Source organism: Vipera berus (genome assembly GCF_964194415.1).
Source record: "Vipera berus genome assembly, chromosome: Z".
NCBI lineage: Eukaryota > Metazoa > Chordata > Lepidosauria > Squamata > Viperidae > Vipera > Vipera berus.
This window is the reverse complement of record NC_138205.1, coordinates 58,246,685-58,390,863: the sequence shown is the minus strand read 5'-3', so window position 1 is coordinate 58,390,863 and position 144,179 is coordinate 58,246,685. Positions and strand designations below refer to the sequence as shown.

The 144,179-nt window shown below is 42.2% G+C and overlaps 1 protein-coding gene across 2 annotated transcripts; it reads right to left on the bottom strand.

Moving 5' to 3' along the window:
- Positions 1–58,720: 58,720 nt before the first annotated feature.
- Positions 58,721–136,078, bottom strand: GLIPR2 (GLI pathogenesis related 2). Of its 2 annotated transcripts, XM_081343249.1 has the most exons (6): positions 135,936–136,078; positions 135,496–135,569; positions 92,306–92,414; positions 88,236–88,339; positions 83,341–83,418; positions 58,721–60,774 (listed from the first exon to the last, which is right to left on the bottom strand). In XM_081343249.1, the coding sequence occupies exons 2-6, from the start codon at positions 135,539–135,541 to the stop codon at positions 60,614–60,616; spliced, it is 498 nt and encodes a 165-aa protein (XP_081199375.1). In that variant the 5' UTR covers positions 135,542–135,569; positions 135,936–136,078; the 3' UTR covers positions 58,721–60,613. The 2 variants fall into 2 exon arrangements, with proteins under 2 accessions (XP_081199375.1, XP_081199376.1); XM_081343250.1 differs by lacking the exon at positions 135,496–135,569 and having other exon boundaries at positions 135,936–136,071.
- Between the last annotated feature and the right edge of the window lie 8,101 nt (positions 136,079–144,179).

Below are 144,179 nucleotides of genomic sequence, written 5' to 3'. Positions count from 1 at the left end.
TCTCAGCATTCAGTGACCACTACTTCATCTGAGGAGCTCAAGGATTGCAAGCTGTATCTGCTGGGATCTGCCTGGTGGGAAATTTCTCTCCCCATAGCGCTCTCTTCTCTTTCTGTCCCAATTTCAGACATTGTTTGCACAGTCCAAAGGTAAGGGTCTTCCTTCCGAGTTAACCGTTTCTGCAGATCCTGCCTTATGTAAGGACCCTCAAATCCTCATCCCAAGAAAGCAGGACTATTGGAACAATTCCATTCCAAAAAGGAACTTTTATTAGGTGAAGTTGACAGCAGGCATAGAAGGCAGGATCTGAGGGTTTCCCACTCAAATCAATAGGTAAAAGGAGCAAAAAGCAAACCTCACCCCAACTGTTCATCCAGTCAGTTCAAACAGCCCAACCCCCAGGTGTTAAGTCTGCTGTGGGAACGAGGCTGATAAGACTCCATTCCCAAGGCTGTGGAATGTTGCTGGGTCTTTACACCTTCCTTTCTGCAGCGACAGATAAGCCAGATAGCCAAAGGCACATTCCTTTTTCACCCCAGGTTGACATCAAGGGGAGAATAGTTCAAAAAGCAAGCAGATAGAGGAAGCGGAGAGATTACATTGTAGCATTAAAGCGAAAGGCCATTACACACCCAATCCCCCAAAAACCTCCCCCCTCCCCCCAGGAGTTTGGCAGAACCCAGAGAGAAAAAGGAAAGGAATAGGAAAAGCCCCCCCTCCCCATGAAAGTTCACTCAAAGACAGCCATTCCTTTGTCTCTAGCACATTGTGATTAGGGGCTTGAGGAATATTTTTATTAAGCCTACAGGTTTCATGGGCTGAAAATGTTCAAAAACCCCTGAAGTAGTATATTGTTCCATTTTTCTATTTGTGGTGGTATTGCTATGGACCAGTATTAGGTTGAATCTATATCAATGTTTTTCAGACTTGGCAATTTTAAGATATATGGATTTCAGCTCCCCAAATTCTCCACCAGCATTTTCCAGCAAGTTTAAAAAACTTTCTTCCACATAGAAGTACATATCACAATACTAGAATAAGATTGAGATAAGGTTAAAAAAAAGGTTAAGGAGTACCTGTGGATTTTCTTCCAGTACTCTTTTTTGATATAGGGGGCAGTGTTCATCTCTGTTTCATGGCTATTACAGCCAATGCTGTCTAATGACATTTCCATGATCATGTGGCCAGCATGATGTCACAGAGCGCTGTTACCTTCTCAGCCAACAAGCTCAGCATCTTAACTGCTGAACCACTGCACTGCCCTCAAGCCAAAATTCTATCATTTTCTTCCATAATTCATGGAATCATTAGAAATGGATTTACAGCTTTAAAGATGGACTAGTATTAATTCTAGGAGCTCAATGTTTTGTAACAGGACTACTATTATTTGTTTAATAACATGATTAAAAAATTTGGTGTAGTGGTTAAGACATCAGGTTAGAAACCAAGGAATTGTGAGTTCTGCTCCCTGTTTAGGCGCAAAGCTAGCTGGGTGATCTTGGGCCAGTATTCTCTCTCATCCCTAGGAAGCAGGCAAGGGCAAATTACTTTGAAAATCTTGCCAAGAAAATTGCAGGGACTTGTTCAGGCAATAGCCAGGAGTCAAGACTGACTCAAAGTCACAACAAACAAACAAACAATCTCCCAGACATGGTTAAACATCTTTAAGAATCTTGGTAGTAACAACCAAATTTTTAAAATGTATTTAATAATTAATAAATTCTAAAAATATCTTATTTGTTTACATTAATTTGAAGAGAAATATATTTGGGTGAAACCAGGAAAAAAAACAAACAGAGGTTTTGGTTATGCAGCTTTGGCAAAAGGGATTCTCAAAGTATAATGCTTTATTTTCAGAAAATTTAAACTGTGTTTTAAGTTTCATTGTTCACATACTTCCTCAGGTTATGAGTTTCCTCAAGTTTTTAAATATATTTTAAACAATTTTAAGCATTCTATCAATTTCTATGGAGAAATAGAGGATGGGAAACCACGCAGTTCAAAGCTTTATAGAAAAACACTGAATAAGACCAAATGTATAAGCTTGATTTAAGCTTGTTTTTTAATAAGAACCATCTTCAGTTAAAATTTGAAACCATTAATTACCTTCTCCTCATTTATATGATAAGTAGTTCATTTTCTTTTATTGAGATTGAATCCTCTGCCAATGATCAGGAAAAGGAGGAATTGTATAGGATGTTTGATTGAATTTCATTGCTATTGGCCATTTCTTAAACAGGTTACAAGCTGACAAACAGAGAAAAAGAAGTTAATATCCATTCTTTGCTTCATTGATGAGCCAATCTTTTTTGTAAACATTTCATCAGCACCTACCATTTGTACACAGACCTGCTATTCAGGGACTGGGGAAAACTTGGCTTTTATATAAGTTGAAGAGTAATAAGTGAAAGGAGTATAGATGGGATAAATCACCAATAAATGTAAAAACCACCTCTTACTGTTTGACTATTCAGTTACTTTTAAACTAATATTTAATTATAATAAAAAATGTGACATCTTATTTTTGCTGCTAAGACTGTAGCACTTTAAGAAAAAAATATTTGGTAACAGGTAACTCAAGAACAGATTAATTTCTACGAACGTCATATAAAACTGTAACTTATCCTTTTTACATCTCTCCTCCAATTCCAGTGCATATATAGAGTTGTGGCTACATAGGTTTATTTCATTTTAAATAGTAGTATTTTCTGTGAAATAATTAATCTGAAATGCAACTAAATATGCATATAAAGCATCCTGCACATAACCTTTTAGATTTAAAAAGATTTAAATCTAACAGTTAGTTATAGAATAAATAACCAAAATATCATTCTGCCTCATCCCCTGTTATATTTGCCATGGGTGGACAATGATATGTGAATATTTCAGAAAAATGAATGAAGAAAAGATGGAAGTTAGTGGGAGACTAAATTGATCAAGGTAGAGTACAGATGGAAAATTAATTTTCCCAACGGGCCATATGCAAAATGGGGACAGTTGCAGAGAGCCACCATTGCTCCCTCACTTCCACCATCCACATCTACCTGGACAGATGTGGCCTATGGACCATAGAACCCCCAGGTTTAGGGAAGGGAATAAGTGTGCTTGATCTCAACCCATAGTAAAATATATAGAAACAGATATTTCCTGCACTAAGCAGAGGTTGTACTTGATTGTCTAAATAACCAATTTAACTCTAGAACTATGCTTTGACACAGCATGAAATTTGAGCCTGGTGCAGAATAAGGTAGTCAAGATGGTTTTTAATTAATTTAATCAAACTATTGAAAAGTGGAACATCTTCTGTTTTATATTGAAAAATCTGTCAATATAGCTTGGGACCTCCTCATGCTGGAAAGGGAAGCATTTCACATTTAAAACAATGAACAGAGATTTTGAGACATTTGTTGGCATACTGCATAACAACAACAACAACTACAACAACAATAACAACAACAACAACAACAACAACAACAACAACAATAATAATAATAATAATAATAATAATAATAATAATAATAATAATAATAATAATAATAATAATAATAATAATAATAATAATAATGATAATAATATACTGGAGACAAGGACAACAATAGGCCCAGGGACTGACAGGTCAGTCCACAAATCAGATTGATCTGGTTGCACCAATTACAACTTTCTGAATAGACTGTGAAGTAATATTTCTCTGTCACCCAGATTCTGATTTTGAATATCAATCCTGAAGGCCTTGGCCAGTGAAATAGAGCCCCAAGGGCAATGTGCACATCAACTCAGGGCTCCGTTTTCAGCTGCAGAGACCTTTCCTGGTAATCTCTGCCAGCAAAATGGAGGCCGGGGGCTATGTGTGTGAGCAGCGGTGAGCAGCCACAGAAGAAGTGGGCTACCAGTGGCCACGGGGCTCCTGCTGGATGGGGTAGTTGGTGCCACCACTGCAAGGCAAGGCAGAGTGTTGGGGCATGGGAGGCTTGGTTGCAGGGGACCTGAGGTAAGTGGGTGTGGGATGTGTGGGACAGTTCCACCCCCTCCCCAACCTACCTTGCCTCATTTGTGGTAGCGGCACCATAGACAACCAGTTGGAATGTGTAGATGGCCAGCTGTGCAGGCTCTTAACTAGGGCTTATTTGGGGATAGGGCACATGCATAAAAGTCAAGCTAGGGCTTATTTTTGGGATAGGTCTTATTTTCGGGGAAACATGGTTGTACTTTTTTTTTTTTTACCTCAGAAACACTCCTTATTAAACCAAGCATGGAGGGAGTTCCCCTTACAAAACATAAATTTCTTTGCACTCAGATTATCATATACTGTAGACTGGAACAAGAAAGGTTACCTATGGCTTTTGAGATATCACACACATCAATCTCTATGCTTTTAAGCTTCAAGGTTTGATACAATGTAAGCACTGTATTCACTGTAATAATTGTGCTGATAAAGTATTACAGGGAAAAATACAGTCAGATATTTGGAGTTTATCGATTCAAGTATAAGAGCTAAATGGTCAGTTGGGCTCAATAATTTACAGAAAAATTCTCAATAAAGAGAAAAATATCAGAATCAGAATCAGAATAGAGCTGGAAGGAACTGTGGAGGTCTTCTAGTCCAGCTCCCTGCTCAAGCAAGAGATCCTATACCATTTCAGACAAGTGACTGTTCAGTCTCTTTTTAAAAACTTGTAGTGATGAAGCACCCATATTGTCTGAAGGCAAGGTGTTCCATTGGTTAATTGTCCTCACTGTTGCTAAGGATTTATAAAGAGGTATTAGTACTTCATGTGATTTTGATTCTATGCCTTTGTTTATACAACCAAGTACTGTATTAGCTTTTTTGGCTGCTGCCACACACTGCTGACTCATGTTTAAATGATCATTCACTTGGACTCCCAGCTCCCTCTCACAGTTACTGTTGTTTTTTTTATCCCATTTATATCCCGCCCTTCTCCGAAGACTCAGGGCAGCTTACAATCTAAAGCATAAATCAATGTGCTTAGCAATAGCCTTCATTCTATGTATATGCCTGCTTATTAGGGCTTTCGCCCCCCCCAGCGGCATTATTACAAAGTCAGCTTATTGCCCCCAACTATCTGGGTCCCCATTTTACCTACCTCGGAAGGATGGAAGGCTGAGTCAACCTTGAGCCTGGTGGGACTCGAACCTGCACTAATTGCAGGCAGCTGGTGTTACTTAAGGAGGCATTAGCCCACTGCTCCACCAAGGCTCTTTTCACCTAATCTGTACTTGTACCATTGGTTTTTGCTGCCTAGGTGAAAAACCGTGCTTTTTTCCACATTAAATTTCTTTTTATTGGATATGGCCCATTGTTCAAGTTTGTCAAGATCTTTTAGATCCTGATTTTGTCTTCTGGGGTGTTGGCTATTCCTGCCAGCTTAGTATCTTTTGCAAATTTGATAAGTTCCCCTTCTATTCCCTCAATTAAATTATTTATGAAGATATTGAAGAGTACTGCACCTAAGACAGAACCTTGTGGTACTTACTTCCCTCCATGTAGATGTAATACCATTAAGGACTATTTGTTATGTATTGTTTGTCAGCCAGTTACAAATCCATCTGGTGGTGATGCTGTCTATCCCAGCTTACCAAGAAGTAGGGTATGATCTACTTTGTCAAATACCTTGCTGAAGTCTAAATATATTATTTTCACAGCATTTTGCTGGTCTACTAATTTATTCACTTTTCAAAGAGTGAAATAAGATTGGCTTGACATGATTGATTTTTAACAATTTTATGCTGGCTACTAGTTATAACTTAATGGACGCGGTGGCTCAGTGAGTTAGGATGCTGAGTTTGTCAATCAGAAGGTTGGCAGTTCGGTGGGTCAAATCCCAAGTGCCGCGTAACAGAGTGAGCGCCTGTTACTTGTCCCAGCTTCTGCCAAAACTAGCAGTTCGAAAGCACGTAAAAATGCCAATAGAAAAATAGGGACCACTACGGTGGGAAGGTAACAGCATTCTGTGCACCTTTGGCATCTAGTCATGCTGGCCACATGACCATGGAGACGTCCTCGGACAACCGCTGGCTCTTCAGCTTTGAAATGGAAATGAGCACCGGCCCCTAGAGTCGGAAACGACTAGCAGGCATGTGCGGGGGAACCTTTACCTTTTACTTAGTTATAACTTTATTTGTTTCTAGATGTTCACAGATCTGTTTTTTGATTATTTTTTCCCATATCTTCCTGGGTATTGATGTTAGGCTGATTGGTCTGTAGTTTCCTGGGTCTGTTTTCCCCCCCCCCTTTTTTGAAGATCAGCTCTTTTTCAATTCTCTGGTAGTTCCCCAGTGCTGCAAGATTTTTTAAAGTTATGATACAATGGTTCTGAGATAACATCTGCCAGCTCTTTCACAACTCTGGGATGTAATCCATCAGGTCCTGGTGATTTATATTAATCAAAGTCAGACAGGTGTCCTCTATTTTCTTGCTTATTTTAATTTTTATTTCTAGTCTGTCTTTTAGAGTTATGTTTTTGGTAAAAAGGTAAAGGTAAAGGTTCCCCCGCACATGCGTGCTAGTCGTTTCCGACTCTAGGGGCCGGTGCTCATCTCCGTTTCAAAGCCGAAGAGCCAGCGCTTGTCCGAGGACGTCTCCGTGGTCATGTGGCCGGCATGACTAGACACCAAAGACGCATGGAACGCTGTTACCTTCCCACCGTAGTGGTCCCTATTTTTCTACTTGCATTTTTACGTGCTTTCGAACTGCTAGGTTGGCAGAAGCTGGGACGAGTAACAGGCGCTCACTCTGTTACGCGGCACTCGGGATTCGACCCGCCAAACTGCCGACCTTCTGATCGACAAGCTCAGACTGATGCAAAGAATGAGTTAGGCAGCTGTCAGAACCCATTCCTATTTCATTTCTATCTATCCCCTCTGACCCAAAATCAAATCTCATCTTTCTCTGGGTTCTGCCATACTCCCAAGGGGGAGGGGGAGAACCTGCGACAATGTAACAATTTGCTTCCTGCATTATCCTCTCCTTCGAAGAGGAAGGAGCTCACATGCAGCACTCGAACTGGATCCTAGAGAAAGCTATTGACCTGATGGAAAGAACACTCAACTCTCTTGGGGATGAGAAACCTGAAACCCGCAGCTTCACCAATACCTTGGGCTATAACTGGAGAGACACTGAGGGGGAATCAGAAGCTGAAGTCCCAGGGACATCCACCAAGACTGCTGAAACAGCAGCTACCACTTCAGCAGCCCCCACTCTCCACTGACCTGCAGCTGACGATCAGGATGGGAGGCAACACTGTCAGTGACGAAGATACCAATCCATCCAAAGATTCCCACCGCTGGACGTGAAATTCAGGGGAGAGTCACAATGCTTAGGGTTCTTCTTAACCCAAGTCCTCAGCTACATGGAAGAATACGGATGAGACATCCCCAGCGACAAAGCCCGTATCCGTATTGTGCAATCTGCTCTGGATGGGGTAGCCGCAGACTAAATGGTGAACCTGCATGATTCCAATGCCCCAGAGCTCCACAACTTCAACCACTTTATGTCCTCTCTGAGAAGGTGATTCGAGGACCCCCTGGCTGACCCTAAAGCTCGTGAGAAGATCAAAACAGTGAGGCAAGGCAGACGCCCAGTAGCCGAATATACACAAGAATTCTGGGCTGAACTGGCTGGAAGACATCCTCCTTAGCTACTTCAAAGTCAGCCTAAAATATTATCTGTATGATGCTTGCTTGCCTCAAGAGGACCCATGCCAACTCAACAAATGATACTTCCTGGCAGAGGAAGCAGAGATCAACCCACTGAAGATGTACCACCGAGGAAAACCGTGGGGCTGCTCGCCTCCTGAGCCGTCACACAAACCAGCAAAAACACCGGCCATAGCCAAGAAGTCAACAGGCTTTTTCAAATGTGGAAGAGAGGGGCATGACACCGTAGAGTGCTGCTCAAAAGTCCCTCAATTCAGCCCATATTGATCACCAGTCAGGGAAGTCCCCAGCCAAGACATGAGAACCCACCAGAAGGGCAACAGAGGTTGTAGAGTCCCCACCCTCTTCCAAGCATAGGCAGGGAACACTGGCCTATACCACAGGAGCAGTGGATACCTCGGATGACAAGTCGGAGGGCAAACCCCTGGTAAGTGGACCCATTGTGCCCATCCTCAAGACACTGACTATATTAGCCCCCTCCATGCCTGAAGCTGTCAAAGTGAAAGCCTTAATAGACTCTGGATGCACCTGCTGCCTCATTAGCCTGATGCTACTGGAGAACTTGGGCATCCCAGTGAGGAGGCTGAAACAGCCAATCTCGTTTGGCCATTTAGATGGGTCCATAGTAGTGGGGGTGCCAGCTACCCTAGCCACTTTACCAATGCATCTATCCCTGGGGAACAATGAGGAAGACATAACATTTGTAGTGACCCCAGGCATGGAATGCCCAGTGATCCTAGGTCTGGTGTGGCTAAAGAAATGGAACCCCTTGGTAATTTGGAGGATGGCAGAGCTCAATTTACCAAAAGGGGATAGTGACAACTTAACTCCCCAAAGAGCCCTACCAAGCCCAGGAGTGGAGAAAAAGTCAGTGGGAGAGGAAAAGAGGTTACCAAAATACTGGAGAAATACCGAGACCTTGCTGAAGTTTTCAGCAATGAACGGGCAGATGAGCTCCCTCCTCACCGACCCATGGACTGTGCCATAGAAATCAAACTGAAGGCAAAACTCCTGAAGCCCAGATTGTACTCCATGAGCCCTAAAGAGAAGGAGGATATGGAAAGATTCATAAATAAAAACCTAGCAAGGGGATTTATCAAACCTGCCAAACCCAAAGTATCTGGCCAAGTCCTCTTTAGAGAGAAGGACAGCCCTTTGCACTTGTGCGTGGATTACCATGCCCTAAATGCAATCAGTGAAAGTAACCTGTACCCCCTACTCCTCATGAAAGACATGTTATCCCACCTATTGAAAGGAATTTTTTTTACCAAATTAGACCTAAGAGAAGCATACTACAGCATTACGATTAAGGAAGGAAATGAATGAAAAACCGCATTTAATTGCCCAATGGTATGCTACCAGTTCAAAGTTCTGCTGTTTGGACTACAAGGGCCCCCTGCAGTATTTATGCAATTAATCAATGAGGTACTAAGGGAGCACCTATTTAAAGGGGTGGTCCTGGTTTATTTAGATGACATCCTTATCTTCACCGAGTCCAAAGAGGAGCATGTCAACCTAGTCAGAGCGGTTTTAAAGAAACTGCAAGCTGCCCACCTATATGCCAACTATCAAAATATGAATTCCACCAGGAAAAAATAGACTAACTGGGTTATTGCATATCCTCACAGGGCATCGAAATGGATCCAGAGAAGGTCAGGGCAGTGCTAGAATGGGCACCACCCCGAGCAAGGAAGCAATTGCAAAGTTTCCTGAGTTTTGTAAACTTTTACCACCAGTTCATCCCTTCATTCACCCAAATAGCCCTGCCCCTCATGAATTTGTTAAAAACAAAGGGGGAAACCTCAGTGAAACCCAACCAACCACTGAAAAGGACAATGAAACACCAAGCGGCATTCAAGAGGTTAAAGAGACTCTTTTCTGCCAAACCCGTACTGAGGCACCTGGACCTGGATAAACCCTTTGTAATAAAGGCAGATGCAAGTGATGTGGCGGTCGGGGCTGTACTATTACAAGAAAATGATGAAGGGGTACTGCAACAGTGCATGTACACATCCAGGAAACTCATTGAGATGGAACAATGCTGGGCTGTGTGGGAAAAGGAAGTGTATGCTATGAGATGGTCATTACTTACATGGCGCCATTTCCTTGAAGGGAATAAAAACCCCTTTCAGGTCTGGATGGACCACAAAAAATTAGAAGCACTAAAAACAGCCAGAAACCTCACCCCTAAGCAAGCCTGCTGGTCCTAGCACTTTCACCCATTCTGTTTTATGCTCAAACACTTGCCAGGGGGAAAGAACTTCCTGGCAGATGCACTGTCTCGCATGCTGTAATGTAACAGCATGTGAGCCACTAGTTCTAAACCATTCATGCCTGAACCACAACTGGCAGCTCCAGTAACCACCAGGGCCCAAGCTAAAATAAAGCTGCAGCTGGGTAGCCAAACCAGAATCAAATTCTGGAAATCTTTAAAAACAGATGAATGGTTCCAGAAAAATAGACATGTGTGCAAGATCAAGGACGGACTGCCATGGGTGGGGGAGAGGTTATATACACCAACCACCTAGAGGGTCACTTTCGTGCAGCTGTGCCATGATACAAAATCAGCAGGACATTTTGGATTTGTAAAAACATTACATTTAATTAAAAGGCAATTTTGGTGCCCATTCATGAGAAAGGACATAGAAAGCTACATGGCCAGCTGCCCAACTTGTGCAGCTGCTAAGAGGTTGCAAGGGAAATCGCCTGAAGTGCTACTACTAGTGGTAAATCCCTCAACCCCCTGGAAGGAAAAAAAAACTATGGATTTTATAGTGGAATTACCAGAAAGCAATGGAAACACTGTCATCTGAGTGGTTACGGACCTGTTTTCAAAACAAGTGTACTTTATCCTTTGCCAAAAGATCCCCACCACAAAAACCTTCATGAACCTATTCATGCAGCACATCTACAGACTGCATGGGGCACCCCAATGCATCATATCAGAAAGGGGGATGCAATTCACATCAGAGTTTTGGAAAGAATTTTTATCCCTCTTAGGAACCACCCAGGGACTGTCATCAAGTCATCATCCTCAGGCTAATGGATTGACTGAATGTTCGAACTCAGTACTTGAGTAATATTTAAGGTGCTTTATTAATTTCCAGCAAACGAATTGGATGGACCTACTCCCTTTCGCAGAAGTTGCTACACTCCCTTTCAAGTAGCCACCGGCCAAATTTGAACCCTATGCCAGAACTAACCCCAAACGAACCAGCAATCCTATCACTGAAAGAATGGATATCCCAATTACAAAACACCTGGCCAGTGGTTAGGAAAGCCTTAGACAAAGCTAGACAAGCACACAAAGCACAAGTGGATAAAAAAGAGTGGAACTTAAAGCATTCACTGTAGGAGAAATGGTATATTTGTCTACAAAATACCTAAAATCCCTATAGCCCTGTAAAAAACTTGGTCCAAAATATATAGGACCTTTTCCAATTAAAAGAATCATAAACCCAGTAACAGTAGAATTAGAACTACCCAAGAACCTCAGGCAGATACCTCCAATTTTTCACTGCAGCTTACTGAAATGAGAACAACAGTCACCCTTATGCCCAAAAATCCCTCACCACCCCCTCCAATTATGGTTGAAGGAGAACAACACTTCAAGATAAAAGAAATCCTAGATTCTAGGAAGTATCATGGGGCAACCCCAATACCTAGTAGCGTAGAAACACCTTCCCTCCTCACAGAACGAGTGGGTCCACAAACGTCACATCAGAGCACCCAAACTGCTAAAGAAGTTTCATACAGAATATCCCAACAAACCAGACTAACCTCTATACCTGTTTTGTTTTCTCTACAGATGGACCTTTCCTATTTTAAGGGGGGTAGGATGTCAGAACCTATTCCTATTTCATTTCTATCTATCCTCTCTGACCCAAAATCAAATCTCATCTTTCCCTGGGTTCTGCCATACTCCCAAGGGGGAGGGGGGATGTGCCTGCGGGGTTATTGCCTTTGCTTCCTCTACCCACTACAATGTAACAATTTGCTTCCTGTTTTATTTCTCTCTCTGAACTTTCTCTCCCTAAACTGTCAGCTAGAACAAGGGAGGAAATAAGGAATGTAACCTCAGTGCCTGGTTTATTTCTACACTCTCAGACGAAGTTGTGAAGAAGCCGCCAACCATCGCTGCATGAACTGGAGATGGGCCAATGTTATTTCCCCTTTTCCCACAATGGACTTAACACCTGGGGATTGGCTGTCCCATACCGGGCAGGCAGACTATGGGGTGGGTTCTTGTTTGGGGATACTTTAATCTATCACTCTGCGCGGGAAATCTCAGATCCTGTCTATTATGCCTGCTATCAACTACTCTTAATCAAAGCTCCTGTTGGAAGAAATTGTTTCCAAAAGTTCTGCTTTCTTAAGATGTGGGATTGAAGTTGGTCCTGACAGCAGTTCTGCTTTCTCTCTACTACCTGTTACTTCCTTGCCATCTTCTCTCTTTAGAAGATGAACTGTTTCCTTGACTTTTTTTGTTATTTATATGTTGAAAGAAACTTTTTTATCTTTTTTATCAGAGACATCAAAGATGCTAGATCTACAACTAGAAATCAATCTAAACTCACTAGTTGGTTCAAAATGTTAATTTCATAACCCTTAGCCATTCAACATAGCAAGAGCAAGATTAGTCACCCTCTGGGTTAAACAAATACCAGGAAAATTAAATTTAAGATCATTAGAACAACTATCATGATTGATGCAAGTCTCAAGTTTATAGATGAGAAGAAAACAAAGTACTGTAATCAGACACGGTTCTAGCACTGAAACTCCACATTGAAATTAGATAAGCTGCAGGGTACTTAGATTCCAGTTTTAACAATATATTGTTCTTAATTTAGTCTGCAGAAACACAAACTTGCTGGATTGATTTGATTGTATAGAGGAAGCTACTAGAAGCAGGAAAGAAGGTGAAAGTTTTAGTCTCCTTTGTTCTTTTATTTTGATAGCATTCAAAATATTAACAAAATAACCATCTAAATCAAATGTTGCAGAGCAAGATGTCTCCTGAAGAAAAAGGTGCCAAATAATTTTATATAATCTCCAAACATACTGTCCCTTATCCAATAACATTACAAGCACAAAATTTAAGTCCAGTAATAGTCAACTGATTTGCTGTTTATGGATTCTACTATGATGCTAGAATTTTGATTTTCTGATAATTCATTAGTAATCTTACTTGCACTCAGTCTTTGTCATTAAAATGGAAGAATAGACCTAGCATTATGGCTTTGCAGGACTTCAAATTTAAAGGCAAAAATGTAGCATCTGTTTGCAATTCCTTAAAACAAGGAATTGTTTTCCCCCAATGTTATGTGGTTGCTCTGTATAGTTGCAGTGCAGACCTGGGATAAGATGAGCTTTGTTTTGTTTTTTAAAGAAAAAGTTGTATATGACATGTATACCTCTTGGATACTCAGGAGCACTTTTGCCTTCAAATCCAAGATATTGTGCTGCCTAACTGTTCAACATAAGAACACTGTAGTTTGTTCAGAATGCAGAAGATCCTTGCCACAAAGGGATCCTTGGGAAATTATTAGCTCTTTTTTCTTGGATTTTTTTCTATTTCTTTGTAACAGAGATTGTGTTGTTGCAAGTTTCTACTTTCATTTTCAAATGAAAGTGTGTAAAGCTAATTATAAAGTATTCAATTAAGGCAGTTAAACAAGCATTTTTCCTTCTTCCTTTTTCAGGTGTAAAAGAATAGAAATGCAGCAGGGATTTATCATTTCTTGTGCCAAGGTTTTTAGGTTAACCCTAAAATGTTTGTGGCTTTGTCTCTAATCTCCTCCCCATTTAGTGTAGCTGCCAATTTTTCAGGCTAGTAATTTCTCAGAAGATTATCTAAAAACTTCAACCGTCTCACTTTTTTCTCTCAACACTTTGGAATAAGCAAATTATCAGGATGTTCAATATGCTTTGTTAGCCAGCTTCTCTTCTTCACTTATTCCTGCCAACCAGCTTAGCCCCAATTAACTTCGTGTTCCCTCCTTAAAAGAACCACAGTATAAAAGCGTAAAAAGGTTCTTTTTCCTAGCATACCAGAACAGAGTGCATACCTTGGTGATCACAAAAGATTATAGTAGACAGTTTTCCACTGATGCTTTCTGTCACAACTCTTGTGCAATTTTCCTAATATTGTGTCCATAAAATTATTTATAAAATGATTTTCTCATTCTCCTACAGAAAAAAGGAACAGTTTATGAAATATTTTAAAATACTGAAAAGTGCAAGTGGAATAAGTATACTATGAAAATATTTTTAATTAATGCTTTAAAATAAGATATGATAGATAAATTGACTAAGCAAAGGAACAGTAAGAATTTCTACAATCTTCATAATATGTATACTTGCCAGTTCTTTAAAATAATCTGAGCAATATTTTTATTGCTTCTCAAATGCTCCATCCACACATATCATCAAATTTACTATATTTAATTAAACGACAATTGACTAGAGATGATATTAAGAAATAAACATGGATATTTGACCCAGGATTATTTGTTTATAACTTCTGGGATGATTTGGGATAGATATGTTGCTGTGATAAATTTTCTACAAGTGGATTAAAATAGCAGTCTGTTAACAAAGAGTTTTGAAATTTTAATTTTGCTTTGTTTCACTAATACTGTTTTTCCTGTTAACTACTTGGTTATTAATATAACATATAGAAAACAGATGGACAAGTTGCAAATAGATTTACTAGTTTAAAAATGTTTGGAGGGCTTGTTTTGCAAGGGGTGGGAACTAATGTTGTAATAATATGTACAGTGCTTTTTTGTAAGAAAAAAGGTGCCAGAACTCAGCCCCACCCCCCTGCCCACCAGGCCATTCCTTGATTGGCAACCTATTGTGATTCAGGGTCAGCCTGTGGGTTCGGCAGTTGGGTCGGACGATTCAGAGGAGGAGGAGGGGGGTGTTGAAGAGCTTGCTGATGATGGCTTTGAGGCTCCGCAGAGCCCTCAGCCAGGCCCCTCCCCCCTGGTGGAGACCCAGCTGTGTGAGCCTGACAGCGTGGATGAAGATGACCCACAGCTGGCCCTGTTCAAGGACGCCCGATGCAGGAGGCAGTCAATCAGGAGTAAATAGAGGAAGGCAATGGGGCACCTCAGAAGGAGGCAGAGAGAGGCCACGCCCTGAGCTGTATTTAAGGGGAATGTGTGGGAGGGCTGGTTTGCTGAAGGCAACCGCTTGGATAATTCCTGTTTCATAGCTCCTGTTTCATGGTTGGTGTCTGTTTTATGTTAATAAATTTGGCAGGCTTTATTCCAGCCTCTTGCCGTTTGTAAAGGGGTTGTCCCTGCCTTTTCTGCAGGGCCGGTAGCAGGCTGGTACAGAATACAACCTTTCACTCCCCTCCTGAGCTGGACTGCCATGCTAAGGTGGATGAGATGGGTGGCATAGGCCCAGTCCCCCTCCACCGCTTCAGAGACAAGGGGGAGTGACAGTGAATGGCTCTGCTGCCACTCTGCGCCGCTGGAGGGGCTTTCTTTAAGCTTCGCCCCACAGATCACCTGCCTGGGTGCAACTGCCACCTCCTTGTCCTTTGCCAACTCTTCTGTGGTTTGTGCCATGATCGGGTGGCACAAGACTCCCCCACCACCTCCTGCCTCCAGTCCTTTGTCGCCTGTCTCCCACAGAATGGAGAACACATCAGCTATGCACAGGGATGCAGAGCAGAGAACAGCACTTGCTTCCTGCCCTGTATTGCCCCACATCTCCCTTCTCCCTTCTGGAAATGGCAGCCTCATTTCCTGCTGCTTCTCCTCCTGGCGCAGCTCCTCCCTCTTCCCGAAAGCATTTCTTTGCTAACCTGCTTTCCAGCTCTGGCATGTTTCTCTTCTGCTGCAGGGAAATGGAGTTTGTGGGACTAAGAAAAGTTCAGTCAGACCTTCCAACTCATTGTGAGATCTTTTTTTCCCCACAAGAAGTTAGAAGGTCTGACTGAACTTTTTTTTTTTATTGAAAAGTTTTAACATACAATTTTTCTTTAAGACCCCCCCTCCCCCTCCCTTCACCCTCCCCCCCTACCTCTCCCCCCTCCCCCCCTCCCCCCCGACTTCCCAGAGCTAAATACAAGGTATATATAAAAAAAACCAATCATAAACAATCATATACTAACAACTATAAGCTCTAAAATCCATCACTCTCTAGCTTATATAGGATAAAACAAACCTTAGTAATATTAAATATATATATAAAAAAAAACTAAAAGAAAAAAAAAGAAGAAAAAAGAAAGAAGACTTATTCAAATGCTACATAAAACGTCTTAACCCTGTACTTATTCTGGATAAACTCAATCCATTTTCTCCATTCCATAATATAGCGTTCTTGCGAGTGATCTTTCAAATAGGCCGAAATCTTCGCCATCTCTGCCAGGTCGGAAACCTTTAAAGTCCACTCTTCTATAGACGGCAATTCCTCTTTCTTCCAATACTGACCTATCAAGAGTCTTGCTGCCGTAATTAAATTCAACATCAACTTAGTGTCCACAACTGTAGCATCTGTAGTTATTCCCAACAAAAAAAGTTGCGGACAAAACTTTATCCTCTGTTTAAAAATCTTCTGCATGTTCCACCAAACTTTTATCCAAAAGGCCTTAACCTTTTTACATGTCCACCATATATGAAAATATGTTGCATCTTCATCACCGCACCTCCAACATTTAGGCTGATAGTTCGGATACATACTTGCGAGCTTTTTAGGATCTAAATGCCATCTATAAAACATTTTGTAAAAGTTTTCTCTTAGATTTTGAGCTTGTGTAAATTTTACGTTCCTCACCCAAATCTTTTCCCACATGTCCATTGTAATAACTTCCTGGATGTTTTGGGCCCATTTTATCATACAATCCTTAACAAGTTCTGTTTCTGAATCAATCTCTATCAATGCAAGGTATATCCGTTTAATATGTGCCGGTCCCTGGTTTCTAATTTGCTTTATCAAATTTTCATCAGTCATTGTAAATCCATTTTTCTGATCTTCTTTCCACCTGGCCCGTAACTGAGTATATTGGAACCAGTTTTGAACCACCTTCTCTTCTCGCAAGAGACTATATGATTTCAAACACCAGACATTTCTTTCCAAACTTAGGATCTCCTTGTACGTAGTCACATCATGTTTGAAACCAGCATGTATATTTTCTATTGCGTGTTTTGGAATTGCCCACAGTGGTATCTTGCAATCTAACTTATGTCTGTACTTCTTCCAAACTCTCAGCAATGCCTGTCTTAAAATATGCACTCTAAACACATTGTCTACCTTCTTGTCATACAACAAATATGCATGCCAGCCAAACAACAAATCATGGCCCTCAAGATTTAATAATCTCTCCTGTGTCAAATTAATCCAATCACTTATTCCTACTAATGCAGCAGCTTCATAATATAGTTTAAGATTGGGCATTTTAAGCCCACCTCTCTCACGAGTATCCTGCATAATCTTAAGTTTAACTCGTGGCTTTTTCCCTGCCCACACAAATTTTTTGATACCTCGCTGCCATTCCTCCAAATTAGAATCTTTCTTAAGAATCGGTATCATTTGAAATAGAAATAAAAATTTAGGCAGGACATTCATTTTCACTGCTGCAATCCGTCCCAACAAAGACAATTGCAATTTTTCCCAATTCTCCAGTTCTTTTTGAATTTTCCCCCATAGTTTTTCATAATTATTTTTATATAACTTTGTATTAGAGGGCGACAAAAACACCCCCAAATATTTAACCCTTTTAACAATCTCAAATCCAGTTAGTCCTTCTAAAAGAGCCTTTTGCGAAGCTGTCATATTTCTGACCAAAATTTTGGTTTTCTGTGTATTAACTTTAAATCCAGAAACCTTCCCATATTGTGTTATTATCTCCATCAGGTCCACAACAGAATTCTCTGGCTGGGTCACTGTAACAACCAGATCATCTGCGAATGCTCTCAATCTATAATCCTGATCTCTAATTTGTATCCCCTTAATTTTTTTCGAATTCCGTATTTTAACCAATAATATCTCTAATGTTAACACAAATAACAAGGGCGATAACGGACAGCCTTGCCTTGTGCCCTTCTCAATATTACATACTTCTGTCAAGCTATTATTAACTATAATTCGGGCAGTTTGTTTTTGATATAATGCCCTAATCGGTTGCAAAAAATTTTCCCCAAAATCCATTTTGTCTAAAACTTTCAACAAAAATTGCCAATTCAATTGATCAAAAGCTTTTTCAGCATCTAAGAAAATTAGCGCCGCAGAGATCTGGTTGTTCCTTTCCAAAAACTCTAACACATCAACTATATGCCTCACATTATTTTTCATTTGTCTACCACTAATAAACCCCGTTTGGTCCCCATGAATCACCTGTTGCAGAACCCTCATCAATCTATTAGCCAAAACCTTAGCAAATATCTTGTAATCTGTATTTAAAAGCGATATCGGTCTATAATTTTTAACTTGAGTAGCATCTTGGTCTTCCTTCGGAATCAAGGAAATAAAAGCTGTTCTCCAAGACGGTGGCACCTTTCCCCCCCCCCTCTGGATTGTCTGGAACAGTTCCTTTAACGGTTTTATCATCTCTATTTGTAGATTTTTGTAATAGGCCGCAGTCAAACCATCCGTACCTGGTGCTTTATCCACCTTCAATTCCTTAATTGCTGTAACAATTTCTTCTTCTGTAATCAATTGATTAATCCCTTCTTTTTGTACTTGCGTAAGAACCGGGATGCTAGCATTTTCCAAATATATATCAATGTCTTTTTCATTAATTTTCTCCTTAGCATATAATTTAGAATAAAAATCCACAAAAGCGTCCTTGATAAGGTCCTGTTGAAACACAACCCTTCCTTTATGCTCAATCTTGTCTATATTAGAAGCCCTTTGTTTTTTGCAAACCTGAACTTTTTTTAGTTCCACAAATTCCATTGAAAAAAGATGCCAGAATGCTGTTCTGTGTGTTCTATGACAAAAAAGCCCTGAATATATATAATATGTTAATATTGTGAGAAGAAATTTTCTCCGGTCCATTTTTCCAGCTGGGAGCAAGCCTTCAGCACAGACGAACAAATAGACATTAAATGTAGCAAGCTGCCAGAAAGTAGATTTTATTGCAGAAACCAGACAAAATAGTGACACAGAAATGGTTTCTGGACTAGCTACTGATTTTCCATGGTGAATGATCCAACTTTTATACCCCCTGAGTTATTGAAATTATGGTTTAGATTTTGTAATGGTGTTTGTTTTCCTAATTTTCCTGACCTGATTTTGTTTGGCAACTCTCCTGCTAGAGCCAGCGATTCCCTCCAAACCAGCGGACAAAAGTCTGACCATAGAGATATGGTCTGTCACAAGGCTACAGACAGCTGAAGTCACACCTACCATCTGGCAACTCTAAAGCAGCGTGGAACGGACTGGGTGAGATCTACCTATTTTACACCCTAATTACTTACTTACCTGCATAAGCTGCTAAAGTACTTTTCCTTCCCCCCCCCCCCGTGGTGAGGGAAGGGAGATTTTAGCCTTCCCTCCATAAACAGTGGTAACTACCCAGGGGAGCTTAAAACTTTGAAAAAATACTGAGATCCTAATTGGAACTTTATACTTTCTAAAACTGGTGAATTATAAGATTTTTAATTTTCTATTCTTTATTTTTTTCTGATTTTTATTCATTTTTACTGAAGATCTGGGGGTTTTTTTCTTTTAAAATAGAAGAAAAAACTGAAAAGATCAAAATAACTATAGGGTGACATCATGTGGCTAAACCTGAAATTGCAGTCTGTTATTGTTTAAGAGAGTCTTGTTGACAGCTTAGAAAATAGATAAGATACAAGCAACCTTGAAATAACAGCTGCAAGAAATTCAGCTCTGCTTCTCACTTAGTGGACTTTTTGATTGTAAGCTTTTAGTTTAATATACCACAATGGAAGAAGAACAGGAATGGACTTTTTCTATACAGTCCTCAATGGAACTGTATCTACATGGAAGGAAGTGTGTAGTGGGGTGCCCCAGGGCTCTGTTCTGGGCCCAGTGCTCTTCAACATCTTCATCAACGATTTGGATGAGGGGATAGATGGGGAACTCATCAAATTTGCAGATGACACCAAGCTGGCCTCTCCTGTTCAACATCTACATGAAACCTCTCCTGTTCAACATCTACATGAAACCGCTGGGTGAGATCCTTTGTGGTTTTGGAGTTGGGTATCATCAGTACGCCAATGATACCCAGCTTTTTATTTCGACCCCAAACCACCCCAGTGATGCCCTCGACGTGATGTCCCGTTGCCTGGAAGCAGTTCGGGTCTGGATGGGGAGGAACAGGCTTCAACTCAACCCTGACAAGACTGAGTGGCTGTACGTACCGGCATCTCGGGATATTCAGAATATTCTCTTTCTATGAGGGGTGAGCTATTACCCCCCGTAGATAGGGCTCACAACTTGGGAGTCCTCCTAGATTCACAGCTTACTCTGGAAGACCACATAATAACTGTGACTAGGGGGGCCTTCGCCCAGGTTCGCCTGGTGCACCAGTTGCGGCCCTATCTAGACCGGGATGCCCTGCGTACAGTCACTCATGCGCTCGTGACCTCTCGTTTAGACTACTGCAATGCTCTCTACATGGGGCTGCCCTTGAGGACCACTCGGAGGCTCCAACTGGTACAGAATGCAGCTGCGAGAGTTGTGCTGGGAGTCTCCCAATACTCCCATGTAACACCTCTACTCCGTGAGGTGCATTGGCTTCTGGTTGTCCTCCGGGTAAGATTCAAGGTGCTGGTTACGACCTATAAAGCCCTAAATGGCATGGGTCCAGGTTACTTACGGGAGCATCTGCTGCTGGCATCAACTTCCCTTCCTCCAGTGCGTTCCCACAGAGAGGGCCTCCTTAGGGTGCCGTCGGTCAAAGAGTGTCAACTGGCGGCCCCCAGGGGGAGGGCGTTCTCTGTGGGCGCGCCAGACCTTTGGAACCATTTACCGGTGGAGCTCCGGATGGCTCCCGACCTTCGCTCCTTCCGACGTGACCTAAAAACATATTTATTTGAACAAGCCGGCCTGGTCTGATGGGTTTAGGGGTATTTTAACGTTTTGTATTAATCTATTGAATTGGGCTATTGTATTTAATATTTCTTTTAATTTTTATATTTTGTATTTTATTGTATTGCTTTGTACACCGCCCTGAGTCCTTCGGGAGAAGGGTGGTATAAAAATTAAATTATTATTATTATTATTATAACAATTGGGGAGCCCCCACCAAGATCATCTAACCAATGTCCAGATAAGAAAACCAAGTCAAGGGTGTGGCCTCCCACATGAGTCGGTCCATGAATTACTTGCGTCAGGTCCATGGCCGTCATGGAAGCCATGAACTCCCGAGCTAACTCAGATGATCAGTGAATTTCCTTCCATATAAATAATCATGGAATTTTTTGACCCCAGCCACTATGGCTAAGGCTTCCTTATCAATTTGTGCATAATTTTTTTCAGCAACAGATAAAGTTCTAGAATAATATGCTATGGGGACTTGCTTCACATTTTTTTCTAAGTGGCTTAGAACAGCTCCCATTCCATAGGGAGATGCATCACAAGCAATGCAAACAGGTTTAGGTTCTATATAATGTGTGACAGTAGATTTGTCTGACAACAGGCCCTTAAGGTCCTGAAAACTCCTCTCATGTACATTAGTCCAATTCCAGACAGCCTTCATATCAAGCAGCCTGTGGAGGGGCTCTGCTATAGCTGCCTTATGAGGCAGAAATGTATGATGAAAATTCAATAAACCCCAAAATGTTTGTAATTCTGCTTTATTCTTGGGACTAGGAGCCATTTTGATGGCCTTTACCTTTGATTCTGCAGGGTGGATTCCACTGGCATCTATACGGAATCTCAAAAACTCTGTTGAAGTGACCCCTATACTGCATTTGTTTCTTTTCAATTTAAGGCCCGCGTTGCGAAGCCTGTGCAATACAGCCCTGAGCCTACTGGCCAAAACCTCTTCAGATTCTCCTGTGATGAGAACATCATCAAAGTATGGGCAAACACCCTGAATGCCCTTAAGTGTGCATTCCATAATTTCTTGAAATATGCCTGGTGCAACACTTACGCCAAACTGCAACCGTTTGACCTTGAAAGCTCCTTTGTATGTGACTACAGTATAGTTTGAGCCACTGCTGTGGCCTCATTTACTGGCAGCTGCTGATATGCCTGTGCCAAATCGAGCTTAGCGAAAATAGCGCCTCCCTGTAAAGAGGCGAGAATATGGCTGACTATTGGAACCGGGTAAGCATGCTGGTTTAAAGCTTTGTTTAGGGTGCACTTATAGTCTGCACAAATACGAACTTCTCCATTTGGCTTAAGTGGGGTAACGATAGGGGTTTCCCATTCCCCCCCTTCAACAGGCTGCAACACTCCTTGTTCCACTAATTTATCTATTTCTGCTTCGATTTTGTGTTTTAACGCAAAGGGAAATCTTCTTGGTTTTATTCTGATTGGCATTACATTAGGGTCTAACTTAAACGAAATAGGCGGCCCAGTGTAAGTTCCCAACTTAGAATTGAACACGTCTGCAAATTCCTCACACACAGTTCTGAGGTCGATACTTTGTGTTCGATTTATGCCTGTTATCTGGATTCCCAATGCCTCAAACCAGTCAAGTCCTATCAGACTTGTTCGTTGGCCCTCTACCACTACGACATCCAGGTGCCCTAGAAACTTTTTAAATTTACTGACAGGGTGGCCTCCCCCTTGATTTTAACATGGGCGTTCTGAAAGTCGGTCAGAATAATGCTTGAGGGCCTCAATTTCACCCAGTGATTGCTGCGGCATAGTTAAATGTCTCATGTGAAATGATCGAGACTGCTGAGCTAGAGTCTAATTCCATTTTACATGGAATGCCTTGTAATTCGATTGAAAGTTTAAGCTTGGATTTAAGGGGACAACGAGCCCCTGTGCGGCAGATACTCCTCCGGATTTTAAAAAACCCCACACTGGTTGGACCCTGGGCCCCGGTACCTCTCCTTGTTGGCTCCCAGAACTGCTGCTTGTGTTGACCCTCTCTTTGATGAGCTTGGCATACGACCGCAATGTGTCCAGTCCTTCCACAGGCCCGACACGTGGTCATCTGGAACCTGCAGTTCACGCAGGCATGGTTGCCGCCACAACCCATGCATCTAGGGAAGAGAACTGTCTTATAATTGTTCTCTTTTTGTTGAAGTCTGCATTCTTGTGTTCCTGCTTGCTTCTGTAGCTTATCTATCTCTGTCTCTTCCTCTACTGTGGTTTCGCCGCCATATTTTGCGACCTCGTGGTAGCTTGATTCTTCTGTTTTGAGAGGTTTGGGGGTTTGCACTAGTTGTACTGCGCCTCCAGCTGCTTCGTCAGCCATTATTTCATCTTGTGCCTCCAACAGTGTTAAATTTGGTTTTGCAAATAGTCTCTGTTGGAGGGCTTTATCATGAAGGCTGCATACTAACCGATCCCTCAGGCATTCTTCCAGGTTGGAGAATTTGCAAAGACACGTGGCCTGGTGCAGGCCTGCGATGAACTCCGATGCCGTTTCTCCTGGGCGTTGCACTCTCTGATCAAATTTGAATCTCCATGTCATTTCGGACATTCTCGGTTTAAAATGTCCATTCAACTTTTGCTTGAGGTCAGCAAACAATACTGACTCTATTGGCATGGAGGCAAATAGGCTCTCCACTAGATCAAATGTTGCAGGTCCGCATATGCACAGCAGTGTTGCTGCCTTGAGGCCTTCTTCAGTGATTTGATTTGCCCATAGGTAATTTTCGATCTGCCCGAGGTACAACGGCCAATCTTCAGGGTGGCGAATGTCAAACTCTCGGAGCTTGCCAACCTTTGGCATCTTCTCAACTCCTGCATTCTGGATCCTGCTTCATGAGCTCAGACGGGTAATGCTGAGCGTGTGGCCACTAGCGTATTAATACTAGCCAGCCAAAAGAGGGGGGGAGATGCCTCTTCCCACCAGCATGTAAAGCCGACCCCTCATGACTTCAGCTCTTTGTGAAGCAGGATCCCATCCTCATCGCCACTATTATGTTTCAGGTTTGGATGAGCAGGAAAGATGCCAGACAGATGAGTACAGAAGAATAGTTGCTTTATTCATAACTTTAACTGTACTGACAGTTAGGGGTATCCATGCAGTCTTTATATAAACTCCCATAGTCTGAACAACCAATCAGATTGAACCCATCATTCCCACCAAGTTGACTGTAGCCTGGACTGGAAGTCCCATCTGTGTTGCTGGAGAACCGTTAGCTTTCCAGTGTACACATGATAAAGTCTTTCCAAAAGCTCAATACATAACAGACACCTCTGTTTTAAGTTCAAGTTTTGCAATGGTTTTTCTTTTCTTTTTATGTTTTGCATGTTAATTACTGGCTGTGTGCTGGAATTTAGATCCCTTCCTCCTCGTGGACTCTGATTTAATAACATCAGAGGAGTGTCTTGAAATAATTAATCATTCCATATGGAAAAGACAAATGGCAATAAGGTTTGTTTTTTAGATTACAGAGAAAATGAGCTACTGATTTAATTATATTGAACTTCTACAAAAATGACTGTATATATTATTAACTTGAAAAGACTGTATCTTTAATCTATTTCTTCTGCATTCAGCATATAATTCTCAGCTTTCTATGATAAAAGTTTAGATACCTGGTTTTTTCCCCTCTACTTTGTGAATTTGTATATCAATACTCTTTCTCCTGCCAGCTGTATCAGACTTAAAACAAACTAATGAAGATGTTAAAAATATAGATTAGAATGGATAAGACAGACACAAAGTTAAATAATAATAAACCTTTATTGTCAAAGTAAATGTGTACATTGAGATTAGCTGAGCCTCCCCCCCCCCTGTGCTCTCTCCCCCCAACACACAGTGACAACAAACCCTCCATCCTACCACACCATGTGAACCAACTACACCACACACCGGTCTCCCAAGTCAATTCTGCATAAATTCACAGAGATTATGTCCCATTTAAAAGCCTAACAGCCCACGGATAAAAGCTATTTTTCAGCCTGTTGGTACAGCTGGCTATATTCCTATATCTCCTGCTGGATGGTAGGAGAGTAAAGAGGTGTGAGTCATCCCTGAGAATCTTCCTCACTCTTCCAAGGCAACAAGCCCTGGCGATGTCATCCAGTGGTGTCAGGGAACAGCCCACAATGTCTTGTGCTGTGCTCACTACCCTCTGTAATACTTTCCTATCTGCGGCTGTCAGACCAGCATACCAAACCACAATACCATACGAGAGGACACTCTCTATAGTAGACCGGTAAAAGAGGGTCATTAGCTGTTGTTCTAACCTGTTCTTCCGCAAGACCCTAAGAAAGTGAAGCCTCTGTTGGGCCTTTCTAGCCACCTGGGTTGTGTTAACTTTCCAGGTCAGATCTTCACAGAGGTAGACTCCCAGAAATTTAAAGGAGGAAACTCTCTCTACACAGTCCTCCCTGATGTAAAGTGGGGCAGGTTCCTCCTTTTTTCTCCGGAAGTCTAACACCATCTCTTTCGTCTTGCCAATGTTTAGGTGCAAGTTGTTGTTACTACACCATATGGATAGTTTTTGTACCTCCGCCCTATATGCTGACTCATCCCCACCTGTAATAAGACCCACCACAGTTGTATCATCTGCGAACTTGATTATCGCAGTGGATGGGTCAGATGATACACAATCATAAGTGTATAAAGAGTACAGGTAGGGGCTAAGCACACAGCCCTGTGGCGTGCCGGTGCAAAGCTTCAGGGGGGTGGACAAAGCAGACCCGACCCTCACTGTTTGTAACCGATCCTTAAGAAAGTCTTGAATCCAATCACAGATGGCGGGGGAGAATTTCAAGTCAGTCAGCTTCTCTATGAGAATGCTCGGCAAAATGGTGTTGAAAGCCGAGCTGTAGTCGACAAAAAGCATCCTGACATAACTTCCAGGACATAAACCTTCTTAACCAAAATTTACTGTTATTGGATTTGAAACAGAAGGAAGTTTTTCTATGCCTCTAAGGAATTCCTGAACAAATTTATAACTTAAGTGATGTAATTGAAACAGAAATGAGTAAATGGTTTAATAAGACAGCTACCAAGAGATATTATGATCCAATTTATAAGAAAATCTATCAAAGAGCAAGTAATTCAGAAACATTATCATCAATGATTCAACATTTCTGGAAAATAGGTGCAAATATTTAGAGAAATTCTATTTAAAATATTAAGGAAATGCAAAGAATATTTTTCCTAACAGATGTCCTAAAACAAAATAATATTCTTTTTCACTGGGATAAGCTGGAAGGGGTTATTTTTACCTTTAGAAATCAGTGGTGTAGACTAAACTCAGTCCTTAAAGCACAAGACTTTTTGGAAAAACATGGATTGGAACTACATTACTTTTCAAAATATAAAGATCAGAAAGAAAAAGATAAAAGAGGTCTGATGCTTATCAAGGACAGGCTGTGGAGATGAGAGTCTCATTTGGAATCCTTGGAATTTCCTATTTATAAGAGATGGATTCCAAGATTTTGACATGGAATATTAATGGGGCAAATTCCCCACAAAAGAGAAAAAAGTACACCATGATCTAATATGTTTGCAAGAAACATTAAACAGACTGACAAAAAGTATTTAACAAATAACGTCTTGGGTCTGGAATTTATTTCTGCTTATTCAAAGAAAAAATTAATCTGGTAATTTTGTACATAAAACCTCAACTACATACACATTTATTGTTTGCTGATGATCATGGCAGGTATGTAATTGTGCAAATTGAATTACAGGGCATAAAAGCCATTGTGGTGGGATTATACATCCCACACCAAGAAAAAACTATGTTTTTTAAACATCTATCTGAACACTTACTTACCTATTCTTTTCAGTATTGGTGTGTAATTGGAGATTACAATGGGGTAGTAACTTCACAATTTGATAGACCAGCTGATAAAGGAATTAAAGAATCACAAATTCTGTAAAAATGAGAACTTACCGACTGAAGAAGTATTAATTAAGAAAATATTAGATTGTGCAGAAATGGATAGATTAACTTTAGAGATTAAAGAGAAAGAGCAGTTAGTTTACTATAGAACTTGGAATAAATTTTATCAATGGGTAGATAAATGAATTAGAGGGAAAGGAATGTGATATGTATTTCTGACTTTATTTTAGTAAGAAAAATATTATGGATTGAAAACTTAATATTGCTTATTATAATTTACTATGCTTATTATTATCAATTATTATTATTACCATTTCTATTTATATATATATTTACCCAGACAATATGCCAAATATTGAATGTTATTGGGGGAAACCCCAACCCTCATCCCAACCTTCCCTGTGTCATTGTTCCAATAAATGAGACAGTTCAAACAAAATGCAGGCATTGTTTATCTAAAAAGTCTTAATAATGAAACGAAACATCAGCACTCATGGAGGGATGCCAGAATCTCAATTCTCCTCCCCTTGACACATCATATCCTGCAGAATCTCCCTCTCTTAATTACATGTCATGAATCACGTTCACCAATTAGTTTTACATATGAAGTTTCACTTCTCTTTCTGTGCGTGGCTAATCTTATTTTCTCAAAATAGCCATTGACATTTCCCTCCCTTCAAGATTCAAAGTGAAGCAGTTTAAACAAAAGTCTGTCTCTTATATTGTCAGTGCAAAAATATGTCAATGTTTGCAGCATTGACATCCTGTACCCAACCCTAAACTTTACCCTTTTATCCCCCTCCCCAGCCCTATAAAAACCAATAAAATCTTATTCCAAAAACAACACAAGGGAAACTGCTCCAAACTTTTTTTGCTCTGACCAATATTTTAGGTTTGATCAATGTTCCAAGGTGTAAAAATGGACTAACAAAAGACTTTACCTTTTTTCACAAATACTTTTTTAGAATTGATATGGTTTGGATTATAAAAAAAATCTGCTTCACAAAGCAACTAAAGCCATTATTCTTCCAAAAACTTTTTCTGACCATAATCCAGTGTCTTTACAACTTAAATTTGGTCCTCAGTCTTTTAAATGGAGATTAAATGAGTCTATTCTGCAGAGACAACAGATGGTTAAAGAATGTAAACAGGTACTTCAAGACCATTTTAACAATGATATAAGTAAGGGAATCATTTTACAACAGAATATAATTGTATATTTACAAAAATGTAGTGATAAACAGGTTGCATTACTCTTTGCATTTTGCAGAAAAATGCTTTTGACAAATTGAACTGGGCCTTTATGTTTAAAGTAGTGGAAAAGATGGATTTTGGATTGGGCTTTATACAGGGACTGACTGTCAAGACCCACTTCGGTCTGAGTCTGATCGATTGCGGTTAAGAACCTTCACGAGGTCTTATCTCGCAGTGATGGAGGCAGTGAAGTCTAATTACTACGCTGCCCTCATCGCATCCGCAGATAATCGCCCCCCATAGATAGGGCACGCAACTTGGGTGTCCTCCTTGACTCACAGCTCAGTTTAGAAGATCATATAGGAGCTGTGACCAGGGGGGCTTTTGCCCAGGTTCGCCTGGTGCACCAGTTGTGGCCCTATTTGGACTGAGATGCCCTATGCACAGTCACTCATGTGCTCGTGACCTCTCGGATAGACTACTGCAATTCTCTCTACATGGGGCTGCCCTTGAATACCACTCGGAGGCTCCAGCTGGTGCAGAATGCAGCCGCGCGAGTTGTGATGGGGGTCTCCCGATACTCCCATGTAACACCTCTGCTCCGTGAGCTACATTGGCTTCCGGTTGTCTTCCGGGTGAGATTCAAGGTGCTGGTGATGACCTATAAAGCCCTAAATGACATGGGTCCGGATTATTTACGGGAGTACCTTTTGCCGGCATTAACTTCCCATCGTCCTGTGCGCTCCCACAGAGAGGGCCTCTTCAGGGTGCCGTCGGTCAGGGAATGTCGACTGGTGGCCCCCAGGGGGAGAGCATTCTCTGTGGGCACGCCTGCCCTCTGGAATCAGCTCCCTGTTGAGCTCCGGATGGCTCCCGACCTTCGCTCTTTCCACCACGACCTGAAGACTTGGCTATTTGAACTTGCTGGCCTGGCCTGAGGGACTGGGATTTTAGATTTTAAATTTTAAATTTTAGAACGTGTTTTATTGTTTAGGGCTACTTGGTTTAATTTATTTTAATTTTTGTATATTATGTGTTGTATATAGTGTTTTAATTGCCCTGTACACCGCCCCGAGTCCTTCGGGAGAGGGGCGGTATATAAATCCAAATAATAAATAAATAAATAAATCCCACATCTTAAGAAAGCAGAACTCTTGGAAGCAATTTCTTCAAACAGGAATTTTATTAAGAGTAGTTGATAGCAGGCATAATAGACAGGATCTGAGATTTCCCATGCAGAATGATAGGCTAGGTTATCCCCCAAACAAGACAAAAGTGAGATTTGATTTTGGGTCAGAGGGGATAGATAGAAATGAAATAGGAATGAGGACTTCCTGTTCCTTTTTTCCAGCGAGCAGTCTGAAGATTCGGAATGCTGAACTCTTCGGCTGGAATTTCTCTTTGTTGGGGACCCTAAGGGGCCAGAACCCACCCTGAAGGGGTGTAATGAAAGAAGGAAATCCCAGAGACTTAGGAGACATGGCGGTCTCTCTGAATGGTCCAGGAGAAGCCTCCCAGAAACCAACAGAAGAAAGGGCTGACTAACTGGTTCAATTTTTGCTTGAAAGACCTTTAGCACTGGGGTTAATGAAGATGGAGTTTTCTCTAAAATAAGTTTGTTTAATTGGGCCATTCGAGCCACGGCCTTCTGAGCTCCGGCTTTTACATGCTTATTCCATTTACCATTTGTCTGGAATACTAGCCCTAAATAGGTAAATGACTGAACTTGTTCTATTCTTCTGCCATTTAAAACCCATCTCCTCATTTTTGTTGCCTGCTAAATATCATTACCTTTGATTTCTCTATGTTAATTATCAAATGATTTTTATACAATATGCTGCCAACCTTCCTAGTGACCTTCGTAGCCCCACCTGTGAGGCCGACAGAAAAATTATATCATCGGCATATAACAAGCAATTTACCTGTCTTGTTCCTACACTAGGCTCATGAAGTGATAAGTCTTCCAGACATTTTGGAAAATTGTTTAAATATAAATTGAAAAGTGTTGGGGCTAAAATGCAACCTTGTCTTACGCCCTTCTTAATTGGAATTGCATTTGTTACCGATCGTGTTTTGTTCACTCGAACTCTTACCTGGGTTTCCATATATAACAATTTAATATAGCAGTTTCTTTTCTATTCCCATGGCCTCTAATTTATCCCATAGAATTGATCTATCAATTGTATCAAAGGCTGCCTTCAGGTCTATAAATGCCACGTACAATGATTTTTTCCAAAACTTAAACTTTGTTATTAGATGGTCCAACACAAAGGTAAAGGTAAAGGTAAAGTTTCCCCCGCACAGGTGTGCTAGTCGTTTCCGACTCTAGGGGCCGGTGCTCATCTCCGTTTCAAAGCCGAAGAGCCAGCGTTTGTCCGAGGACGTCTCCGTGGTCATGTGGCCGGCATGACTAGACGCCAAAGGCGCACGGAACGCTGTTACCTTCCCACCGGAGTGGTCCCTATTTTTCTACTTGCATTTTTTACGTGCTTTCGAACTGCTAGGTTGGCAGAAGCTGGGACGAGTAACAGGTGCTCACTCTGCTACGCGGCACTCGGGATTCAATCTGCCAAACTGCCGACCTTCTGATCGACAAGCTCAGCGTCCTAACCCACTGAGCCACCGCGTCCCTGTTCCAACACAAAACAGTTGTCCATTGTAGATCTTCCGCTCCTGAAGCCAGACTGTTCTTCAGCTAGAATGTTGTTTCTCTTTATCCAGTCTTCTAATTTATGAAGCAAATACTTATCATAAATTTTTGCTGAAATATCAATTAGACTAATTAACCGGAAATTATCCGGATTGTCTCTAGAGCCTTTTTTTATGTAATGGAACAATTATTGATGTACACCAACTGGCAGGAATTTGCCCTGTTCTATTAATAAAAGTAGAGACCCACCAGGACAGGCGCCCACCAGGCTATGTTTTCTTTAAATAGTGATGCCGGGAGCGCATCCTGTCATGGAGCTTTGTTTGTCTTCAGGGAAGAAATTAACTGCCTCACCTCTGTGACTGACACTTCTGCCCACTGGGGTAAGGCTTCATATCCCTCTATCAAGCTCAGAGAGGATATCACTTCATCAGAGCTTTCCACAACTGCTGGAGTGGCCAAATGCCGCTCCCAACTTTCTGCAGTAATATTTGGGTCACTTATTGGTTTTCTATGTTTAATAATTTTTGAGACCCCCAACCTATGGGACAGAAATATGGGGATCAGTTAAGCTGCCTGGGCAGGAAATTCCTCAAAATAAGTTCCTGAGGAGAATTTTGGCAGTGTCCCCTGGAACGCCAGCATGCATAGTAAGGGCAGAAATGGGAGTCCATGCGATCGGCACTACGGCCATGCTGAAGACCGTTTATTATTGGCTAAGAATATCCGATATGGCGGAAGGGAGGTTACCTAAGCCAGCGCTAATGGATCAGATTGTTTCAAGTAACAAATATAATTGGTTATCAAGAGTTTTGAAGCGGGTATCTAGCTTTGGTATTCTGTTAAACTGGCAGCAGTATGATGATAGGGAGATTCGATCTTGGATCGCACAGAGATTTAAGGACATAAGTGCACAATCAGACATCGCACAGGTGACAGTAGCAAAAGTTTGCCCCTGGTTATTGGCTAATAAACAAATTTTTAAAATAGAAAAATATTTAACCTTGCCTTTATCTCCCATCATAAGGAGATTTTTTACCAAGTTGAGATTGGACCAACTTCAATCAAACATGCTTTGGGACAGATTTAGGGGGATTCCTGTAAGTGAAAGTGTCTGTTTATGTGGGATGGGGGAAGTTGAAACAATGTCCCATGTAATTTTTGATTGCCCCCTGTATTCAGATTTGAGGGAACATCAGTTGGGCAGGATCTTTTATACTAATACCCCTGTGTCTAAAGAGCGCTTCTTGCATCATTGTTTGTTGGGCTCTAATTTGCAGTTGGTGAAATGGATTGCCAAATATGCTGTAAAGTTGATGGAAATAAGAACAAAGTTGGTGCAGCAGAGTGTGGTAGATTGTAGGAAAGATCACTTGATTTAAAAATGTGATTTTAAAAGTAGTTTTAAGTCTGTTTGGAGTAGACGCAGGGGTGATATTGTAATATAATTTTAAGCATGTTTAACCTGTATCTTAAATCATTGTATTCTATCCTGATTTTATTTCGATTGTATTTTGTTTCAGTTTCATTTGAATTGTTTTTGTCAAGTTTTAGTGATATTTTGTTTTTGGAACTTGGCAATTTGATATGGCCCAAGAGCTAATCAATAAATAAAGATGAATAAGGCTGACTAACTGCTTGTTCAGCCATAGTTGGAAACAACAAGAAGTCATAAGCTTTCAAATTAAGCGGATCTAAAACAGCATGCTTGAATCTGGGTAAGAATATTGATTTTCTCTATCCTACTTATTTTCCTGAAGAAGTAAGTCCCCAAAATAAGAGATCTCCAAAGAAGGAAGGGGAGGGGGACTCTGCTCCCTCCCTTTTGGTTATCGGAAGCAGCGAAATTTACCCTTTAGAGAGAGAATAAAGACTAGAAAGACCTGAAAAATGAGCAAATGCTGACACCTGCTGATGGGTGAGGATTTCTTTTTCCTCTGACCCTCAAAGTTTTTAGAAAATGCAGCTGTGTAAACAAAGTGAGAGTAACAAAGCTGAAGCAATGAATACTTTACAAAATGAAACATGATAAGTGGCAACAATTTCAAAGGACAATGACTTTAAACTAAAAGAAATCCAGAATAACCTTGAGAGCATGAATCAACTTATTTCCAACTTAATTTCACTCCAAGAAATTTCCCAGGAAAATACAGTAGAGGTGATTGAACAAAATTCTGAGGATAGAGACTTAAAGATGGAACCGTATAAAATGAACACTTCACAAATGGAAACATATGATAAGCGGCAACAATTTCAAAGGACAATGACTTTAAACTAAAAAGAAATGCAGAATAACCTTGAGAGTATGAATCAACTTATTTTCAACTTAATTTCACTCCAAGAAATTTCCCAGGAAAATACAGTAGAGATGGCTGAACATAATTCTGAGGATAGATAAATCATGATTTAATCCAAATGGGAAATATTTCCCTTTTCTTTTTCTTTTCTTTCTTTTCTTTCTTCTTCTTTTTTTGTCTCTCTCCTCTTTTCTCTTCTTTTCTCTTTCTACTTTTTAACATTGATTAAGAAATATAAAAGCATGAGGGGGCTTATATGGGAAAAACAGAATTAAATCCACCAATGTAAATATAGTTAACTGTTGAAAAGAATGTCACTAGTAAGAATATTTAGAATTTGGGGGGAGAAATAAGCTGAAATAAACACAGTAACAGGATTTACGATAAGGCAACTAAAATGACAAATAGGATTATTGAAACTATATACTTAATTGTTGTTAGTTAAAATAATGAGAATTGTCTTAATCTAATGTTTTGCAAAGAAAGATACTTTGGGGAAAGGGGAAATCAAATGAAATTAACATATGGAATATACTGTAGCTCATAGAAGTTAATTGTTAAGGATTGTCTTATAAATGTTACCCAGACAACATACTCTTTACAAATTACTGAATGATTTATGTTATGTTAAAAAATTCTAATAATATATATATACAAAAAAAGAAATGAAATAGGAATGAATTCTGACATCCTGCCGCCCTTAAATATAGGAGAGATCCACCTGTAGAGAAAACAAAACAGGTATAGAGGTTAGTCAAGTTTGTTGGGATATTCTGTATGAAACTTTTTTAGCAGTTTGGGTGCTCTAATGTGATGTTTGTGGACCCACTTGTTCTGTGAGGAGGGAAGGTGTTTCCATGCTACTAGGTATTGGGGTTGCCCCATGGTACTTCTTAGAATCTAGGATTTCTTTTATTTTGAAGTGTTGTTCTCCTTCAACCATGATTGGAGGTGGTGGAGGGGGATATTTGGCCATAAGGGCAACTGTTGTTCTCATTTCAGCAAGCTTCAGTGAAAGATTGGGTGTATTTGTCTGAGGTTCTTTGGTAATTCAAATTCTACTGTTACTGGGTTTATGATTCTTTTAATTGGAAAAGGTCCTATATATTTTGGACAAAGTTTTTTACAGGGCTATAGGGATTTTAGGTATTTTGTAGACAAATATATCATTTCTCCTACAGTGAATGGTTTTGGTTCAACTCATTTTTTATCCGCTTGTGTTTTGTGTGCCTGTCCAGCTTCATCTTTCCTAACCACTGGTCAGGTGTTTTGTAATTGGGATATCCATTCTTTCAGTGATGGGATTGTCGGTTCATTTGGAGTTAGTTCTGAAATAGGGTTGAAACTTTGGCTGGTGGCTACTTGAAAGGGAGATTAGCCTGTGCTGGAATGGACTGTGTTGTGGTAGGCAACTTCTGTGAAAGGAAATAGCTCCATCCAATTTGTTTGCTGGAATTTAATAAAACACCTTAAATATTACTCAAGTACTGAGTTCGAACATTCAGTCAATCCATTAGCCTGAGGATAATGACTTGATGATAATCCCTGGGTGGTTCCTAAGAGGGATAAAAATTCTTTCCAAAACTGTGATTTGAATTGCATTCCCCTATCTGATATGATGCATTGGGCTGCCCCATGCAGTCTGTAGATGTGTTGCACGAATAGTTTCACTAAGGCTTTCATGGTGGGGGGGGGTTTGCCAAAGGATAAAATGCACCTGTTTTGAAAATAGGTCTGTAGCCACCCAGATGACAGTGTTTCCATTGGTTTCTGGTAACTCCACTATAAAATTCATGGATATTTCTTTCCATGGGGCTGAGGGATTCACCACTGGTTGTAGCAGTCTGGGCGATTTCCCCTGCAACCTTTTAGCAGCTGCGCAAGTTGGGCAGCTGGCCACATAGCTTTCTATGACCTTTTTCATGGATGGCCACCAAAATTATCTTTTGATTAAATGTAGTGTTTTTACAAATCCAAAATGCCCTGCTGATTTTGTATCATGGCACAGCTGCATGAAAATGACTCTCTGGTTAGTTGGTATATATAACTTCTCCCCCACACATGGCAGTCTGTCTTTGATCTTGCACATGTGTTTATTCTTCTAAAACCATTCATCTTTTTCTAAGGTTTTCAGGAATTCAATTCCGGTTTGGCTACCCAGCTGCGGCTTTACCTTAGCTTGGTCCCTGGTGGTTACTGGTGCTGCCAATCATGGTTTGGGCATGAGTGGTTTAGAAATGGTGGCTCCCATGCTGTTATATTGGGGCATGTGAGACAGGGCATCTACCAGGAAGTTCTTCTCCTGTGGCAAGTGTTTGAGCATGAAGCGGAATTGGTGAAAGTGCTGGGACCAGTGGGTGTGCTTAGGGGTGAGTTTTCTGGGTGTTTTTAGCACTTCCAAATTTCTGTGATCCATCCAGACCTGAAAAGGGATTTTGTTCCCTTCAAGGAAGTGGCGCCACTTGAGCAATGACCATCTCACAGTGTACACTTCTTTTTCCCACATGGCCCAGCATTGCTCCATTTTGGAGAGTTTTTTGGATATGTACATGCACAGTTGCAGTGCCCCTTCATCATTTTCTTGTAATAGTACAGCCCCCACTGACACATTGCTTGCATCTGCCTATATTGCGAAAGGTTTATCTGTGTCTGGGTGCCACAGTACAGGTTCGGTGGAAAAGAGTCTTTTTAATCTCTCAAAGGCCACTTGGCATTCCATCATCCATTTCAGTGGCTGTCTGGGTTTCACTGAGTTTTCCTCCCTCATTTTTAACAACTTCGTGATGGGCAGGGCTATTTGGGATGAATTGGCAGTAAAAGTTTGCGAAGCCCAGGAAACTTTGCAATTGCTTTCTTGTGTGGGGTGGTGCCCATTCCAATACTGCCCTGACCTTCTTGGAGTCCATTTCGATGCCTTGTGGGGATATGCGATAACCTAGATAGTCTATCTTTTCCTGGTAGAATTCACATTTCAATAGTTTGGCATATAGGCGGGCAGCCTGCAGTTTCTTTAAAACTGCTCTGACCAGTTTAACATACTCCTCTTTGGACTCGGTGAAGATAAGGATGTCATCTAAATAAACCAGGACCCCATTGAATAGGTGCTCCCTTAGCACCTCATTGATTAATTGCATAAATACTGTGGGGGCCCCTTGTAGTCCAAACAGCAAAACTTTGAATTGGTAGCATCCCAGTGGGCAATTAAATGCAATTTTCCATTCATCCCCTTCCTTAATCCTAATGCAGTAGTACACTTCCCTTAGGCCTAATTTGGTGAAAATTCTTCTTTTCAATAGGTGGGATAACCTGTCCTTCATGAAGGGTAGGGGGTACTGATTGCTTTCACTTTACACAAGCACAAAGTGCCATCCTTCTTTTCTCTGAAAAGGACCGGGGCAGCTATTTTGGGCTTGGCAGTTTAGATAAATCCCCTTTCCAGGTTTTTCTTTGTGAATCTTTTCATCTCCTCCTGCTCTTTAGGGCTCATGGGGTACAATCTGGGCTTCAGAAGTTTTTCCCCAGGTTTGATTTCTATGGTACAGTCCATGGGTCAGTGAGGAGGGAGCTCATCTGCCTGTTCCTTACTGCAAACTTCAGCAAGGTCTCGGTATTCCTCCAGTATTTCAGTAACCCCTTTTCCTCTCCCATTGATGCTTTCTCCACTCCTGGGTTTGGTAGGGCTCCTTGGGGTGTCAAGTTTGTGTGATCTCCTTTCATAAATCTAAACTCTGCTGTTCTCCAATCTACCTGGGGGTTCCACTTCTTTAGCCATGCTAGCCCTAGGGTCACTGGGCATTCCATGCCTAGGGTTACTACAAACATTATGTTTTCCTCATGGTCCCCGAGAGATAGGTGGATTGGTAAAGTGGCTAGGATAGCTGGTACCCCCCCCCCGCTATGGACCCATCTAATTGGCCAAATGAGATTGGCTGTTTCAGCCTACTCACTGGGATGCCCAAGTTCCCCACTAGCATTGGGCTAATGAGGTAGCGGGTGCAGCCAGAGTCTATTAGGGCTTTCACTTTGACAGCTTCAGGCATGGAGGGGGCTAATATAGTCAGTGTCTGGAGGATGGGCACAATGGGTCCACTTACCAGGGGTATGCCCTCTGAGTTGTTGTCCGAGGAATCCGCCACTCCTGCAGTGTAGGCCAGAGTTCCCTGCCAACGTCTGGCAGAGGGTGGGGACTCTACAGCCTCTGTTGCCTTCATGGCAGGTTCTCGTGGCTTGGCTGGGGACCTCCCTGACTTTCTGGTTGGTGATCGATCTGGGTTGCGTTGAGGGACTTTCAAGCAGCACTCTACGATGCAATGCCCCTCTCTCCCACATTTGAAACAGCCTGTTGACTTCTTGGCCATGGCCGGTGATTTTGCTGGTTCGCATGATGGTTCAAGGGGTGAGTGGCTCCATGGTTTTCCTCGGCAGTGCCTCTTCAGTAGGTCGATCTTTGCTTCCTCCGCCAGGACGTACTATTCATCTAGTCCTAGGGTGTCAAACTGCCATCCAGAACAATAGGCTAGGGTATCCCCCAAGCAAGGCCCCAGCCCATAGTCCACCTGGCCAGTGTGGAATGGCCAATCCCCAGGTGTTAGGTCCATCGTGGGAAAAGGGGAGATAACATCAGCTCATCTCCAGTTCACACAGCGATGGTCGGCAGCTCTCCACACCTTCCTGTGAGAGCATAGAAATAAACTAGGCACTGAGGTTACATTCCTTATTCCCTCCATTGTTCTAGCTGACAGTTCAGGGAGATAAAGTTCAGAGAGAGAGAGAGATAATGCAGGAAGCAAATTGTTACATAGTAGCAGGTAGAGGACCCAGAGGCAATAAACGAAGCAAAAGGTTACATTGTAGCAGATAGAGGAAGCAGAGGCAATAAACCCATGGGCACATCTCCCCTCCCCCTTGGGAGTATGGCAGAACCCAGGGAAAAGTGAAATTTGATTTTGGATCAGAGGGGATAGATAGAAATGAAATAGGAATGGGTTCTGACACTGATGTATATACACTGCTACAAGATTCCTGTTTGGTGCTGATGGGACGAGTGGAAAAAGCTGGAGCTCTGGCTTTCCAGTCCAATTTCTCTTCGCCCAGTGACCCTTAAAGGGTTGGAAAGTTGCCCTGGAGGGCAACAAAGAAGGAGGGACACTTCAGGAGCTCAGATCAGGTGGTGACCGATCAGAGAAGACTGCAGACCCCTCTGAAAAAGTGGAGGAAAGGCTGCCGGGTGAGCCAAGGCAGCCCAAGTCATCTCCAGCCAGAAGGGAAGCACTGCAAAACAGCTGATCATCAACTGCGTGCTGAGGCTGGGTGAGCCAGAACTTTTTTTCCTTCTCCTTGAGGATTATAAATGTTGAGCCTCTCATGGGAAAGAGCTGAAAAGTAAAGACCCCCAGAAGGACTAATTTAAAAGCGGTGAGTAATTACAAAGAGTATCGGACATTGATAAATAAGCTAGGGAGGACATCTAGTGGCAAAAGAAGAAACAACAGTGCTAATAAATAGTGAGAGAGAAAAAGAAAAGAAGGAGGAAAAGGGAAAATGTTTTCTTAAAAGTGACCTTGAGAAGACACCTGCAAATAAAAAATGTGCCTTGTGAGATTGTAAGGGGAAAGACTTTTTAAAGTTATTTCTGTTGACTTTGGCTAAACTCAAACAGATACTGTTTTGGCTTTAGACTGTAAGCTGCAAAATGAGTTCATCAAACATTACCAGACTTATGAAGAAAACCTCCTCTGCACCCTCTGTAGGACAAGCTAGTCCAACAACACAGGGGTCTATTGAAGCAATGCTACAATGTGAGAAAATAAGCACTGCTCAAAGTGAAACAGACCTCATTAAAATTCCTTCAAGAGATGATGCAAAGAAATCATGAAGAGACACAAAAAAACCCACGAAGAGACACAAAGTAAACTTGAGAAAGTAAGTCAAGAAATTCTGGATACAAAGGCAAAATTTGAAGCTCAAAATCAAATGATAATTAAAAGACCAGTGACTCTGTCAGGTCCCAAACAGTTCCCCATTTTACTTACCTTTTTTCTGTCCTTCTATCTCTGGGACCTGCCATTATGTTGCAGGAAAGGGGGGAGCCCAGCATTACTTGCGTGTTTGCATTTGCTCACCAGTTATGTTTCCTTTTCCTGATTGCCATGGGGAGGGGTATGGTAGCTCTCCGAAGATGAGCATGACAAGCCAGAGGTCAGCAAAGACAGGAAGTCACATGCCAAAAGCAAAGACTGATCACCCTGAGACACCAGCTGATTGGATACAATTCAAATCCCCACATGGCTTTGGTGGGAGGGGTTTTACAGCTTGGGTGACTAAACGGTGTTAACGAACTTTTACCTCAGACCTTGCCTTGATCCCCCACTGTTACTGATCCCCAAATAAAAGAATACTGTTTGCCTCAAGAGTTCGAATTCTTGAGAGAACAGCTGAAGTGGGTTGTTACAGAAGGCAAGGTCTGCATGACACTCAACCTGGAGACGCAACTGAACTAGCGGGGGAGCCACAACTATTTCACAAATGGAGGAGTTTCCATCAGAGAAATGTTCCAGAGACCTCCAATGATCGAAAGGTGAAGAAGGCCTCTTCAGGGAGATGGAAGCGGCTGGGCCGTCTGATGAAGGAAACCAAGCCAGATGGTCCTTTGGAATCGGTAAATCCGAAAGTTGGGAAGAGAGAGAATCCAATGTTACCCTGAACCAAGGGGGGAGGAGAAAGAGGAAGGGATCCAACCCCACCCCCTGGGACAGAAGGGGGGGGAAGGAGAAACCAAAATCAGAAATTATGGAGGCAGTAATTGAATATGTAAGGAGAGCCTTAGATGAATTCAACTAACAGCTGGAGGAAGGCCGGAAATCCGAGGCAGAATCAGGCGGAGAAGAGTTGGAGGTTGAGGATTTGGCAACCAGAGAAGGAGGGGCCACAGCAGCCCAGACCACAGCCCAGTACTCGGGGTGTCAAACTCAGGCAACTAGAGGGCGACCACTTCAGCCAGCAGAAGCAAAACCAGTTCCAATTGGGGCAAAATTTGATGGGGACCCAAAGCAGCTGAGGTTCTTCCTTGCACAGGTGTTCAAGTATATGCAGATTTATGGGACAATGTTGCCTACTGATTTGGAGAAAGTTCGGTTGGTCACATTAGCTGCTGACTGGATGGTCACCCTCTATAACAGTAACACACCTGTACTGCAGAATTTTAATCAATTTATGACTGCATTCCATAGATGCTTTGAAGACCGACTACCTGATAAAAAAGCCCAGGAGCGTATAAAAACAGTAAAGCAAGGCAGAGGACCAGTAGCAAAGTATATGGGGGAGTTTAGAGAGTTAGATAGCTGTCTCCTTTGGCCAGAGGACATCCTGATAAGCTGTTTCCAGGATGGACTTAATGAGGACCTTTACAATGCCTGTGTAGCCCATGGGGCCCCAGGGCACTTATATGACTAGTGCCTGCTGGCAAAAGAGGTAGAAATTGATCAATGTAAGCACTTATACTGCCGGTGAAGTTAAATTTCACCCCACATTCAGAAAACTGAAGGGAACCCATATGAGTACTGCCTATCTCACCCTGCAGCACTGCCTGTTTTAAATGTGGGAAAGAAGGGCATTTGGCCACAGAATGTCAGGCAAAGATGCCTACAAGGAGGGGAGATCGTCTGTTGGCTGGTAGACCCTCGTGAATCCCACCACACCCTAAATAGACCACGAGGCCTGCCAAAGCCACTGAGGTCCTTTGGGGCCACAACCAAGAAGATCGAGCTATGGCCCCATTTTTGAGGATCCCAGAACTGTGGAAGATGAGGAATGACCAGTTGGTGAGCGGGCCAATCGATCTAATAACGGTGCCTGTAGAACTGTCTAGCCCAGGTACAGGAAGGATCATGAAACTAGTCTTACTAGTCTCAGGCTGTGCTCGGTGCATGATTGGCCCAGAACTAGTTAGGAAAATGGGAGTGCCCCTTAGGAGATTAAAGACTCTGATCACATTTCACCAATTGGATGGTTCGGTCGCAATGGGGATGCCTGCCAGCTTTACCACTAGTCCCTTACACTAGTCCCTTACACTAGTCCCCACACAGAAACTCTGGAATGGAATGGCCACTATCCTTGGGGCTAACATGGTTAAGAAATTTGAATCCCATGGTGGACTGGAGGGAGGGGAAACTCAGATTCCAGAAAAAAGAAACTATAAACCACTGTTATGATCTTGACAAGGGGGGTGAAACAAAATGGGAGTTTACTGCTGCCCTTATTGAGCCATAGAGGCAAAGCCTACTAATGGAGTACTGAGACTTGGCTAAGGCATTTAGTAGCAGAGGGTGGACAAACTTCCCCGTCATTGACCCACAGACTGTGTGATTGAAATCATCCAGGGGGTGAAGTTACCAAAGCCAAAAATGTACTCCATGACCCCTAGGGAACTGGATGAACTAAAAAACTTTATAGATAAGAATTTAGAGTGGGGGTTCATTGAGCCTACCAAACCTCAATTGGCAGCCCTTGTGTAATTCTGCTAAAAAAAATATGGCTCTCTTCATCTCTGCATAGACTATAGGAGCCTCAAGGCAGTCTGCATGGAAAATGTATATCCATTACTGTTGATGAAGGACATGCTAGCACACCTGTCAAAGGGCAGTATATTCTCAAAGCTTGATTTAAGGGAGGCATACTACCGCATAAGAATTAGGGAAGGATACAAGCGGAAGACTGTGTTTAACTGCCCCCTGGGATGCTTCCAGTTTAGGGTCCTCCCATTCGGAGCACAAGGCACACCTGCAATTTTTATGCAGCTAATTAATGAGGTCTTACGTGAACACCTCTATAAGGGAGTCCTAGTTTATCTAGATGATATCCTCAGATATACAGAATCCCTAGATGAACACACTAAACTAGTCAGGGCTGTATTAGAGAAACTGTGCTCCACCAAACTGTATGCTAAATTATCAAAGTGCAAATTTCACAAAAGTCGCATTGACTATATGGGGTATCACATATCTCACCAGGGAACAGAGAAGGACCCAGAAAAGGTAAGAGCTATATTAGACTTGGCTCCTCCTAAAACTCGAAAACAAATTCAAAGTTTTTTGGGGTTTGTGAACTTCTACAGGCAGTTTATTCCCTCTTTTGCACAAATCACTCTTCCTATTACAAATTTATTAAAAACTAAAGAGGGAGATAAGCCAAAGCCTAGCAAACCTATCAATTGGATGGGGGAGTGCCAAGCAGCATTTGAAAAACTAAAAACCCTTTTCTATATGGAACCAATGTTGAAACACCCAGACCTAGAGCAACCTTTTATAATACAAGTAGATGCTAATGACGTGGGCATGGGTGCTGTATTACAACAGAGGAAAAAAGAGGGGCAGTTGCAACCATGCACTTACACCTCCAGAAAACTTTCAGAGATGGAGCAAAGGTGGGCATCCTGGGAGAAGGAAGCCTATGCAGTGTGGTGGGCATTGCTAACTTGGAGACATTTTCTTGATGGGAATAAAATATCGTTCCAAGTATGAATGGATCATAAGAACCTAGAGGCAATGATGACCCCTAGGAAACTTTCACCCAAGCAGGCAAGATGGTCTCAATATTTTCACCGTTTTAATTTCACTATCCACTACCTCCCTGAAGGGAAGAATTTTTTAGCTGACGCTCTTTCTAGTTTACCTCAATGTAACAGCAAGAAAGCTGAGATTGCTAAGCTCTTCTTATACCCTTACCAATTAGCGGCTCATGTTACCACCAGGGCCCAATTAAAATTGAAAGTTCCGGTGAACAAAACTCTTTCGCATGAATTCAAGTCAGCACTAGAAACTGATGAGTGGCACTGCAATCATAAAAATGTATGTAATATAAAGGATGGACTAGCATGGGTGGGGGAGAAAATCTATGTCCTGGCTGGAATGAGAATTAAGGTGATGCAGGCTGGACACGATTCAAAAATTGCCGGCCACTTCAGGTTCGTGAAAACATTACACTTAATTAAGAGACAATTTTGGTGGCCAGCACTCAAAAAACATATTGAGTTACATAGCCAGCTGCCCCATGTGTGCAGCAGTGAAACAGCGCCAAGGGAAGAGACCAGGACTATTTCAGCTGGTAGCAAGCCCTTCGGCACCATGGAGAGAGATTTCCATGGACTTCATTGTGGAGCTACCTGAAAGTGCTGGTAATAGGGTTATTTGGGTGGTTACATATCTGTTTTCTAGACAGGTACACTTCATCCTTTGCTCAAAAATTCCCACGGCAAAGACTTTGCTGAAACTTTTTGTACAAAATATCTATCAGTTCCATGGCACACACCCCCAAAGGATAATTTCTGATAGAGAGGTCCAGTTTACTTCTAAATTCTGGAAAGCATTTCTGAATTTAATGGGCTCTAGCCAAAGCCTGTAATCTGCTCACCACCCTCAAATGAACGGGGGGACGGAACGATTAAACTCTGTCCTGGAACAGTACCTAAGATGTTTTATTAACTACCAGCAGAATTACTGGTCAGACTTGTTACCATTTGCTGAAGTAGTTTATAATAATGCTGTATATTCTAGAACTAGATTTACCCCATTTCAAGTCACCAATGGGCAGACTTTTGTAGCCATGCCAGAACTTTCTCTTAAAGAGCCTGAAATCTCTTCACTACAGGAATGGATTAAGCAACTATAGAAGGCTTTAGATGAGGCTAGGGAAGCTTACAAAGCCCAGGCTGATAAGAAAAGAAATGAACAAAAACCATTCAACATTGGGGAACATGTATTTCTTTCCACTAAATATTTGCAATCGCTACAACCCTCAAAGAAATTGGGCCCAAAATTTGTGGGTCCTTTCCCAATTAAACAAATTATAAACCCTATAACTGTTGAATTAGACCTACCAAAGAATCTATGGAAAATCCACCCAGTTTTCCATTGCAGTTTGCTGAAATCAGAAATTACCTCCGACCTCAGGCTACCTGCTCCCCCTCTTCCTACCCCTAGCTTGATTGAGAGAACATTTTGAGGACCATGGCATCTTAGACTCTAGAACCCACCATGGGAAAACTCAGCACCTCATGTCTTGGAAAGACCTCCCTGGTTCCCAGAGGGAATGGGTCTACAAAGAACATGTTTGAGCTCCTTGATTGCTTAAACATTTTCATACACTGTTTCCTGATAAACTTAAATAACATTATTGTTGTCCCCCTTTTTTCCTATTCTTTTCCCCCCTTTTTCTCTTCTCTAGGTAGATCTTCCTCCTTTTTGAAGGGGGGCCAAATGTCAGGTCCCAAATGGTTCCCTATTTTACTTACCTTCCTTCTGACCTTCCATCTTTGGGACCTGCCATTCTGTTGCAGGAGGGGAGCCCAATGTTACTTGCATGTTTATATTTGCTTGCCAGTTCTGTTTCCTTTTCCTGATTGCCATGGGGAGGGATATGGTAGCTCTCTGAAGATGAGCGTGACTAGCCAGAGGTCAGTGAAGCCAGGAAGTCACATGACAAAAGCAACGGCTGATCGCCACGAGATGCCAGTTGATTAGATACAACTCAAATCCCCATATGGCTTTGGTGGGAGGGGTTTTAGGGCTTGGGTGACTAAACAGTGTTAATGAACGTTTACCTCAGATCTCGCCTTGATCATCCACTGTTACTGATCCCCAAATAAAATAATCCAGTTTAAAGCAGTGATTGCCTCAAGAGTTTGAATTCTTGGGAGAACAGCTGAAGTGGGTCACTACAGAAGGCGAGGTCTGCATGACGCTCAACCCAGAGACACAACTGTGTTACCGGGGGAGTCACAACTATTTCACAAATGAAGGAGTTCCCATAAGAGAAATCGTCCAGAGACCCTCCAATGATCGAAAGATGAAGAAGACCTCTCCAGGAAGATGGAAGCAGCTGGGCCGTTAAACACATGAACCCAGACATTATGTTGTTTGCTAAATATTGAGAGTGTTATTTGGAAAAACTGCAACCCCAACCCTAATCCTAAACCTAACCCAAATCCCAACCCCAACCTCGACCCCACCTTATTCCTAACCCTGTAAAAACTAATAAAATCTATACAAAAAAGGAGAGTTTGTATTCTTGGGAGAACAGCTGAAGTGAGTTCTTACAGAATCTGAAGTTCTCTCAATAACACCATCCCCTAAGCCAGATTTTATTTTTTAAAAACTCTATTTCCTCACCACCAGTGCTCCTAAATCTTTGGCTTTCATGTATAGTCTCTTTATATTGTTTTTTGGTTCATTGTCATATTATTTGTCCCCACATGGAAGAGAAGAAAGTGCTAAAAATCTGTGGGCTTGATTATTTTAATAAGGCTCTCAATCACATCTTTGATTTTTGCTCCTGGGAGAAAAAATACCTCCCTAGATTGAGTGTCCATTCTACAAACTGCTGATGCTGTTCTTCCATGAAGTGAATCTCCTAAATACCAGTATGTGCTTTGGGCGGGGGGAGAGAGTCCAGGTTTCTTTTCCTGCTATCACTGGATTGCTTCTCATCTAAAATTAAACATTTTAAAAAAATTAAAATATTCTTTTGGAAAAATTTTAAACTAAAAAATTCTATTCTTAAATATTAGTCTTTTAACATTTATTTTTTTATTTATTTTAATTCCATTTATATCCCGCCCTTCTCCGAAGACTCAGGGCGGCTTACAAGCTTAGCAGTAGCCTTCATTCTATGTATATGCCTGCTTATTAGGGCTTTCATACACCCCCCAAGCGGCATTATTACAAAGTCAGCTTAATTGCCCCCAACAATCTGGCTCCTCATTTTACCTACCTCAGAAGGATGGAAGGCTGAGTCAACCTTGAGCCTGGTGGGATGCGAACCTGCACTAATTAAATGCCTTAAACTGAAATCTTCTATAGCAGTGATGGCGAACCTTTTAGAGACAGAGTGCCCAAAGTGCAACCCAAACCCCACATTTATCATCAGGTGCCAGATGGTCGTGGCCACTGGATGGGTGTGACCTACTTAGTTGGCGTGGCTGGTGTAGGCATGGCCTACCTACTGAGTGGGCATGGCCAACTCAATGTCACTTGCGTCAGGGGCACTTGTGCGGGCCTGGGCAGGCCTGGGGTGGAACTGAGGGTCTCTGGTGAAGGGAATGGGTGAGACCAGGGTGAGCGCTGGGACATGGTCCACTGGAGCAGCCTCACTCAGCCTCAGGCCATGCAGGGAACCACCAGGGATGGCAAAAGAGCAACAGGGCTGCTAGTGGCCAAGTGCTAAGGCAGGACTTCCCTCAGACCCTCCCTCCCTCTTATTCCAATCTCTCTCCTTCCTAGGTGTATTATATATGATGTAACATGATGTAAACATTCCCTTGAGTGTATATGTTAACAGCACAAAAGTATCGTCAAAGCATATATATAGGAAAGCCGCCTGACAGGAATACACGCGGGAACTTTGACAGCTGTCAAAGTTCCCCGTACTGCGCAGGCGCCTCCACTGACAGCTCGCGGCTGTCAAACTCCGGACCGTGAAGAAGACTGAGCTGTCAAAGCGTCCGCCACACTGCGCAGGCGCAGCCACTGACAGCTCGCGGCTGTCAAAACACCACACCACGAGGAAGCCGGAGCTGTCAACAGAAGACGACGCCGATTGGTCCCTGCCTGACACGGCGCCAAAATAAATACATCTGATTGGTCCTCGCTACCAGCTGCCGGCTATAAAAGCCGGACAAGTTATTCTCTGTTTGTCTTGCTCTAATAAACTTGTTGTTAAATTAGCCTGTCGTCCCGAGCGGTCCTTCGGCTACTTCACTGGCGACGAGGATGGGATCGCTCCGGAGCTGAAGTCACGGCCGAGGAAGAGAGTTCCCGGCAAGAGCTGACACGGAAGTTTTAACTTCCATCGGAGCAACCCAGGACCGGACGACATGGCAAACTTCGGCCGTGTGAGGGAGTTTGATACCCGCCATCCCGAGAGATGGCAATCACACCTCGGCCAAGTTGAAGGATTTCTTCTCGTCAGTAAGATCACTGACGACCGAGCAAAGGCCGCCGCCCTGCTGTACATCAGCGGGCCCCCGGTGTACGACGCAGCCGTCGGGCTGTTCAGCCCAGTGCCCATCACGGAAGTCTCCTACGCGGACCTGGTGGACCAGCTGAACAAGTATTACATGCCGGCTCGCTCGGAACTGTACTGGCGGGTGCAATTCGCACAAAAGAAACAACGGCAGGACGAGCCCGCCAACGAGTTCATCGCTGGGGTCAGACACGCCGCGCGGAACTGCTGCTTCCCCGACCTGGAAGACCGCATCAGAGATCAGGTGGTGATCGGTCTGAGGGACGAGAAGCTACAAAAAAAACTGACGTCCAAACCCGACATGAATCTGGCTGAGCTGACCAGGGAGATCATGGCATACGAACACAGCCACAAAAAGAAGCCGACGAACACGACCCCAGAGTCCCCGGCGACCGTCTACCAGGAAAGCGCAACCTTCAGCGACAGCGGAGAGTCGGTAGATTTCACCGATGGAGAAGCCCTACAGCGCAGGATGGAGCACCGACAGCCGAGGAGGGGAAAAACGTCGGACCGCCGAGGATCCAGGGACCCTCCACCGCCACCCCCACGTTACGTGCAACGAGCCGCCTGTGCCAGCTGCGGGGGCAACCATGCCCGTGGAAACTGCCGCTTTAGGAACGCAAAATGCCACAACTGCGGGAAGACTGGCCACATCAAGCCGGTGTGCCGCAGCAAGGGCCGGGACAACGTCAATGAGGTGGAGGCAAACCCCCCAGGTAGGCCAGCTGCCCAGGCCAACAGGGAAACCCCACCAGGCAACCGGGTTGAGACAATCGATAGGGTAAACTGCATAAGTTCCAAGGTTAAGGTCTGGGTCAGAATTCAGGGGGTGCCTTGCCACATGGAGGTGGATTCAGGGTCAGCGGTCTCCTTAATTTCGCTAACTACTTATCAGGAGATCTGTCAGAAAGGCCGAAGACAAATTCCCCTGAAACAAACTCAGGTTCACCTTGCAGACTTCCAGAAAACCCCTATTCCGTTGGAAGGGAAAGCCAAGGTCCTTGTACAGTATAAGGGGTTCAAAGGCACCCTAGAGGTTTTAGTTACGCCAGGGAACCGTACCAACTTGATAGGGCTTAACTGGTTCACTCCACTAGGCATCGCCTTATCAGGGGTTAATACCATTCAAACACCCAGCCTGGAAGCCGTTTGCGAAAAGTACGCCGACGTTTTCGAGGGCACTTTAGGGAAATATACAGGTCCCCCCATTTCCCTGCAATTAAATCCAGCAATCCAACCAATTAAAATAAGAGCTAGGAGGGTACCTTTTGCCCTCAAAGAAAAAATTGAAAACGAGCTTGACCGACTCGTGAGTCTAGGGGTGCTAGAGCCAACAGATGGGGGAACCTGGGAGACCCCTATTGTCACCCCAATCAAACCTAATGGCGAAGTGAGAGTATGCGCTGACTATAAGGCGACAGTCAACCTAGCCCTCAGCCCCCATGCTTACCCGGTGCCAGCGGTAAGGGACGTATTTGCTTCCATCCGCTCTGGCACCATTTTCGCCAAGCTTGACCTCTCGCAGGCGTATTTACAGCTGCCTGTCACAGACGACACCGCGGAAGCGCAAACTATTGTCACCCACCGCGGTGCTTTTAAAGTTAAGAGGCTTCAGTTCGGCATATCTGCAGCCCCGGGTATCTTCCAGGGTATCATGGAAAAGACCCTGAAAGGAATACCCGGGGTCTGCCCCTATTTCGACGATGTTCTCATCGCCGGAGAAAATGAAGCTAGTTTAGCTGACAGGCTGTCAGCTGTGCTGAGCCGGCTCAGTGAAGCCGGTCTCAAACTTAAGCGGGAAAAGTGCTCCATTGGAGTCACTTCTACAGAATTCCTAGGGTATAAAATCGATAGCCAGGGCATCCACCCCACCTCTGAGAAACTAAGGGCTATTCAAACCGCACCCAGCCCTAGGAATAAGCAAGAGCTTCAATCCTTTTTGGGACTGTTAAACTTTTACCATGCTTTCATTCCCCACAAAGCCACTATTGCAGAGCCTCTCCATAGGCTCCTCGACAAGGGTACAACTTGGTCCTGGACCAAGGAACATGAAAATAGTTTCCAATCGTTAAAAAAGATCATCTGTCAAAGCTCAACCATCACCCTTTTCAGAGAAGACACCCCAATATGCATCGCTTGCGATGCCTCTCCCTACGGAATTGGGGCAGTCTTAAGTCACCTATTCGAGGACGGCACACAAAGACCCATAGCCTTCTATTCTCGCACTCTGACCAAAGCTGAAAGAAACTATGCACAAATTGACAGGGAAGCCCTAGCGATAGTAGCAGGGGTCAAAAAATTTCATGATTATCTGTATGGAAGACCATTTACGATATTTACAGATCACAAACCCCTGCTAGGCATATTTACTTGGAATAAAATTACACCACAAATTCTCTCCCCGAGAATCTTAAGATGGTCAACGTTCTTAGCAGCCTATTCTTATCAACTAATACATAAACCAGGTAAGGAATTGGGACATGCTGACTGCCTCAGCAGACTGCCCATACAAACCAGGGACTCAGATCCAGCCCCAGCCAGCCTAATTTTAGCAATCTCTCAGCTTCCAGAATGCCCCTTGACGGCAAACATTATAGCTAATAATTCAGCAAAAGATAAAATACTTGCCAGAGTCCTCAAATGGGCCACAACAGGGTGGCCAGCTCAAAACCCACAACCCCAATTCCAACCTTATTATAACAGGAAAAACGAGATTTCAACACATAGAGGATGCCTGCTATGGGGAAATAGGGTCATCATACCAGAGAAAAACATAGACCAAACATTACACATTTTACATGAGGGGCACCCTGGAATTGTAAAAATGAAGGCAATGGCTAGAAGTTATGTATGGTGGCCTGGCATAGATAAACAAATTGAAAAGTATGTGGGTGGGTGTTATACCTGTCAGGAGACCAGGAGCGAACCCCCCCAGGCACCGATCCATAAATGGGAGACTACAAGGAACCCTTGGTCACGTATACATATAGATTTTGCAGGACCTATCCAGGGCCAAAGTTTCTTAATAGCAGTAGACAGCTATTCCAAATGGCTGGAAGTCACGCCCCTTAGAAAAACAACGTCCGCAGCCACTATTCAAGCCTTAAGAAAAATATTCGCAACGCACGGCCTACCTGACACCATAGTTTCCGACAATGGACCTCAATTCACCTCTCGTGAATTTCAGATCTTCGCTACGAAGAATTGTATTAGGCTGGTCACGTCGGCGCCGTTCCACCCGTCGTCGAACGGAATGGCTGAAATTATGGTACGATCCACGAAAGAAGCATTAAAAAAATTCGTTAAAGGGAACTGGCAGAGGCGACTCAGCCAGTTCCTCTTATCACAACACACAATGCCATGCTCCACAACGGGCAAATCACCGGCGGAATTAAGATGGGGGAGGAGGCTAATAACACGTCTCGACAGACTGCACCCCGACACATACCCAGAAGAAAAACAGCACCCCCACCCCGGCCGCACACTCAAACCTGGTCAATTAATATGGGCAAGATCATACACAGATAAAAACAAGTGGGTTCAAGGGACAGTAATAAAACAAACAGGGCCCATCTCATACCTCATAGCTACGCAGGCACAGGGCAACATACGCCGCCATATTGACCAGCTCAGACCCAGACAACCGCCACACAATTCCGAGCAACCAACCAACGCCGACTTACAACCCCCTCCGGAAATGCTGCCTATCCCAAACCAGGAAGTTGAACACCAAAACGAAGAACCAGAACCAGACCATCCACCACCCCTTCGCCGATCATCCAGGAATCGAAGACCACCCACCTACCTAAAGGACTATCAGTGGGCAGGGTCAAACATCCAAGAGGAAAGAAACGCACCAGGGGAGGGGTAAGGGGTGTATTATATATGATGTAACATGATGTAAACATTCCCTTGAGTGTATATGTTAACAGCACAAAAGTATCGTCAAAGCATATATATAGGAAAGCCGCCTGACAGGAATACACGCGGGAACTTTGACAGCTGTCAAAGTTCCCCGTACTGCGCAGGCGCCTCCACTGACAGCTCGCGGCTGTCAAACTCCGGACCGTGAAGAAGACTGAGCTGTCAAAGCGTCCGCCACACTGCGCAGGCGCAGCCACTGACAGCTCGCGGCTGTCAAAACACCACACCACGAGGAAGCCGGAGCTGTCAACAGAAGACGACGCCGATTGGTCCCTGCCTGACACGGCGCCAAAATAAATACATCTGATTGGTCCTCGCTACCAGCTGCCGGCTATAAAAGCCGGACAAGTTATTCTCTGTTTGTCTTGCTCTAATAAACTTGTTGTTAAATTAGCCTGTCGTCCCGAGCGGTCCTTCGGCTACTTCACTACCTTCCTTCCTTCCTCCCCTCCGTCTCTGCCTCCCTCCTTTTCATTCCCATCTCCTTCCTTCTTTCCTTCTCTTTCTTTCTTCCTGTTTCCCTCCTCTCCTTCCTTCCCTCCCTTCCTCTTTGCCCAGGAAGGGATGAGGGGAGGGGGAGAGGTTGGCAGTGCTTGTCTCAAAGAGTAAGAGAGTTGGAAGAGACCTTTGAGATCTTTTGTCCAAGCCCCTGCTCAAGCAGGGGACGTATACCATTCCAGACAATGGAACATCCAATCTCTACTTAAAAGCCTCCAGTGATGGAGCATCCACAACTTCTGAAGGCAAGCCTTTTCACTGATTAGTTGTTTTCACAAGTCCTTAGTTCTAGGCTGGTTTTCTTTTTAGTTCCCATCTATTATTGCCTACTGATGCTTTGGAAAATAGGTTGACCCCTTCTTCTCTGTAGCAACCATCAAATATTAGAACATTACTATCATGTCACCACCCCTAGTCCTTTTCACTAAGCTAGACACAGCCAATTCCCACAAACATTTGGCATACGTTTTAGCCTTCAGCCCCCTAATCATCTATGTTTACCATCCATTTATACCAGATGGTCCCCCTGGTTTGGTTTATAAAATAGTGGCCATGAGCAGACCCTTCTCAGAGACAGCACCCCAATTATAGAACTTTATTTTCCAAGGAAAAAATGAACAGTGCATCCCTCACCTGTTTAAAGGCAACTCCAAACACTGTTTAGCCAGGCATATGTAGAACAACACATTTTATGGTCAAACAGCACTAAGTAAACTACTACTAATATTTTTTTTCTTAAAGCACACACTTTTAATATTGTTTTAAGCAGTGTTGGTGATGCTTTACAATAGCTGTCTTTGAGAGTTTTTTTGTAAACCAGCCTAGATTTCTCAGAAATATTTAATTTCAAATTAGATGTTGATTTAATAAATTAGGCAGAAGAAACAAATGTTTAAATACATCAGACCTACTGCCTCCTGTTGTGATTCAGGGTCAGCCTGTGGGTTCGGCAGTTGGGTCGGATGATTCAGAGGAGGAGGAGGGGTGTGTGGGAGAGGTTGCTGAGGGTGTTGGAGAGCTTGCTGATGAGAGCCCTCAGCCAGGCCCCTCCCACCTGGTTACGACGCAGACCCAGCTGTGTGAGCCTGACAGCGTGGATGAAGATGACCCACAGCTGGCCCTGTTCAAGGACGCCCGACGCAGGAGGCAGTCAATCAGGAGTAAACAGAGGAAGGCAATGGGGCACCTCGGAAGGAGGCAGAGAGAAGCCACGCCCTGAACTGTTTAAAAGGGGAGTGCATGGGAGGGCTGGTTTGCTGAAGGCAACCGTTTGAATAGCTCCTGTTTCATGGTTCGTGTCTTGTTTTTGCTCTGTTTGCTTTTGTGTCCATAAATTTGGCAGGCTTAGTTCCAGCCTCTTGCCTTCTTGTAAAAGGGGTTGGCCCTGCCTTATCTGCAGGGCCGGTAGTAGGCTGGTACAGAACACCTCCTAGGCGCATACTGCAGAGAAAATAAGGCACTGCATTTCTAGCCAGCATAGCCACAGGATTATGGGAACTGTGGTCCATGACACCCAAAAGACATTAGTTTGGGTTAAGGCTGGATTAAATTATAAAAGAGCAGATGAGAGAAAGTAGAAGCAAGAAACACTTTCCATGCCTCTGACAAAATAATTGGGAGGGGAGTTGACTCTTAACTTCCCATTCAATCCAAATAGTTCTAGGATTTTAGGGAGGGGAGGTGGCAAGAATAGACCACAAAACCAATCTGAGTTTGCTCTGTCACCTGCCTGCACACCACCTCCCTGACGCAGCACATGACTCCAAGCCATCTCCAAGCCAGAAGTCCTTTGCAGACAATTCCATATATTTCTTTCGGGCCTCTCACTTTTCTGAGAATTGCAACGCAACTAACCTGACCCCCCAAATGGCCTCACCTTCTCACTGGCCTTCTGCAAACTGTCTGGCATCTATTTTTGTCATCTTGCTTCTCTTTGCTGCCAGTGGCCATGGCTTTCCCATGCAGGGGTGGGGAAAGAGAAGCGCTCACAGGCTGCGATGCAGTGGGCCATGGAGGTGCTGTGGCAGGGGTGGCACTGATCTAAACTTCATGTCAGCCATCCAGAATGTAGTCAGTTTTAGATCCTCAGGGCCGCACTGGAGGGGGATCGAAAGAAGGGGCCAGCCCGCCCACCACCTGGCCTGTGGGATGAAAGGCAGGGAGACGGGAGAGCACAGAGAGACAAGCTGAGCATCACCCTCTCCACCATGTGGTAGGGCTGGAGAGGGGGATGCAGCATTCATGCCAGATAAAGACAGCATGGAACTGCCGGCAGATCCCCTTTTTGTAAGTTTGCTTATGCTTTCCTTTCCCCACAATTTTCGCTTCCCTGCTGGCTCTCAATCTCTCTTTGTCTCTCTCCTTCACAAACAAAAATTCCCCCTGCTTTCTCCCTCTTCTCGCCCTTTTCCTCCAGCTGCACCTGAATGGAGTGGGAGGAGGTTAAAAAAAAGAGAAGGGGGGAAGAAAGGGGGAGGCTCCCCTTTTTTGTAACACCTCAGCTTCTTCTCCCCTGGCTCTCTCTCTCTCTCTCACACACACACACAGAGAGAGAGAGAGAGAGAGAGAGAGAGAGAGAGAGAGAGAGAGAGAGAGAGAGAGAGAGAGAGAGAGAGAGAGAGAGAGAGAGAGAGAGAGAGAGAGAGAGAGAGAAACCCTTCCTGCTTTCTCCTCCTTTCTCTACAGCCACCACACGTTGCTGGCCAACAGCAATTCCAATGGAGAGGGTGAATGGGAGCTGGCCAATGCTCGGCTTGTGCCACTACATGCTACCATCTCTGTGCCTTTCATCCCATAGGCTGGGCATACACTGGGGCACTAGACTTACAGAACACCAAGGCCCAAGGGAGGAAAGATGGTGCAGCAGAATCGGACGAGGAGAAGCCCAGCAAAGTGGGGAATGGCCAGGTGTGACGGGTGAGGCTAGGAGGGGTGGGGTGGGGCAGGGTGAGGCAAATGAGCTGCAGCTGCTGCTGCAAACTGCCCAGCCCCCAAGCACTCACCATTTCCTGTGGATGCACTGGGAGGGTGCCCAGCTGGGTTGGGGCGGGCCAGGGCTGGGGCAGTGGGTGCCTTGCCATTTCTGGGACAGCCCTGGGGGGGGGGAAATTGAGCCCTCCCCAGCCCAGCCCTGCACCTGCTGCTTTGGTGGCTCCTTAGGCAGAGCTTCTCTGTCAGAGAAGAGAACTTTGCAGCTCTGCCTACAGAGCCACCAAAGCAGCAGGTGGAGGTCGGAGGCTCAGGGAGGGAGGTCGCTGAAATGGGCAGTTGGGCCATTGGCAAAAGAACAACACGTCTAAGCAGAAAATGGCCTCGGAACAAGTGGGGCAGGTAAGGAAAGAAATCCTTGTCCCCCCCCTCCCGAAACCACCTTTCTTTCCTTACCTGACACTCCAGCCCCATGCCACTTCTTCTTCACGATCCACCACCACTGTGTGCAAGGAAACGAAGGGTTTTTTTTGGGGGGGGAGGTCAATCAATTCTAACTTTGCAATTTTTCACGTAATCTTTTTTCTCTCTCCAAGCCTCCAAGCTCTACCTGCTGCTTTGGTGGGCCTGCCAGGCCCCACCTCAATGCTCTACCCACCGCTGCCTAGCATTCCTGCCCCGGAGCTGCAGGGGCTGGGCTGGCATGTGAAGGGCACACCACCATGCAGGGAAAAGTTGCCCAGCCTGCCCTTGCTCATATGCTCTCACCTCCCCCAAGTGTTTTTTTTTTACTAACCTGGCTTTCAGCTGCATTCTGTTTCTCCATTCACTTCTCAGCCTTCACCACGTGTTTGTGGGACTATCAGTAAAAAAAAAAGTTCCATCAGACTAACTTCTTGAGATCTCACAGAAAGTTAGAAAGTCTCATGGAACAATTTTTTTTTGGTCCCACAAACATGTAACCAATTGCTTTCTTACTAGGCTTTATCTTTGAACTTACCAGGCAACTAGAAAAGGGGGTGGGGGAAAAAATTACAACCCTCCAGGATCTGGTTTGTTTCTCCGAAGGAAGTGTGAGGAGCTATGGAAATGATTGTGCTGCAAACAGATTTTTATCTTTCTTTTCCCATGATGGACTTACCACCTGGAGATTGGCTGATCTGGAACTGACCAAATGAACTGTGGGGGGAGTTTGCTTGGGGGCACTTTAAAATTATTGAGATGTAAGGGAATGCCTCAGATCCTGTCTATTATGTCTATCTCCTATTTCTTAGTAAAAGATCCTGCTTGGAAAACCCTGTCTCCAAGAGTGCTGCTTTCTTAAGAAGTGGGAAGAGGTCATAAATCACATTTTTCTACTCTTCTAACTATACTAGCTTACTTAAATTTGCAGTTTTGCTTTGTGGTTAGTGAAAACAAAGCCTTGCCTTGCAACAATTACAGGTTCTTTAGCATAAACAAAGCTTTGCCTTGCAGTAGCCAAAGGGTTTATAAATGATCATTCAGTTTGTTCAGATCATTCAGTACATAGAAATTCATATTCAGTTCATTCATATAAATTCAGTTCAAAGTGATTATAATCCTTATAAATATGCAGCACTTATGGTTGGGGGGGAAAATCTTTACACACAGATTGCATTCAATTAATTTCATAAAGTATAAAAAAACTTTGCAGTTATATTGAAAAATTAAAAAGAAAATATTTATAGACATAAATTTACAGTTGATATAAAGCAAAAGAAGAAATACCGTATTTTCCGGCGTATAAGACGACCCGGCGTATAAGACGACCCCCTACTTTTAAGAAGTTTTTCAAGGTTTTTTGTCTTATACGCCAGAAAATACTTACATGACCTGCCCTCCCTGTCCGTCGCAGAGGAGGCGAAGGCCCGACTGGCCCCGCTGGCCCACCCACTGCTCCTGCGCTTCTGCTGGCCCCCGAGACGCAGCGTTTCCCGGGCAGCAGGCAGTGCCGAAGGGCAGCTGCCACCCCGCCACGGCCGGCGCCCCTCCTGCTTTCCCCCCCAGGCCTTGAACTTCTCCCATTCGATGCAGGGCGGGGCAGCTCCACCCGCAGCCTCTTTTTCATGTGCTGCTTCCCTCTCACCCTTGGCCGAGGCGCGCTCGGCCCAGGCTCCCGGTCCCTCTTCCCGACCGGCTTCCCGCCCTGCCCCTCATGGAGCTGGACTGGGCGTGCAGCCTCTCGGTGTGGCTGCTTTTCCTGGGCAGCCTGGCGGTGCGGCTCCTGCGCTTGGACCTGTTGCTGAGCCGGCGGCTGCTGCTGTGTATGGGGCTGCTGCCCCTCAGCGCTGCGCTCATGGCGGCTGCCTGCTGGCTCGTCTCAGCCAGCACCACCCGGCGGAAGCGCAGCGTCGGACGGGAGCAGGACTTCCCTGCCGGCTCCCGTCCGACGCTCTTAGGTTAAAAAAAAGAGAAGGGGGGAAGAAAGGGGGAGGCTCCCCTTTTTTGTAACACCTCAGCTTCTTCCTCCTCCCCTCCTGGCTCTCTCTCTCTCTCTCTCACACACACACACACACACACACACACACACACACACAGAGAGAGAGAGAGAGAGAGAGAGAGAGAGAGAGAGAGAGAGAGAAACCCTTCCTGCTTTCTCCTCCTTTCTCTACAGCCACCACATGTTGCTGGCCAACAGCAATTTCAATGGAGAGGGTGAATGGGAGCTGGCCAATGCTCGGCTTGTGCCACTGCATGCTACCATCTCTGTGCCTTTCATCCCATAGGCTGGGCATACACTGGGGCACTAGACTTACAGAACACCAAGGCCCAAGGGAGGAAAGATGGTGCAGCAGAATCGGACGAGGAGAAGCCCAGCAAAGTGGGGAATGGCCAGGTGTGACGGGTGAGGCTAGGAGGGGTGGGGTGGGGCAGGGTGAGGCAAATGAGCTGCAGCTGCTGCTGCAAACTGCCCAGCCCCCAAGCACTCACCATTTCCTGTGGATGCACTGGGAGGGTGCCCAGCTGGGTTGGGGCGGGCCAGGGCTGGGGCAGTGGAGGCTGGTGCCTTGCCATTTCTGGGACAGCCCTGGGGGGGGGGAAATTGAGCCCTCCCCAGCCCAGCCCTGCACCTGCTGCTTTGGTGGCTCCTTAGGCAGAGCTTCTCTGTCAGAGAAGAGAACTTTGCAGCTCTGCCTACAGAGCCACCAAAGCAGCAGGTGGAGGTCGGAGGCTCAGGGAGGGAGGTCGCTGAAATGGGCAGTTGGGCCATTGGCAAAAGAACAACACGTCTAAGCAGAAAATGGCCTCGGAACAAGTGGGGCAGGTAAGGAAAGAAATCCTTGTCCCCCCCCCTCCCGAAACCACCTTTCTTTCCTTACCTGACACTCCAGCCCCATGCCACTTCTTGAGCTGCTGCCTCAAGAGCGAAGAGCGTCGGACGGGAGTCGGCAGGGCAGTCCTGCACACGCGCGCACTCCCCAGCTGCTAAGGAGCAGCCGGGGAGTGCGCGCGTGCACAGGACTGCCCTGCCGGCTCCCGCCAGATGCCACCCACTGATTTTCCGGCGTATAAGGCGACTGGGCGTATAAGACGACCCCCCAACTTTTGAGAAGATTTTCAGGGGTTCAAAAGTCATCTTATACGCCGGAAAATACGGTAGTAAATACTGAGTTGGTGTGATTTGTTACCTCTCTCTTTGGTATAACAAAGAGAAGGGCTCCTCTGTCTCCAACAAAGAGTGCTGACAGTCATATCCTTCACCTGAACTCACCAGAATAAAATTTTGCATCCAAGTAAAATTTTGTTTCCCACAAAATCTTTGCCTCTTTTCAAGTCCAGTCTTTTCTCCATTCACACATTTTTCTGTTGGCGTAATTCTGTGCTTGTTTAGGATTTCTTAGGATTTTTTTTGCTCATTGGTAAGGGCAGAGGGTGTTATACCTCTGTTCCCCAAGATTTGGAGAAGTTTGTGACTTCCAGCACCTGCTTCTGTGTAGAGATCAACTCACTTCCCTTGCTGACATGCTACTGCCATTGAAACTGCTCACTATCAATAAAGGATATTGTACCATGATTTGGGGTATCTAGCACATTGGACATGGGATCAAGGAAAACATTTTTACAGATTATTTCACACATTCTACAAGCCTTGTGTGACACTCAAAACCCCTTACAACCTGCAGTCATCAGGGAGAGTACAATGAGCTAACAACCCTATTAGATAAACTTTGTCAAAAGAAGCATTTATCAAAGCCCCAAATCCAGCCATAGCCTTGTTCCCCTTTCCTAGACCTAGGAAAGAAATAGAGATCTCTCCTTATGAGTTGGTGCTTGGGAAATCACTTGAGGTTATAAAAGGGCTACCGCCTAATATCTAAACCTAGAAATTGGGGCTGTCAACTTGATTGGATTTCACTGTGTTGTCTTTGGGCTTAGGTCTGAGAGAAACTGATAGTCTACTATTTGGTCATTTTCTCAATTCTGTTATCTGTGATAGATAATATGCATACTATATTATACTATATTACACAATAATATAGTTTCGACAGCCAGCTTAGTGTAGTAATTAAGGCATCAGGCTAGAAACCAGAAAATGAGTTCCAGTCCAGTCTTGGGTACAAAGCCAGCTGGATGACTGTTTGTTTGTTTATTAAATTTTTACCTTTCCCCTCTTAATGATAAGGTGAGTTACAGAAAATAAAAAAGTATAGAAACAATTTAAAATTTTAAACACTATATAAAAACTAGAACCAAGGAGATAAACGACATTGGGATAAGATTTCTTCTTACTCTGTCAACCACTTCCAGCAGTGAATACCTCCTAAGGCAACTAGCTAAACCACGTTTTGGTACCCTTCTGGAAGGTTTGAAGAGTTGGAACAGTTTTCACTTCTGATCATAGAATGATCCACAGAGGTGGGGCTCTTTAGTGTAACAAAGGGAAGGGGAAAAGGCTCTTCTCTTTGACATTACTAGCTGGAATTTCTTGGCTGACGGGGTCCACAGCAAACTCATTCCAACTGGAGTGGGTGGGGCAGGCTAGTCTTATTGGAGTGAGATCGCTCCTCAAATAGCCTAGACCCATACCAGTTAGGGCTCTGGACCAGTCACCTTTTCTCAGCCCTCAGAAGGAAGCAATGGCAAACAACTTCTGAAAAACCTTATAAAAAATTGCACTTTGTTCAGGCAGTCTCCAGGAACCAGAAAAGATTGAACGGAAGAATATCATCATCATCTTCATCATCATCATTTTAGCCATTGTCTAACCACTGCAGGTTGAAGGCTTCTTTCACGTTTCCAACCAATAAGGTCCTGAGCTTTCTTTTGCCAATTGGGTCCATCTTGTAAAATCTTAAATTTTATTCTAGATTTTCCCTCATTCAATACAAATCTGTTGAATGTTTTTTGCCATTCTTGCAAAGTTTTATATGGGAATAAAATTGGCTCCATTTCAGATTTTAAAAATTGTCTTGGGTAATATATTCATTTTAAGAGTCTCTGTTAATCCTAACCAGGAGAGTTTAAACTTTTCTACCTTTTAAAGTCTTTCAAAAGTGTAACTACTAAGCAAAAATCATGACTATTGTGGCAATGGAGCACTTCCCTAACAACTGTATCATTCAGATGGTTCAGACTATACTAACTGATTCTCCAATCATGTCAGCTGTCCCTAATAGGAGCCCCTCACTCTCCATATATTGCACTGACACAAAGTCTTTGCAATATAAGCAGAGGGTGAAATGCTTACTGAATGGTAATTCTGTAAGCTTAAGTAAACTTACAGACTGAGAAATGAAACTATTTGTTTATTCTGTCTTTGCATCTTATATAATAGCAAAAAGAAGTCAGATAAGAGTCCAAGGGATACATACGTTTTGTGCTCTGTGAAAATAGCTATATTTTCAGAATGCCAACAACCCTACTACACCAGTCCATGCTTATCCATAAACACCAGGTGGAAGCACCAAATAAATCATTTCATGCAATTTATGTTAGGACATATGCTATTTTTCATTTACATTCAGTCTAGCATATTTAAAACTGTTGCAACACAATCAATTCCTATAGTGATGAATAGCATTTGTAAGCCATTAAAATCAGTCTTTACTGTTTTTAAAGAAATCCTTGAAAATATAATATATTGAAATAACAGTATTAAAATTACAATATTTTGCTATTAAAATTTGCAAATATATTCTAGAGAAGGAATTCTGTACAAATATGAAATTATATAAACCCTCTAAAGTATATTTGCAAACTTTAATAGCAAAATATTATATTTTTAATGCTATTTCAATATATTTTGCTCTTACATTTCTTGATATGTATGTTCCATTAGTTGGCTTGTGTCATTGTCTTTATGTTTCAGTGATGATTCCATACAAGAATTAATTTTGTAGACAGAACTGCTTCTCCATTAAACATTTCTTGAAACAATCATTAAAAGAAAGAAGTACCATTCAACAATGATTTATGTAATCAGATGAACTCCCAGTTTTTTTATAACCAGTTAAAAATAGCCTCCTTTCCATATAGCCTCATTTCCATTATTTTTTTGGTGGAAAAACATTTTGTTCATATTGCCCAGAATTTACAATGTTGCCAGCAGGTTCATATCTAGCCACTACAAAGGTGGAGCCATCACTTGCAGCTGCTTTTCCAACTCCCATCTTTTTTGTGTTCTTCCAAACCATTGCTGTAAAATGTCCTGAAAAATCAAGTGCATTGTAAAAATAATGCATTAGCATTTAAAAAAATACTTTGGTCAAAAGTATCAGATCATACTAAGCAAAGAGAAAGAAATAACAAATTAGTAGTTTATGAAAAAATGCTTCAAGTAATTACAGGATATTACATGTGAATGAAAGAAGTTTGCTTTTGTAAGATTCTAAAAATAAAAATGTTGTGGGCTAACTTAAACGGGCAAAGAATGCTTGATTATTTTCCTGTTTTACCATAAGTCAAAGTAAATAGGACAGAATTGCCTCAATTTATAGTAAATTATAATAATGAATAGAAACAAACTATTCTTGGCTAAATGTAATACATACTTCCACATGCGTATATTTTTCCTGCAGCAAATGCAAAATATATTATTGATCAGAGAGATATATTGATTTGACTATATATATTATATTGACAGTGGCTTGAAACAAAGGGCTCTTTATCTCAATCTCATTTCAGAATCATTGTTTTTTTGTTTTTTTGTTTTTTATTAAAGAGTTTTACAAAAACAAGATTTTACAATATATCCCCAAATCCCCCCCACCCCAAACTCGCCCACTTCCTGCCCCACTTCCCAGAGCTAAATACAGGATTATGGTTATAATAATCATATTCTAAATAAAAATTATGCATAATATACAATTAACCAAATTCATAATGTGCTTTAACTCCCCTTTAACATAACTACATACAAAGTACCAATAACAATATCCCTCTAGAATCTACTCATAAGCTAAATGGAACTTTTTAGTCCCATATTTATTCTGAATATAATCTATCCATCTCCTCCAAACTGAAATATATCTTTCCTGTGAATGATCTTTCAAGTAAGCAGAAATCTTAGACATTTCTGCAAGATTCGAAACTTTAAACACCCATTCTTCTATAGTAGGCAAACTATCCTTCTTCCAATATTGTCCCACCAGTAGCCGTGCTGCTGTTATCATATTCAACATCAAATTGGTTTCTTTAACATCACAATCTACAACAATACCCAATAAAAACAATTGCGGAGAAAACTTTATCTTTCTCTTAAAAATCTTTTGAATGTTCCACCAAATTTTAATCCAAAAAGCTTTTATATTTCTACAAGTCCACCACATATGAAAATAAGTGGCTTCTAAACTACCACATCTCCAACATTTAGACTGTAAATTAGGATACATGTTAGACAACTTCTTGGGATCCAGATGCCATCTATAAAACATTTTATAAAAATTTTCTCTTAAGTTTTGAGCCTGAGTAAATTTAACATTTCTGACCCAAATTATCTCCCAAGTGTCCAACGAAATTGGTTCCTGAATATTTTGTGCCCACTTTATCATACAATCTTTAACTAATTCCGTTTCCTAATCCAATTCAATTAAAACATTATACATCCTCTTTATATGTGCACAATTTAGATCTCTAATTTGTTTTACTAAATTTTGATCTATAATTGTGATGCCAACCTTTTGATCTAACTTCCACCTAGCTTTCAATTGGGTATATTGAAACCAAGAGTGACTTATGTTTTCTTGTCTTAACTCATCTAATGATTTAAGTTGCCAATCATTCCCTTCCAATCTAAGTAATTCCTTATAAGAAACCATATCCAAACTCACTCCCATAGATACGCCCTCTATCGCGTGTCCAGGAATTCCCCAAATCGGTATTTTATAATTTAACTTATAATAATACTTTTTCCAGACACGCAATAAAGCACTTCTAAGAATATGGGATTTAAAAGCCCTGTCCACCTTCTTATCATAAAGCAAATATGCATGTCATCCATATACCAAATCCCAATCCTCAAGATGAAGTATTCTCTTATTAGTTAAATTAAGCCAATCACTAACCCACGTCAAGGCAACCGCATCATAATACAATTTCAAATTTGGTGCCTTGAGTCCCCCTCTTTCCCTAGCATCTTGTAAAATCTTGAATTTAACTCTTGGGTTTTTCCCCACCCAAATAAATTTATTAATACCCTTCTGCCATTGATCAAGGTTGGCATCCTTTTTCAATATAGGTATCATTTGAAACAAAAAGAGAAACTTTGGCAGAACATTCATTTTAACAACTGCAATTTTTCCCAGTAATGATAATTGTAATTTTTTCCAATTATTTAAGTCCCTTTGTACCTTCAACCATAATGTTTCATAATTATTCTTATACAATTTTACATTTGAAGCTGCAATATATACTCCTAAATATTTAACCTTTTTCACTATTTCAAAACCTGTTAATTTAGATAACATATCCCTTTCACTCATAGATAAATTCTTAGATAATATCTTAGTCTTATTACTATTCACCTTGAACCCAGAAACCTTACCATACTGAGTTATAATTTCCATCAAGTCTATAACCGACTGTAACGGTTGAGATACTGTCACAACCAAGTCATCCGCAAAAGCTCTCAATCTATAATCATTCTGTTTTATTTTAATTCCCTTTATCATAGAGGACTCTCGAATTTTAATTAATAAAATCTCTAATGTTAAAACAAACAATAATGGTGATAGGGGGCATCCCTGTCTTGTACCTTTTTCAATTTTAAAAGTCTCTGTTAGCCCCCCATTAACTATAATTTGTGCAGTTTGTTGTTGATATATAGCTTTAATAGCATGTAAAAAACCTTCTCCAAAATTCATCTCCTCAACAACTCTCAATAAAAATTGCCAATTCAATTGGTCAAAGGCTTTCTCTGCATCCAAAAATATCAATGCTGTGGAGACTTGGTTGTTCTTATCCAAATATTCAAGCAAGTTTACAATTTGTCTTACATTATATTTCATATACCTCCCAGATATAAATCCCGATTGATCACTATGAATCATTTGTTTCAAAACTTGCATTAATCTATTAGCCAATACTTTAGCAAAAATCTTATAATCTGTATTCAAAAGCGATATAGGTCTATAATTTTTAGGTTGAGTAAGGTCTTGATCCTCCTTTGGAATCAATGATACAAAAGCTGTCCTCCATGATGAAGGAACTGCACCTCCAGTCTGAATTTCATTAAACAAAATCTTTAAGGGTTCAATCAGTTCGAGCAACATTTTATAGTTGTTGTTGTTAGCTGAGAAGTCGTGTCCGACCCATCGCGACCCTATGGACAATGTTCCTCCAGGCCTTCCTGTCCTCTACCATCTTCTGGAGTCCATCTAAGCTCACGCCTACGGCTTCAGTGACTCCATCCAGCCACCTCATTCTCTGTCGTCCCCTTCTTCTCTTGCCCTCAATCTTTCCCAGCATTAGGCTCTTCTCCAGTGAGTCCTTCCTTCTCATTAGGTGGCCAAATTTTATAGTAAATTGCTGTTAATCCATCTGTTCCTGGAGCCTTGCCCAATTTCAACTGTTTAATAGCTAAAGAAATTTCTTCTGATGTAATTGGGCAATTCATCTCAACTTGTTGTTCTTCTGACAGTCTTGGAAAATGAGCTCCCTTTTTTTTTTGCCGGCTCCAAAGATGGCGGACGTGCTGGGGAGAGCTCCGTAGCCCCCAGTGGTAAGGCGTCCCCCCAGGAGCCCCCCAGGGATGTCATCTGACCCCTGGGGTGGGGTCAGAAGTTTGGGCAGATGAGCTGGGCAATTGTGCTGCCTGCTGCCTCCCGAATCAGCTGTAGGGGCGCCGGGACATCTCCGCCCCGCCGCCTGGGCCATTGGTGGCCGTTGTAAATGGGGCCAATGCCTCCGCCTTGCCTCAACCGCTTGATCTACTGCCGGGCGAGGGCGGCGTCTCCGCAGATCAGCTGTGCGGCGGAGATGCCGACAACGAGGACAACAACATCGGCGGCGACAGCTCTCCAGCCCCCAGTCGGATCATCTCTCCCAGGAGCCTAACAGCGATGGTGGCAGTGGCGGCGAGGCGTCTCCGGCCCGCCCCCTAAGCCACTACAGCCATTGCAGCCATCCGAGAGGGGCCGGCAGCTCTGCTCTGCCCCGGCCCCCTGATCGACTCCGGGCAACGGCGGCGTCTCCGAGCAATCAACGGAGGCGCCGCGGACCAGCTGGGTGGCGGAGGCAGCGGCAGCGGCAACAACGGCGACGGTGAGAGCTCCGCGGGGCCCTAGTCGGACGTCTCCCCACGGGCCTGAACACCAGCGGAGGCAGTGGCGGTGTGGCGCCTCCGACCCGCCCCTGAGCCGCTGCAGCTGCTGCAGCCATCTGGAGTGAGGCCGGCGTCTCCGCCCTTCCTCGGCTCCCTGATATGCCCCCGGGCAACAGCGGCATCTCCGAAGATCAAGAAAGGCGCCGCGGATCAGCTGGATCAGCTGGGCGGCGGAAGTGGCAGCCGTTGCAGCTACCCTGAGCAGGACCGGAGTCGCTGCTCTGCCTCGGCCTCCTGGCCTGCTCCTAAATAGCGGCGGCGTCTCCATGGGATCAAGGAGACGCCGCAGACCGGCTATGCGGGCCCGATCGACCACCTCCGAGGGGCCTTTGACAGCGGCACTAGCAGCACCGCTGCAGCCGTCTTGAGTGAGGGCCAGCGCCTCGTCCTTCCTCGACCACCTTGACCTAGCCCTAGGCGGCGGCACTTCCGATCTACACCAAGGAGACGCCGCAGACCAGCGGATCAGGGGAGCAGCTATGCAACGGAGCAGCAGCGAAAGCGTCATCAGCGAAAGCTTCTCCAGACCCCGGTCGGCCACCTTTGCCAAGAACCCTCGACGGCAGCACTACTAGACGCGGCGTGGTGTCTCCGGCCCGCACCCTGGGTGCCGACAATGTCTCCGTGCCGACCTTCAACCAAAAGACGCCACGATGCAGCTGATCAGTGGAGACAGCGGTGACTGGACCACCGAGGCCATCATCATCTTGCCTCTACCAACTCTCAACCCCCCTGCCCACCCTCGCCCCACAGGACATGATGGGCCTGGGTGCAAGCCACGGTGGCAGAGTGGCTTGACCTTACACCTGCAGCCCCATAGAGGTGAGAGCTCTATGGGGTATGCTTCACCCAGAGTGGGTCCTGGACCACCCCCGGAAACAGAGTCACAACCCATCGTGAGAGGATGGGGAGTGGCCTGCTTCTGGGGTTCACCCAGCCAAGTGGCAGTGGCTGGGTGACGGTCCAGATACCCACCTACCCAACTCGACCCTCCTTCCAATTCTCCACCCAGGGGACCGCCTTCCCAAAAAAAAAACCCTGTGACTCTATGCTTCTCCAATATTCGAGCACAGACCTACACGCCCTCAGGAGTTCCCCCCTCTCCTGGGTGCGTCCCGCCTACAATACATCGAATCTCGATGACGGGCCCAACCATTGGGCCTCTGAGAGATGGCCAGGCAGGGTCAGGGGCCTCCAGCACAAGTCCAACAAGAGGCCCCTGGTTAAGTTCCTAGCTAAGTTCTTTGTCGGGTTAGGGAGGGGGGCGGGAAAAGACTATGGTTGTTCGGCGAAGGGGGGCCTTCCAACTACCATAGCGCAGGCCAGGCCTACGACCGTTCACGAAGGTGAAGAACGAGGACCAGTCGCCGACAAAGCCCAGTGGCGAGCTGACGAACAGCCAATTCCCAGGATGGTGGGGAACGGCAGAAGGTGCACAAGCAGAGGGCCGTATCGTCACCGGGAGAGTAATCTCCGCTCTGTACAAGCGGTGAGACGCTCCGACCCTCTGTACTTCCCCCGAGGACCCGGGAGCGAAGGTGTGCAGCCTCCTATGCTCAGGCTGGTCTACCTAAATGCCAGGTCCGTAGCTAACAAGGCCCACCTTGTTCGTGACCTAGTGGAGAGTGAGCACGCGGACCTGGCTTGCATCACGGAAACCTGGCTGGGCCCAGAGGGTGGTGTCCCTCTGGTTGACCTCTGCCCGCCAGGTTTCCAGGTGCTGCACCAGCCTCGGGCCCATGGGAGGGGCGGAGTGGCAGTAATCATCAGGGAGACCCTTAGCCCGCGAGAGACCACCGTCCCTCAGACAGCCGGGTGTGAGTCTCTCCTTCTGAGATACGGCCCAGGGGCACAGTTGGGCCTGCTGCTGGCGTACCTACCACCTAATCGTGCAGCGGCAGCCCTGCCCAAACTACTCGATGTCCTCTCAGGGTTGGTGGTTGAATTCCCAAAACTCATGGTCTTGGGCGACTTTAACCTACCATCCCTGGGAGGATCGTCCGAACTAGCTCGGGAGTTCATGGCTTCCATGGCAGCCATGGACCTGTCGCAAATAATTTCTGGACTGACTCATGAGGGAGGCCACACCCCCGACTTGGTGTTCTTGTCTGGACGGTGGCGTGATGATATCGGTGGGGGCGCCACGACCGTTACGCCCCTGTCATGGACCGATCATCACCTCCTACGGCTAGACTTCCCCTTTGCCACCCCCCGCCGTGGGTGCACGGTGCTGACCAGATGGTACCGCCCTAGGCGCCTAATGGACCCTGATAGGTTCCAGGCAGCGCTTGGGAACCCACATGCACTCCCTGCTCACAGCTCGGCGGACGCCTTAGTGGAAGCCTGGGAAAGGGCAGCCACGGAGGCTCTGGACCGAGTTGTACCCCTGCGGCCCCTGACCCGGCGCAGATCCCAGCGAGCCCCATGGTTCACCGCGGAGCTCCGGGAGATGAAGCGTCGGAGACGGGGCCTAGAGAGCCGTTGGAGATCCAGTCGATCCGAATCCGACCGATTGCGACTAAGAATCCTCACCAGGTCTTATCTTGCAGCGATAAGGGTGGCGAAATCCAACTACTTTTCCACCCTCATCGCGTCCGCAGATAATCACCCGGCTGCCTTGTTCAGAGTGACTCGCTCCCTACTGAACCAAGAGGTGAGGGAGGAACCCTTACAGGGTCGAGCCGAGGAATTCGGTCAATATCTGTTGGACAAAATCGCTCGGATTCGAACCGGTCTGGACTCCAACTGGGCAGAGTTGGAGGAACAGGACATGGACAGTCTTGTCGACGTCATCTGGGAGGAATTTGATCCTGTGACTCCGAAGGAAGTGGACAGGATTATGAGGAGGTTGAGCTCCTCCACATGCTTACTGGACCCGTGCCCTTCCTGGCTGGCTTATGCAGCTCGAGAGGGGACACGAGGCTGGTTTCTGGCGGTCATCTCTGCTTCTCTGAGTGAGGGTCACTTCCCCACCGCCTTGAAGGAGGCGGTGGTGAGACCTCTCCTCAAGAAGCCCACCTTGGACCCAACCTCATTGAATAACTTTTGTCCAGTCTCCAACCTTCGCTTCCTTGCGAAGGTTGTTGAGAGCGTGGTGGCGCATCAACTTCCTCAGGTCCTGGATGAAGCGGTTTATCTAGACCCGTGCCAATCGGGCTTCAGGCCGGGCTACAGCACTGAGACGGCATTGGTCGCTCTGATGAATGATCTCTGGAGAGCCCGGGACAGGGGCCATTCCTCTGTCCTAGTCTTATTAGACCTTTCGGCGGCTTTCGATACCATCGACCATGGTATCTTGCTGCGGCGCCTCAGGGGACTGGGAGTGGGAGGCATGGTTCTGCGGTGGTTCTCCTCCTTTCTCCAGGGTCGCTCGCAGTCGGTGCTGGCAGGGGGACAGAGGTCGACCCCGAGGCCTCTCGTTTGCGGAGTCCCTCAGGGGTCGGTCCTCTCGCCTCTCCTGTTCAACATCTACATGAAACCGCTGGGTGAGATCATTCGTGGTTTTGGAGTAGGGTACCATCAGTATGCTGATGACACCCAGCTTTTCATCTCAACTCCAAACAGCATCAGTGATGCCCTCGACGTGATGTCCCGCTGCCTGAAAGCGGTCCGGGAATGGATGGGGAGGAACAGGCTTCAACTCAACCCGGACAAGACTGAATGGCTGTACGTACCGGCAAGCCAGGATACTCAGATCATTCCATCCCTTAACATCGGGGATGAGTTATTACCCCCTGTTGATAGGGCCCACAACCTGGGTGTCCTCCTAGACTCGCAGCTATCCCTGGAAGATCACATAGGAGCTGTGACCAAGGGGGCCTTCTCCCGGGTTCGACTAGTGCACCAACTACGACCTTATCTGGACCTGGATGCCTTACGTACAGTCACCCATGCACTTATGACCTCTCACCTAGACTACTGTAACGCTCTCTACATGGGGCTGCCCTTGAGAGCCACTTGGAAGCTTCAACTGGTGCAAAGTGCAGCTGCACGGACACTTTTGGGGGCCTCCCGATACTCCCATATCACACCTCTCCTCCGTGAGCTGCACTGGCTTCCGGTTGCCTTCCGAGTGAAATTCAAGGTGCTAACAATGACATACAAAGCCCTACATGGCATGGGTCCGGACTACCTACGGGAGCACCTTCTGCCAACGTCAACACCCCTCCGTCCTGTGCGCTCCCACAGAGAGGGCCTCCTCAGGGTGCCACCGCTCAAGGAATGTCGGCTGGTGGCCCCCAGGGGGAGGGCATTCTCAGTGGGTGCGCCAGCCCTCTGGAACTGCTTGCCTACCGAAATCCGGATGGCCCCCGACCTCCGCACCTTCCGGCGCGATTTAAAAACTTACCTGTTCCAGCAGTCCGGCCTGGCCTGATAGCTCTTGGGGTCTCAGTTGTTTTTACTATTGTTTTTCACTATTGTTCAATCTGTATACCTACCTTACTCTGTACACCGCCCCGAGTCCCTCGGGAGAAGGGCGGTATATAAGAACAAATAAATAAATAAATAAATAAATAAATAAATAAATAAATAAATAAATAAATAAATACTTGTCTATATCTAAAGCTTGTATGTTTTCTTTAGAGTATAATTTCAAATAAAAATCTAAAAAACTCCTCTTAATCAAATTTTGTTAGTAGACTTCTTTTCCTTTATATTCTATTTTATCTATAGTATGTGATTTCTGTTTCTTCCTTAATTGATAAGCCAACCATCTACCAGGCTTATTAGCGTTACAAAAAGTATTATGTTTAGCATAGCACAAATTAATTGTTACTTGATCAGCCAATAACATGTTAAATTGTTCTTTCAGTAAATGTATTGAGATCCTTAAATTATTATCCAATGGATTCAAAATAAGCTTTTTCTCCTTAGATTTAATCTCTTGCTCAAGATCTAAACGTTTTTGCATTTGCTTACGCCTGTAAGCATTGTTCATATAAATCAAAGCCCCTCTCATATAAGCTTTACTAGCATCCCAAACCATTTCCATCGATGTACCTTTATGCATATTTGTAACAAAAAATTCTTTCATATGTTCTCTACATTTCTGCAAGAACAAGTCATTTGTAAATAAATTCTCATTCAGCCTCCAGGATCTTCTACTACCATCTTCAGCAAAAAAACTCCAACCAAACAGGACTATGATCAGACATTGTCCTAGGGAAAATCTTAACATTCTTAACCGAAGAAAAAAGATCAGTAGTAATCAAAATAAAGTCAATCCTGGAGAAAGATTTATGTCTATCCGAAAAAAGTGAAATCTCTGTCTCTCATATTCCTTTCCCACCATACATCTCTTAATTCCAGATCTTCCTTCAAATCAAAAAAAGCTTTAGGCAATTTCGAATTAAAAAAGTTTTTGGAGGAGCCCTTCTTGTCTTCAGATGGCACCAAAACTCCATTCCAATCCCCCATCATAATAACAGATTTATAATCCAATTCGATTAGTCTCTGATGTAAAAATTTGAAGAATTTTTGCTGTTGTTGATTTGGAGCATATAATCCAATAAGGAGAACTTTCTTTCCTTGTAGTATCAATTCAATACTAACATATCTTCCTTGTTTATCCGATTCAATCAATCTTGCCGAAAAGTCTTTTCTTAAATAAATGGCCACTCCAGCCTTCTTGTCCGGAGCAAAGGATGCAAAATGTGTTCCCAATCGGGAATTAATCAGATACTTTTGGTCTTTTAATGCAATATGTGTCTCTTGTAAGCAAACAATGTCATTTTTATGTTGTTTCAGATAAAAAAATACTTTCTTTATTTTCTGTGGTGAATTTAAGCCATTGACATTCCATGTCAGGAACTTCACCATCTCTGGTGACCATGAGCCTTTGGAACATAGCCTGAAGATCAGCTGTTGCTCTCTTCGGACGTGCTCCTCCCACAGGCTCTGAGACGGACGCGTCTTGCATAGTTGGACCAGATACAGGCTTTTGTTTTTGCTCTTTTTCCATACGCTTATATGCAGCTCTTGTCATCCTCTGTTCTTTTGGGTCTTCCTTTAATGCCAAACTCTGCTCCATAACCTCCGCCTGCCGCATCTCCTCGAGAGGCAATGACATCGCCCCTTCACTCAATTGTTTATCTTCTTGTCTTGTTTCTGTTCTTTTGATTTGAGGAGACAGTGGTGAGCCTGCTTTCAGGACCTTAGTGTAGAAATCTTTTGCTTTTAAAATTGTATCCAATCTGTATCTGGTCCCTGTGTAGTTTACCACAATTCCATTGGGTATTTCCCATCTGAACTAGATTTGTCGCTTCTTAAGCTCATCGGACAGAAAGGCAAAATCTTTCCTTTTTCTAAGAATTTTTGGAGGTATCTCCTTTAAAATCATAATGTCTTGGCCTGCAATTTGAAATTTTTCCCGATAAAAGGCCTGGATAATAGAATTTCTGGTTAATCTCCTGGAAAAATAAATCACTACATCTCTAGGTAATTTTTTTTGCCTAGCAATCCAGGAGTTAACCCTAAATGTCTAATCCATTTCTTTAAGTAATTCTTCAGGTTCACATTTCAAAAGAGGAGCTACTGCTCATGCTACTTCCCATTCCAAATCTTCTTTAGGATTCTCTTTAAGGCCTCTGATATGCAAAGCAAACTCCATGTTCTTATATTGTGATATAGTAACTTCGTCCTCTGTTCTGTCAATCTTAGCCTCTGCTCTGTCAATCTTCTGTTCAGCATCAATGATTTTATTTTCCAAATTCTCCACATACTCCATAACTGAGTCCACACGAACATCCAGGCATTCTATATGTGCAGCCAAACCCTGGAGTGCAAGCACTATATCTTCCCTCATCTGGTTGTTTTGGTTAACAAATTCTTCCCTTGTTTCCTTTATTTCCTGCTGCAAAACTTGGGTTGACTGCATCACAACTCGCTGAATGTCTGTCAGTGTAAATGCAGGAGGTGGGGGGAGGGTGGTTGTACTGTAGGTTTCATTGAGGTCTGCCCTACAGCTTGTGGTAAGGGTGAAGAAATAACATTCTTAGAAATTGGAGGCCCTCCCCCACGTCTCGCAGCCATCTCTTAAGTTTCGATTTCCTCTTTCACCCAGCAGAATCAAAGTTCAGGAAAAAAAGGGGGGGGGAAAAGAAGGGAAAGGAGAGAAAAAATAAAAGTTCTCCCAAAGTTCCTTAACCTTCAATAAGAAAAAGGGGACAAGCTTTCAAATAAACAAGATCCGGTACTGGGTAAAATCAGTTGCAAATTGTATCTCTTGCTATGTAGCAAAATATAACAGTTTTCCAACGCAGTCACTTCACACAGGAAAGAAACATTCCAGCGCCATTTTTACTCCATTTTAAACTTAAAACTTGAAGAAGATAATGAATCTGAGTTAAAGTTAAAATCCAACTTGAAAATTCAGATCTTCCTGCTTTGCTCTGCCTGCTTCTCAAAGAACAAAATACTCACAGTCCCATCTAAGCAGCAGGTGCAGTTGTCGCGTCTGGTTCCACTCCTTTCGGAGCAAAAACGTCCTGAGAGTGGAGAAAGCCTGGGCTCCGAGGGGGCTCACCCTGTTATCCCCCAAACTACTTGGGAGGATCGCAGGGGAGCTCTACCTCTACCCAGGCAGGCTTGCCTCTCCCTCTTCTCCCGAGGGAGAAGCTCCAGCGCCACGGGACAGCTGATTTTCGCTGCCTCCGAGCGCTTTGACGCTTCCCAGGATCGGGCGGCTTCAGAACGCTGCCATTCGGCGCGGCAGCGCTACCGGAAGTCATTTCAGAATCATTGTTGATAAGCAGAATTTCTTTTCTTTTTAGACACTGAAGGAAACATTTATTTAACTGTATTGTTTGTCTTACTTTATCACTGTGTTTGGGAATGCTGTTATTACTATTATATTTATTTTGATTCCGGGAATGGGGTGGGGAATAAAGTTGAAATACTGAACTGAAACTCTACTATTTGTTCTCTTGTACCTAGCCTTGCTCTCAATTTTGTCCACAAATTGGTATCAAGAAGCCTGCTCCTTTGTTATTAAACATAATTTTAATTAGAAGCAGTTTCCAGTAGATTTACTGGTAGATTAATAAATTTGTCAAATCCCCTTCTGAATCTCCATATAATGCCATGATGACCACCTTGTGATAGCTACTTTAAGGCATTTGTTATGCACTCTGGAAAAAAAGTTCCCCACCATTTCCCCCACCATTTAGTTTCATTCATTGTGTAAACATTTTAATACACATGATTTAATAAAATAATTAAATGGCTGGAGATTAAAACATATGCAGGAACTGGATATAGCTAATCTAGAGAAAAGGAGGACTAAGGGTGACTGTCAACCTCCAGCTTGAGCATCCAAATAAAAGTCCAGGATTATTTTCATTTCTGAAAAGCTTACTATTTATTGAATACATGGCCTGGTAAAGATGAGGTAAAACTAACTCTAAAGTCCCAAAGAATCAGACCATAGCACACAACAATGACTTTCACACCCCTGTCAGAACCCATTCCTATTTCATTTCTATCTATCCCCTCGAAGCCAAAAGCAAATATCACCTTTCCCTGGGTTCTGCCATACTACCAAGGGGGAAGGGGGTACATGCCTGCGGGTTATTGCCTCTGCTTCCTCCATCCACTACAATGTAAACTTTTGTTTTCATTTATTGCCTTTGATTCCTCTATCCACTACAATGTAACATCTTGCTCCCCTGTGCCTATATCTCTCTTCAAACCTATCTCCCTAAACTGTCAGCTAGAAGAAGGGAAAGAATAAACAATGCAAACTCCATACCTAGTTCATTTCTACGATCCCAGAGGAAGGAGTGAAGAGCCATCAACCATCACTGTGGGATCTGGGGTGGGGTCTTGCTTGGGGATACCTTAACCTATCATTCTGTGTGGGAAATCTCAGATTCTGTCTAGTATGCCTGCTATCACCTACTCATAATAAAAGTTTCTGTTGAAAGAATTTGTTTCCAAGAGTTCTGCTTTCTTAAGATGTGGGATTGAAATGGGTCCTGACATTAGACAGGATCTGCAGTAATAGTTAACCTGGAAGGAAGACCCTTACTGGGGGACTTTGCAAAATCTACAATGCTGGATGATGGCACAGGGAAGAAAGATCCCACTGTGAAGGGGGAGCCCTCCCTCTGGCTGGGACTCTGCCAGCTGTCAGGATCTGAGATATCCTACTCCTCAGAAGAAGTGGAGGAAATGTGCAGCCACAAACCTCAGTGGTTGATGGGCATTGGAAAGAAAGACGAGTGGGAGAAGAGATCAAGAAAGGTGACCCTGAGATGAGGCAGCCACCAACCTGGATGGAAACAAGAAATGGAGAGATCCCTTCATCTTAGCAAAGAGGAAGATCACACACAGCACTCAAACGGATCCTAGAGAAAGCTACTGACCTGATGAAAAGAACTCTTGACTCTCTCAGGGATGAGAAACCTAAATCCCGTGGCTGCACCAATACCTTGGGCTGCAGCCAGAGAGACACTGAGGGGGAATCGGAAGCTGAAGTCCCAGGGACATCCACCAAGACTGTTGAGGCAGCAGCTATCGCTTCGGCAACCCCCACTCTCCGCCGGGCTGCAGCTGACAATCAGGATGTGAGGCAACACTGTCAGCGACAAAGATACTATCAGTCTGCCTAGACTGTCGAGACAGCAGCTACTACTTCGGCAGCCCCCACTCCCCACAGACCCACAGCTGCAGATCAGGATGGGAGAACACTGTTGGTGGTGAAGGGACTGATCCATCCAAAGATTCCCAACTCTAGAAGCAAAATGCAGGGGAGAGTCGCAACGCTTCGGGTCCTTCCTAACACAAGTCCTCAGCTGCATGGAAGAATACAGATGAGACATCCCCAGTGACAAAGCCCATATCTGTATCATGCAATCCGCTCTGGATGGGGCGGCTGCAGAATGGATGGTGAACCTGCATGATTCTAATGCCTCAGAGCTCCATAACTTCAACCACTTCATGTCCTCACTGACAAAACAATTCGAGGACCTCCTGGCTGATCAGAAAGCCCATGAAAACATCAAAACAGTGAAGCAAGGCAGATGCCCAAAAAAATTCTGAGCCATCACCAGCAAGCTAAACTGGCCAGAAGATATCCTCCTTAGCCACTTCAAGGATGGCCTAAACTATGACCTGTAGAATGCTTGCCTGTCCTAAGGGGGCCCATGCTGACTAGACGAATGGTACGTCCTGGTGGAGGAAGCAGAGATCGACCTACTGATGAGGGACCGCCGAGGGAAACTGTGGGGCCACTCACCTCCTGAATCGTTGCGTGAACCAGCAAAACCACCAGCCACAGCCAAGAAGTCAACAGGCTGTTTCAAATGAGGGAGAGAGGGGCATCACACTGAAAAGTGCCGCTCAAAAGCCCCTCAACACAACCCAGATCAATCAATGGCCAAGAAGTCAGGGAAGTCCCCAGCCAAGCCATGAGAACCTGCCATGAAGGCAACAGAGGCTGTAGAGTCCCCACCCTCTGTCAAGCATGTGCAGGGAACTCCAGCCTACGCTGCAGGGGTGGTGGATTCCTCAGACGACAACTCGGAGGGTGAATCCCTGGTAAGTGGATCCATCGTGTCCATCCTCAAGACAGTAACTATATTAGCCCCCTCCATGCCTGAAGCTGTCAAAGTGAAAGCCTTAATAGACTATGGCTGCACCCACTACCTCATTAGCCCGACACTAGTGGGGAACTTGGGCATCCCAGTTAGGAGGCTGAAAAAGCTTATCTCGTTCAGCCAGTTAGATGGTCCATAGCAGGGGGGATGTCAGCGACCCTAGCCACTTTACCAATCCACCTATCTCTGGGGAACCACGAAGAAGACATAACGTTTGTAGTAACTCCAGGCATGGAATGCCCAGTGATCTTGGGGTTGGAGTGGTTAAATTGGAGGATGGCAGAGCTCAATTTCCTAAAGGGGGATCATGCAAACATAACACCCCAAAGGGCCCCACAAATCCTAGGAGCAGAGAAAGCATTGGTGGGAGAAGAGAAGGGGTTACCAGAAATACCAGAAGAATACCAAGACGTTGCTGAAGTCTTCAGCGAGGAACAGGCAGATAAGAAGTGGAACCGTCAGGTAGATTGGAGAACAGCAGAACTCAAATTCTCGAAAGGGGATCATGCGAACTCGACACCCCAAGGAGCTCTATCAAACCCAGGAGTGGAGAAAGCATCGATGGGAAAGGAAAAGGGGTTACCTGCAATACCGGAGGAATACCGAGACCATGCTGAAGTTTTCAGCAAGGATCGGGCGGATGAGCTCCCTCCTCACTGACCCACAGACTGTGCCATAGAAATCAAACCCGGGGCAAAACTCCTGAAGCCCAGATTGTACTCCATGAGCCCTAAAGAGAAGGAGGAGATGGAAAGATTCATAAACAAAAACTTAGAAAGGGGATTTATTGAACCTGCCAAGCCCAAAGTAGCCACCCCTGTCCTCTTCATAGAGAAGGACGGCATTTGTGCTTCTGCATGGATTACCGCACCCTGAATACAATTGTTGTGATTCAGGGTCAGCCTGTGGGTTCGGCAGTTGGGTCGGACAACTCAGAGGAGGAGGAGGAGGGGGGTGTTGAAGAGCTTGCTGAGGGGGTTGGACAGCTTGATGAGAGCCCTCAGCCAGGCCCCTCTCACCTGGTCATGACGCAGACCCAGCTGTGTGAGCCTGACACCGTGGATGAAGATGACCCACAGCTGGCCCTGTTCAAGGACGCCCGACGCAGGAGGCAGTCAATCAGGAGTAAACAGAGGAAGGCAATGGGGCTCCTCGGAAGGAGGCAGAGAGAAGCCACGCCCTGAACTGTATTTAAGGGGGAATGCGTGGGAGGGCTGGTTTGCTGAAGGCAACCGCTTGAAAAGCTCCTGTTTCTTGGTTCGTGTTTTGTTCTATTTGTTTTTGTAGCAATAAATTTGGCAGGCGTAATTCCAGCCTCTTGCCTTCTTGTAAAAGGGGTTGCCCCTGCCTTTTCTGCAGGGCCGGTAGCAGGCTGGTACAGAACAACAATCAGTGAAAGTAACCTGTACCCCCTACCCCTCATGAAGGACATCACACCTATCAAAGCGAAGAATTTTTCTTAATCAGTTGTTTTTTTTTCTTCGATGGTTTAAGGCTTAAAATGTTATTCCCCAAGTATACAAATGCCATTTTGTCAAAAAAAAGGGGGGGAGGAAAAAATAGGCTACCTGGGTTATCACATATCCCCACAGGGCATCGAAATGGACCCTGAGAAGGTCAGGGCAGTGTCAGAATGGGCACCACCTCACACAAGGAGGCAATTGCAAAGTTTCTTGGGTTTCACAATCTTATACCGCCAATTCATCCCTTTGTTCACCCAAATAGCTCTGCCTCTCACAAACTTGTTAAAAACAAAGGGGGAACCCTCAGTGAAACCCACCCAGCCACTGAAATGGACAATGGAATGTCAAGCAACGTGTGAGAGGTTAAAGAGACTCTTTTCCACCAAATCCGTACTGAGGCACCCAGACACAGATAAACCTTTTGTAATACAGGCGGACGCAAGCAATGTGGTGGTGGGGGCTGTACTATTACAAGAAAACGATGAAGGGGCACTGCAACCATGCACGTACACATCCAGGAAACTCACTGAGATGGAACAATGCTGAGCTGTGTGGGAAAAGGAAGTGTATGCTGTGAGATGGTCATTACTTATGTGGCACCATTTCCTTGAAGGGAACAAAATCCCTTTTCAGGTCTGGATGGACCACAAAAATTTGGAAGCGCTAAAAACACCCAGGAAACTCACTCCTAAGCAAGCCCGCTGGTCTCAACACTTTCACCGATTCTGTTTCACACTTAAACACTTACCGGGGGAAAAGAATTTCCTGGCGGATGCACTGTCTCACATGCCCCAATATAACAGCACACGGGCCACTGACTCTAAACCACTTATTACTGAACAACAACTGGTAGTGCCAGTAACCACCAGGGCCCAAGCTAAAATGAAGCCATAGCTGGATAGCCAAACTGGAATCGAATTCCAAAAGTTTTTGGAAACAGATGAATGGTTCCAGAAAAATAGACATGTTATATATACCTGCTACCCAGAGGAACAATTTCATGCAGTTGTGCCATGATACAAAATCAGCAGGACTTTTTAGGTTTGTAAAAACTTTACATTTAACTAAAAAGCAATTTTGGTGGCCATCCATGAAAAAGGATATAGAAAGCTACATGGCCAGCTGCCAAACATGCACAACGGCTAAGAGTCTGCAGGGAAAGTTGCCCTGAGTGTTACAACCAGTGGCAAAACCTTCAGGCACCTGGAAAGAAATAGCCATGGATTTTATAGTAGAATTACCAGAAAGCAACGGGAACACTGTCATCTGGGGAGTTGCAGATTTGTTTTCCAAACAGGTGCACTTTATCCCTTGCCAAAAGATTCCCACCACAAAAACCTTAGCGAAACTATTTGTCCAGCATATTTACAGACTGCATGGGCACCCCAATGCATCATATCTGATAGGTGAGTACAATTTACATCAAAATTTTGGAAAGAATTTTTATCCCTCTTAGGAACCACTCAGGGACTGTCATCTAGTCATCATCCTCAGGGAAATGGCCAATCGGAATGCTCAAACTCAGTAATTGAGCAATACTTAAGAATGCTTTATTAATTTCCAGCAAACAGATTGGATGGACCTACTCCCTTTTGCAGAAGTTGCTTACAATAATGCAGTCCACTCCAGCACAGGCTACACTCTTTTTCAAATAGCCACCAGTCAAAGTTTCAACCCTATGCCAGAACTAATCCCAAATGAACTAGAAATCCCATCGCTGAAAGAATGGATTGCACAATTGCAAAACATCTGGTCAATTGTTAGGAAAGCTTTAGACAAAGCTAGGCAAGCATACAAAGCACAAGAAGACAAAAAGAGAGTCGAACCCAAACCATTCAGTATAGGAGAAATGGTATATTTATCTACAAAATACGTAAAATCACTACAGCCCTGTAAAAAAACCTGGACCAAAATATATAGGATTTTTTCCAATTAAAAGAATCATAAACCCAGTAACAGTAGAATTAGAACCACCCAAAAATCTTAGGCAAATACACCCAATTTTTCACTGCAGTTTGCTGAAAAGGGAACAACAATCTTACAGCCAAACCCCACTCCCCCAACTCCAATCAAGTTTGAAGGAGAACAGCACTTCAAGGTAAAAGAAATCCTAGATTCTAGAAGGTATCATGGAGCAATTCAATGCCTAGTAGCTTGGAAACACCTTCCCTCCTCAGAAAACAATTGGGTCCATAAACGTCACATCAGAGCAGTGAAGCTGCTAAAGAAGTTTCATACAGAATATCCCAACAAACTAGGCTAACATCTATATTTTTGTTTCCTCTACAGGTGGATCTCTCCTATTTTTATGGGTGGCAGGATGTCAGAATCCATTTATATTTCATTTCTAACTATCTCCTCTGTGAAAAAAAAAACAAATCTCATCTTCCCCTGGATTCTGCCATTCCTAAGAGGGAGAGGGAAGAGGCATGGGGCTTTATTTCTTTCACTTCCTCCATTAAATGTAAGCTTTTGTTTATTCCACCTGTCTGCTATCCATTACAATGTAACCAATTGCTTTTTATACTAGGCATTCTCTCTGAACTTACCGGGCAAATAGAAAAGGGGGTGGGGGGAAGAATTACAACCCTCCAGAATCTGGTTTGTTTCTCCGAAGGAAGTGTGAGGAGCTGTGAAAATGATCCTGCTGCAAACAGATTGTTATCTTTCTTTTCCCATGATGGACTTACCACCTGGAGATTGGCTGATCTGGAACTGATCAAATGAACTATGGGGTGGAGTTTGCTTGGGGGCATTTTAAAACTATAGAGATGTAAGGGAATGCCTCAGATCCTGACTATTATGCCTGCTATCTCTTATTTCTTAGTAAAAAATCCTGCTTGGAAAACCCTGTCTCCAAGAGTGCTACTTTCTTAAGAAGTGGGTTGAGGTGGGTCCTGGCAATAAATCTAAGTGCTATGGCTAGAGCTATTTTATTATTTATTATGATTTATTTATTTTATGAGCATCAGAAGGCAACCAAAACTGCTGATCTTGTGTTCTGCATCTGTCTTTACACAAAAGGAAAAAAAATCAATTTATCAAAATCAGTACCTAAATAACAGTTTAAGAATATTGATTAAAACAGGCCAGAAAATGATAAGAGAGCATCTATCCACTCTAGACATGTTCAAATAGAGGACCATGGATTATAGCCAAAGTCCTGAAGGAATGGCAGACGTGATTTCTGAACCATATCTCTTTCAAAGATCCTGGAGCACCAGGGAACTATCAGAGGACTGGAAAGGGGCTGATGTAAGTCCCCACCTTCAAAAAGGGGGGGGGGAGTGAATTCAGGAAACTGCAAACCCATCATCCTGACATCAATACCTAGGAAGATTCTGGAAAAGATAATCAAGCAATGAAAACCTAGTGGCAAACCAAATCATAACCAAAAGCCAACATGGATTTGTCAAAAACAGATCATGCCAGACAAATTTTATTGCATTCTTTAACAAAGTGACAAAAATAGTGGACCAGAGAAAAGCTGTGGATATTATTTACTTGGACTTCAGTAAGGCATTTGATAAAATAGACCACAACCTATTATTTATAAGATAGAAAAATGTGGGTTAGATAGCATCATCACCAGATAGATTCATAACTGGTGTCAACTCTTCAATGAACCTGAATGAAGCCATTAGGCTTATTTTTGGTTGCCACCCGAATGGGAAGGGAGGTGGGATTTTTCTGCTAGCTTAAATAATTATCTGTCCCATGGGAACCTAGGTTATTTGTGCTAAACTGGGAGGCTGAGCTTTCTGTTAGAAAGCCCAACAAACTAGTTTATTAAGAAAGTTGATTGCATAGTAATGGGGTGGGAAGTTTAACTTTGTATACTTTAATTTTTTGGAGGGAACTTTAGTCTTGGTTTCACTTTTGACAGTGCCAATACTTTGTAGCCAATAAACATGTTCTTAAAGGAAACATCAAGCCTCAGAGTTCTGTTTTAATTGGTCTCATCTATTGGAACCATGACAACTGGCTGACTAACCACACTCAATGTGTAGTCCTTAATAGAACTGCATCTACATGGAGGGACATATGCAATGGGGATCCCCAAGACTTTATCTAATGCCCAGTCCTCTTCAATATCTTAATCAATGACTTAAACAAACGGATAGATGTGGAACTCATCAACTCATCAGATTTGCGGATAACACTAAGCTGGCAGGAATAGCCAACTCTCCAGAAGATACTGAAGTTACAGAAGAATCTTGACAGACTTGAACATTGGGCCCTATTAACAAAATGAAATTCAATGGTGAAAAAAGTAAGGTTCTACATTTAGGCAAGAAAAAACAAAGTATAGGTGGTACCTGACTCAATAGTAACTGTTGGAGAGAACTTGAAGTCTTAGTAGACAATCACTTAAATATGAGCCAGCAGTACTGCAGTTACCAAAAAAATTAGCTGTTTTAATTTTGGGGAGGTAGTAGAAGAGGTGTTTGGGGGGGGGGGTTGCCTTCCTCTTTTCTCTTTCTTTCTTTCTCTTTCTTTCTTTCTTTCTTTCTTTCTTTCTTTCTTTCTTTCTTTCTTTCTTTCTTTTCTTTTCTTTTCTTTTCTTTTCTTCTTTCTTTTTTGTATTTAAGTAAGAAATGCAGGGACTTATCCAGGCTGACATAAGTGAATAGAAGAAAAAATATATAGATATACTACTCTGTGTGTGTGTGTGTGTGTGTGTGTGTGTGTGTATTTATATACTGTAGTTTGCATATTTTAAATATAATATTTGTATATTATATTAAGAGCCAGGGTGGCACAGTGGTTAGATTGCAATATTGCAGGCTAATTCTGCTGACTGCGAGCTGCCAGCAGTTTGACAGTTTGATTTTTACCAGCTCAAGGTTGACTCAGCTTTCCATTTTTCCAAGATTGGTAAAATGAGGATCCAGATTGTTGGGGGCAATATGTTGATTCTGTAAACCACTTACATAGGGCTGTAAAGCATTGTGAAGTGGTATATAAATCTAAATGCTATTGATATTGCTATATATTTTGTAAATAAGGCAAATTAATTAAGTCCAATACACAAATAAACATAAAACTATTAATAAAATTTCTAAGTAATCCATTTGTTTTCTGAGAACCTAAACTATACCTATATTTGAAATCAATGATGCTTTGAATTAAAATATTAGAGAAATATTTAAAATGTTATCAGCCTCCATACACTCCTATGACTTAAAAATGTTTCTGTCAATATTTTAACATGGTATTCTTGTATTTCTGTCAGCATGAGCTTTTACAATCTGAGCGGAAACCAAATGTTTCTTTTTTTTTCTTTCTTTTTTTAATACTTTATTAAATTTATTATTTAAAACATTGGACACGGTACAAACGGACTGACATACCTTCTTGTCTACAATATTCATATATATATATATATATATATATATATATATATATATATATATATATATATGGGGGGACGCGGTGGCTCAGTGGGTTAGGACGCTGAGCTTGTCGATCGGAAGGTCGGCAGTTTGGCGGGTCGAATCCCGAGTGCCGCGTAACAGAGTGAGCGCCTGTTACTCGCCCCAGCTTCTGCCAACCTAGCAGTTCGAAAGCACGTCAAAATGCAAGTAGAAAAATAGGGACCACTACGGTGGGAAGGTAACAGCATTCCGTGCGCCTTTGGCGTCTAGTCATGCCGGCCACATGACCACGGAGACGTCCTCGGACAAGCGCTGGCTCTTCGGCTTTGAAACGGAGATGAGCACCGGCCCCTAGAGTCGGAAACGACTAGCACGCATGTGCGGGGAAACCTTTACCTTTACCTTACCTATATATATATATATATATATATATATATATATATATATATATATATATATATATATATATATATATATATATATATATATATATATACATATATATATATATACACACACACATAAAATACACTTAAGATACAAATCAATTAAATATAATACAATACTTAGAACAATCAACCAATCTATAAGTTCAAATAGACCTTCCTTTTGTTCCCGCCAAAGATAAAATTTATTCCAAATTTTGTAGTAACATGATTGGTCTTTATTTTTAATTTCCAAAGTTAAATTATCCATTTCTGCGCATTCCCAAATTTTCCTTATTACCTCGTTTTCTACTGGGATTTCACTCCTTTTCCAATTCTGTGCAAATGACATTCTTGCTGCTGTAATAATGTGAATCATCAGATACAACTCGTCTTTAGGGTATTTCTCTTTTGTTATGCCCAATAGAAAAAATTCTGGACTGAACTCAACTTCTTGTCTTAATATTTCTTTTAACCATGCCCAAATCATTTGCCAAAATCTTTGTGACTTGCTACAGGACCACCACGTATGAAAGTATGTACCTAAATGTTTCTTTCTGTGCCATGTTACAGTGCCCAGTATACCTACCGGTTCCAGACGAAAAACCAGGGCTCTGGAAATTATAATTCTTGATTTCACTATACCATCTGTCAGCTACTTCACTTCCTGCAAGACAAAGAAAACTGCACAATGGAATTGGAATGAAGTGAACCTCTTCTCTTCTCTTCTCTTCTCTTGACAGTTAGAGATTATCCAATTCTTTTTATTAATTCCAGATTGGTTAAGATATTGACCATTAGCCACGATAGTCTGATTTCTTAAGAAAATATTGAAATAGGTTAAAGGAAATTGTAAGCACATACTATTGAAAGAATTTTTTAAAGGCCTGGGTAGCTATGAAATAGCTTTTGTTTATGTATATACAGTCTGTAATTACAAAAATATTTGCCTGTTATTTTCTAAAAAAATTCATTTATTTAACATCAACATGCATATAAGAGCAAGATAAAGGAAGAATGTTGATGTTAAAGTACTAACCTATATTGAGAGTATTTAAAGACATAGATATAAGTACCCCATAATCATAAGAAGTGCGTGAGACTGGGGACAATTTTGTGCACACTGCCATATCAGAATGGGACACTGTGGCCAGCTCGCCTCTGCCAACTCACCATTACTAAGTTGCCACAAGACAATTCCACATGGACAACTCACCAGGGGAACAACTTGTTGTGGTTGGTCGGTCGGAAGAAGAGCCAGGTGGGCAAGGGGGAGGAGCAGGAAGGCAGAATGCATGAGGTGCAGCAGGCGAGCGGGTGGACAGGGTGCAGTGAGAAGATGGATTGCCTGGGCGGCTGGAGAAAGAGCCAAGTGGGCGACTGAATGGTGAGCAGAGTGGGTAGAGCACGCAGGGTGCAGTGAGAGGATGGATCACACCACCAGCTGCAGTAGCAGCAATAGCAGCCAGAGACACAAAGTGCAGAACGTGTCCCGCCATGCAGAAGCACCAGCCAATTGGTGCTCGGTGCAGGTTGCCATTGGATTACTGAAAATGAATCTGAGGCATAGGAAGCTCAGTGTTATTCTTTTTTTCTCTCTTGGGGGATATATGCATATTATCTGAAAGAAATAAGTTCCAATGGCTGGCTGAGTTGCCTGAATTCAATTGTAGAAATCCTAGCTGCTGTGCTGGACTCTGGGCAGAAGAGAATGAGGATGGCAGGGGCAGCCAGGGTGGGCAGTAGATGGTACCAGCTGCACAAGGAAGTTAAGCTGCCCTGGCATCATCATGGTCACATAAGATGCATTGGACAGGGAAAGGGGTGTTCCAGATGCTATCTGTCACGGCCCATGCCAACTTGTGCCAAACACTTAGCAGCTGCTGGTGGCATGGTCCATCCTCCTGCCGCACCCACAAGCTCTGCCCACCTACTCACTTGCCAGCCACATCCCACACACTCTGCCCACCTTCTCACTCATCAATCCACCTGGTTATTCCTACAGCCGCCCAAGGTTAGTTTTCCCACCAGTAAGTTTGGCAGTGTGGAATTGTCCTGTGTCAACTCAGAGAAGGCATAGTTGGCAAGTTGGCAGAGGTGAGTTGGCGGGGATGAGCTGACTAGGCAGACTAAGTAGAAATATTATCTAACCTCAAGTTATCCTACAAGCTTCATAATCAAATGAGGACTTGATTTGGATCTCACTACCTTAGTCTAATAATTTCACCACTTTTCTACTATAACTGATCTACCAAAAATATCCAGTAATAAGAAATTTAGGCACAGTACTAATAGATAATGTAGAGACAAGACAACTATTCAAGAATAATTCATTCCCTTTACTTGTGGCAACAGAGAATGTATGAAAGAACCAAGAATGCAAGTGCTTGATGTATTGCAAATTTTGGTAGCAAAATTTGTTTCCACCAAGGCATTTTAATATATTCTGTGATTTACTATATTTCCTTTTTCCAAATATTCTAATATTTATATTTTACATATTACTTTTTAAAGCACACATTTGGAGATAAGATATTTAAATGTTGGAGATATATTTAAGCATAATTTTTTTTTAAAAATCTGCAAACTGATATATAAATAAGTCATGTTTATTGATCTACATAAGCAATCAGAAAGATTTATTTGCTCAGTAAAGGAGTGGTATGATATATCAGAATAAGGAATAGAATGGAGAGGATGTCAATAGGCCAGGTTTGAAGGAAATTCAAATTATTATACATTTTGTTCACATGGGTAGGAAAGAGACTAAAATTAGGGGAACCTTTACATATTTTAAAAAGTGCTAAATCCAAATTTCAAGAGGAATTAATGTTTTTTTAAAACAAGTTTTATTAGTTTTCCAATTTAACATCAAAATATTTAGAAAGCATCATGGTGACTGGGTAATCAAAGGTTCAATAACAGAGTTTTTAATACCTATCTCAGGTTACATTATCAGAACATCCTTCTCTCTTTCCCTTAATATTTAATATAACTTGCTTAAACTAGAAAATTTCTAGCACTAACATGCTCAGTTAAAACAATTATCAGTCTATTTTTAGTTATACATATCCATATCCTGTTTTTAAATTTTACCTAATTTTTAATTTTGATTATAGTATTCAAGTTTAGCTCTAACATCCATAATAGCATCCATAAACCAAATTTCCCTTATTTCACTACACAAAAATTATAACATTTTCTATTTCTCATCCTAATACATCACCTTACTAATATAATAACCTAGATTTGTCAATCAATTTTTACTTATGCATATCCATGTTCTATTCTGAATTCTAATTCTTAATTTTTAATTATAGTATTCAAATTTAACCTTTAACATCCATAATAGCATCCATAGCCCAAATTTCCATTGTTTCACTACACAAATTATATATCTAAAATAAGCCTAGTAAATAGATAAACATATTCTAGTTTTATCTCATAGATATTTTCTATTTCATAACCTTACTAAAAGAATAGCCTTTAGTAGCTCTCTAACAGTTCATTTTTTAAAAACCTAACTCTACCTTTCTTTTTCTGCTAACCAGGTTTCCAGACCAAAAATTTAGGTTGTCAGATAGGTCTCCCTTCATTCCAGCACATATTGCTTGAATCAAGGAAGACCATCTAGCGATCAATTATCCAGAAAAGCTAAACCATTTATAATCATTAAGTTGTTGCGCTGATGGTTCAAATCTCTGTATTTTCTCTAAAATCTTTATCTTCTCTTCAGTCTGGTCTCTTCCTTCCTCTGGTATCTTCTGATTTAAGTAGAAGGTCTTATCCAATTTTGTAATTATTGCTTGGTTGTCCAGGTTTTCAATAAGTTGTCTTTGTTGATCTTTAGCATCCTGTATTTTGGTGTTACTTTCTTCTGCTTCATGTACTTTTGGAGTTGTAAGTTCTTTAGCTGGAGTCAAAATTTGGATGTTAAGTTTTTCAATATCTTGTTGTTCCTTAGAGTCCTCTGTCTTAGTGGTGGTTCCTTCCAGTTTTGTTGTTTTCTGGGTTATAAGTTCTTTAGTTGGGGTCTGGGTTTCAATTTGTGGTTTCAAGCTAGCACCTTTATCTTTCCGTCTGGAATTAATTATCTTCAAGAATTTTTTCAAGTATAAGCTTATAGTTAATTGAAGTTTGTAGCTGGTTTCCCTCCATTTCTGGAGCAGTTATAGATAGTCTTTTAGTGGAGGCTAATTTTTAAACAAGAGTCAGTAAATATTCACCTCCACAGTTTTTAGAAGCCAAATTCATCTCCCAACTGTTTCAAGTTTTTTTTTATCTTTAGCTAATGCCAAGGACAGATCTGAATTATAAATAGATTTATTTGCCAGGGATATTTGCTTGCTGTATCAGGTTTAACCACAAGATGTCCCCAGTGTTATTTAAAATCCTTTTCAGAAAGAATAGGCTTTTATCAAATTTAAGTTCTTCGTCTTTTTTCTTTTTTCCTTTTTTGTCAAATGCATAAAATAGCCAGATCCCATGAAGATAGGAGCTTTTTAGGTCACCAAATGTAAGAGGGATGTAAGTCCAATTAGTTAATTATACTTTTTCAAGGTGCTTTTTTCCCCGGTGTATTCAAACACCGCCATTTAAGAGGGTGGGAGGAAAAAAAATCCCTTCCCTCTCTTCTCACAGGGGGAAGCAATTTCAGAGGGCTTTTAACAGGCAAAGAAAAGAAAGTTGGGACAGGGAGAAGGCAGTTCTCACCCAGTTCCTCCACTGTGCTTTCAAGTGCTAGGTTGTTAGTTTGGCCTCAGCTGGAAATGGCATTAATGATGGGCCATGGGAGTGGCCGATCCTTTCTTCGTTGGTCTGAAGAGCTGCTCCAAATTGAAGGGGAGGGATGCCACCCTCCCACAATCGATCAGAGAATCCTCTTCCCCACTCGTCGCCCCTCCAAGGCAACTTTCAACCCCCTTTCAGGGATCACCTGGCAAAAGAAAGCCAGATGGTGGGAGGAGCAATCTCCCATGTGTCTGCCAGTGCCGAGATCCAGAACCAGAAGGCAAGAGGAATTAATGTTGAAGCACCCTTTAAAATATTTTCATATCATTCTCCATAATGCAGAGTTCTCCTTTTCCAAAAAAATTAAAAAAGGATTTTTCCCCCATGACATACTTCACTTCACTCCATTAGCTACAGTCCATAAAACTCAAATGTTTCTTGATTTGGTCTGCTTATATTTCAGCTATCAAGTTCTATCAGAGTAATGTGAATGTGCATAAATGAATCTTGGCACAGAGCTGCCTCTTCTGGAGCATGTGGGATAATTCACGTAGAAGCTTATATTTAGAATTCTAAATAGGATACAATATCTATGAAAGATTAACAGGCTGTTGAGCAGACATTTTAAATGCATTTATTAATTAGGGTTCTGTTTCTATGTGCTACAGATTACACTATATAGCAGGATTTGGTTTTTTACACTAAAAGGTTTAATACATGCTTTTCTTATATAGGAACAAAAATTTATTTTACCTGATTGATTGTATGAAGCCCATGCTAGATTTTCTCCACATTTTCCACTGCTAGATTCAGGACTGTGTTTGAGGATTCTTGTGCTAGCAAGTGCTTCTGAATACCTTGTTTAACAAATAAGCAAATATTTGCTAAATATAGAGTGCACTTGGCCTAAAGGGTTTAGCCAGAAGTACATATGATTTAATTTGAGAAGAAATTTTACACTTGTGAGAAAAAGCCATCTATCCCCCTTTTCCCATTTTATTGTGCAGCCTCTGCTACCCTGTGGAGCATGATTGTCTGTTGGTTTATGGACAAGTGGATTGCTCTTTAATATGACTGTCTGACTGGGCCTACAGAATCCCAGCCCTAGCATGGTGCTTCTTGTATTTAATAAGATTGAACTTCTTGCATTTAAGGTTCCTCCTCAGTATTGAATTTCTGTGACAGACTCCATCTGGAACATCTTCAAATTTGAACCACATTCTAATTTGTACTTCTTGCTGTATTTAGTTCTTGGCACAAAGTTTGATTTGGGCAAGGAATACTGAATTCTATTGGTACAATTATTATTTCCTTTGAAATAGGTGTCTGTTTATTTCAATGCTCTTGCTCCTGGATTTGCAACAATTGTAACTGTTATTTAATTCTCCAACCTGAAGAAGCCAATAGCTGTTAATGTAAGTTAGGTTTAGTGTTATTTGAGCCCACAAATTAATTTGTTCTTCTGTTGGCAGGAGTTGTTTGGAATGGATTTGCACAAGTATGTTTTAGCAATTGCACTTAGACTTTACAGCACTCTCTGGGCCAGGGGTAGGCAACCTCAGCTCTTTTATGGCTCATGGACTTCAACTCCCAGAATTCCTGAGCCAGCTATGCTGACTCAGGAATTCTGGGAGTTGAAGTCCATGAGTCATAAAAGAGCCAAGGTTGCCTACCCCTGCTCTGGGCAGTTTACAAAATCAGCAAATTGTCCCCAACAATTTGGGTCCCATTTTACCAACCTCAGAAGGATGGAAGACTGAGTCAACCTTGAGCCCCATCAGGAACAAGCTCCAAGCTGTGGGCAGAGTCTGTCTACATTTTAACACCACTGTGCCAATGGGGCTTCTGTTTTATGACCATCACTCAATTTGGAAGCTCTACCAATAGTTATTCATGCTTTAATTACCCTATTTAGCATTGTATATTATATAGGGCTATCCTTGAATGTATTAAAACCTTCAGAGAAATGCACTGAAGATAATCTGAAGTCTATGTTTTTTTTAAAAAAAAATCGACATCAGAACCCAACTATGCCATCTATGAATAGTGTAAAGCAGCACATACATGAATCAAAAGATTAAGTCTTTTCAATCTGCCAGAGTATCTGAAGAAGAACCATGAACCTGAATTATTTGCAGAAGGCAAACAATTAGGCTGTAGGAAAGCAGAAATAGCATGTGTGGTATCTCTCTCTTCCTTCAAAAACAGATTTATTTTTCTACAATGCATAATGTGGATTAGACAATGGGTCTACTTAGTAGTAGTATTCATCCTCATTGCTGAGTTGCAATTCAGACTTAATCCATTAGAGTTCAACGTGCTGCTTCTATATATTAGGTGCTACTATGTACCACTTTCATCAGGTTGGTACTATGTACCACTTTCATCCCTACCCCCAGATAACAAAGAGACATTGCTGCCTTAATGTAATCAGCAGAGCTTCTTTTTCAATATCTGGAGCACTTACATATCCCTCAAGGGGCAATATTGGGATTATGCAATCAGATTATGCAATCAGATCTGCTTCTTGCCATTTTCAGAGTTAACAAGTCCTTTTGCGAGAACAGGTGGACTACTGTGAGGCTGATGTGCAACACAAACAAATCACTCAGTCCTAAGCAAGGAGTAGTGGTGGAGATGCGTAAGATAGCCTCTTTTGAAATTACATGCACTCTTTTCATCTGTGGGCTAGATGGATACTTCAACTGGCTTCTATATAACGTAATGCCTATAAAGGGTCAAATCAGGAAAATGTTCAACCCCAGCTTTTCTTTTAAAAGGCAGTGGTGTACCCACTCATGAAGGGGCTTTCCCTAGATTCAATCAAATATTAGACATTATCCAAAGTTTGCCTTTTTAAAAAAAGTTGTCATGGAGAAGTACAGAGATGATCTGGGAAAAATATGTGGTAATAATAATAATAATAATAATAATAATAATAATAATAATAATAATAATAATAATAACAACAACAACAACAACAACAACAACAACATAAAAACCAGTTTGGTTAAAAGCACCAGGCTAGAAACTAGGAGACTGTGAGTTCAAGCCCTGGTTTAAGCACAAAATGCAGGAAGAGGACAAGCTCTTTTGAAAATTGTGCTGAAAAGATTCATAAATTGAGGCATCTGCCAAGACTGACTTAAAAGCCTATGCACAGACAAATATATATATATAAATTATACACTACATTTGTTACTCTTGAAGAAAAATTATCCATATAATATATAAATAATATATTATAGAGGGATATTACAAATTTAAATTATTGTAGCATCAAATTTATTTATTTTTAATTTTAATTCCATTTATATCCCGCCCTTCTCCGAAGACTCAGGGCGGCTTACAAGCTTAGCAATTGTTCAATTCTACACAAATGCATATTTATACAAATTACTTCACCAGATTATAGCATGTCACCACTTTTCTTGTAAAAAATGGCATTATCTTTGAAGCTAATATTTTGTAATCATGAAAAAGTATAAAACTTTGGTTTGAGTAAGTATATTCTTGAAATCCACATTGCAGGTAATCCTTGAGATACAATCTAATACTAAATAGCTATTGAAAGTTACAATGGACTACAAAAGCTACATAAAATCCTGGTGGCTGCTTATGATCATTGGCCCTTATATCTGACCACAGGGACATTCTAGAACCTCACCACCACCACCACCACCTCTTTCCCTCTATCCCACCCAGGCAAGACCTCGCCAGGCTTGGGCTTACTTCTCATGCCTCTACATTTCTCAAGCAGCACATTCTCAGTACTCTAACAATTCCTTGTGGAAATGGCAACTGCTTTTGGAGCTTTATTCCCCAATCAGCTGGTCATTGGAAGATTGCAAACTTTTCCTGGCCCTTGCTAGGCTTTGGGGAAACCAGCCGTATGCAAAGATGGCAGCTTCAGGAAGAGCTTCCCAAATCTTTCCTTTGCTTAACCCCCTCCCTACCTCAGAAACTCATATTTTTTTCAATAAAGAAAACAATAAAACAAAAAGCTCAGAGTGACAGACTTATTGATCTTTCTTCCTCGCCCTCAATTAACTACTAAAACTAAACACTCTGCCTTCCAATCTCAATCCCCTTTAACCAACTCATTTACTAAATTTACTGCATGCCTGGAAAGTTACTCTGTAAGTTGCCTATTTTACTGACGGGTTAAAGAGCTTAAGAAAGAAAAGAAGGAACGAAGGAAAGAATATCTTTTTGTTTGTGTTGAAGAGCTGAAGAAAAAATTCAGCTCAAAAAAAATAGGCGCTAGGGCATAAATGTGCAGCAAATGGCTGCAACAAAAGTTGGGTCCTAAAGGGAATCAGACAGCAAAACGCTTGGAAACCTTTGGAAACTTTTTGCTGCATTATCCCGACAGCCAGCTGATCAGAGTAGAGGCCCATCCCACAAGTGTGGCTTCATTGATCAAGCATGGAGGCTTTTTGGAAGTCTCTCTGACATTAGAATGCAGTGCTGGGCCTCAATTTAGCTGTGCTCTTCCACCCTTCTGGACTGCTTTTGGCTTTGCAAGGCTTTTTGATGCTTGTCTGTCTCAGCTGGGTGATGGGGCTGCCCAGGGCCCCCTTCACCCATCAGGTACCCCTGTTTGCTTAACAACCTGCACATTCATATAACTCTGGCATTAGGGAGAGCAGGGAGTGGGGTTCATTAAGACATATTATGTCACTTAATATTTGTCATCATTTTCAACCATAATGGGCCACAGGTTCCATTACAATCATGGACTTCCTGTATCAAAAAGATTGTCTGCAACCCAAATATAATGCTATCATATTTTTCAGTCAAGAAGATCTAATTGTACTTACTGCTGTGCTTCTCTATTTAATTTTTTACAGAGTTTTAGTGAAGGAACACCGTGCTTCTTCCTGTAGTCATTGTGGGCTCTTAAGACTTCTTCTGAAAATTGCTTGGAGGCTAAGGGAGTATAAAATATTAAAAATATTACTAAATAAGAGTATGTCAAAATGCAAAAAGACCCCTGTAAAGAACAAAGTCAGTTTTACCAATTTATAGAAAACTTACTCTACAATATTTGAGTCTTGGAAATATGAACACTAGAGAGATACATTTTGGAATTAAAATTTGAAATCAGTCAGATCCATCCATCCATTCATTGTTTTGTTCCACAATTGAATGGTTAATAAATTGAGGCACAAATGAAGCTAATTAGTTAACCCTAAGCTAATATCTCCTAATATTCCTATGGGAATTCTGCTGTTAATTTGAGGGTGGCTGTGCTGCTCTTTATTCATCCCTGATTTCTGTCTCAAAATACAGGTAGTCCTCGAGTTACAAATGTAATGGAGTTTGCCCATTCCGTTCATAACTGAAGGATTTGTAGGAATAAATCTCATACCTTAAACGAAATCATTCCCTGCTTTTGCCCACGCATTTGCTAATCAAATGCATGGTTTGTTAAGTGCACATGAGGTATCTCAGGATGGGGAAGGCCATGGGGGGACCTAGTGATGGAACAGGCCCCCAAGACCTCCCTGACCTACTAAGATACCTCATGCTTCCCCCTCCCTTCCTGCTGCACTGGACTCACTTATCTTGCAAGGATCTGTCTCCTCTCTGCTACTATTTCTTTGCCTCTAAGGAAGAAGAGAGTCAATGGAAGCTCCTGTGTGCCTTAATATCACACAAGTTCAGGCACCCATCCTCTTTTGCAGACAAAGCTTCCAGTCTCTGTCAACTCTCTATCAGGTCTCCATCCAGGAGGAAAATATTTGAATGCCTATGGGGTGCTTGGAAATGGAGTGATTTGCTCCCTTCTAAGTGTCTCATAGGTACTCAAATACTTTTCACCCTGACAGAGATCTGACAGAGGCTGGAAGCTTTGTCAGCATGCAAATGGAGTGCTTGGAAGCAGAGTGATTCATTCCGTTTCCAAGCACCCCATTTACAAGCAGACAAAGCTTCCAGTCTGACTGAGTGAAAAGTATTTGAGTACCTATGGGGTGCTTGGAAACAGAGCAATTTGCAAATGGGGCACTTGGAAATGGAGCAATTCACTTTGCTTCCAAACACTCCATTTGCACGCAGATGAAGCTTCCAGTCTCGTGTCAGGTCTCCATCCAGGTGAAAAGTGTTCTGATGGTGGCAGAAAGCAGTTGGGAGAGAGGAGCAGGAGACAGGCACTGCAAACACTTTTCATGCTGAGAATTAAGGTTTCTGCGGTCTGTGATCTCATGAGAGTTCAGGCACCTATTCTCTGCAAATGAGGTTGGGTGCCTGAACTCGTGCAATATTATGACACCCAGGAGCTTCCATCAACTCTCCTCTCCCTCAAAGGCAAAGAGGAGACAGATTTTTGTATGGAAAGTGAGTCAGACATGGCAGGATGGGAGGAGAAAGTGGTTGTGTGGAGCAGGCGGGGAATAGTGTGAATGTTGCAGAGCTCTGCAGTTGTTCATAAGGCAAACAACTGCAGTGGTGCTGCAACATTTGTAATTTCAGAACTTGCTCGCACATAACTTCAAATACGTGCTAAGTGAATGCTCATAACTTGGGGATTACTTCTATATACAGGTAGTCCTTGACTTATTACCATTTGTTCAACAACCATTCAAAGTTATAACAGCAATTTAACTCCCACCCACCTGCCTATCTACACTTCACTGATGACTTTCATTGCCCTGTGCTCTGATTCCCCTTTAACTTTTACTATTTTCTTGCTCTTATTGCTGACAAGGCATGCATAGTTGGCTGGGACAAAAAGAAGCCAAAAGTAGCCACAAAGTACCAAGAAGGCCCTAGGTGGGACAAGGAGGAAGAAGAGGAAGAGGGTGGTGGAGAAGGAGGAATAGGAGAGAGAAGGAAGAGAAAGAAGAGGAGGAGGGGATGATGATGAAGATGATGATTCAAGATCCCTTCCAAATCTGTTATTTTGTTAAAAATTCTACGTCTAACATGTATAATATTAATACACAGCTTCCATTTTCCATTGAACCCACATCTGAAGGGAAACATGGGATAATGTAGCTCGAGGGTTGTACCCGGATCCCCTCTAAGTGATTTGTTTTGGTGTAGGATGAGAGGCAAGTATCCGTCCTAGCCAGTATAAAGAAAAAAATGATAAAAGGAAATTTGTGGGCTTTGCTGGGAAACCAATTTTGCTAAATAAAGGTACTTAAAAGGAAAATAAGATGTAGAAATAGACTCTCTCTCTCTCTCTCTCTCTCTCTCTCTCTCTCTCTCTCTCTCTCTCTCCAACCATGTGATATGTTTAAGATGTGTGCCTTCCTTAATTTGAGTTAACTGAGATTTATGGTGGGAATGACCAGGATGTGTAAAGCTAAGACTTCTGTTTTCCTTTTCTCTTCTCTTTTCTTTGTCTTTGTGTTTGTACATGTGTCAAAGTCTTTGTGTGTGAGATAAATGTAACTGCTAATTTTCTCCTTCACTCCTATTTTGTCTGGCCAACAAAATAGAGTGAAGTGAAGAGAATTGAGTTCCCTTTTGCCTTTCCTCGTGAAGAGGAAATGTTTAAAGTTAGTTTAGAGGAAAAAGTTTTATTTGTGCATTTCCTGTATGTGTTGTAAATAGGTTTTATCTGTTAAATTTAGATTTTACCGACAAAGAGAGACTAGTATATCTATTATGAACTATTTAGCTCTTATCAGCTAGCCATACCCTTCTGAGATTTGAACCTGGGCACATTAGACAGCTGTATTAACCTCTAGGCTGAAAGCCATTACAATTAATGATACAGGAGAATGGACTGGACTGGTTATGAGATGGAAGATAAGACAGCAAACTAATGTGATCAATGCTACTAATTCTATATTATATCCAAAGTTCTTTGCCCAAATTATCACTGCTTCTTTTACTTGTTCTTCCTCCATCTTTAAGCTAAACAGATATTTATAGAATTTCTTAATCAACTTTTCTTCTGGTTTTAGCAGTATTTGGTCAAATTCTGTCTGTTCTTTATAAAATCCCATTGTTTTAACATCTTTTTCATATCTTGTTTGGATTTGCAAATATGGCCATGATAGATCAATACCTTGTTCTTGTAAATCTTGTCTGTCATTCAAATTTCCTTCATTGTCCAAGATATCATTTTAGGTCACAACGTAAAATTTACACAAGCTCAAAACTTAAGAGAGAACTTTTATAAAATGTTTTATAGATGGCATCTAGATCCTAAAAAGCTTGCAAGTATGTATCCGAATTATCAGCCCAAGTGCTGGAGGTGTGGCGATGAAGATGCAACATATTTTCACATATGGTGGACTTGTAAAAAGGTTAAGGCCTTTTGGATAAAAATTTGGTGGAACATGCAGAAGATTTTCAAGCAAAGGATAAAGTTTTGCCCGCAATTTTTTTTGTTAGGTATAATTACAGATGCTGCGGTTGTGGACACTAAGTTGATGTTGAATTTAACTACGGCAGCAAGACTCTTAATAGGTCAATATTGGAAGAAGAAGGAACTGCCGACTATAGAAGAATGGACTTTAAAGGTTTCTGACCTGGCAGAGATGGCAAAGATTTCGGCTTACTTGAAAGATCACTCGCAAGAACGTTACATTATGGAGTGGAGAAAATGGATTGAGTATATCCAGAACAAATATGGGACTAAAAAGTTTCATGTAGCATTTGAATAAGTCTTCCTTTCTTTTCTTTTTTCTTTTTTATATTTAATAGTAATAGTGTTTGTAGTTATCCTATATGAGCTAGAGAGTGATAGATTTTAGAGTTTATGGTTGTTAGCATTTGGATGTTTATGAGTGTTTTTTTTGTTTTTATACCCTGTACTTAGCTCTGGGAAGTCGGGGGGGGGGAGGGGGGGAGGGGGAGGGAGGGATGGGTATGGGAGGGGGAAGGGGGACTGTTAAAGATAAAATGTATGTTACAACTTTGTCATAATTAATTAAATTTGGATAAGCAAAAGCTTCCATTGTTGAAAGCCTTGATATAAATTTTCACTTTTATTTTTTCCCATTCTAAAAGAATGCATTTTTTATAAAGCAGTTTTGAAAATAACTATGTATTTTATTCTTCCCATACCACAGAAAAGCATGCCAACCAATTTGTAGGTCATGGCCCTCTAGGTATAATAGTCCTTTGTCTCTAAGCATTATCTATTCTTTAAGCCATATTAAAATAGTTGCTTGGTAGTATAACGTACAGTCTGGCAGTCCAAATCCTCCACTTTCTTTCGCTTCTTGTAGCATTTTCAGTCTAATTCTAGCTTTTTTTCCTTGCCAGATAAATTTCAGTATTGTTGTATTCAGTTCATCAAAAAAGGCTTTTCCCAGTCTTACAGGAATTGTTTGAAATAGAGTTATCTTTCACTGATTATTAATGAAGAATTAATAAGTAATAGTAAAGTAAAAGTAATAGAACATTGTGAGAAAATCATTGCATACTTTTTTATTTTAAGAGAAATTACAGCTGCAGAATGCAATCTGGGTCGGTCACCAGGACCAGAGTTTTTGTCTTGTTGCTTAGGTTGTGTTGATGGCTGGCTTTTAAGTCATTAGCTTTTAAGTCATTAGCTTTTGCTGCCCAGCCCTCACCTTCTAAGTATTTGACAGGCTGGTGGTAAATCAGCACTTCTGTTGACTGACAAGGGGCCTGTTTCCTAGGCTTCAATCACTTCCCTGGTTATTTTGTGCCTACTTGTCCAACAATCTTAGTAGTTGCAAAATTGAATGTGTGTCCTTGTTCATTACAGTGTGAGGCTACCAATAAGTTTGAATGAACAAGTAATTCAGAAACATTATCATCAGAGATTTAACATTTCTGGAAAAGAGGTACAAATATTTAGAGAAATTCTAATTACAATATTAAGGAAATGCAAAGAATATTTTCCCTGACAGATCTCCTGAAACAACATAATATTCCCTTTCACTGGGATAAACTGGAAGGGATTATCTTTACCTTTAGAAATAAATGATATAGACTAAACACAGTCCTTAAACCAGAAGACTTTTTGGAAAAACATGGATCAGAACTATATTATTTTTCAAGAAAAAGATAAAGAGGTCTGACACTTATCAAGGACAGGCTGTGGAGATGGGAGTCTCAGCTAGAATCCCTGGAACTTCATAACAGATGGATTGCAAGATATTGACATGGAATGTTAATAAGGCAAATTCCCCACAAAAGATATTTCATTATTTGAAAGAAGTGAACCATGATATAATATGTTTGCAAGAAACTCATATTAAAGAGACTGACAAAAAATAACATTTTGGGTGTGGAATTTATTTCTGCTAATTCAAAGAAAAAAATTAATGGGGTCATTTTGGATATAAAAACCCAACTACATCCACATATATTGTTTGCTGATGATCAAGGCAGGTATGTATTTGTGCAAATCAAATTACAGGGCATAAAAGCCATTGTGGTGGGATTATACACCCCACACCAAGAAAAAAACTAAGTTTTTTAAACACCTGAACACTTACTCTCCTATTCCTTTCAGTATCAGTGTATAACTGGAGATTACCATGGGATAACTGGACAGATCAGCTGTTAAAGGAACCCCATAACTGGACAGATCAGCTGATAAAGGAATTAAAGAAACATCAGTGTTTGGAGGTATAAAAATAGGCTAACAAAAGATTTTACCTTCCTCTCAGAGAGACACAAATCCTTTTTCTAGAATTAATATGATTTGGATTACAAAAAATCTGCTTCACAAAGCAACTAAATCTTATTCTTCCAAAACAATTTTCTGACCATATTCCACTCTCTTTACATCTTAAATTTCATCCTCAGTCTTTTTTTTATAATATTTTATTAGTTTTCTATTTTTACAACTCATAGGTGCTTAGCAAACAACATATTGTCTGGGTCCGTTTGCTTTACTTATCAATACATATTAAATTCCTGGACTTCCGGGGCTGAGGTCACAGCAGACAAGCGGGTCCTGGAATATCTCTTCGGATCGCAGCTTGTTTTCCAGATACTGTGCGGCTCTACATAGCCATCGCCAGCTGGGGATCAGCAGGTGAAGAAGAGAGGACGCTTGGCAATTGCAGGGAACTTGCAAAATCCCTGCTTAGCAGTGAGAAATCCTCCCATGGTGCCGGTATTGAGAGAAAGCACCTGAAGAATGGCTGCCCTGGAGCTGTGACTCAGCAATTTAGAAGTAAGCTACTGAGTCCAGGCAGAGTTAAGAGTGAATATCTAAAGAGAATGAGAATCCCCCCCTTTGTTTGATGATCGTTTGAGAGGTGAGCAGCGTGAAGTATTATCCAGCCTTAATTGATTATAGCGGCAGACAACAATACAGGCTTATAACAATAGCCGCCTTAAACTCACAGGCTGATTTGAGGATTCCAGTTACTTCTTTGGTGTTCTTCTTCGATGGACAGACTCTTTCTTTAAATTTTGATAAGTGTTTTTATTTTTATTTTTTTATTTTCTCCTTTTGAAATATCTGGGATCTGGATGGTGATTTGTTAATTCGTTAATGCATAACAGCCTGGAGACCCCTTTTTTATTTGATCTGGCATCGGATTCTTCTTTCTGCTTCTTTCTTGGAGGTTTATTTAGTTGGATTGTAACATTGTAATATTTGTGAGCAGAGAAGAGAAGAGGAACTGAACTGAACTGAATTGGACTGCCACGCCTGCTCGAAGAATAAGGAATTTAAATATACTGAACTGGGTTACATCATCCTTTTTTTTGAATATTGGCTTATCCATATTATTACTTATTCACTTTCTTTTTTGCCATTGATAGGGCCTATTTACTATATTCTCTATATTTTTTTCTTTTTATACCTTATATAATAACAACATATTTAACCCCTACTTTAATAAACTTAGATTTGATTATTTTTATAAAGGAAATAGTTCTTCCATAAATTTAAAATTAAGTGATTAAAAATAATTAATTTACTAATATATTAACCAATTAGTTTTTGATTGGTATTATGGTTGAGATTTAGTATTGAATTGTGTGTATGGATAACTAATTGATTAATTGGCATAATTTGATAAGTTTTGATATAACTGTTTACAGGAATATTTATAAGTGAATATTGGTTAAATATTAGGAGTCTAAAGAAGAAATTGGGTGATTAGGATAATATTGAGAGTACGAGGTGCTTGGGGAGGAGTCTTGGAGATTGGGTAAGTGTAGGCTATTTTGGAAGAGCACCAAAGAATAACAGAAATGGCGACCATAAGAACGTTTGCCAAGAAGAAGACCATAGTGCCTGTGCCCACACAATCCCCGTCAACTACACCCCTGACAGCTTGCAAATTTCCGGATGAGACAGTGACAGGGAATAAAGACGCTTTATACAGGGAGTTCAGGATATGTTCAAGTCACTTCAAGACTTAATGTTGAAAAATCAGGAAACTACAGCTATAGGATTTGAAGAGTTAAAGCCGGAAATGAAGGCTGAGATGGGTAACCAGATGGAAGGTTTAAAGGGAGAAATAAGGAGTATACATACGAAGCTCCAGGAAATGCAGACAATGGTAGTGAGTCAAGAGGAACGGATCCAGGTGGTAGAAACGAGAATGGATAAGACAGATGTAAAAGTGGAAAGTATGGAACACCGGCTGGTGATAGCTAATAAACGCTTGGAGGATGAAATAATTGCCCTTGAATTAGATAAATCTGCCTTCTTCCTACGTTTACAAAACATTGAAGAGGACCGAGAGGAGCAGTTGGAAAGTATTGTGACAGAGATTTTGGCTGGAGTGCTTGAGGTGAACCCACAAGAGATGTTGAGGGATATAGATGACGTATTTCGGGTTTACACTAGTTATGCACGTTGAAACAAACTCCCGAGAGAGATACATGTCCGACTGAATAAAACATCAGTGTGGGAGCAGGTCCTAAGGAAAGCAAGAGAGAAGACTATATCCTTTAAAGGAAGATCAGTAATTATTCTTAAGCAGCTACCAAGAAGAGTAAGAGATCAGAGGAAAAAATATGATTTCTTAACAAGTCAGTTTAGGAAATTTGACATTTGCTACCGATGGCTGATTCCAGAAGGATGGCTTTTATGTGGCAGGACAAGAGATATCATATTGATAACTTACAGGATGCCCATGTATTTTTTGAATCTCAGTTCAATCAGGAGAGTGAGGAGGAGTTAGAAGGCAAAAGCCAGGAAGAAGTTCAATTGGATTCAAAGGGGAGAAGTGGAGGATTAAAAGAAAAGAAGACTATAGATAAGGAAGATGCTGGGGAATTGGGAGGCTGGGGCCCTCAAATGGAGACACGGTTAGCAAAAGAAATAAAGAATACAGCGAAGCAGTGACATTCAGGAAGAGGTTCACCTTTTTTCTGTCAATATTAACGGTCTTATAATGCTCCTACTAAGAGGGGAAAAACTTGGTCCAAACTTTGTAAATTAAAATATGATATAATTTGTATCCAGGAAGTCCATATCATTAAAAGTCAACAGAATGTACTAGCGTGTCCAAAATTGGGGGAAGTTTTTGTGTCCCTGGCAGAACAAAAGAAAAGAGGAGTAGTGATTTACGTCCGGCGAAATATTGAGGCCCACTGGGTGTATTCAGATACAGAAGGTAGAGTAGTGATGGTAGAACTTCGATTGGCTCAGAAGAAGATCTTATTGGTGAATGTGTATGCACCAAATTGTAATCAGTGTGCCTTTTTTCAAGGTTTATATAAAGTAATAGCAGGGTTAGAATACGAGCATATACTGTATGCATTGTAGGAGACTTCAATGCAATAGTTGTTGTTGTTGTTAGCTGAGAAGTCGTGTCCGACCCATCGCGACTGTATTATATATGTAAACATTCCCTTGGGTGTATATGTTTAACAGCACAAAAGCATCGTCAAAGCATATATAAGGAAAGCCGCCTGACAGGAATACACGCGGGAACTTTGACAGCTGTCAAAGTTCCCCGCACTGCGCAGGCGCCTCCACTGACAGCTCGCGGCTGTCAAACTCCGGACCGTGAAGAAGCCTGAGCTGTCAAAGCGTCCACCACACAGCGCAGGCGCAGCCACTGACAGCTCGCGGCTGTCAAAACACCACACCACGCGGAAGCCGGAGCTGTCAACAGAAGACGACACTGATTGGTCCCTGCCTGACACGGCGCCAAAATAAACACATCTGATTGGTCCTCGCTACCAGCTGCCGGCTATAAAAGCCGGACAAGTTATTCTCTGTTTGCCTTGCTCTTAATAAACCGGTTGTTAACTAGCCTGTCGTCCCGAGTGGTCCTTCGGCTACTTCACTGGCGACGAGGATGGGATCGCTCCGGAGCTGAAGTCACGGCCGAGGAAGAGAGTTCCCGGCAAGAGCTGTCACGGAAGTTTTAACTTCCATCGGAGCAACCCAGGACCGGACGACATGGCAAACTTCGGCCGTGTGAGGGAGTTTGATACCCGCCATCCCGAGAGATGGCAATCACACCTCGGCCAAGTTGAAGGATTTCTCCTCGTCAGTAAAATCACTGACGACCGAGCAAAGGCCGCCGCCCTGCTGTACATCAGCGGGCCCCCGGTGTACGACGCAGCTGTCGGGCTGTTCAGCCCAGTGCCCATCACGGAAGTCTCCTACACGGACCTGGTGGACCAGCTGAACAAGTACTACATGCCGGCTCGCTCAGAACTGTACTGGCGGGTGCAATTCGCACAAAAGAAACAACGGCAGGACGAGCCCGCCAACGAGTTCATCGCCGGGGTCAGACACGCCGCGCGGAACTGCAGCTTCCCCGACCTGGAAGACCGCATCAGAGACCAGGTGGTGATCGGTCTGAGGGACGAGAAGCTACAGAAGAAACTGACGTCCAAACCCGACATGAATCTGGCAGAGCTGACCAGGGAGATCATGGCATACGAACACAGCCACAAGAAGAAGCCGACGAACACGACCCCAGAGACTCCTGCGACCGTCTACCAGGAAAGCGCAACCTTCAGCGACAGCGGAGATTCGGTAGATTTCACCGATGGAGAAGCCCTACAGCGCAGGATGGAGCACCGACAGCCGAGAAGGGGCAAAACGTCGGACCGCCGAGGATTCAGGAACCCTCCACAGCCACCACCGCGTTACGAGCAACGAGCCGCCTGTGCCAGCTGCGGGAGAAACCATGCCCGAGGAAGCTGCCGCTTTCGGAACGCGAAATGCCACAACTGCGGGAAGACTGGCCACATCAAGCCGGTGTGCCGCAGCAAGGGCCGGGACAACATCAATGAGGTGGAGGCAAACTCCCCAGGTAGGCCGGCTGCCCAGGCCAGCAGGGAAACCCCACCAGGCCCCCTGGTTGAGACAATTGATAGGGTAAACTGCTTAAGCTCCAAGGTTAAGGTCTGGGTCAGAATTCAGGGGGTACCTTGCCACATGGAGGTAGATTCAGGGTCAGCGGTCTCCTTAATTTCGCTGACCACCTATCAGGAGATCTGTCAGAAAGGCCGAAGACAAATTCCCCTGAAACAAACTCAGGTTCACCTTGCAGACTTCCAGAAAACCCCTATTCCGTTGGAAGGGAAAGCCAAGGTCCTTGTGCAGTATAAGGGATTCAAAGGTCCCCTGGAGGTTTTAGTTACGCCAGGGAACCGTACCAACTTGATAGGGCTAAACTGGTTCACTCCACTAGGCATCGCCTTATCGGGGGTTAATACCATTCAAACACCCAGCCTGGAAGCCGTTTGCGAAAAGTACGCCGACGTTTTCGATGGCACTTTAGGGAAATATACAGGTTCCCCCATTTCCCTGCAACTAAATCCAGCAATCCAACCAATTAAAATAAGAGCTAGGAGGGTACCCTTTGCCCTCAAAGAAAAAATTGAAAACGAGCTTGACCGCCTCGTGGGTCTAGGGGTGCTTGAGCCAACAGATGGGGGAACCTGGGAGACCCCTATTGTCACCCCAATCAAACCTAATGGCGAAGTGAGAGTGTGCGCTGACTATAAGGCGACAGTCAACCTAGCCCTCAGCCCCCATGCTTACCCGGTGCCAGCGGTAAAGGACGTATTTGCTTCCATCCGCTCTGGCACCATTTTCGCCAAGCTTGACCTCACGCAGGCGTATTTACAACTGCCTGTCACAGACGACACCGCGGAAGCTCAAACTATTGTCACCCACCGCGGTGCTTTTAAAGTTAAGAGGCTACAATTCGGCATATCTGCAGCCCCGGGTATCTTCCAGGGTATCATGGAAAAGACCCTGAAGGGAATACCCGGGGTCTGCCCCTATTTCGACGATGTTCTCATCGCAGGGGAAAACGAAGCTAGTTTAGCTGACAGGTTGTCAGCTGTGCTGAGCCGGCTCAGAGAAGCCGGTCTCAAACTTAAGCGGGAAAAGTGCTCTATTGGAGTCACTTCTACAGAATTCCTAGGGTATAAAATTGATAGCCAGGGCATCCACCCCACCTCTGAGAAACTAATGGCTATTCAAACCGCACCCAGCCCTAGGAATAAGCAAGAGCTTCAATCCTTTTTGGGACTGTTAAACTTTTACCATGCTTTCATTCCTCACAAAGCCACTATTGCAGAGCCTCTCCATAGGCTCCTAGACAAGGGTACAACTTGGTCCTGGACCAAGGAACAGGAAAATAGTTTCCAATCGTTAAAAAAGATTATCTGTCAAAGCTCAACTATCACCCTTTTCAGAGAAGACACACCAATATGCATTGCTTGCGATGCCTCTCCCTATGGAATTGGGGCGGTCTTAAGCCACCTATTCAAGGACGGTACACAAAGACCCATAGCCTTCTATTCTCGCACTCTGACCAAAGCTGAAAGAAACTATGCACAAATTGACAGGGAAGCCCTAGCGATAGTAGCAGGGGTCAAAAAATTTCATGATTATCTGTATGGAAGACCATTTACTATATTTACGGACCACAAACCCCTGCTAGGCATATTTACTTGGAATAAAATTACACCACAAATTCTCTCTCCGAGAATTTTAAGATGGTCAACATTCTTAGCAGCCTATTCTTATCAACTAATACATAAACCAGGTAAGGAATTGGGACATGCTGATTGCCTCAGCAGACTGCCCATACAAACCAGGGACTCAGATCCAGCCCCAGCCAGCCTAATTTTAGCAATCTCTCAACTTCCAGAATGCCCCCTGACTGCAAACATTATAGCTAATAATTCAGCAAAAGATAAAATACTTGCCAGAGTCCTCAAATGGGCCACAACAGGATGGCCAGCTCAAAACCCACAACCCCAATTCCAACCTTATTATAACAGGAAAAACGAGATTTCAACACATAGAGGATGCCTGCTATGGGGAAATAGGGTCATCATACCAGAGAAAAACATAGACCAAACATTACACATTTTACATGAAGGGCACCCTGGAATTGTAAAAATGAAGGCGATGGCTAGAAGTTATGTATGGTGGCCTGGCATAGATAAACAAATTGAAAAGTATGTGGGTGGGTGTTATACCTGTCAGGAGACCAGGAGTGAACCCCCCCAGGCACCGATCCATAAATGGGAGACTACAAGGAACCCTTGGTCACGTATACATATAGATTTTGCAGGACCTATCCAGGGCCAAAGTTTCTTAATAGCAGTGGACAGCTATTCCAAATGGCTGGAAGTCACGCCCCTTAGAAAAACAACGTCCGCAGCCACTATTCAAGCCTTACGAAAAATATTCGCAACACACGGCCTACCTGACACCATAGTTTCCGACAATGGACCTCAATTCACCTCTCGTGAATTTCAGATCTTCGCTACGAAGAATTGCATTAGGCTGGTCACGTCGGCGCCGTTCCACCCGTCGTCGAACGGAATGGCTGAAATTATGGTACGATCCACGAAAGAAGCATTGAAAAAATTCGTTAAAGGGAACTGGCAGAGGCGACTCAGCCAGTTCCTCTTATCACAACACACAACGCCATGCTCCACAACGGGCAAATCACCGGCGGAATTAAGATGGGGGAGGAGGCTAATAACACGTCTCGACAGACTGCACCCCGACACATACCCAGAAGAAAAACAGCACCCCCACCCCGGCCGCACACTCAACCCTGGTCAATTAATATGGGCAAGATCATACACAGATAAAAACAAGTGGGTCCAAGGGACAGTAATAAAACAAACAGGGCCCATCTCATACCTCATAGCTACGCAGGCACAGGGCAACATGCGCCGCCATATTGACCAGCTCAGACCCAGACAACCGCCACACAATTCTGAGCAACCAACCAGCGCCGACTTACAACCCCCACCGGAAATGCTGCCTATCCCAAACCAGGAAGTTGAACACCAAAACGAAGAACCAGAACCAGACCATCCACCACCCCTTCGCCGATCAACCAGGAATCGAAGGCCACCCACCTACCTAAAAGACTATCAGTGGGCAGGTTCAAACATCCAAGAGGAAAGAAACGCACCAGGGGAGGGGTAAGGGGTGTATTATATATGTAAACATTCCCTTGGGTGTATATGTTTAACAGCACAAAAGCATCGTCAAAGCATATATAAGGAAAGCCGCCTGACAGGAATACACGCGGGAACTTTGACAGCTGTCAAAGTTCCCCGCACTGCGCAGGCGCCTCCACTGACAGCTCGCGGCTGTCAAACTCCGGACCGTGAAGAAGCCTGAGCTGTCAAAGCGTCCACCACACAGCGCAGGCGCAGCCACTGACAGCTCGCGGCTGTCAAAACACCACACCACGCGGAAGCCGGAGCTGTCAACAGAAGACGACACTGATTGGTCCCTGCCTGACACGGCGCCAAAATAAACACATCTGATTGGTCCTCGCTACCAGCTGCCGGCTATAAAAGCCGGACAAGTTATTCTCTGTTTGCCTTGCTCTTAATAAACCGGTTGTTAACTAGCCTGTCGTCCCGAGTGGTCCTTCGGCTACTTCAGCGACCCTATGGACAACGTTTCTCCAGGCCTTCCTGTCCTCCACCATCCTCCGGAGTCCATTCAAGCTCACACCCACTGCTTCAGTGACTCCATCCAGCCACCTCATTCTCTGTCGTCCCCTTCTTCTATTGCCCTCAATCTTTCCCAGCATTAGGCTCTTCTCCAGTGAGTCCTTCCTTCTCATTAGTAGATGTATTCATGGTTACAAAATAGAATATTTAATTTCAACGGGGGAAATATCATATGATTGTGTATTATTATTTGAGGTATAGAATCTGGAGATATATATACAATTATAGATTTCTAATATTTGGTAATTAAAGGTTACTTAGCCTGGGATGTATGAGAAAAAGAAATTAGGGGTAGTATTACACTCCCCGGTCTTGTTTAATGTTGTTGTTTTTGTTTTTTGGTGTATAGGATGTTATGGTGTTTTTCTATTTGACGCACTTTTCAGTACTTTGTAATAATGTTCTTGTTGTTTTTTATTTAAAACTTGTTTAATAAAATTTATTTTAAAAAAATACATATTAAATTCCTAATCTCTACCCGATTTTTCCAGCCATTTTCCCCGTACTGAACAAATACGGTACAATTCTTACTGTTATTAATACATGCAACATTAAATATACACTTTCTTTATCATATTTTTCCAATATTATACATAGTAAAATAATTCTAGTTTAAAATTATTTATTTTTCAACATCCTTTCTAGCCAAATATATATATTTATCACCTGATCAAACATTATCTGGCCTTTATAAAAACCATGTATTTTAGCATCTTTCTTATATCCCAGTTATATCTAGAATTGAAGCCACCATGGTAAATCAATACCCTGATCTTCCAACTCTTGTTTTGAATTTAATTTTCCTTCAGTATTCAAAATATCTCAAAATTAGTTAGATTTGGGCAGTGCTTTTTTTCTAAAAAAAAAAAAAAAAGGTGCCGGAACTCTCATCTTGTTAATCTGGCATGGGCGTGGCCTACTGTGTGGGCATGCCCAGCTCAACATCACTTGCATCAGGTGCACTTGTTCGGACCTTGGCAGGACTGGGGCAAATCTGAGGGTCTCCGGAGGAGGAGGGATGGGACCGGGGCAAATGCTGGGTCATGGTCCATTGGAGGAGCCTCACTGATATTAAAGGGGGTGGGGGAAGACATGATATTAAAGGGGGTGGGGGAAGACATGATATTAAAGGGGGTGGGGGAAGACAGTGTGTGAGAGAGACAGAGAAATTCCCTTTTTGTAAGTTTGCTTACTTTGCAGTGCTTTCCTTTCCCCACACGTTTGCTTCCCTGCTGGCTCAATCTCTCTTTCTCTCTGCCGCCCAGATCTACAGCTGCAGAGCAGTTTCGCTCCCCCCCCACAACCGATCTGGGCAGCAGAAGCGTTTTTGAAGCCTCTGCAGCTCGCATCGATGGCTGTGGGGTGATTTTGCGATGCTCCAGCGGCCTGATCTGGGCTTCGGATGCCTGCAAAATGCTTCTGCTGCCCAAATCAGCCGTGGGGGGGCAAGCGAAATTGCTCTGCAGCCCTAGATCTGGGCAGCAGAGGCATTTTGCAGTCCTCCGACGCCCAGATTGGGCTGCTGGAGCATCATAAAATCACCTCATGGCCATGGATGTGAGCTCCAGAATTTTCTAAAATGCTTCTGCTGCTCAGATCGGCGGGGGGGGGGGAGTGAAATCACTTGCAGCCCTAGAACGCACAAGTTTGGAGTTTGGGAAAGTGATCAGGGCTTTAACATAAAAGGCTGGTTCTGTTTTCAAAAATAGAGAAAGGAGGGAAGATTATTGGGCTCCTTGCCCATTCCCGCTTGAAGCCATCCTTAGCAACAAGGAAAAATCTAATCTATCCAACACTACCCAACATTTCAAATATGTGTGCACTGAGAGGATAACTATTTTTAAGACGCCAGCCCTGCACATCTATATCTAGGAATAAATCTCATTAAACTCATGTGGCTGTGAAACACAGAAACACACACACACACACACAGAGAGAGAGAGAGAGAGAGAGAGAGAGAGAGAGAGAGAGAGAGAGAGAGAGAGAGAGAGAGAGAGAGAGAGAGAGAGAGCTTCCAATCTTGTGAGCAATTCCAACAGCTAAACTAGCCTGAGAGAAATGCCAAATCTCCTCACCTTCCCAAACTCCAAACTCACGGGTCCTACTTCCCTCGCTTGCCTTCTCCAACTCCAAACTCGCGCATCCTACGCTTGTCTTCCAAGTTTGGAGTTCGGAGAAGGCAAGCGAGGGAAGTAGGATGCGTGAGTTTGGAGTTTGGGAAACACAGAATGCATGCACACACACACGCGCACACACACACACACACACACAGCAGCTGCCGAATGAACCTTGGTCTTCTTCTGCAGAGACATCTTCAGCACCTTGTCGAGGCCGTGGGGATTTGTCATGCTGCAAGTTTGCTCTCTGCTCAGTGCCTGCTAAGAGCTAGCACTAGCCGATAGCAGAGGGAGCGGTAGCCTTGCCATGTGCTCCTCACCGGCCTGCTCCCATGCAAACTCTCGCTGAGTGCCGAACCGGCAGTCGCCATTGGATGCCCGCCTTCCCAAACTCCAAATTCACGTGTCCTACTTTTCTCGCTCGCCTTCTCCAACTCCAAACTCGCGCGTCCTAGTTTGGAGTTTTGGAAGACAAGCGAGGAATGTAGGACGCACAAGTTTGGAGGGAGTAGCATAGCTTGTGCAAAAGCTCTCTCTCTGTGTGTGTGTATGTGTGTGTGTGTCTGTGTCTGTGTCTGTGTGTGTCTGTGTCTGTGTCTGTGTGTGTGTGTGCCGTTCTGAGCGTTCTATGAGAAAAAAAACCCTGAATTTGGGTGAACAAAAGCTTCCATTGTTGAAAGCCATCCTATTATTTTCATATAAATTTTAGCTTTTATCTTTTCCCATACTAAAAGTAATGTTTCTTACATAGAGATTTTGAAAGTATAAATTTTATTCTTCACATACCATAGACTAGACTAGAGAGACACTTTTGCTTACCCAAATTTAATTAACTATGATAAAGTTGTGACTTATAAAGATATTTTGGACAATAAAGGAAAATTGAAAGACAGACAAGATTTACACGAACAAGGTATTGATCTAGCATGGTAGCCATATCTGCAAATTTAAACAAGATATGAAAAAGATGTTAAAACAATGGGATTTTATAAAGAACAGACAGAATTTGACCAGATACTGCTAAAGACAGATGAAAAGTTGAGTAAGAAACTCTATAGATTTCTGTTAAACTTAAAGATGGAGGAAGAACAAGTAAAAGAAACAATGATAACATGGGCAAAGAACTTTGGATATAATATAGAATTAGAAAACTGGCAAAAGTTATGGGAAAGAAATATTAAATTAACTAAAGCAGTGGCATATACTTATATAAAATGTTTTACAGATGGCATATGACACCAGTGAGATTAGCAAAAATGTTTAAAAATACTTCAAACAAGTGATGGAAATGCAAACAAAGACCAGGTACCTATTATTATATCTGGTGGACATGCCCTAAAGCAAAATGATTTTGGATTAAAATACATCTATGGTTGGAGAAAATAACTAAAAAAATAAACTTTAAACCAGAATTATTTTTGTTAGGAATAAGGTAAAAGTAAAGGTTCCCATAAGGGACGCGGTGGCTCAGTGGGTTAGGACGCTGAGCTTGTCGATCAGAAGGTCGGCAGTTTGGCGGGTCGAATCCCGAGTGCCGCGTAACAGAGTGAGCGCCTGTTACTCGTCCCAGCTTCTGCCCACCTAGCAGTTCGAAAGCATGTAAAAATGCAAGTAGAAAAATAGGGACCACTGCGGTGGGAAGGTAACAGCGTTCCGTGCGCCTTTGGCGTCTAGTCATGCCGGCCACATGACCACGGAGACGTCCTCGGACAAACGCTGGCTCTTCGGCTATGAAACGGAGATGAGCACCGGCCCCTAGAGTCGGAAACGACTAGCACGCATGTGCGGGGGAACCTTTACCTTTTACTAAAGGTTCCCACACACGTGTGCTAGTCATTTCCAACTCTAGGGGCCGGTGCTCATCTCCATTTCAAAGCCGAAGAACCAGCGCTTGTCCGAGGACGTCTCCGTGGTCATGTGGCCGACATGACTAGATGCCAAAGGCACACGGAATGCTGTTACCTTCCCACCATAGTGGTCCCTATTTTTCTACTTGCATTTTTACGTGCTTTCAAACTGCTAGGTTGGCAGAAGCTGGGATGAGTAACAGGCGCTCACTCTGTTATGTGGCACTCAGGATTCGACCCGCCGAACTGCCGACCTTCTGATCGACAAGCTCAGCGTCCTAGCCTACTGAGCCACCACGTGGGAGCTAATTATGAAAAAGATTGCAGATATTTAATACTACACGTACTAACAGCAGTAAGAATTGTATTTGCCCAACACTGGAAAAATGAAAATTTACCAAATGAAGAAGAATTAATTAAGAAAATGTTAGATTGCACAGAAATGGATAGATTAACTTTAAAGATTAAAGAGAAAGAAGACTCAATGTACTTTAGAACATGGGATAATTTCTATCAATGCTAGAAAAATGAGTTATAGAGAAAGGAATGTGATATGTAATTTTGAATACATATTAGCAAGAAGAAGGCTATTGAGTGATTAACATATTGTTTATGATAATTAACTATTATCTATTATTGTTTGTTAAACACATGAACCTAGACATTATGCTATTTGCTAAATATTGAGAATGTTATTTGGAAAAACCCCAACCTCAACCCTAACCCTAATCCTAACCTTAAACCAAATCCCAACCCCGACCCCAACTTATTCCTAACCCTATAAAAACTAATACAATTTATTCAAAAAGCTTCCCTTATTCAAACCCTCTTAGCATTTTCATATTTCCCTTCTCATACCAAAATATAATATTCTAGTTGTAAATCCTATCTTTCTAGTTATAATAATACTTTTATTTCTAACAATTATCTATTCTCTTAAACATCTGATTAATAGTATAATATCCCATCTAATGTGTCAAAACCTGTATTTTCTTCAGTCTTACTTTAGCTTTCTTCCTTTGCCAACTAATTTTCCAAGTCAATGCATTTGAATCATCAAGTAATTCTTCCTCTATTTTTGTGTATATTGTTTGGAATAAGAAAGACAATTTTATTAAAGTGTTTTTGGAAGGACACTCAACCCATTGATATTCATTAAACAGCCTCCCTCCTTCTCCAATTTCCCACAATTCTCCTAACAGCTCTATCTTCCATTCAATCAGCTCTTCTTTCTTATCCTCAAGTGTGTTCTGAGAACTTGACAGGTAAGATATCTTTTCCATTTCCGACATTATCGCTACATCTTTTAATTCTTCATTTGTCTGAGTCTGTTAGTTCCTTTCTTTAGGTCTTCCATCTTTGGATCTACTTCCTCTAATTTTCCTTCTATTTTCTGCGTGCTAGATCCTTCTTTGTAATCATTTTCTGAGTTTGTAGATTTAGATTAAATAATTGGTCTTTTATCTCCTTTGTGTTGTTTTTAGTCTCATCATGAGTAAGGTAATTGGCTCTTGTATTGATTTTAACATAAAAAGAATTTCTTTCTGAAATTCATCAACATTTTCTTGTTGGCATGTCAAACTGGGGACTTTGGGTACAGGTGTTAGAGATGGTTGTTTACCATTTGAAGCTAAGTATGGAACATCCATTTTGTTTTTGTATGTAGAGTTTATCATCCAATCTATTTAGGGATTTAAAAAGTTTCAGTCAATTGTCATTGGAACTCCTAATTATCCAGCTGGCCTATCAGTCCATCCTTAAGTCTCCCCTCAGCAAATATAAGTAAAGTTCAAATTTTTCAATTTTTTTCTGTCCAATGAAAAACACATCCTTTCTGTCCAGAGAGAGAACAATTAAAAACTGTTCATCAATCAAAGGTTTATAATCTAAAGTATCCCATCATGTCAATCAATAATGCATGTTTCTTCTATAGGGAAATGGCTCCATAATACAGCTCTAAAAGTCAGTTAGTATTTATATTCATACTACAGGCAGGCCAGTTTCAGAATAGCTTATTGTCTTTGCCATACAGATAAGCAGCCCAAGAGGTTTTTTCCCCTCTTTTCCCAGCTGCAGTCTTCAAAAGTGAAAGTTTCTGAAAACAACAAAAGTCTTATCTGAGTCTGGGCTTACAGCCAAGTTTTTTTGAGGCATAATAAATTGTAGTGCTGTAGTTCACCACGAGATGTCGCTGATGCCATCTTCCAGCTTTTTACATCCAAACTTATATTACAAGCTTTTTAAGTCTCTTTAAAAAAAAACACCTCAAAAGCACTTTTAGTCCCCAAATTTTAAAGTTATATATGTGTATTGCTTCCAAATTAATCTTGTATTTTTTTCTATTTTTCCCCAAGCAATTAATTCACTGCCTTTCTTTTCTTGAGAGAATGGGATGGGAATTCCCCTTCCCTCTCTCATCAGGGAGGATTCTTTGCTTTGAACAGTTTTCCCCCAGTAAAAAGTCTTAAAATCATAAAGAGAGAATAGGGTCTCACCAAGTTCCATCCACATTGTTTGAAAGTTGCTGGTTAATGCTTATTTTCTTCGGTTGTAAGCAGTTCTGACTGGCCATACAAATGTAGCCACCATCTTTCCATGATCAACAAGAGTTGCCTCCTTCTTCATTGTCTCTCCGGGGTGACTTTAGACCCTTTTAGGGGCCCCTGCCAGGGAGAACTTAGCCATGGGAAGCGGAACCCTGCTTTCCCTTGCCTGTGTTGCCATGATGCAAACCAGAATGCCATGCCAACTGGCCCAAATTTACCAAAAATCTTGATAAAACTATGTAGTGTAGTCAGTTCTACCATAGATTCGTGATGGCAATAATTGCCTCAGCAAAAAGACATATATTTCAAAGTTTTAGAAGAGAGTACATCCCAGAATGGAATGAAGATTGAACGATTCTACCAGACTTTCTGACAAAACAGTGATCCAGAAATTGCTGACAATCTCTTACACAGCTTGGACGCAGCTCTGTGTAAGAAGTGGAAGCAATACACAGAATCACTAAATTTAAAATTTGAGCAAATCCAGCAGGAAAGCTTGGAACCTATTAAAGAACCTGGGTGGAGCTAGACAACCTGCATAACAAACACCCAATGTAACTCTTGAGCAAATAACCTCTCGAATTGTATCTCTCTCCAAAGCTCCAGGGGAGAAAGGACACTCCATTCTCATAAAAAAAATGGGCAAAGTAAACAGGTCTATCGAGATCCATCTGGTTCTTGATTCTATCTTCTAGGGTGTTGGCTATTCCTGTCAACTCAGTGTCATCTGCGAATTTGATGAGTTCCCTTTTATTCCCTCATCTTTGTTTATGAAGATGTTGAAGAGTATTGGGCCTAAAACGGAACCTTGGAGACCTCCAGTACTTACTTCCCTCCATGTAGATATAGTTCCATTAAGGACTACAAGTTGAGTGTGGTTTGTTAGCCAGTTACAAATCCATCTGGTGATGATGAAGTCTATCTCACATTTTTTTAGCTTAACAAAAAAAAGTTGTGCTCAACTTTATGAAATCCAAGTATACTATGTCCAAGTATACTGTGTCCAAGTAGATTATGAGCACTGCATTTCACTGATCCAGTAATTCAGGCACTTTTCAAAGAATGAAATAGTTTGACATGATCCATTTTTGACAAACCCATGTTGGCTATTGGTTATAATTTTGCTTGCTTGTAGTTCTTTGCAGTTTGGTGTTTGATTATCTTTTCTTGGATCTTCCCAGGTATTGATGTCAGCCTGATTAGTCTCTAGTTTCCTGGATCGGTTTTTTCCCCCTTTCTTGAAGATGCAAACCACATCAGCTCTTTTCCAGTAATTCTCTAGTTCTCCAAGATCTTTGAAAAATATAGTTCAGTGGTTCCGATATTTCTTCTGCTAGCTCCTTCAGTACTTTAGGATGTAATCCATCAGGTCATGATTATTTGAATATCTGCCCATGGAAAAAGCCAGCTTCCAAAAAGATCTAAGCTGTGTAGACCAGATTCTAAGCCTAACAGGCATTATTGATTCAGGATTCTAACGAGGCCTCAAAACCATGGCCATGTTCATAGACCTAACTGCAAAAATCTGTCAACTAATTAATAACATACTGAGCCCTTTCAGATAATAATGGGAGAAAACATCAGTAAGATAAGATGATTTAAAAAATGGCTTCCACAAGACTCTGTAATGAAATTTTCCCCCACTTCCATTCCAATTTCACTACAGAGCCACTTTTTAAATTTATTTTTTCTATTTTCTGCTCTAGCTGGAGACATTTTGCTCCTAAAGGGATATGATCTCTTTATTCCCAGATTGTTGGGGGCAATAAGCTGACTTTGTAATAATGCTGCTTGGGGGGGGGGGCGAAAGCCCTAATAAGCAGGCATATACATAGAATGAAGGCTATTGCTAAGTACATTGATTTGTGCTTCTTAGATTGTAAGCCGCCCTGAGTCTTCGGAGAAGGGCGGGATATAAATGGGATTAAAATAAAATAAAATAATAAAATAAAATAAAATAAAATAAAATAATAAAATAAAATAAAATAAAATAAAATAAAATAAAATAAAATAAAATAAAATAAAATAAAATAAAATAAAAAAATAAAATAAAATAAATAAAATAAAATAAAATAAAATAAAATAAAATAAAATAAATAAAATAAAATAAAATAAAATAATAAAATAAAATAAAATAAAATAAAATAATATAAAATAAAATAAAATAAAAAAATAAATAAAATAAATAAAATAAATAAAATAAAATAAAATAAAATAAAATAAATAAAATAAAATTAAATTAAATTAAATTAAATTAAATTAAATTAAAAAAATTAAAAAAAATAAAAAATTCTCACTCTCTGAAACAGTTTTCTTCAATTATAGAAAGCAGAATCTAGTTTTCATTCCCAATATTTCCATTGTACTTGAAATAACAAGCTTGATAACAAAATACAGAATTTGTTTCTTTTCGTTCAGCCAAACATTATATTGGTAAACATGCACACTGTATTTTGGAAATGGAGGCACACAAATGTTTATTATGCACTGCAGTCATAATAAACATTTTCCTCTCCCCTGACTAAGAGGCTGCTCTCTCCTCTCAGTCACAATCAGTTCAGAAAGGCAGGTGTGTTTATTTCTTAGTGGTTCTGGTGCTACTTTAATTTTGCTTGCTTATTTATTAGTTACCCACTTGCAAATTAAATAATTTATTTTTCAAAGCTTTCAGTGGATTCTGAAAAATCAACCCAGTACAACTGGGCAAAGGGGAAAAGGAAATGAGTCACTTTTTTATCTGCAGAACTGTTCCAAGAAAGAATGGTTTAAGATTGCAACATCAAAACCACCACCCAAAAACCAGGTTCCTGTTTCCATTTCTAATTAAGGTTTATTTTCATGAATTTAATTATTTAGTTTAGTTATATGTTCTATCCTTATTTGTTAAGCAAAAAAATTACATGAAATTATTGTATACATTTTCTCCTAAACTTTGCACTTCTGCATTGGTTCGGGCTTACAAAGTATATACAATATTAGAACAGAACAGAACAGAACAGAATGGGAACAAAACAGAACCTTGGAGGTTTTCTAGTCCAGGAGAACCTATACCATCTAAGACAAGTGACTGTCCAGTCTCTTCTTAAAAACCTCCAGTGATGAAGTTCCCATGATTTTTGAAGGCCAGCTGTTCCATTAGTTAATTGTCCTCACTGTTAGGAAGTTTCTCCTTAATTCCAGGTTGCTTCTCTCTTTGATCAGTTTCCAACCATTGTTTCTTGCCCTCTGGTGATTTGGAGAATATCTTGACCCCTTCTTCTTTGTGGCAGCCCCTTAAATACTGGAATACTGCTATCATGTCACCCCTATTTCTTCTTTTCTTTAGACTAGCCAAACACAAGTCTTGCAGCAGTTCTTCATAAGTTTTAGTCTCCAGGCCTCTGATATTCTTAAAGGATACTCTAAATTTAGATTTTTCTTAAGGAGATAGCACACTTAAAATATAAATGTAAAAGTTTATTTCATTTATTTTTTCTGGATTTTAATTTAAAAAATAAGTTGTATTTCTGTTCTTTTGAGGGTAAACTATGGTATTTTGCTTTTGCTAAACTAAAAAGACTCCTAGACTACAAAACAGTAAGAGGGGTATTATCCAAACCAAAAGAATAATGGCATTCAGGGATTCAACATATAGTCCATCAACTCAGGAACACCTGCCCCACCTTTAGAATTGTCTACACTAGGCAAATAAATCATTTTGATTCCTAAGCCACTATCCTCAGTTGAAAAGTACTACTGGCTTCTGGTTAGGCATCATGGTGTGACAGGTGCAGGAAGACAGGGCTCTGTCTTCCGTGTTCGATTTCACCCTTCTGCGGACCCTAAAAAGGGTTAAAGGTCACCCCAGACACGTGACGGAGGGGACCTTCCATTTGATCTGAGGAAGCCCTTCAAACCGGCAGGGGAAAGACTGGCTACACTTCTGTGGCCAGTCAGAAGCTGCTGACAACTGAAGAAAATAAGCACTGAGCAACTCTTAAGCAATGTGGATGGAACTGGGTGAGTGTCAGAACCCTTTCCTATTTTATTTCATTTCTATCTATCCTCTCTGATCTAAAAACGAATCCCACCTTTCCCTGGGTTCTGCCATACTACCAAAGGGGAGGGAGGATGTGCCTGCAGGGCTATTACTTTCACTTCCTCTATTCGCTACAATGTAATCCTTTACTTTGTTTATTGCCCCAGAGCTCCACAACTTCAACCACTTCATGTCCTCTCTGAGAAGGCAATTTGAAGACCCCCTAGCTGACCAGAAAGCCCATGAGAGAATCAAAATGGTGAGGCAGGGCAGATGCAAAGTAGCCAAATACACACAAGAATTCCAGGCCATGGCCAACAAGCTGAACTGGCCAGAAGACATCCTTCTTAGCCATTTCAATAATTGCCTAAACTAGAACATATATGATGCTTGCCTGCCTCGAGGAGACCCATGCTGACTCAATGAATGGTATGTCCTAGTGGAGGAAGCAGAGATTGATCTACTGAAAAGACACTGCCGAAGAAAACTGTGGGGCTGCTCACCTCCTGAGCTGTTGCACAAACCAGCAAAACCACTGGCCATGGCCAAGAAATCAACAGGCTGTTTCAAATGCGGGAGAGAGGGGCATCACATCTTAGAGTCCGTCCACACAACCCAGACCGATCACCGGCCAGAAAATCAGGGAAATCCCCAGCCAAGCCACGAGAACCCGCCATGAGGGCAACAGAGGCAGTAGAGTCCCCACCATCTGCCATGCATGGGTAGGGAACTCTGGCCTACACTGCAGGGGTGGCAGATACCTCGGATGACAACTCAGAAGGTGAACCCCTGGTAAGTGGACCCATCATACCCATACTCAAGACAGTGACTATATTAGCCCCCTTCATGCCCGAAGCTGTCAAAATGAAAGCCCTAATAGACTATGGCTGCAACCGCTGCCTCATTAGCCTAATGCTATAGTGGGGAACTTGGGCATCCCAGTGAGGAGGCTGGAACAGACAATTTCATTTGGCCAGTTACATGGGTCCATAGCAGGGGGGCATTGTACCAGCTACCCTAGCCACTTTACCAATCCATCTATCCCTGGGGGACCACGAGGAAGATATAATATTTGTAGTGACCGCAGGCATGGAATGCCCAATGATCCTGGGGTTGAAGTGGCTAAAGAGATGGAACCCCTGGCTAAATTGGAGGAAGGCAGAGCTCAATTTCCAAAAGGGGGATTGTGCAAACTTAACATCCCAAAGGGCCCCACAAATCCTAGGAGCAGAGAAAGCATTGGTGGGAGAAGAGAAGGGGTTACCAGAAATACCGGAAGAATACCAAGACCTTGCTGAAGTCTTCAGCAAAGAACAGGCAGATAAGCTCCCCCTTCACTGACCCACGGACTGTGCTATAGAACTCAAACCCAGGGCAAAACTCCTGAAGGCCAGACTGTACTCCATAAGCCCTAAAGAGACAGAGGAGATGGAAAGATTCATAAATAAAAATCTAGAAAGGGGATTTATCGAACCTGCCAAACCCGAAGTGGCTGCCCCGCTCCTCTTTAGGGAGAAGGATGGCACTTTGCATTTGTGCATGGATTACTGCGCCCTGAATGCAATCAGTGAAAGTAACCTGTATCCCCTACCCCTCATGAAGGACATGTTATCCCACTTATCAAAAGGAAGGTTTTTACCAAACTAGACCTAATAGAAGTGTACTACCGCATTAGTATTAAGGAAGGGGATGAATGGAAGACCACATTTAATTGTCCAATGGGATGCTACCAATTCAAAGTTTTGCCATTCAGACTACAAGGCCCCCCCAGTATTTATGCAATTAATCAATGAAGTGCTAAGGGAACACTTATTTAAGGGAGACCTGGTTTCTTTAGATGACATTCTTATCTTCACCAAGTCCAAAGAGGAGCATGTCAACCTAGTCAGAGCAGTTTTTAAAAAACTGCGAGCTGCCCACCTATATGCCAAATTATTGAAATGCGAATTCCACCAGAAAAGAATAGACTACCTGGGTTATTGCATATCCCCACAGGGCATCGAAATGGACCCTGAGAAGGTCAGGGCAATACTAGAATGGGCACCACCTCGCACAAGGAAGCAATTACAAAGTTTACTGGGTTTTGCAAACTTCTACTGCCATTTCATCCCTTTATTCGCCCTGACCCTCACGAACTTGTTAAAAATGAAGGGGAGGGGGGGCTCAGTGAAACCCAGCCAACCACTGAAATGGACAATAGAATGCCAAGTGACATTCGAGAGATTAAAGAGACTTTTTTTCCTGCCAAACCTGTACTGAGTCACCCGGACCCAGATAAACCCTTCATAATACAGGCAGACACAAGCAATGTGGTGGTGGGGAGTGTATTATTAGAAGAAAATGATGATGGGGCAATGCAACCATGTGCATCCTGGACCATATACGCCCAGAAAACTCACTGAGATGGAACAACACTGGGCTGTATGGGAGAAGGAAGCGTATGCTGTGGGATGGTCGTTACTTACGTGGCGCCATTTCCTTGAAGGGAATAAAATCCCCTTTCAGGTCTGGATGGACCACAAAACCTTGGAAAAACTAAAAAACCCCAGAAAGCTTGCTCCTAAGCAAGCCTGCTAGTCAGTACTTTCACCAATTCTGTTTCATGCTCAAACAGTTGCCAGGGGGGAAGAACTTCCCAGGCAGAAGCCCTGTCTTGCATGCCCCAATATAATACCACATGAGCCACCGATTCTAAACCACTCGTGCCTGAACCACAACTGGTAGCACCAGTAATCACTAGAGCCCAAGCCAAAATAAAGGCGCAGCTGAGTAGCCAAACCAGAATCAAATTCTGGAAAACTTTAGAAACAGATGAATGGTTCCAGAAAAATGGAGATGTGTGCACGATCAAGGATGGGCCGCCATGGGCAGGGGAGAAGTTATATATACCAGCCACCCAGAGGGTCATTTTCATGCAGCTGTGCCATGAAACAAAATCAGCAGGGCATTTTGGATTTGCAAAAACTTTACATTTAATTAAAAGGAAATTTTGGTGTCCATCAGTGAAAAAAACATAGAAAGTTATGTGGCCAGCTGCTCAACTTCCACAGCTGCCAAGAGGTTGCAAGGGAAATCGCCCGGACTGCTACAACCAGTGGTGAATCCCTCAGCCCCATGGAAGGAAATATCGATGGATTTTATAGTGGAATTACCAGAAAGCAATGGAAACACTATCATCTTGGTGGTTACGGACCTGTTCTCAAAACAAGTGCATTCTATCCCTCGCCAAAAGATCCCCACAGCAAAAACCTTAGCAAAACTATTTGTGCAGCACATCTACAGACTGCATCATATCAGATAGGGGAGTGCAATTTACATCAGAATTCTGGAAAGAATTTTTATCCCTCTTAGGGACCACTCAGGGACTGTCATCTGGTCATCATCTTCAATGTAACGGTCAAATGGAACTTTCAAACTCAGTACTTGAGCACTAGTTAAGATGCTTTATTAATTTCCAGCAAACAAATTGGACAGACCTACTCCCTTTTGCAGAAGTTGCTTACAATAATGCAGTCCACTCTAGCACAGGCTACACTCCCTTTCAAGTAGCCACTGGTCAAAGTTTCAACCCTATGCAAGAACTAACCCCAAACGAACCGCCAATCCCATTGCTGAAAGAATGGATATCCCAATTACAAAACACCTGGCCAGTGCTTAGGAAAGCCCTGGATGAAGCTAGACAAGCATACAAAGCACAAGCAGATAAAAAGAGAGTTGAACCTAAAGCATTCATTGTAGGAGAAATGGTATATTTGTCTACAAAATACCTAAAATCTCTGTAAAAAATATATAATACATTTTCCAATTAAAAGAATCATAAACCCAGTAACAGTAGAATTAGAACTACCCAAAAACCTCAGGCAAATACACCCAATTTTTCACTGCAGCTTGCTCAAAAGAGAACAACAGTCGCCCTTACAGCCAAAACTCCCCCCTCCACCACCTCCAATCATGGTTGAAGGAGAACAACACTTTGAGATAAAAGAGATCTTAGATTCTAGGAAGCATCATGGGGCAACTCAATACCTAGTAGCCTGGAAACACTTTCCCTCCTCACAAAACAAGTGGGTCCTCAAACGTCACATCAGAGCACCCAAACTGCTACAGAGGTTTCATACAGAATATCCCAACAAACCAGACTAACCTCTATACCTGTTTTGTTTTCCCTACAGGTGGATCTCTCCGATTTTTAAGGGGGGGCAGGATGTCAGAACACATTCCTATTTTATTTCATTTTTCTATCCTCTCTGATCTAAAAATGAATCCCACCTTTCCCTGAGTTCTGCCATACTACCAAAGGGGAGGGGGGGATGTGCCTGCAGGGCTATTACTTTCACTTCCTCTATTCACTACAATGTAATCCTTTACTTTGTTTATTGGGTCTGTATCCTTGACCCACCCACTGAAATGTAACAACTCGTTTCCTGCATTCTCTCTCTCTCTGAACGCTATCTTTTAAACTGTCAATTAAGAACAAAGGAGGAAATAAGGAATGTAACCTCAGTCCCTGGTTTATGTCTACGCTCTCAGAGGAAGGTGTGAAGAAGGGCTGACCTCACTGCGTGAGCTGGAAATGGGACGATGTTATCTCCCTGGTTCCCACAATGGACTTAACACTTGGGGATTGGCCATCCCACATTGGGCGGTCGATCTATGGGGTGGGGTCTTGCCTGGGGATAGTATAATCTACTGCGCTGTGTGGGAAATCTCAGATCCTGTCTATTATGCCTGCTATCACCTACTCTTAATAAAAGTTCCTGTTTGGAAGAAATTGTTTCCAAGAGTTCTCCTTTCTTAAGATATGGGTTTGAATTGGGACCTGACAGTGAGACTATATCCTCTCTTTATGACTTTAATACTTTTTTCCTGGAAAAAAAGCCCAAAGCAAAGAATCCCCTCCCCCGATGAGAGAGGGAAGGGGAATTTCCACCCCATTCCCTCAGGAAAAGAAAAGTGGCAAACTAATTGCTTGGGGGGAAACAGAGAAAATTACAAGATTAATTAATTAATTAATTAATTAATTAATTAATTAATTCAGATATATAGCTTTGACATTTTGGGACTAATAGTATTTTTGAGACTTTTTTAGAAAAGAGACTTGAAAAGTTTGTAACATAAGTTTGGATTTAATTATTTATTTATTTATTAATGGGATTTATATCCCGCCCTATCTCCCGAAGGACTCAGGGCGGCTAACAACAAAACATATAATAAGTACAGAAATTAAGATAAAAATAAAGTTAAAATCATCTGTGCAATAAATTAAAATTAAAAATAAATTAAAAATTGTAAATATAATTAAAATGCCTGTCAGTCCAGGTCAGCCAGGTGGAAAAGGAGTGTTTTAAGGCCGCGGCGAAAGGACTGGAGATTTTGGGCCATCCGAAGCTCAGGGGGGAGCTGATTCCATAGGACTGGCACTCCCATAGAGAAGGCCCTCCCCCTGGGGGTCGCCAGCCGACATTGTCTAGCCGACGGTACCCTGAGGAGGCCTTCTCTGTGTGAGCGTACTGGGCGATGGGAATTCGTTCCCGGTAGCAGATGGTCCTGCAAGTATCCCGGGCCTAAGCCATGTAGGGCTTTAAAGGTAAGTACCAGCACCTTAAATCTCACCCGGAGGGCAACCGGTAACCAATGCAGCTCATGGAGCAGAGGTGTTATATGGGAGTATCGGGGAGCTCCCATCACTACCCGTGCAGCTGCATTCTGCACCAGCTGAAGCCTCCGGGTGGTTTTCAAGGGCAGCCCCATGTAAAGAGCATTGCAGTAGTCTATACGGGAGGTAACGAGTGCGTGGGTGACTGTACGTAGGGCATCTCGGTCCAGAAAGGGGCGCAATTGGTATATTAGGCGAATCTGGGCAAATGCCCCCCTAGCTACGACTCCAATATGATCTTCAAAACTGAGTTGTGAATCTAGGAGGACGCCCAGATTGCGTGCTCTATCAATGGGAGGTAACATCTCTCCTCCTATAATCAAAGATGGAACCTCTTGGACTAAACGAGATGACGGTATTTAAAGCTACTCAGTCTTGGCCGGGTTGAGCCGAAGCCTGTTCTTTCCCATCCAATTAGCTGGAAGACATGCTAATGACATGTAGTGGAGAACTACGGCACTACAATTTTTTATTAAAGGAACTTGGCTTGAAGCCCAGACTCAGATAAGACTTTGGTTGTCTTTGTAAATTTTCACTTTTGAAGACTGCAGCTGGGAAAGGGGGAAAAAAACCTCTTGGGCTGCTTCTTTCTTGTTCCTGGAAACTTTCACTTCTGGAGACTGCAGCTGGGAAAAGGGGAAAAAACTCTTGGGCTGCTTATCTGTGTTGGGGACCCTATTCGACTATAAAGTCTGCAAACAAAAACAAAATGAGTGTTTCATACTTAGCCTTAAATGGTAAAAAATCATCTTTAAACTTGTCTCTGAAGCTCCTAGCTTAATATACCAACAAGAAAATAAATCTCAGAGATAAATTCTTTTTATGTTGAAATCAGTCCAACAGACAATTGTTTTATTTCATAATAAGACTAAAAATAATGCAAATGAGATAAAAGAACAATTTTCTAATCTAACCTTACAAATCCAGACTGTGACTACAAAGAAGGAAATAGTAACCTAGAAAACAGAAGGAAAATTAGAAAAAACGGATCCAAAGATGGAGGACCTAAAGGAAGGAATTAACAGACAGATACAGACAAATGAAAAATTAAAAGATGCAGTGGTAACACTGGAAATGGAAATGATATCTCACTTGTTAAGATCTCAGAACATATTTGAGGGTAAGAGAGAAGAGCTGATCGAACGGATGATAAAGCTGTTAGAAGAAATGCTGAATACTGACAAACAAGAAATGAAAAGAAAAACTGAATGAGAAAGATGAAGGCTGTTTAATGAATATAATGGGTTTAGCATTCTTCCAAAAATACTTCAATCAAATTCTCTTCCTCATTCCAAGCAATATATACAAAAGCAGAGGAAGAATTACTTGATGATTCAAATGTACTGACTTGGAAAGTTATTTGGCAAAGGAAGAAAACTAGAGTAAGATTGAAGAAAACAGAGGTTTTGTCCTATTAGATGGGATACTATACTATTAAACAGATGTTTGAATATGGTTAAGAAAATAGCTGTTAGAAATGAAAGTATTATAATTAGAAGGATAGGATTTGTAACTAGAATACTATATTTTGTTATGAGGTGGGAAATATGAAAATTCTAAAAGGGTTTGAATAAGGGAAGTCTTTGGTTACCCAAATATAATTTATTATGAGAAAAATATCAGGATATTGATTGAACAAATGGATTCTAAGTGCAAATGCAATTGAGGTATGTTTTGGCTAGAAAAGATATCATAAACCTATGCTATCGATATTATGTACAATGTCAGAAAACTGAGATGAAGATGTCTGTATTTAATTGTATATGTATTAACAGTAACAAGAATTTGTATTTTCTAAGAGGTCACTTCGAAATGCAACCATCCAGGCCTTCTATCAACAGATATTTCAAATTGCAGGTCAAGATATTATAATTTTGAAAGAAATACCTCCTAAAATGTTGAGAAAAAGGAAGGATTTTGGTTTTTTGTCTGATGAGCTTAAAAATCGACAGATTCAGTTCAGATGGGAGATACCTATTGGAATAGTGGTAAACTATGCAGGGACACGATATAGACTTAATACGATTGCAAAGGCAAAAGAGTTTTATACCTATGTCCTGAAAGCAGGTTCACCACCATCTCCATTACTTAAAAGAACAGAAGAGACTTTGGAAGATAAACAACAAGTTGAAGGGGCAACATCACAGTTTGTTGGAGAGGCGCAATTGGCTGAATCTACTGAACAGAGTTTGCTGTTAAAGGGTAATCCAAAAGAACAGAGAATGACGCGTGCTGTGCATAAACGTAAAGAAAAGGAGCAACTGAAACAGAAGATGGACTCTGGGCCTATGATACAAGGCCCTGTTACTACAGAGCCGGTGGGAGGGGTGCGACCAAAGAGACCAACTGCAGATCTTTAGGTGGTGTTCCAGAGGCTCCAGGTTGCTAAGAATGGCGATAAAGCTGTTGACATGGAATGTTAATGGCTTAAATTCACCACAAAAAAGAAAGTATTTCACTACCTGAAGCAACATAAAAATGATATCGTTTGCTTACAAAAAACTCATATTTGTGCAAAAGATCAAAAGTAGATTAATTCCCAGTTGGGATTACACTTTATAGCATCTGCTCCAGATAAAAAGAGTGGGGTGGTTATTTATCTAAGAAGAGACATGTTGTTGTTGTTGTTGTTGTTAGCTGCGAAGTCGTGTCCGACCCATCGCGACCCTATGGACAACATTCCTCCAGGCCTTCCTGTCCTCTACCATCTTCTGGAGTCCATTTAAGCTCACGCCAACTGCTTCAGTGACTCCATCCAGCCACCTCATTCTCTGTCGTCCCCTTCTTCTATTGCCCTCGATCTTTCCCAGCATTAGGCTCTTCTCCAGTGAGTCCTTCTTTCTCATTAGGTGGCCAAAGTACTTGAGTTTTAGCTTCAGGATCTGGCCTTCTAAAGAGCAGTCAGGATTGATCTCCTCTAGGACTGACCGGTTTGATCGCCTTGCGGTCCAAGGGACTCGCAGGAGTCTTCTCCAGCACCACAGTTCAAAGGCCTCAATTCTTTGGCGCTCAGCCTTTCTTATGGTCCAACTTTCACTGCCATACATTGCAACTGGGAAGACCATAGCCTTGACTATACGCACTTTTGTTGACAGGGTGATGTCTCTGCTTTTTAGTGTGCTGTCTAGATTTGCCATGGCTTTCCTCCTGAGGAGCAAGCGTCTTTTAATTTCTTGGCTACAGTCCCCATCTGCAGTGATCTTGGAGCCCAGGAAAATAAAATCTGTCACTACCTCCATTTCTTCCCCATCTATTTGCCAGGAATTGAGAGGGCCAGATGCCATGATCTTGGTTTTCTTAATGTTAAGTTTCAACCCAAGTTTTGCACTCTCCTTCTTCACCTGCAACAAGAGGCTCTTTAGTTCTTCACTTTCTGCCATTAGAGTGGTATCATCTGTGTATCTTAGGTTGTTGATATTTCTTCCGGCAATCTTAATTCCAGCTTTTGATTCATCTAGCCCTGCCTTTCTCATGATGTGCTCTGCATATAAGTTAAATAGGCAGGGCGACAGTATACAGCCTTGCCGGACTCCTTTCCCAATTTGGAACCAATCAGTGGTTCCGTGTCCAGTTCTCACTGTTGCTTCTTGGCCCGCATATAGGTTTCTCAAGAGACAAATAAGATGGTCTGGTACTCCCATCTCTTTAAGAAGAGACATCTGCTACATTAATTGAGTCTGATCCACAGGGAAGATATGTTATTATTGAATTATTGTTACAAGGCAAGAAAATTCTCATTATTGGATTATTTAATTTAATTTAATTTAATAATATTTATATACCGCCCTTCTCCCTGAGGACTCAGGGCGGTTCACAGGGCAGAATAAAATACCAAATACAAACATTAAAAAGAGATTAAATGATTGCCCAAGTTAAAACAATAGGAATACAATTCTAAAAACCCCAAGATAAAATTAAGACACCAAAAATAAAACAACCCCACCGATCCTCATCAGGCTAGGCCGGCTTGTACAAACAAAAACGTCTTGAGATCGCGACGAAAGGAGCGAAGATCGGGCGCCATCCGGAGCTCTACCGGTAGCTGATTCCACAGCACCGGAGCGCCCACAGAGAAGGATCTCCCCCTGGGGGCCACCAATCGACATTCTCTGATCGGTGGCACCCTGAGGAGGCCCTCTCTGTGGGAACACACAGGGCGCAGGGAGCTTGATGCCGGCAGCAGATGTTCCCTAAGGTACTCCGGCCCCATGCCATGGAGGGCTTTGAACACCGTTACCAGTACCTTGAATCTCACCCGGAAGACAACTGGCAACCAATGCAGCTCACGGAGCAGAGGTGTAACGTGGGAGTATCGGGAGACTCCCAACACAACTCTCGCGGCTGCATTCTGTACCAGTTGGAGCTTCCGGGTGGTCCTCAAGGGCAGCCCCATGTAGAGAGCGTTGCAGTAGTCCAGACGAGAGGACACGAGCGCATGAGTGACCGTGCACAAATCATCCCGGCTAAGATAGGGCCGCAACTGGCGCACCAGGCGAACCTGGGCGAAGGCCCCCCTAGTCACAGCTCCTATATGGTCTTCCAAGGTGAGCCGTGAATCTAGGAGGACTCCCAAGTTGCGAGCCCTATCTACGGGGGGTAATAGTTCACCCCCCATAGCCAGAGGTGGAATGTCCGAATAAACCCGGGATGAAGGTATGCAAAGCCACTCAGTCTTGTCGGGGTTGAGTTGAAGTCTGTTCCTCCCCATCCAGACCCGAACCGCCTCCAGGCAACGGGACATCACGTTGAGGGCATCACTGGGGTGGTTTGGGGTCGAAAGGAAAAGTTGGGTATCATCAGCGTACTGATGATACCCAACTCCAAAGCCACGAATGATCTCACCCAGCGGTTTCATGTAGATGTTGAACAGGAGAGGCGAGAGGACCGACCCCTGAGGAACTCCACAAATGAGAGACCTCGCGGTCGACCTCTGCCCTCCTGCCAACACCGACTGCGAACGTCCCTGGAGATAGGAGGAGAACCACTGTAAGACTGTGCCTCCCACTCCCAGTCCCCTGAGACGCCGCAGCAAGATACCATGGTCGATGGTATCGAAAGCCGCCGAGAGGTCTAATAGGACTAGAACAGAGGAATATCCCCTGTCCCGAGCCCTCCAGAGATCATTCACCAGCGCGACCAATGCCGTCTCCGTGCTGTGCCCGGGCCTGAAACCCGATTGGTACGGGTCTAGATAATCCGCTTCATCCAGGACCAGAGGGAGCTGATGCGCCACCACACTCTCAACAACCTTCGCAAGAAAGCGAAGGTTGGAGACAGGACGAAAGTTGTTCAATACAGCTGGGTCCAAGGCAGGCTTCTTGAGGAGAGGCCTCACCACCGCCTCCTTCAAGACGGCGGGGAAGCTACCCTCACTCAGAGAAGCCGATATAACTGCCTGGAACCAGCTGCGTGTCCTCTCCCGGGCTGCATAGACCAGCCAGGAAGGGCACGGGTCCAATAAACATGTGGTGGTGCTCAGCCTCCCCATGATCCTGTCCACTTCCTCCGGAGTCACAGAATCAAACTCCTCCCAGGTGATATCGACAAGACCGCCCGTGTCCTGATCGTCAGACTCTGCCCAGTCAGAGTCCAGACCAGTCCGAATCCGAGCGATTTTGTCCGACAGATGTTGGTTAAACTCCTCGGCACGACCCTGCAAGGGATCCTCCCTCACCTCCTGATTTAGGAGGGAGCGAGTCACCCTAAACAGGGCGGCCGGGCGATTATCTGCGGACGCGATAAGGGTGGCGAAGTGGTTAGACCTCGCCTCCCTTATCGCAGCAAGATAAGACCTAATGTAGGCTCTTAGTCGCAATCGGTCGGATTCGGATCGGCTGGACCTCCAACCGCTCTCTAGGCCCCGTCTCCGACGCTTCATCTCCCGGAGCTCCGCAGAGAATCATGGAGCTCGACGGGATCTGCACCGGGTCAGGGGCCGCAGGGGTACAACTCGGTCAAGAGCCTCAGTGGCCGTCCTTTCCCAGGCTTCCACTAAGGCATCTGCCGAGCTGTGAGCAAGGGAGGCAGGTGGGGACCCCAGCGCCGCCTGGAACCTCTGGGGATCCATTAAGCGTCTGGGGCGGTACCATTTAATTGGTTCCAAACACCCACGGCGGGGGGTGGCAAAACGGAAGACCAGCCACAGGAGATGATGATCGGTCCATGACAGGGGCATAATAATTGGAGAGCCCCCACCAAGATCATCTAACCACCGTCCAGACAAGAAAACTAGGTCAAGGGTGTGGCCTCCCTCATGAGTCGGTCCCGAAATTACTTGCGTCAGGTCCATGGCCGTCATGGAAGCCATGAACTCCCGAGCCAACTCAGATGATCCTCCCAGCGATGGTAGGTTGAAGTCCCCCAAAACTATAAGTTTCGGGAACTCAACCACCAGCCCAGAGAGGACATCGAGCAGCTCAGGCAGGGCTGCTGCTGCGTGACTAGGCGAAAGGTACACCAGCAGCAAGCCCAACTGCGCACCAGGGCCGCATCTCAAAAAGAGAGACTCACACCCGACTATCTGGGGAACGGTGGCCTCCCGTGGACACAAGGTCTCCCTCATAACAACAGCCACTCCCCCACCCCTACCCTGAGCCCGAGGCCGGTGCAGCACCCGGAAACCTGGTGGGCAAAGATCAACCAGAGGAATGCCGCCCTCTGGGCCCAGCCAAGTTTCCGTGATGCAAGCCAGGTCCGCCTGCTCACCCTCGACCAAGTCACGGACGAGAGGAGCCTTGTTAACGACCGACCTGGCATTCAAGTACACCAGCCGGAGCTCAGGAGGCTGCACGTCCTCACTCCCGGGACCTCGGGGCGGAACCAGAGGGTTGGAGTGCCTCACCGCTTGTATATGCTCCTCATCAACAGCAAAGAAAGTTTTATAAGTTTTCACATGATAAATTAACTCTATTGGATTATAAATCTGTTATTTTGATGGGTGATTGGAATGGTGTTTTGGATTCAAGCAAGGACAAGAAGGGATCTTCTAAAAACTCTCCTAACTATTCTAGATTGCATAAAGTTTTTTTTATTTGAAAGATGATTTGGAATTAAGAGATATTTGGCGGGAGCGAAACTTGGAGGACAGAGATTTTACTTTTCTCTCGGACAGGCATCAATCATTTTCCAGAATTGATTTTTTTTAAATTACTGGTGATCTTATTTCTAGGGTCAAGAACGTCAAGATTTTTCCTAGAACATTGTCAGATCATAGTCCTATATGGATGGAGCTACTTAGAGAAGATGGGATCAGAAGATCTTGGAGATTGAATGAAAATTTATTTAGATATGATGTACTTTCAGAGAAATGTAAAGATTATTTGAAAGAGTTTTTTTTGTTTTGAACATGCATAAAGGAACACCGATTGAAATGGTCTGGGATGCTAGTAAAGCTTATATGAGGGGGATTTTGATTCATATGAATAATGGTCATAGGCGTAAGCAGATGCAAAAACATAAAGAATTGGAAGAAGAGATTAAATTGAAGGAGAAAGCTTTTATTTTGAATCCATCAGACAAGAGACTAAGGATTTCAATAAATTTGTTGAAAGAGCAATTTAATATGTTAATGGAGGATCAGGTTGCAACTAATTTGCGATATGCAAAACATAATACTTTTTGTAACGCAAATAAGCCTGGTGGGTGGCTAGCTTATCAATTAAGGAAAAAACAGAAGTTACGTACTATAGAGAAAATAGAATATAAAGGTAAAGAAACATATCAACAAAATTTGATTAAAAAGGGTTTTTTTGGATTTTTATGTAAAGTTATATGCTAGCGAGAATATACAAGCTTTAGATATAGATAAATATTTACAGGAAGTGCATATTCCTATGCTTTCATATGAACAACGGGAAGGGATGAATTGTTTAATTACTTCTGAGGAAATTATATTAGCAATTAAACAGTTAAAAGTGGGTAAGGCTCCTGGTACAGATGGCTTAACAGCAATTTATTATAAAACCTTACTTGCAGAGATGGTAGAACCTTTAAAAGAATTATTTAATAATATCCAGGCTGGAGAGGAAGTGCCTCCATCCTGGAGAAGGGCTTTTATATCATTGATCCCAAAGGAGGATCAAGATCTTACTCAGCCTAAGAATTATAGACCTATATCGCTTTTAAACACAGACTATAAGATTTTTGCAAAAGTATTGGCAAATAGATTAATGCAAGTCTTGAAACAAATGGTTCATACCAGTCTGGATTTATAACTGGAAGATATATGAAATATAATGTAAGACAAATAGTTAACTTAATTGAGTATTTGGATAAGAATAACCAAGTCCCTGCGGCATTGATATTTTTGGATGCTGAAAAAGCTTTTGATCAGTTGAATTGGCAATTTTTATTGAAAGCTGTGGATAAGATGAATTTTGGGGATAATTTTTTGCAATCTATTAAGGCCATATATCAACAATCAGCGCAAATTATAATTAATGGGGGATTAACAGACGCATTTAAAATTGAAAAAGGTACAAGACAGGGGTGTCCCCTGTCACCATTACTGTTTCTCTTAACATTGGAGATTTTATTGATTAAAATTCGGGAATCATCTAAAATAAAGGGAATAAAAATAAAGCAGAATGGGGCTCAGAATTTTCAAGAAGTTATTACAATGGATACTTGGGAAAAGATCTGGGTGAGAAATGTAAAATTTACACAGGCCCAAAATTTAAGAGAGAACTTTTATAAAATGTTTTATAGGTGGCACTTAGATCCTAAAAAATTAGCAAGTATGTATCCGAACTGCCAGCCCAAATGTTGGAGGTGTGGTTGTGAAGATGCAACGTATTTTCATATATGGTGGACCTGTAAAAAGGTTAAAGCTTTTTGGATTAAAATTTGGTGGAATATGCAACAAATATTCAAGAAAAGGATAAAGTTTTGTCCGCAATTGTTTTTACTGGGCATTATTACAGATACTACTGTTCTGGACACTAAGTTGATGTTGAATTTAATTACGGCAGCGAGACTTTTAGTAGCGCAATATTGGAAGAAGGAAGAACTGCCGACTATAGAAGAATGGACTTTAAAAGTTTCCAATTTGGCGGAAATGGCAAAGATCTCAGCGTACTTGAAAGACCAGTCGCAACAGAGATATATTGTGGAGTGGAGAAGATGGATTGATTACATCCAGAATAAATATGGGACTAAAAAGTTTCACCTAGCATTTGAATAAGTATTGATGTGTTATATAAATTACTTGTAGTTATTTTAATAAGAGTTAAAGTGCATATGTATATGGTAGACTATGATTGTATTTTTATACCCTGTATTTAGCTCTGGGAAGTCGGGGAGGGGGGAGGGGGAGGGGAGGGAAGAGTTGGGGAGGTTTGGGGAGAGGGGAGGGGGTTGGGAGGGGTTTTGTTTTTTAAAAAATGTACTGTAAAACTTTTCAATAAAAAATAAAATAAAATAAAGCAGAGTGATTATAGGTTAAGAGCATTTGCGGATGACTTGGTTGTTGCATTATCCCAACCGATTCAATCGGTTATAGATGTGATGGAAATTATAATTCAATATGGGAAAGTTTCGGGTTTTAAGGTAAATAATAATAAGACTAAAATATTATCTAAAAATATGACCATGAATGAAAAGGAAATGTTAGTAAAATTGACAGGTTATGAAATAGTGAAAAAGGTTAAATATTTGGGAGTATATATTACAGCTTCTAATGTGAAATTATATAAGAATAATTATGAGATGTTATGGTTAAAAGTACAAAAGGATTTAAATAATTGGAAAAAATTACAATTATCTTTGTTGGGAAAAATTGCAGCTGTTAAAATGAATGTTTTACCAAAGTTTCTCTTTTTGTTTCAAACGATACCTATTTTGAAAAAGGATGCTAATTTGGATGAGTGACAGAAGAGTATTAATAAATTTATTTCGGTGGGGAAAAAACCGAGAGTTAAACTTAAGATTTTACAAGACGCACAGGAAAGAGGAGGACTTAAGGTGCCTAATTTGAAATTATATTATGATGCGGTGGTTTTAACACTGGTTAGTGATTCGCTTAATTTAACAAATAAAAGTATACTTTATCTTGAGAAATGGGACTTATTATATGGGTGGCATGCATATTTGATCTATGATAAAAAAGTTGACAAGGCTTTTAAATCTCATATTTTAAGAAGTACTTTATTGCGTGTTTGGAAAAAGTATTATTATAAGTTGAATTATAAAATACCAATTTGGGGGATTCCTGGACACGCAATAGAGTATCTATGGGTGTGAATTTGGATATGATTTCCTATAAGCAATTACTTAGATTGGTAGGGAATGATTGGCAATTAAGGTCGTTAGCTGAGTTAAAACAAGAAAATATAGTACAGTCTTGGTTTCAGTACACTCAACTGCAAGCTAGGTGGAAGTTAGATCAGAAGGTTGGTTTGACACTGATGGATGAAAATTTGGTAAAACAGATTAAAGATCAAACTTGAGCGCATATAAAGAGAATTTATAATGCTTTAATAGAATTGGATTCGGAAATGGAATTAGTGAAAGACTGCATGGTAAAGTGGGCTCAAAATATTCAAGAACCGATCCCATTGGATGTTTGGGAGGTAATTTGGGTTAGAAATGTAAAATTTACTCAAGCCCAAAATTTAAGAGAAAATTTTTATAAAATGTTTTATAGATGGCATTTGGATCCTAAAAAGCTGTCTTGTATGTTTTCCAATTTATAGCCCAAATGTTGGAGATGTGGTAGTTTGGACGCTACTTATTTTCATATTTGGTGGACTTGTAGAAATATAAAAGCTTTTTGGATTAAAATTTGGTGGAACATCCAAAAGATTTTTAAGAGAAAGATAAAGTTTACCCCATAATTATTTTTATTGGGTGTTATTACAGATTGTGATATTAAAGAAATTAACTTGATGTTGAATTTGATAACAGCTGCAAGGTTATTGGTAGGGCAATATTGGAAGAAGGACTGCCTGCCTACTATAGAGGAATGGACGCTTAAAGTGTCAAATTTAGCAGAAATGGCTAAAATTTCTGCTTATTTGAAGGATCATTCACAAGAAAGATACATTTCGCTTTGGAGAAGATGTATAGATTATATTCAGAAAAAATATGGGACTAAAAAGTTCCATTTAGCTTATGAGTAAATTTTAGATTGTTATAATTTAATTTTTTCTTTTTTCTTTTTTATTATTAGTTATTATATATATATATATATATATATATATATATATATATATATATATATATATATATATATATATATATATATATATATATATATATATATATATATATATATATATATATATAACAGTATTATTATTGTATTAGTATAAGTTGGATACTTTTAGATTGTTTGTAAATATGTTATAGGCGGGTTAAAGTGCATTATGTATTTGGTTATTTATATAGTTGGTTAATGTTAGTTAGATTATGATTATTATATATTTGTAACCCTGTAATCAGCTTTGGGAAGTGGGGGAGGGGGAGGGGGCTTTAGGGGTGGGTTGGGGATGGGATAATATTGTAACTTTTATAGAACTTTTCAATTAAAAAAAAAGAATTGTATTTGCCCACTGTGGAAAAATGCACTAGAAGAAGAGATGATCAAGGAAGCACTGGATGGTGTAGTATTGGAACTAGACTGAGAAAGTTAATATGTACCACTGAATTATCAATGGACCCAGACAACAAATTGTTTATTAAGTACTTATGATTGTAAAATTAAAAAATTAATATATTTTTTTAAAAAAGAAAAGTACTGCAACTGAAAAAAATGCATCAGATGCATAGAATATAGTTCAATATATACTGATATTTACTGTATTACTTTTCATTTAGTAATTGGTTATGGGAATGAGTAATGAAAGAAACTGAAGGAAAATAAGCAATATGGACTGGATTTCTCTGTTGAACTCTTAATTTGTATTTCCTTTTACAAAAAAAGAAATTACAAGTACTGCCAGTTTAGCACTTTATCAGAAAAAAAATATTTTCCTCAAGATGGTATTGATACATACAGTTCCTTCTTATGCCTATCAATCCTCAATGACTATAAATCTTGCAAATGTCTTCTATATGGCCAAATAACATTAGATGATGTTGAACTGAAATGACATTATTTGGCCATGGGTCATTAGGGACCATAGTCTTTATTACTGATAGAGATTCTGAAAGTGTCATAATTAGTGGGGTTAATGCATTTGTTTGGTCTTTTGGGGGCGGCATGTTGTACTGTTTATTGTTCTAGCAGTTTTGGTCTATAGGCAACCAGGTTTTGGTCTTTGGTCAAGAAGTCTGTTTATGTCAATTTTAATTGTTTTAATTGTTTGGAGAGGGGGATTTTGTTAGTTAGCCAATGTCTTCTGGAATGGCAACCATATCAAATCTAATCTAATTAAATTAAAAGTGTTATTACTAAATCTCTTATGATGAAAAAACCAACAATATATTGCCACTTTAACAAAATTTAAAAGCTTTGTCAGAAAATAAATGTGATAATCAGACAAGGAAGGCACAAAATCAGTAGTGAGGAATACTAACCATTTTCAGGGAATTAAATGTCTTTTACTCTGCATGTCTAATCCAAGATAACATTAATCACAAAAATAAAATATATTGAATTCAGAGCAGCTTCTATAAAAATTACATTGTTTCCAGACTCTGAGAGGTTTATAAAGTTTTCTTTTTCATGATTTTTAGAGGATTCTTAAAATACAGTTTTATTTTGCTGGACCTTCAACCATAATTAAATTTTTTGGTAATCCATCTTGATGGAGGTAAGGACTAAATTTATTACTATTGAGTTCCATAATTTAGCCTTTTCTATTATTACTTTTGTAGATTGAATGTGTTTATTTATTTTATTCATAATGTAACTTGCTCAAAAATTTTAAAGTTGCTTGAGTAAGATGGCTATATAAACTGCAAAATAAATACATAAGTTATAAAATATAAAAAATAATGAAACAGGTTACCATTTGTTGAAACAACATAATCAGAGATAAGAATGTTTTGCTTCATCTTAGATCATCCAGAACAGCTGCTAATTCTACAAACAATATAAAAGCAAGCATCTGAATTGACAGATATTCTTACTACTCACTATTTCTTATAGCATTAATCAAATCTTTCTATGACAATAATTAATACACAACTAATTATGTTTCTCTAAGAAAAATGGGGATTGATTGGTTGGTAGGGTTCTGTAAATCAGCTTTTAACTACTACCCCCTCTGGAAGTTCAAATGATACCAAATTTTAAATGTAACTGTGTTCTTTGCTAGAAAGAAATTCCTTCCAGTCTAAGGGTATAGCTAAATTTGAATGAATAATCTTTAACAATGTAAGTTACCTATGAAAACATGGGGCAAAACAAATAATGTATGAACAGTGTAAATTATAATCATTTACCAACCTGATTTTCCCATTCTTATGATCTTGATTTAAAAAGCTTCTTCTTTAAATCCTCCCTTTTGCTAGAAACTGGCTGCAATTTCCTAGTAGTAGATTCAAAGAATCTGCTTCTTCTTTAAATGCTGCCTTTTGCTAGAAACTGGCTGTAATTTCCTGGTAGTGTTCTAAGCAACTTGACTGCATGAAACAACTATGCATAATAAACTGCAATCATCCATTCACAGTGCTCAATAGTCTAATGATGCCATATAAGGAATAAATATTTTTTTCTTCCTCTAAACTTGAAGCTTCCTTGTAATCAAGGATTCTTCATCCTGGGAGTAGCACAGCAATGCAAAAAATACTGAATGATTTCATGTATCACTAAAAACAAGAGGAAATTGGAGAGAAAGAATATTAAAGCAAAACAAGAGGAAATTGGAGAGAAAGAATATTAAAGCAAAATATGCTAGGGGCTTTCAATGATACATATTTTAGCAAGAAGAACAGGATTATCCAAATGAGTTGAGTCTCTTCCTATGCTAAAATCCTAACATGTTACTGTGTGTGCACTACTGATCTAGGAAGTCATCGCATATTGCATTTTTAACAATATAAACTTTTATTATGTGCATTTTTGTAATTCCAAGATTTAATAGAGCTTATACAAGCAAAATACTCAAAGGGTTTTGTCATGTTTATATCATTGATCCTTGTTGCTGCCTGATAATGTAACCAAGTAAATAGATTTAAAGCTAATCCTAACATTTTACCAAACACAGCACCTTATTTGTTGTCTCTCTTGCAATTCAAGCCAAAATAAATGTAGAGGGTTTGCTTAGCCATGAGAGCAGTTCAAACATGAACATAATTTCCTGCCAATTCAAGGATAATATTAAAAATAGTAAAATAGCCCTGAGGGAGTGCCCATAATCAGGTACAAAGTAATAGCCCAAGAACACTTCTAGCTTGTTTAAAACTGAACTGAACTCCAACTCTTTCAACTTTTAGGGTGCTTGTAAATTGCTAAACAGCATATTGTTTTCTCTCATTTCCAGAGGATTAGCCAATCTAAGATCTCTGGGAGCTTTAGAGTTTGGTAATAACCAGTGCTTTTTTTCTATTAAAAAAAAAGGTGCTGGAACTCTCATCTTGGCGGGTGCAGGAGGTGGGGGGGTGGGAGGGCGGTGCTGCTGCAGTCACAGGTGCGAAGGGTGTTGGCGGCGGGCTCCCCTCCCTGGGGCTAGAGCCGGCATGGCAGGTGCTGTGGGAGCAGCAGAGCCCACTCTATAAGGCGGGGCTGCGCAATGCGGCAGCGGAGGTGGTACGGGCCAGGCGATGTTTTAATCTTATGATTTTAAAAATATATTTTTTCTATTGTAAGTTTCCCCAAACCTTGCCATGTGAATTGCATACAAATATTATATAATTGGTAAATAAAGGTAGAACATATGTTAAATATACATCAAATGATAATATGTTTCCCTACAAAGTCAATTCTTGCTGAATGACAGACCAAGGAGTTAACTCGGAAAGCCAAGAGGAAAATCTAGAAGAGGTCTGTGCAGCTCTTCAACATCTTCATCAACGATTTGGATGAGGGGATAGATGGGTAACTCATCAAATTTGCAGACAACACCAAGATGGCAGGAATAGCCAATACTCCAGAAGATAGGCTTAAGATACAGGAGGATCTGGACAGACTCGGACACTGGGCACTATCTAACAAAATGAAATTCAATTGTGAAAAAAGTAAGGTTCTACATTTAGGCAGGAAAAATCAAATGCACAGGTATAGTATAGGTGGTACCTTGCTCAACAGTAGTAACTGTGAGAGAGATCTCGGAGTCCTAGTGGACAATCACTTAAATATGAGCCAGCAGTGTGCTGCAGCTGTCAAAAAAGCCAACACAGTGCTAGGCTGCATTAACAGAGGGATAGAATCAAGATCACGTGAAGTACTAATACCACTTTACAATGCCTTGGTAAGGCCACACCTGGAATATTGCATCCAGTTTTGGTCACCACAATGTAAAAAAGATGTTGAGACTCTAGAAAGAGTACAGAGAAGAGCAACAAAGATGATTAGGGGACTGGAGGCTAAAACATATAGGGAACGGTTGCTGGAATTGGGTATGTGTAGTTTAATGAAGAGAAGGGTGAGGGGTGACGTGTTCCAATATCTCAGGGGCTGCCACAAAGAAGAGGGAGTCAAGCTATTCTCCAAAGCACCTGAAAGCAGGACAAGAAGCAACAGATGGAAACTAGTCAAGGAGAGAAGCAACCTAGAACTAAGGAGAAATTTCCTGACAGTTAGAACAACTAACCAGTGGAACAACCTGCCTCCAGAAGTGGTGAATGCTCCAACACTGGAAGTTTTTAAGAAGAGACTGGCCACCCATTTGTCTGAAATGGTATAGGGTTTCCTGCCTGAGCAGGGGGTTGGACTAGATGACCTCCAAGGTCCCTTCCAACTACTACTACTACTACTTATTATTATTATTATTATTATTATTATTATTATTATTATTATTATTATTATTATTATTATTATTATTATTATTATTATTAATAATAATAATAATAATAATAATAATAATAATAATAATAATAATAATAATAATCATCATCATCATCATCATCTTGTAGAAAGGAAAGGCCCACACTGATAAATTAAAAAACTTTGTGGTCTGCAAAGGAATGCTGGTGGGCTAATCAATGATTTGGTGACTAGAGGAACATCTACAGTGTTGGAGCTTGTGATCATGGTAAGACATGGAGGCACTAGGCAACATGACTTTCAGGGCAGTGGTGTGATTTTATTACTTTAAAAAAAAAGTCTGTGCTCTGTCCAAGGGTACTTGGTAGGCTGCATGTACAGGCCTGGTCTAGAATTTATTTTGGAGCATTCAACTGTCTAGAGCAGGCATGTCAAACTCATTTTGTTTGAGGCAACTTTTTATAAAAGAATTGCCATTAATTTGTTTTAATAAAATAATTTAAATCAATTTTTCACTTGATTTCAAATTAAATGAATGAGATATTTTTTAGTACAATTGCCAAATGCAATAAACTGGTTTTAGGTATATGTTACTGGAAGGAAAAAGCAATCCCTGTTGCGTTACTGATCCCAGAGAAACATTTGCATGTATGCAGGTATCCTTAGGGTGCCATAGTTATGGATGAGAAATATTGGTTGCAAAGTTGGCATTTCTGGATGTAATATATATATTTTGGACTTATTTTTGTTTCTTTGCATGTTTGATATTTTTAAAAAGGCATATACTACTGACTACGCTTATGCACATATGTAACATGATCACTGCGTGTCCAAAATTCTACTATACAGATAATACCCCCAGAAATTATTTTAGCATTTTTAATAAATGTTGTTATTGATGTTTAGCTCACTAGGGAAAATATCATATATTGTTATGTATATACTAGGTTAATTATTTAAAGACTAAAGTGCAAAATAACTAGATTCTAAATAATCTATTTTTCAAAACACACAACAGTCCAAACAGTAAAAGTAAAGTCCAAATTAAAAATATTTCATTCTTAAGAATTGTTTAATTCAAAATAGTTTTCAAGAGTGTACAAAAGATACTATTTTTTCTAGAATCAGCTAAATTAGACATATTACATTGAGAAAAACGTTTCTCATTTCTTTCCTGTTACCTTTGATTTCATTGCAGAGATGTTAACATAAGAAATAGATTATTTTGTTATCTAATTTTACCTTCCAAAAGACAGAAGCAGATGAAAAATGTGAGGTTCTTTGCTGTTGGCTTTTCTGAATTAGCTGTTTTAGATTCTAAAAGTTTAGTTCTTAAAGAAGTAATCCTGTAAATAATTTTAATGTCCTCCTCTAGTGCAGGCTCTTTTATGAATCAAGGACTTCAACTCCCAGAATTCCTGAGCCAGCATGGTTCAGCTTGGAAACCTCTCCCTTTCCCCTCAGCATGGCTGGCTCAGGATTTCTGGGAGTTGAAGTCCACGAGTCATAAAAAAGAGCCAAGATTGCTAGCCCTGCAATAGGCTTAGGAAAACCAATAAGGGAGCTGGGTTGTTTGTTGGTTTGTTTGTTTGTTTGTTTGTTTGTTTGTTTGTTTGTTTGTTTGTTTTGCAAAAAAAAAGTTTCCGGAATGCCGTTCTGAGCATTCTATGAGAAAAAAAGCCCTGGTAATAACATTCTGAGCACCATCTCTGCAGTTCTAAACTATTGATACATGATCTTGCTTTATGATTTGTCCTTTTTTTCAAATAGTCACTTTTTGGGCAGCAGTATTAACTGCTTCTGCCCTTGTCCAGTTTTTCTCTGATTTTTCAATATACTTTTCCTATATATATGTAATTGCTTTGTGTTTATTAAAATCTACATTTTGGTTATGTAAGATACACTGAGCAGGAGAACGGGTGAGAGAGCCTTTGTACCCTGCAACCATTGAGTAGAATCAGCAACTAGGTGCAGATGACCAGAGGGGAAGAGAGAAGAAAAAAGGAGAAGAAAGGAGGAGGACCAGGGAAAGATAACACCACCTGCTAAGAGCATGCTACTGGTGAGCAAGCAGGTGAAAAGCAGTGAAAGCCAGCAGCATCAGGCAAGCATAGTGAGCAGCAATGAGATGCTATCAGAATCACCAGCCTCAGCTTTGCATCTCACTGGCATTCTGACATCAGTGAGGCAAAGGAGGGGAACAAGGGGAACAAATGGCCAGGTTGCTGTGTACTTTTATGATGGGAAAATGGGAGAGGAGAATTGACAGTTGACAAAGAACAGAACAGCCTGGAATTCAGTTTGAGCTGGCGTCCTGGTATCTTCAAGGTCATTTACCCTGGGTGTGGAATTTCACCAGCCTAAATAGCTCAGAGTTTCTTATAACATCATGGTGGTGCTGGATTGATTATGCTCTGTACCACAGTGGGAGGGCTAGGGAAATTGGTAGTTTAGTTCTGTATTGCTGCATGGGAATTTCAAATTCCGCTTGACTCTATTGAAACCAATATTCCTGTCAGAACCCTATCTTTCTATGGGCATGTGTTTTCTGATCCTTTTTGGGTTCTGCCATACTCCGGAGGGAGGGGGAAGTTTGAGGTGCTTTGTTTTCTGCTCTATCCTCTTTGATGTTTCTCTAGTGTGATAAGAATGGAATGTGTCTCTGCCCATCTGCCTTAAGTCCTACCACAGGAGAAATGGCACAGACACCTAACAGCCTTGGAAGCTGCACCTTATCATTCTGTTTCCATGGTGTTTTCACACCTGCAGATTGGCCCATTTGAACCATCTGGATGGACAGTTGGGATGGGGTTACTATGGACATTTTTGATTACTTGGTTTGCATGGGAAACCCTCAGATCCTGCCTTCTATTCCTGGTGTCAACATCTCCCAATAAAAGTTCCTTTTAAAATGATGCCATTTTAAGAGTTCTGCTTTCTTGGGAGGACTGATTGAGGCAGGTCCTTATATTAGGCAGGATCTGCAAAGTGGTCAACCCAGAGGGAAAACCCCTACCACAGGGACCATGCAAAAAATGTCAAACCACAGTGGTGAGAGAGGAGAAGGCAACCTTAGTATGAAAGCTCCCCCTCCAGGCTAGCTTGAGTGAGAGCAGCTCAGACTCCTCTGGTTCATCCGATGAGGCTGTGACCAGACAAAGTAGGGAGAAACCTAGGTGGTTGATGGGCATTGGAAAGAAAAAAGACTAGGAGGCAAAAGCCAAGAAGTTAGCCCTTAAGCGTGGCAGTCACCATTTGGGTTGGAAGTGAGAAATGGAAAGGTCACTCAACCTCAGTGAGGATGAGGATGAGAGACCAGCCCAATCTGACTGCTTCCTCAAGCAAGCCATTAACCTGATGGTGGAAGCTTTCAAGTCCCTAAATGAGGAGGAGGAAGAACCATGCCAGGACTCCATAGTCATGGGAATTGCAGAAGAGAAGTGCCGGGAGAGTGAGTTGGCAAACCCAGGCCCCTCTACCAGCACATCGGAGGCTGCGGAAGCAACCATGGCAGTGGTTGCTACCCTGGCATGAGCCATCCCAGCTGGGGGAGATAGGCACTGGGCCAGATAGAGGAGATCCCACAGTCCCGGCCAAAATGACATGGTTGCAGAAGTGGAATGGACTGGAGAACCAAAGAGTTAAGGTTCCCAAAGCAAAAGCCCACCACCTGGGGAGGAGGCAGAAAGACAAAGAGAAAATGGACCCCACAGGTGATAGCAGCAGTGAAGGATCAGGTGTTGGAAGGAGTACCCAAGAAATACTGGGATCTAGCCAAGTTGTTTAGTGAAGAGTGATCTGACGAATTACCCACATCGGCTCACAGACTGCACCATTGAAATCCTAGAGGGGGCCAAATTACCTAAGCCAAAGATATATTTCATGACAACCAAGGAACTAGAAGAGCTGCAGAAATTCATAGGAAAAAATTAGCACAGGGTTTCATACAGCTGGCAAGACCGAAAATGGCGGCTTCGGTTTTATTCTGGGAAAAGAAAGACAGGTCTCTTTCCCTCTGCATGGATTACAGGTCCTTAAACAGAGTTAGCGAAAACAATATCTACCCCCTGCCACTAATGAAAAATATGCTGGCCCACCTAGCAAAGGGGAAAATATTCTCAAAATTAGACCTAAGGGAGGTGTATTACCGGGTTAGGATTAAAGAAGGGGATGAATGGAAGACGGCATTTAACTTCCCCATGAGCTGCTTCCAATTTAGAGTACTCCCGTTTGGACTACAGGGAGCGCCAGCAGTCTTCATGCAACTGATTAATGAAGTCCTCCAGGAACACCTCTACAAGGGAGTCTTTGTGTACCTGGATGACATCTTAATTTTCACCTAGATGAGGGAGGAGCACATAAAACTAGTCAGGGCAGTGCTGAATAAATTGTGGGCCACTTGACTTTACACCAAGCTGTCGAAGTGTGAATTCCATAAAGAAAAGATTGACTATTTAGGATACTGCATATCTCATAATGGGATAGAAATGGATCCAGAGAAAGTCAGGGCAGTGCTAGAATGGGCACTGCCATGCACAAGGAAAAAATTACAAAGTTTCCTAGGGTTTGCTAATTTCTACCATCAATTCATCCCCTCTTTTGCCCAGATCCCGCTTCCTGTTATGAACTTGCTAAAAACCAGAGTTGTGATTCAGGGTCAGCCTGTGGGTTCGGCAGTTGGGTCGGATGATTCAGAGGAGGAGGAGGGGGGTGTTGGAGAGGTTGCTGAGGGTGTTGGAGAGCTTGCTGATGAGAGCCCTCAGCCAGGCCCCTCCCACCTGGTTACGACACAGACCCAGCTGTGTGAGCCTGACAGCGTGGATGAAGATGACCCACAGCTGGCCCTGTTCAAGGATGCCCGACGCAGGAGGCAGTCAATCAGGAGTAAACAGAGGAAGGCAATGGGGCACCTCGGAAGGAGGCAGAGAGAAGCCACGCCCTGAACTTTTTAAAAGGGGAATGCGTGGGAGGGCTGGTTTGCTGAAGGCAACCGTTTGAATAGCTCCTGTTTCATGGTTCGTGTCTTGTTTTTGCTCTGTTTGCTTTTGTGTCCATAAATTTGGCAGGCTTAGTTCCAGCCTCTTGCCTTCTTGTAAAGGGGTTGTCCCTGCCTTATCTGCAGGGCCGGTAGTAGGCTGGTACAGAACAACCAGAGGGGAGGGAAAACCAAAGCCTAGCCAACCACTAAAATGGACCATGGAATGTCAAGGTGCATTTGAAAAGCTGAAAAGACTTTTCACAGCTGAGCTGGTCTTGAAACACCCAGACACAGAGAAGCCGTTTTTCATACAAGCAGATGCAAGCAATGTAGCAGTAGGTGCAATGCTGCTCCAAGAAAACCAACAGGGAAGAATGCAGCCAAGTGCTTACATATCCAGAAAACTCACAGAGATGGAACAGAGAGGGGCAGTGTGGGAGAAAGAAACCTATGCAGTATGCTGGGCCCTCCTCACATGGAGGCACTACTTGGAAGGGAGTAAACTCCCCTTCCAGGTATGGATTGACCACAAGAACCTTGAAGCCTTAAAAAAAACCCAGAAAATTGTCACCAAAACAAGCAAGGTGGTCTTAACATTTCCACCGATTCAATTTCACCATCAAATACTTATCTGGAGGAAAGAATTTCTTAGTGGAAGCTTTGTCAAGGTTGCTAGAGTATAACAGTACCAAAACAGTAGTAGACCCCCTCATGCCATCTAAACAATTAGCAGCCCAAGTAACCACACACTTGCAAGCAAAGAAACCAAAGCCCCTGGATGGCGAAGC

Excerpts from the sequence above, each read along its gene's own strand:
- GLIPR2 (XM_081343249.1), bottom strand. The coding sequence starts at position 135,541 with ATGAAGCAAAACATTCTTATCTCTGATTATGTTGTTTCAACAAATG. Across the intron at positions 92,415-135,495 it reads TTATGTTGTTTCAACAAATG|CCTCCAAGCAATTTTCAGAA; the intron begins GTAACCTGTTTC and ends ATACTCCCTTAG. Across the intron at positions 83,419-88,235 it reads GGCTTCATACAATCAATCAG|GAAGTGAAGTAGCTGACAGA; the intron begins GTAAAATAAATT and ends TTTGTCTTGCAG.